Source organism: Ambystoma mexicanum, chromosome 5q (assembly GCF_040938575.1).
Source record: "Ambystoma mexicanum isolate Mex_15411 chromosome 5q, UKY_AmexF1_1, whole genome shotgun sequence".
Classification (NCBI taxonomy): Eukaryota; Metazoa; Chordata; class Amphibia; order Caudata; family Ambystomatidae; genus Ambystoma; species Ambystoma mexicanum.
This window is the reverse complement of record NC_090933.1, coordinates 712,381,077-712,525,255: the sequence shown is the minus strand read 5'-3', so window position 1 is coordinate 712,525,255 and position 144,179 is coordinate 712,381,077.

The following is a 144,179-nucleotide window of genomic DNA, read 5'->3' as shown; positions in this document are numbered from 1 at the left end:
CTCCACAAACTGGTCATAATCACTGATTCAGATTATGTACGGAACGGGTTTGTGGAGCACCAGGTTAACTGGAAAACCAGAGGCATTCTATGTGCTAATAATAAACAATTAAAACACGGAAAATTAATACAACATATTGATGATCTGGTCACCTCGAACAGGATGACCATCTACTGGAAAAAGATTACGGGTCATTCTAAAGTAGAGGGACCAAACAAAACTGGAAATGACTTAGCTGATCAGCTGGCCAAAACTGGAGCAATCCAGGGGATCTACTTGAGATTGAGTCCCTGTTGGGGGAAATCCAGGTCACTGCTATCACTAGGTCCCAGGCACATGCTCACAATGAAGTCTCGACGGCACAATGGAGTAAGGAGACCCCAGATGCTGATTTGATTACGACTCAGAAAGGGGATCCAATAATTGGTACGTTTTATCAACACATTGTGGACCCTGAGAACTTCCCCCTGATGGATACTGATTATATTGAGAAAGAGGACCTCAGAGTGTTGATGGAATGTCCCAAAAATGTTCCAAATCCAAGACGGTTTGCTGGTGAGGAGATCCATATCTGGCCATGACCAGTGAGTGGTCCCTACCTCATTCCGAAGCCTGATGCTAAGTCACACCCATGATGCAGCCAGAGCCGGTCATCAGGGTTTTCATACGACATTAGAAATATTATGAGAAGTTGCATACTGGCCACACATGGGGCAGGACCTCAACCAATACTTGAAGGGGTGTCTTGTGTGTGCACAATTTCAGCCCACATCACTCACACACTGTGTGCCCCTCCAAAAGAGGGGGGTGACACTGCATTGGTCAGATTTTCAAGTCGATTACCCCAAAGGATTGAGTCAGACCGAGGTAGCCACTTCACCAGTGAAGTGATGACAAAGATGAGGGAGATACTTGGGGTCAAAAGGAAACTACACATTGCCTACTGGCAAGCATCTAGTGGTCGAGTTGAGAGGTACAATAAAACTATTGTGAGAATATTAAAAAAGTTTGTGGCAGATTCTGGGCCAAGTTGGTACATTCAATTACCCCTTGTGCTGATGGCCATCAGATCTACCCCTACTTCTGCAACAAAAATGACTCCATTTGAGCTGATGACTGGACGAAGGATGGTGCTTCCCCAGCATCTGCTCTACAGAACCAAAGAGCAGGCCTTGATAAATGCCTCCACAACTCATGGTTATGTTGAGAATCTGAGAAAACACCTTCAACATGCTTTTGCCTATGCTCAGCAAATTCTAGAAAGATCTGCAGACAGTATGACGACCCACTATGATCTTAAGACAACAAAAAAAGAATATCAAGTAGGAGACCGGGTCTACTTGTACAATTTCCAAAGGAATCAAGTCAAAGAGCGCAAATTCCTCCCAGGTTGGCGGGGTCCTTTTGAACTTGTGGACAGAATCTCACCAGTCGCCTCCAGAATCCGCATCCCCAAGGGCAGTTTGACAGAAGGGGAAGACAAGTGTCTCCACATAAACCAGCTGAAAAGTTGCCATCCCAGGCATACTTTGCTTAAATAGAGGAGCTGACCAGAAACCCAGAGGGGGAAAATCCGGAGACATAAAAGAATTACTAAATGTTCACCGTGTATGTGCGAGAAGAGTGTTAACACCATTAGTAAACATAGATGGGGAATATCACCTATTGTACTCAATGCTAGTGTCTTTCCCACTATTGACATCCCCAGATGACGTGTGGTCACAGTAGTGGGAACATTTCCATAACCACGATATGTTCTATCTTCTAGCATCTGTACTAAGAAGCATCCCAAGAATTACCCAGGAGGACCACTTGTGGACCGCGAGGAAAGACCCAAGGATCCTGGAGTGCCGCTCCATACTCTCAACCAGAACCAGCAATACTGCCGACCAGAACCGGCGAGGAGAGAGTGTCGCTCCTGCACTGATGGGAGAAGCGACTGAAATTCTCCACACGGACAGAAAAAGAACATCCCAATCTCCCGACTTCCCCTTGACGGGCGGTCAAAACCAAGTCGGGAGGGGGGGCTCTGTGGGATGTATTGACCCACTTTGCTGTGCTATACGGCATCACTCTAATACTTATGGTGCAAGGAACTGCAACAATGGCGGCAAAACTCTTATGCGCGCCTAAAACCAACATAAAACCTACAAAAACCACGTTCTCAAGCACACAAAAAGATGGATGCACAACCTGCCAGGTGGAATAGAGCACACACTCCAGAATATATGCCAGTGGGCTCCATGACCAGCAAACAGAGTGCAGAGAGAGAAGCAGCACTTTGTAAATAAAACTCCAAAATGTGCCTAGAAATGAAATTTGCTTTGGTGCTAAAAACTCCAAAATGCCTATTATACAATACTACTTAACATCCAAAATCTTGCCTGGCACCAAAGTTCATGTAATCTAATGAAGCATTGAAAACATATAAAGTCCTAATGTGAAGAGCAAAACATTCTTCAGAAAAACTGGATTACATGTAAACTGACAGCCCCTGTCAGAATCTGGGTGCAGTACCCTGGGCTACCTGAATGACAGCTGTCAAATGAGTTACTGATGAAACTTTAAAGTGATCTAAAATAAAAAGTCTGCTGGATCAGCAAACATAAAAAGGATTGTGGCTAAAAAGAATATAGATCTCAGTTGCTTTTTATTCCACACAGTTAAAGCTGAGAATATTATGTATTTATATTTTGTAAGTGATTTCAATCTGGCACACACCCAAGTCAAAGCTCAGCATGCAGTGCACAATTAAAATCCGTATTTATTTTTTTCTAAAAGTTAATTATTCTGAACGATATACCACTCATATCACACCCTTCTCCTGGAACCTCCCCGGTCACACTGAACCAGGAATCAGGCTGGTTTGCAAAGGTACATATTTATTTATGTATTTAAAATGTTATTAAAATATGTTTTAATAGGTACACAACAATCACCAATGGGATGACAGAACACTGAATAATATCTTTAGGACATTAGGAATAGGTCATAAGCAAAACAAATGTAGCACAGAAAGTAATACTTTTGTGTTGTTCAGATCAAATAGCACTGTGGTTAGCGGTTCCCCCTGCAACACCCCTCAACCCCCCAATAGGCAATGTAAAGAGATAGGAGGAGAGAGCAGGTATTCAGGAATGGCACAAATCAAAAGAATATCAGACCCACTTTACCCCAGAAAACACAAGAGAAAAACTAAATTAACTTTCAGCTGTCAGACTGGCTTTCAAGATTGTATTTAGAATGGACTGGGCACAAACACTAAATATGTTCAAAAATACTGAAATGTTATAAATTCCTATGGGAGCCACTTTGGATAGTTGCACACAAGAAAAAGCAATGATTTGGTCAGCAGAAACTATTGAAATCTTAAGATCCAAGTCGGAAGCAGTTAAAAGCTATTTTACGCATGTAAAATTTCTCAGGATTTTAAAATCCCAGCAAACTTTTCCGGCCGCGATATTCGCTATAACGGGAGATGTCCTCTGAATAGATATGGATGTTGGCTTCAAGTAGGAGTTGAAATTTCATTTCTATGACAATAACTGAGGGAGTTGTGGAGTTTAGGATTTTAAAATCCCAGCAAGCTTTTCCGAGCTCGATATTCGCTACAACGGGAGAAGTCCTCTGAATAGATATGGATGTTGGCTACAAATAGGAGTTGAAATTTCTTTTCTATGACAATAACTGAGGGAGTTGTGGAGTTTTTAGTAAATGTCATTTTTGAAAAATAGGCACAAGACTGAAAACAGAAATGCACTTTTAAAAATGACAAATGAGTTTGCTTACACTAGGGGATGACTATGAAGAAGCGAATACCACACAGGGATTACAGTCACTGGATCAGGGTGACCACCTGACAAGGAAAGCCAACTTCTTCAGATGAGAAACAAAGGGGCAGCGCAAAGATAGTTCTAACAGTACAGGTTCTGAAGAAAAGATAGGATGGGTTTGGGATAAGACAATGCAAAGATAATCCTAACAATACTGGTCCTGAATATACCATGGGACACAGTTCTTCCTATTGATACTCACTGGATACGTTTCTAAATGGGACCGTCAGTTCTGGCCTTCCTCTCAGCAGAAACTCACAGGGAGGTTCTAATTATGGGTTAACCCAGACTCTTGTCTACAGAGAGAGAATGAACAATAGCAGGCCTTTCAGCCCAGGAAATGGTGGTGTGAGAGGGTTGTAAATTGATCCTAGAAGGAACAAACAAAGAGGGGGATGTTCCTAGACTCCAGGGAGAGAAAAAGGGGTGTACCATTTGCTGTTAAGCATGAACCAAGAACAATTTTGAAAGACTCATAACTTATGATTCAAAATGGTGAAAAATATACCAAGATCGTATCTGTTAGTCTAATGTTTGGCTGCACGTTTTAAGAGGCGGCAGAACCGTGTAACATGTTCAGGACAGGAATGGCAATATATGTGGTTTTATGTGAAATGTATAAATCCTAGAATTGTGAAAATGTACACACACATTCCTATGTTAAACACACACATTTGTGGAAATGTGCATAAAGTTTGCAAAGTGTGTTCATAGCAAAAAGGACAAAATTCTGTAGAAAGGTGAAACAAGACCCCACAGCTGCAGGATTTTGAGGAGCAGATGCTACATAAAATAAGGCATCTTTGTGTGTGATTTGTGTAAAAGTGACCAATGTAGAAATGTGTATTTACTATAAAATCCGATTTTGAGACCAGTAGCTAAAGGGAGGTTTCTACGAACTGTAAAGCAAACCATAAAATGTGACATCATCCGGCCTTGATCCAGTCACTCAAATGCAAGACGGAGATGAAGTTTTGACACAATCCCAGCTCACAGGGGCAGGCTTAGCTAAGCCGGCTCATACACCTATTTTGTGATGTCATTTTAAAGGATAAATAGAGACAGCTGACAACATAGGGACTCACAGATCCACTCACTTTCCTGATTTCAGCGAAGCACTCTGATCCAAAATTCTACATCCAGCTTTAACATCTTTCCAGATCCAGATGCCAAGACTCTTGCAAGCAATAGAGAACTATTGACTTTCTGCAAGGCCTAATCCTCAAAATTATTCTTGGAACCCTGTGAAGCGCTGTGGTGTGAGGTGGTCTGTTGAACTAGTATCCTGAAATTCTCTGGTTTGCTACCACTAGGTTTGCCCGAGGAACTCGGTATCCAGCTGATTGAAATATCCACAAACAAGGAGGGAAGATTCTGTGCAAATCCGGTGACCGGCCTAGCTGACCCGATCCCGTGCCTGATGTGCTGTTCTTCCTAGACCAGATCCAATCCAATCCATGACTATAACTGACGGTTCAATTTAATAACTTATCCTGTGAGTATTAATAGCAAGAATTGTGACCCATAGTATATTTGCATTGTCTCATCCCAATCTCAAACCCATCCTATCTTTCATTCAGAACCATAGTGTTGCTAGAACTATCTTTGTGCTGACCCCTTTCTCATCTGAAGAAGTAGAGTATCCACAACAGACGGGTTACGCTGATCACGTGACTGTAAGATCCATCTGTGGCATTCGCTTTTTCATAGTCATAATCTATTGTAATCAACCCATCTGTCATTTTCAACTTGCATTTCTGTTTTCCATTCTCGCGCCTATTGTACAAAAACAACCTTTACTAAAACCTCTATAACTCCCTCAGATAGAAACAAAATTTCAACTCCTATTTGTACCTGACATCCTTAGCTATCCATAGAACCCAAAACCGCATTCTCCTGTTATAGCGAATATCACATAAGGAAAAGTTTGCCGCGATTTTACATTCTGAGAAATTTTACACGTGTGAAATAGCTCTAAATTGTTTCCGACTTGGACTTTGAGATATCCATTGATTTCTTTTGACTAAACCATTGCTTGTGATTGTGTGCAACTGTTCAAAGTGGCTTCCATAGGAATTTATAACAATTTAAGTATTTTTGTCCACATTTGGTGTTTTTGCTCAGTCAATTCCAAAGACAATTTCAAGGCCATCCTGACAGCTGAAAAGTCAATTCCATTTTTCTCTTGTGTTTGAAGGGGGAAGGTGGGAATGATAGTCTGTTTGATTTGTGCTATTCCTGGACACCTGCTCTCTCCTTCCCTTTCTTTACATTGTCTATTGCGGGGTTGAGGGGTGTTGCAGGGGGAACTCCTAACCATAGTGCTACCTGTTTTACACCAACTCAAAAGTATTCTTTTCTGTGTTGCATTTGTTTTTGTGCTCATTACTTGATTCATAGTTTATTAAAGATCTTCAGTGTTCTGTCACCCCATCGGTGATTGTTGTTTACCTATTAAAATATATTGTGATTACATTTTAAATACATAAATAAATATTTACCTTTGCAAACTAGCCTGATTCCTGGTTCAGTGTGACCGGGGGGGGGGGGTTCTAGGATAAGGGTGTGATACGAGTGGTATATCGTTCAGAATATTGAACTTATAGATAAAAATAAATAAGGTTTTCAATTGCGCACTACATGCTGGGCTTGACTTGGGTGCGTGTCCCGGATTGAAATCACTTACAATGTAATACAGTGGCAGTATCCATGTTGAAGGTGAAAATCTCCACTAATGGTGAACAGCCCCACTGGGCTATGGAGGGACTTGTGATGAAATGCTGCTTGATCCGATGGTATATGCACACAATAGAGAGTAAAATGCCCCGTTAAACAATTTATGCCCAAGGTTGTCCTTAAATGGATTCCTTGCTCTGTTCCCTTTAGACTAATTGATGTTTACTATGCAGCAGAGGGCAAATTGGTGGTAGTATAGGTCATGTTGTGCATAGGGAGGAATACATTGTTAATGCATATGTCCCTAATTATGCTGCACCTAGTTTCTTCCTCTCACTATGTAGTCGACTGCCACATATGTGAGATGCATTATAGATTTGGAGGTGTGATTTTAATTGCACATTAAATCCTGCAATGGATAGGTCGGATGATAAATATATGATACATTTTGCACCAGTCAGCACTCTTAATACTATACTGCAGGAATTATCCTTAGTGGATATTTGGAGGGTGAATAATATGGAAAGCAGGAGATACTCATATTATTCTGCCCAACATGGAATTCACACACGCATTGCTTATTTATTCTCAGGAGAACACATATGTGAGTTTGTAGATGTGCACTATTTATTTATTTATGTATTTATTTATTTATTTACTTATTTATTTGGAGGCTTATATAACGCGCCAATGCGAAAGGCACCTGGGCACTTTCTTACAGAGAGTAAAAGTTGCAATTGTTACACAAACAAGTAAAAAACAGACATATCTAAGATAATGACATTACAGATGGATGGCATGAAAATAATAACATACAGAGATTGCAGATTCAGGGAGGAGCAGGAGCAGGTGGTGGCGAGGGGGTGGTGACGAGCTAAGTAAGAGAGAATGCTTGGTTACTTAAGCTTTGGAGGAAGAGGTGTATTTTGAGTTGTTTCCCAAAGATCCAAAAAGATTCCTGAGCTCTGAGGGGGAGGGGCAGTGTGTTCTAGAGTTTGCTGGCAAAAGTGGGGAAGCTTTGTCAAGATATTATACAAAGTGGAGGCCACACAGGAGCCTTGTGGCACTCAAAAGGCAACTGCGTTGGGGGGTGCTTCCGCTTTAGGAGAGAAGACTTTCATAGTTCTGTCGCTGAGGCAGGATTTTATCTATAGTGTAGCGTTAGAGGAGAGGTTTGCTGCTGATGTTAAGTATTTACACAGAATATTGTGGTCCACCAGATCGAATGCAGCAGAGAGGTCTAGTAGAAGAAGCACTGCTAGTTTCCCATTGTCCCTCAGGTTGTCCATTTGGATTTTTAGATCCAGTAGTGATGTGTCCGTCGTGTGTCTCGGACGGAAACCAGACTGGCGTAGCCCCAGGATGTTATTAGTTTACAGGTATTTCTGAATTTCCAGATATGCTACTCTATCAAGAATTTTCAAGAGAAACGGTACCGTTGTTATTGGGCGGTATTTTATAGGAGTGTTGGGGTCCAGGGTGATTTTTTTTAATAGGGGCAGTACCCATGCTTTTTTTAGGTCCAATGGGACACAGTTGTTTTTGAAGGCGGCATTGATAAGACTGGTGATGAATGGGACGAGTTGGGGTTCAAAGTCTTTAATGACTGTAGGTGGACATGGGTCACGTTGGCACCTTGAAGGTTTTAGGCTAAGGGTGATCTTCAGAACCTCTGGGATGGAGACCTCTGTGAATTTGAATTGGGGAAGCTCCTTGAGGTGGGTGGAGGTAACAGAGGGAGGTGGAGTTTTGTGTAGTCTTTCTAGGCAATTCTTTTTGGCTTCAATTGTAGATTGGAGGTGACTGATTTTGATTTGGAGGGCGTTTTGAATGTTCTCACACCAATCTGTATCTTTATTACAGCTTTCTGCGGGTGGGATAGAGGTTTCTAGCTATCTAAGGACTGGGAATAGTTCCTTAGTAATGGAGCTGGCTTTGGATATTCTGTCGTTGTATAATTTGCCTTTGGTAAGAAGTACTTTTTGTTTGTAATCCCTGGAGGCAGTGTCAAAGAGGTTTTTGTTGGTAGATGTGGGAGATTTTTTCCAGATTGATTCTGTGTTTCTTTTAGTTGCTCTTATATCTTTTAAGTCGGGGGTGAACCAGCATTGAGGTGGGCTGGTTGTTTAGCTTTGCGTAACGCGAGTGGAGATATTTTGTTTATAGCAGCCAGAATTGTGTTGTTATAGGTCTGGTCATTATCATAGGGTCGGCAGTGTCATCCGTAGGTGTAGCCAGGATGGGATGTAATAATGGGAGCAAGTTGTTCACTGTGATGTTCTTTTTGATTCTCGAGTGAGCCTATGGGGCTATATTGGGAAGTTTGGTAGGGCTGATCTTGGTATTGATGTTGAAAGTAATGAGGTGGTGAACAGTCCAGAGGCAGGGAGAGTTAGATATGATGGTGTAAGTGCAGTTGATATCTGCAAGCCAGTCAACAGTACGACCTTTCACATGCATGGGATACTAGATCTTATGCGCAAAGCCAAGTGCTGACATACTGTTAGCCAAGGATGTTGAGTGGGTCATTCAGGCCTAGGTTGGAATCCCCCAATATGATGGTTTGTGATTCGGGTTTTGTATTAGAAGAGATGATTTGTGTGACCTCATTCTCAAAGGTGTGTGTGGACCTTGGGAGATGGTAGATGAGGTAGATGTTTAGTGTCACTGTTGCTGAAAGAGACAGTTTCACTGATAGGAGTTCACAGGAGGTATGGGGAGTGGAAGTCACCTCTCTCATGTTCAAGGAAGATTTAGCTATGATGACCACTCCTCCCCTTTGGCATTAGGTTTGTCCCTTCTGAAAATGGAGTAACTATTGGGGACAGCAAGGGACAGAGCGGGGCCTGAGGCTTTGTTGAGCCAGTATTCCGTTATAGCTAGGAAATCTAGTTTGTGTAGAGTGATAATGTCTGCAATGTCAAGTGCTTGGGCACGAAGAGATCTGGCGTTGATGAGGGCTCCCAGAATGGTATGGTTGGGTGTGTTGTGGGTGGAGGGTGGTGGTTAATGGTTCATGAGTTGGCATGCGCCATGCGGTGTGTGAGGAATTGTAATTGTAATTGTTTATTTATAACGCGCTTCATACCCAGAGGTTTCTAAGCACGGTCCTTGGGATCAAACTTGTTCCGCGTCGTCTTGCTTCCCGGTGGAACACGTTGCCCTAAGCTATCCTCCCGAGACAATGACTTTCTGTGTCGGGTGCTGGGGGCATTGTTACCTGAGGTGTCTCTAGAGAGGTAAGTACTGATTGCAAGGTAGGAATTTGGGCAGTAAGGGGGTGAGGGAGGCTGTGTGTTGAAGTGAGCCCATGAGGGGAGGTCATGGGTTCCAGGATATGCCTGTCTTGGGATAAAGGTGGATTATGCGTCAACTGTAGCGTTGAGTAGTAGTAGTTGGTTATGGCCAGACTGGGTCATAAGGCCTGGAAGGGGTTGGGGAATGTAAATATCAGGGGGGGGCTGAAGTAGGATAATATCAGGGAGTGGCAGGCGTAAATCAGAATATTGATCAAGGCAGTAGACATGGTAGTTGGTGGATGCATGGTAGGGTCTGCCTCAGAATTTCGTGTTAGTAGGTGGTTGAGTGACAGTTCAGGTGGAGCCGAGTAAGATAGAATGGGTCAACTAGAACGTCTGGAGGTGTGACTGGTCTTGAGTAAGTTGCACAGGTGCAGAACAAGTGGGTTGCCAGAGACAGTGATGGGAGGGCATATAAAAAAATTGCTGGTAGGTAGAGGACGGGTTAAGAGGCTGCCAGTGCAATTTGCTGTGCAGCTTAAAGTGACCAATGATAAGTCAATGAGACAGCTTGATGTGATATGGGTGGGCACTGAGAGGTTAATGATGTGGTGTGCAGATGGGAGGGTCAGGTGGCTGAACAGAGGCACAGAAGGCTGGACATGATTCAGCTACAGGCCAGCTAGGTGAGGTACAAAGCAACTATCTAGAATTCACTTTTAGGGAGCAGGTCAGTAGTAATACATTGCGGTGTGCCAGGAGCAATTACAAATGAATTATAATGCAAATTAAGAATGAGCAATGCACGGCCTGTGTGGCAGATTGATATCAGATCACTCTCCACTCATTGCAATATGAATTCTGACCAGGGTGATACTGCCTGTAACAACTGGCATCTGGGAGTCATTTAAAGTGGTGTGAGGTAGGAGATAATAGTCAAGGCTGAGGGATTAGAAAATCTCTGAGAAAAGAGTTAAATGTGATCAAATGTACTATTGAGATGCTGGAAAGCCTATTGATTTTAGACGATCTAGGGAAGACTACCTAGTTGTCCTCAGACAATAAGGCATGGGTGCGTGGCAAAGACTTAGGAAATTTGACTTTAGTGCCTACGTACAGAGAATGGATGGGAAAGGGGACAAAACTGGCAAATTATTGGCATGGCTCTGTCATGGGAAGAATCATCACCATGTGATTTATATTATTGAAGATGAATGCAGTGAATGTTGGAGGTTCCAATTTGAGATTAACGAAACCTTTAGCTGGTACTATAATTTGTTATATGGAGTTAGAGGGGGACAAGGGGCAGAGGAAATGTATATTATGCTGTCCCAGATTGTACTGCCCAGATTATTGCAGCAACAGGCAGAAATACTAGGTGCCCCTTTGACGGAGGCAGAGCTAAGAATGGTAATGGCCTCTCTAAACACTGGGAAAACACCAGGGGGAGTTTAGTTGCGAGCAAAATTTTATAAGGCCTATGGCAATACTTTAGCACTGAAGCTGCTGAGAGTGTTTGAGGTGTGCCATATGGAGAGGGGTGCCTGCCTGGGGTGCCTGCCTGTAATATTTGCAAATCTGTGACGGTTCTGATTCTTAAGCCTGGGAAACAACAATTATGTGAATCGTATATAGACCATTATCGATGTTGAACCAGGATGTACACATTTTGACAGCTCTTGTCGCTGGAAGATTGCATGATGACTTTATGAATGAGGTGTAAGGGTGGTGGAGTGCAGCTTTTCTGTTTGAATAATACTACTTGGCAACCCAACTACAGACCCTGGCTTTCTTGGCTGTCAGATGATTGTTAACTAGATATGGATTTGATGCAGACAACCAACAGACCAGTTATGTTGAAAGAGACCTTATGGATACCAGAGTGAAAGACAAAGAAATATCGAGGCTTAGTACCACAAAATGAAATATGCCAATCACGGGTCAAAACGTACAAGTATCTTTATTTCTGTACAGAATTCAAAGCAAAACAGATAGAGCTATCTGGCTCCCAACACCTCACAGTGTGTACCAGCAGACACAGTGAGGGGTGAGAGTACATCTTAATGCCGGTTCTTTTATACATTTTTCCAATCATTGTCCAGCCCCTCTCCAAACTAATAATTTACATGCTAGGGTTTGTGCCCAGTTCACATGACAAATATGAGAATATTCTCTAACATATTTAACATGTTTTCTTGTCCATGAAGATACAATGGCAGTGTTGGGTCTCCAGCTTATAATAAGCCTAGTTTCAAGAAAGAACACAATATATTACAACCAAAGCACACGGTTTGAGTTTACTCTACATTGTTACGTTGTTTAGATGAGGATGAGGCTTATGAGCGCAGACAACACTTGGATTGCAGTTCATACGAGTCACAAGATTTCTTTGCACAGAAAAAACAGTCTGCTCTCAGTCAGCGTAAATGTTGACGTAGCTCAAAGTTCGTTCGGCTTGGCTGTAGTTGAAAACACAGTCCACCATTTTAGGACACAAACCAAGAATTAAAATCAAAATGCGGATACGTCTTAAAATGGCAGCAAAGTTGATCAGAAATCAGAGCATTTCAAATTCTGTTTTCTGTGCAACGCGAGTGGGCTTAGGCCAATATTCATAACAAGGTGGTATTATACAAATACAGTTTAACAAGAGAAGTGTCTGCGATGTAGGCCTTCCATTTTATTGCTTGGCAGGTGGATCTGTCCTAGAATGGTAAAGATGCTCAAGGTCCGGGACCCATATTCACCACATACCCCATTGTGGGCAACTATGTGCGAAAATAGAGGAGAATTTAAGACTATGAGGTTGTGGAATAATTTGGGGCTCACCATTTGGGGGATGTCTTTAAAGACAGGAAATGTATGGGATTCCCAGAAGTGGTGGTAGAATACGATTATACGTGGGACAATTTGTGGTGTACATGATAGTGGAAATCTTTAAGGGGAGATGGCTGGAATGGTCTGAGGAGCCAAAGAGTAATGAAATGCATACATTGATGTAAGAGTTGGTGTAATAATGGAGATGAGTGTCGAGACTGTATGGGAGATTGCTGTCTGGCATGTTTGTCAAGATACTCCAGATTACGCAAGCATAGGAGACAGATTTGAATCAGAATATAGAGGACCAAGACTGGAACAGGGACTTGATATATGTGAAACGGGTCTCTAAAAATGCCTGGCAAAGATTAGTGCAGCTAAATGTTCTCTATAGGATGTTTATGATACTGCACAGATTAGCAAGATTTAATACACAGGCATCTCCTAACTGCCCTTGGTGTGGTACTGATATAGCAAACCTCATATATATGCTGTGGAGGTGCCCTGTGATTTAAAATTATTGGGGAATGGTCAGTCAAACAAGGAGCAAAGATTAGGTGAAGACCCAACCATACAGCCGCTCTCTGGAGTCCCAAATTGGGTTCTATAGTAGTTGTAGTTCTGCTCAATGTGAATCCTTTAGTTCAAATTCTTAATGAAATATGAAAGTCAAATGGTGGTTTTCCATCAAGTGAAAAATATTTATTTTATACAAAGAGGTGGCAAATAACCACCAGAATATTCTTCATGAGGAAGAAATTGCCATTAATCATTCTATCCGTAGACTTCTATTGTGCCAATGCATTTCGGAATATAACATCCTTCATCGGGGCAAGTCTAAAAGGTGATTTTCAAATGCAATCATATCAACCATTTCGTAGTTATTACAAAATTAAACAAATTTCCATATTTTGAACAACACAAATATATCAACATTAACAGTCATCATCCAAATAATTGAAAAAGTAAAACAACACATACCGGGCCACGTAATGAGCCGGAACAGAAGGTAGATCCAAAAAAAATAAATAAGAAAAACAAATCAATATGCAGGTAGATCAAGACATCTTGTAACTAAAAATGGAGGTAATCGGGTCTTTACCTGATTTCGGTGAGTAATGGCGGAAACTATTTTCCGGAGTGCAAGCTGCTTCCACCGAGTGCGGAGAGCAGGTGCTGTAAACGGTAAGAGAAAAACTCTATAAAAGACTTATTCTAGGTGTGCCTAATCACTAATAGTAAACTCGGGTGGTAGCTTACCCTATGTGGAGAACGAAGCGGAGGAGTTCTCCCTGTGCCTACTGAAAGCAGACTGTCTTCGTTGCATCGGCGCGTTGCCGAGCAACCTGGATTTTGTAGGACACGTGATTGAAGGCTTAGTGCCTTCCTTATTTAGACACGTTGCCGAGCAACCCGGCATGTGATCACGGCTCCATGACAATAGGCACGAGCCGTGACCAATGTCAGGAAACTGTTCGATGAATAGCCTACAATCAAAATTGCTTACTAAGTGGCCCTCCTGGGGTAGAGGCGAAAAAAGTCAACACCTTAAAAGCGGAATACGTGGATTGTAGTCCATAGACATAGAAAAAATACTAAGAAAAATTACTGAAAACTACAATAATGGGCGTTCCTAACTAGGATGGATGGAGCCTAGGGATCAGCTCAAAGGCTGTGCTATATATGGAAACAAGTGTCTACATGCCGCTAGTGGTGTCGTCTAGACAGACGGCACCTTGGGTCCTGGAAGAGCTCCAGGATGCGCAGCATGGAGAACATTTAATTCATGTAAATCATTACTTTTTCAAATACATTCAAGTATTGGTGTCAATTTAAACCAAACGATGTTAGATATCACAAACAAAAACAATTGGAGAGAACAATCAGGTAAAACACAATTAAAGTGAACGCAATTAGAGAAAACAGTGGTAGTTGATCTCCTCGTTTAACCCATTGGGTGCCAGACTTCCCAGTTTGTCGATCCAATACGTCTCTCTGCGATTCAAGCGTTGGCCTAAATCTTCGTGAGGGCTATTTTTGGTAAGTACTTCCAAAATCACAAATCTTATTTGTGACACATTATGTCCATTGGAGATCCAATGCCGAGCCACGGCTGAATTAATGTTTGCATTACGAATGCATGACCGATGCTCTCCCCATCTCAACTTGGCTGTTCGTGTCGACTGTCCTACATAGAATTTCCCACAAGGGCATTTAATACCATAAATAATATTGCTACTGTCACATGTGGCAAAAGTCTTGAGCAAAATCTTCTGCCCCGTCCTTGGATGGTTAATGGAGTTTCCTTTTATAACAAAATCACAGTTAACACACTGTAAACATGGAAAAGTCCCAGTCCGCTGTGTCATTGGTTTTCTCGCTGTTGGTTTTGTTTGTACCAGCTCATCTCTTAAATTCCTACTTCGTTGGTATGCAAAGATTGGTTTTTCACTAAAGATATCTTGAACTCGGGTATCATTTTTAAAAATCTCCCAATGTTTCATAATAGTTTTCTTAATCTTTATGCTTTGTGTAGAGAACTTAGATACGAATACCGGTGACTTCAATTCTCTTTTTCTTTTGGAATTCTGTTCTAATAAAAGAGTCTCCCGAGGTAAAGCATCAACTCTATCTGATGCCTGATCAAGTTCATCCTGCTTGTATCCCCGAGCCAGAAATTTCTCTTTCATTTCCATCTGTTGTGTCCTGTAATCTTCAGGATCACTGACTATTTTCTTGACTCTCAGTAGTTGGCTGTATGGCAGGTTCTTCAGTAAACTCGGCTGGTGGAAGCTGAGGCGGTGCAGGAGATTGTTTCGATCTGTCGTTTTCCGAAATAGTGAAGTGCTGTAGCATGCAGATTTCTTGTGAACTTGTACATCAAGGAATGTTATGATTTCGTATGAGAACTCTCTGGTGAACTGTACCCTCTGGTCGATATTGTTCAGATACATGAAGAAAGTTTCAAAAGACTCTTGTGTACCTTTCCAAATCCCAAAGATATCATCTATGTATCTCGTCCATAGACGAATGTCATTCTTCCATTCCTGTTTGTTTAATACATGGTCAGTTTCAAATTTGTGCATGAAGCTGTTGGCATATGAGGGTGCCATAGTAGCTCCCATCGAGGTCCCTGCTACCTGTAGAAAAAATTGATTTCCATACTGAAAATAGGAGTTCTCAGCAACAAATTGTAATAATGCCAGTATAAATTCTTTTTGGGCACGTATCTCAGGTGCTTTTAGTAGCAACCATTCTACTGCTTCCATCCCCAGATCATGGGGTATGGAGGTGTATAAACTTTTCACGTCTATAGTGAACATCAGATCTTCAGGCGCAGGTGTCAATAAGTTCAGTTTCTGCAGGAAGTGGGTGGTATCCCTTGTGTAAGTGCTAGTCTTTTGTATCAAGGGCTGTAGGAAAAAATCTATATAAACTCCTAAGGGTTGGTTAATGCTCTCTATCCCTGCAACGATTGGTCTACCAGGTGGTTTCATGGCGTCTTTATGGATCTTCGGTAATGTATAAAAGTTGGGGATCCTTGGGTGTTCATTCAAGAGAAATTTCTGTGTATGCTCGTTAATCCAATCCAATTCAAATGCCTTCGTTAGGAGGCTCTTCAGATTCTGCTTGATCGAGAGGGTGGGGTCATGATCCAAACTCGCGTATGTGGTCTGGTCTTGAAGCTGTCTTTTACATTCAGCGTCATAGTCACAAGAATTCTGAATAACCAGGGCTCCTCCCTTATCCGCAGGGCGAAAGGTAATGCTCTTGTCACTAAATAGATCTCTAATCAATCTCATCTCGTGTGGTTTCAAATTCCTGTATGGAGGATTTCTGTAGCTTATACGTTCTAGGTCCCGGGTAACTAATCTCTGAAATATTTCTATGGATGGTACTGTAATTGGTGGAACAAATCCGCTTTTAACTCTAAATTCTTGAAAATCTGGAATCTCAGTCGGATTCTCATGGGTCTCTAGTTCATTGAAGAAGACTTTTAGTTTGAGTTTGCGAACAAACTTATAAAGTTCTATCTTTGTGTCAAACAAGGTGGTACCGTAAGTCGGTACAAAGCTTAGACCTTTCTGTAGAGTCTCCTCTTCTGCCTTGTTGAGTCTCCTATCTGAAATGTTAACCACTAACTTTTCTTGTGTTGTAATCTCGTTAAGGGTTTGTTTCTTGCGTTGCCTCCTCCCCCTGCGGGTTCTTTTCGACGAACGCCTAAAAAAGATACAGCGGGTGGGGCTCGCGTTGAAGGGCTTGTTGTCTGTGCTAGGTTCTCTATGTTTTGTTCTGCTGGAGTATCGAACTCTCTTTGGGCTTCTGAGTCGGAACTGGAGGTGTTGTCGGATGTGTATTTAAATGGTTTCTTCGGTGTAGCTTGGCTGTATTTGTCCATCCAGGTATATACCTCGTCATTAATGTAATCATAGGTATCTCTTCTAAATTTCTTAATCTTCTTTTGCTCCAATTCAGACTTGTAGTCCTCAAGTTTAGTATTGACCTCTAGTAGTATGTTATCATAATCTTCTTTTCCAAGTGTATCAACTAATTCTTTCTCTATTTCCTCAATTTCCGTCCTCAGGGTTGTTAAATTCTTTGATAACTCTTGGATAGTTAGCAAGATCAGATCCAATGAACATTTATTGAGTATAGATTCCCACCTTCGGACAAATTCTCTGCTCTCTTTGCACAAAGTCGGTCGGAGCTGTATACGAAGCCCCCTTGGGATGCGTTGGTTTTTGAAATATCTTCCAAGGGTTATTGCGTGTAATTTCCTGTTTATCTCCTTACGTATAAGATACTCTAATTGTTTGATCCGTTTGGCCGGATCTTTTGGTGTAGTACCATGTGCACCAATTGACGTTTCGCTAATAAGTTCATGAATGGCTGATGCTTCCTCAGTCGAGAAACCTAAAGTTTCTGCACATTTACTAGATAAACCTTCGATGTCCTCAAATGACATATTCAATGTATAAGGTAATCTCCTTTGTAATTGTGTGCCGCCACTGCTGTGTGTCTCCCAATGGAGGGAAGGAAAAGAAGCAGGAAGCAAATTTGAGTGGGCACCACGGGGATTTCACGTCTTTCTGGTGTTAACAGAAGTCTCTACCGAGATTAATCTTTATTAGAAGGTTGAATCCTGTATAAGATCCTAATCTTTGCTCCTTGTTGTAATTTTGGGCCTGGGTGTCTCCAGGTCTTATTCAGCCAGCTCCTGTATACAGGATTCAACCTTCTAATAAAGATTAATCTCGGTAGAGACTTCTGTTAACACCAGAAAGACGTGAAATCCCCGTGGTGCCCACTCAAATTTGCTTCCTGCTTCTTTTCCTTCCCTCCATTGGGAGACACACAGCAGTGGCGGCACACAATTACAAAGGAGATTACCTTATACATTGAATATGTCATTTGAGGACATCGAAGGTTTATCTAGTAAATGTGCAGAAACTTTAGGTTTCTCGACTGAGGAAGCATCAGCCATTCATGAACTTATTAGCGAAACGTCAATTGGTGCACATGGTACTACACCAAAAGATCCGGCCAAACGGATCAAACAATTAGAGTATCTTATACGTAAGGAGATAAACAGGAAATTACACGCAATAACCCTTGGAAGATATTTCAAAAACCAACGCATCCCAAGGGGGCTTCGTATACAGCTCCGACCGACTTTGTGCAAAGAGAGCAGAGAATTTGTCCGAAGGTGGGAATCTATACTCAATAAATGTTCATTGGATCTGATCTTGCTAACTATCCAAGAGTTATCAAAGAATTTAACAACCCTGAGGACGGAAATTGAGGAAATAGAGAAAGAATTAGTTGATACACTTGGAAAAGAAGATTATGATAACATACTACTAGAGGTCAATACTAAACTTGAGGACTACAAGTCTGAATTGGAGCAAAAGAAGATTAAGAAATTTAGAAGAGATACCTATGATTACATTAATGACGAGGTATATACCTGGATGGACAAATACAGCCAAGCTACACCGAAGAAACCATTTAAATACACATCCGACAACACCTCCAGTTCCGACTCAGAAGCCCAAAGAGAGTTCGATACTCCAGCAGAACAAAACATAGAGAACCTAGCACAGACAACAAGCCCTTCAACGCGAGCCCCACCCGCTGTATCTTTTTTAGGCGTTCGTCGAAAAGAACCCGCAGGGGGAGGAGGCAACGCAAGAAACAAACCCTTAACGAGATTACAACACAAGAAAAGTTAGTGGTTAACATTTCAGATAGGAGACTCAACAAGGCAGAAGAGGAGACTCTACAGAAAGGTCTAAGCTTTGTACCGACTTACGGTACCACCTTGTTTGACACAAAGATAGAACTTTATAAGTTTGTTCGCAAACTCAAACTAAAAGTCTTCTTCAATGAACTAGAGACCCATGAGAATCCGACTGAGATTCCAGATTTTCAAGAATTTAGAGTTAAAAGCGGATTTGTTCCACCAATTACAGTACCATCCATAGAAATATTTCAGAGATTAGTTACCCGGGACCTAGAACGTATAAGCTACAGAAATCCTCCATACAGGAATTTGAAACCACACGAGATGAGATTGATTAGAGATCTATTTAGTGACAAGAGCATTACCTTTCGCCCTGCGGATAAGGGAGGAGCCCTGGTTATTCAGAATTCTTGTGACTATGACGCTGAATGTAAAAGACAGCTTCAAGACCAGACCACATACGCGAGTTTGGATCATGACCCCACCCTCTCGATCAAGCAGAATCTGAAGAGCCTCCTAACGAAGGCATTTGAATTGGATTGGATTAACGAGCATACACAGAAATTTCTCTTGAATGAACACCCAAGGATCCCCAACTTTTATACATTACCGAAGATCCATAAAGACGCCATGAAACCACCTGGTAGACCAATCGTTGCAGGGATAGAGAGCATTAACCAACCCTTAGGAGTTTATATAGATTTTTTCCTACAGCCCTTGATACAAAAGACTAGCACTTACACAAGGGATACCACCCACTTCCTGCAGAAACTGAACTTATTGACACCTGCGCCTGAAGATCTGATGTTCACTATAGACGTGAAAAGTTTATACACCTCCATACCCCATGATCTGGGGATGGAAGCAGTAGAATGGTTGCTACTAAAAGCACCTGAGATACGTGCCCAAAAAGAATTTATACTGGCATTATTACAATTTGTTGCTGAGAACTCCTATTTTCAGTATGGAAATCAATTTTTTCTACAGGTAGCAGGGACCTCGATGGGAGCTACTATGGCACCCTCATATGCCAACAGCTTCATGCACAAATTTGAAACTGACCATGTATTAAACAAACAGGAATGGAAGAATGACATTCGTCTATGGACGAGATACATAGATGATATCTTTGGGATTTGGAAAGGTACACAAGAGTCTTTTGAAACTTTCTTAATGTATCTGAACAATATCGACCAGAGGGTACAGTTCACCAGAGAGTTCTCATACGAAATCATAACATTCCTTGATGTACAAGTTCACAAGAAATCTGCATGCTACAGCACTTCACTATTTCGGAAAACGACAGATCGAAACAATCTCCTGCACCGCCTCAGCTTCCACCAGCCGAGTTTACTGAAGAACCTGCCATACAGCCAACTACTGAGAGTCAAGAAAATAGTCAGTGATCCTGAAGATTACAGGACACAACAGATGGAAATGAAAGAGAAATTTCTGGCTCGGGGATACAAGCAGGATGAACTTGATCAGGCATCAGATAGAGTTGATGCTTTACCTCGGGAGACTCTTTTATTAGAACAGAATTCCAAAAGAAAAAGAGAATTGAAGTCACCGGTATTCGTATCTAAGTTCTCTACACAAAGCATAAAGATTAAGAAAACTATTATGAAACATTGGGAGATTTTTAAAAATGATACCCGAGTTCAAGATATCTTTAGTGAAAAACCAATCTTTGCTTACCAACGAAGTAGGAATTTAAGAGATGAGCTGGTACAAACAAAACCAACAGCGAGAAAACCAATGACACAGCGGACTGGGACTTTTCCATGTTTACAGTGTGTTAACTGTGATTTTGTTATAAAAGGAAACTCCATTAACCATCCAAGGACGGGGCAGAAGATTTTGCTCAAGACTTTTGCCACATGTGACAGTAGCAATATTATTTATGGTATTAAATGCCCTTGTGGGAAATTCTATGTAGGACAGTCGACACGAACAGCCAAGTTGAGATGGGGAGAGCATCGGTCATGCATTCGTAATGCAAACATTAATTCAGCCGTGGCTCGGCATTGGATCTCCAATGGACATAATGTGTCACAAATAAGATTTGTGATTTTGGAAGTACTTACCAAAAATAGCCCTCACGAAGATTTAGGCCAACGCTTGAATCGCAGAGAGACGTATTGGATCGACAAACTGGGAAGTCTGGCACCCAATGGGTTAAACGAGGAGATCAACTACCACTGTTTTCTCTAATTGCGTTCACTTTAATTGTGTTTTACCTGATTGTTCTCTCCAATTGTTTTTGTTTGTGATATCTAACATCGTTTGGTTTAAATTGACACCAATACTTGAATGTATTTGAAAAAGTAATGATTTACATGAATTAAATGTTCTCCATGCTGCGCATCCTGGAGCTCTTCCAGGACCCAAGGTGCCGTCTGTCTAGACGACACCACTAGCGGCATGTAGACACTTGTTTCCATATATAGCACAGCCTTTGAGCTGATCCCTAGGCTCCATCCATCCTAGTTAGGAACGCCCATTATTGTAGTTTTCAGTAATTTTTCTTAGTATTTTTTCTATGTCTATGGACTACAATCCACGTATTCCGCTTTTAAGGTGTTGACTTTTTTCGCCTCTACCCCAGGAGGGCCACTTAGTAAGCAATTTTGATTGTAGGCTATTCATCGAACAGTTTCCTGACATTGGTCACGGCTCGTGCCTATTGTCATGGAGCCGTGATCACATGCCGGGTTGCTCGGCAACGTGTCTAAATAAGGAAGGCACTAAGCCTTCAATCACGTGTCCTACAAAATCCAGGTTGCTCGGCAACGCGCCGATGCAACGAAGACAGTCTGCTTTCAGTAGGCACAGGGAGAACTCCTCCGCTTCGTTCTCCACATAGGGTAAGCTACCACCCGAGTTTACTATTAGTGATTAGGCACACCTAGAATAAGTCTTTTATAGAGTTTTTCTCTTACCGTTTACAGCACCTGCTCTCCGCACTCGGTGGAAGCAGCTTGCACTCCGGAAAATAGTTTCCGCCATTACTCACCGAAATCAGGTAAAGACCCGATTACCTCCATTTTTAGTTACAAGATGTCTTGATCTACCTGCATATTGATTTGTTTTTCTTATTTATTTTTTTTGGATCTACCTTCTGTTCCGGCTCATTACGTGGCCCGGTATGTGTTGTTTTACTTTTTCAATTATTTGGATGATGACTGTTAATGTTGATATATTTGTGTTGTTCAAAATATGGAAATTTGTTTAATTTTGTAATAACTACGAAATGGTTGATATGATTGCATTTGAAAATCACCTTTTAGACTTGCCCCGATGAAGGATGTTATATTCCGAAATGCATTGGCACAATAGAAGTCTACGGATAGAATGATTAATGGCAATTTCTTCCTCATGAAGAATATTCTGGTGGCTATTTGCCACCTCTTTGTATAAAATAAATATTTTTCACTTGATGGAAAACCACCATTTGACTTTCATATTTCATTAAGAATTTGAACTAAAGGATTCACATTGAGCAGAACTACAACTACTATAGAACCCAATTTGGGACTCCAGAGAGCGGCTGTATGGTTGGGTCTTCACCTAATCTTTGCTCCTTGTTGTAATTTTGGGCCTGGGTGTCTCCAGGTCTTATTCAGCCAGCTCCTGTATACAGGATTCAACCTTCTAATAAAGATTAATCTCGGTAGAGACTTCTGTTAACACCAGAAAGACGTGAAATCCCCGTGGTGCCCACTCAAATTTGCTTCCTGAATGGTCAGTCAAACACTGAAAAGGCAGGTGTGACCAGGTTTAAATGGACCCCTGAAGTGTGTCTATTGGGAATAAATCCCCTCCCACAGAAATACAAACATATGTTGAAGCTAATGGACCAGGCAGGCATATTGGCAAAACAAAGGGTAGTTATGTCATGGAAAAAGGCAGCTGATGCAATATTTTCAGTATGGTGGGAGGATATGAAGCAGTGGACCACGACTGAGACTGCACAGTGATATAGAGCATTAAAAAGGGGAGACCACACATAACATGGAGGCCTGGAATGCCACTTAAAGGCCTTGTTTTGCCCCTTGGGCGACAGACCTCCTTGATTGAAAAAGGATTAATGGATGTGCTTGCTATAATCAATCTCAATCTCAATAAACAAAGGAACAGAGTTGGAGTATCTGAATGGTGTCGCTTGGATGAAAACTGTAAGGTTGGCAGCAAGGTAGGAAGTAATTAATAAGTGGAGGGGTTGGACACCTGCATAAATTGGATTTAATGTATGTATACCTGCAAATAATCTGACAAGCTGCTGTTCTGTATTTTGTTAATTTGGTTGTTGTTATGTCATTTTGATTATATCAAATGCACATAATTTCGACCAATAAAATGGATGATGAGGTTTGAAAATGAATACAAATATTTACAAACAAAAGAAAACAAAATATCCAATCTAAAGTGAAGTATTCTTTAATCTCATCTAAGATAGTTGCTCTGAAAAATAAACCACCCCAGGGTCCCATTCAGGTATTTACTGTGGGAAAGAACCCAGCCAACGTTGTGTCAACACAATTGAGCTTCAGGCCAGGATTCTGATCCATCAGTGAATGTCTGCATGAATGAGGAGAAGGGTGCAGAAGCTCTACAGCCTGAGTTTCTGCAGCCTTTACCACACACATGCGGCCATACCATGGTGCTAGGACATGGTGGATAGCAGCAAAGGCTGACGTCATTACAAAAATGGCTGCAATCATTGCCCCATTGATTTGTATTGATTGCCCTTGATTTGCTGGTGCAGCAAAACCTAGGCACACTCCAAGAAAACGAACCCACTCGAAGGGGCTTGGAATAGTATTATTGCACAGCATTCAGAATGCGCACACCGGTGTGACATCTCTGCATGGGAACTCCAGTCCAGGGATCCAAATTTATTGCAGGAATTCCACCAATGCCACCAGCGATCTGAATGGGCAAATATGGAGAATATCTGCAACCACATTTTAAATGGATATTCTCCAGATCTGATCTCATTGATTTGGGGGTGTCAATATCTAAAATACATTATCCATATTGCAGAGCATGCAAATCCAAGTTATGATCTTTAAAATACCAAAAGCATTGCGTAAATGTCATCTTTTTCAGAAAAGAAAACCGCTGGTTCTTTTTGCAATTCAAATACATGAACCAACAAGCATTGACAGTACGTGGCGCTGACTTTTGATGAAATGTAAATATTGTTTTTAGAGATTGTTTAAGAGGTGCTTCTATTAGTTTGGAAACACAGCAATGCCTTGTACATCATTGCCTGAAAGGCGGATGTATAGCCTTGTTTACTTTCTGATCGAGCAAGCTGATCACCTTCAGTTCCTAGCTCTGGCTTAGTGCCAATGCTCCACTTTCAAGAGAACAGCATACCAGGGGATTTCACAGCTTCCCATTTTGCCTGCACCGCTTTTGCATCGTATTGCACTTGTGTGCAAGCCTAGGAAGAAATGTAACAGTTTCAAAAAGAGAATATACAAAACACCATCGGGCAAATTGACCCTTGTCAGGGATACGTGTGTACCAACATATTTTCAGCCTAGCAAAATTACAATATGGTGGTGGTAGTGACGAAAATCCGGACAATGTGCCCCTATCATTGCCACGTGTGTCTAATAAGCCACACACAGCTGGCAATTGGAAGAAGGGGGAGCACCCTCCCGGGAATGGTGAATGTTGTGTACAACCTTTTAGTGTCCAAGTTTGAGTATAAAAAGACACAGTAGTCAGGTCTTCAGTATGACATTGTACGCCACCAGACAGCAACACGGAGGAGGTGTGCAATGCCCTGTTCCTTTACAAAGACTGGAATGGAGGATTAAACCCCAAACTCAGCAACTGACAATGCTGCAGGGATTATTTGGTTCCACTGTTTCCTGCACAATTTGATGTCGGATTAAGCATGCAACATACCTTTAAATGGGGTCTTTGAATGTACTGTGAGGACGGGCTGTCAGGTCTTGTGCTGATGCAATGCACATTCCAAAAGGTGTGGAGAGTTGAGGGTAGTAATGAAGAGTGAGGACCTGGCCAGAAGCAGTCTTTCTTGGTACCTTGACTACTAAGTGAGTGGGTGTGGTTCCAGACTGGGATGTTTTGTTTGCGTACTTTGAGAGACAGGAATGTGGTGGATGAGATCCCAGGCTGGTGAACTGTTTCTATTTTCTTCCAGTGTTAGATGTGAAGTCGCACACTTCAGAGATGTTCTTGTGATTATTGTTGATTCAAGGTTTATTAGGGTGGTGTGAGGTAGGTCCTATTGGCTATGGAATTAATTTAGCAGGGATCACATAGTGCCAAATGCATAGAGCATTAATTTGCCTTTGCTTTACCATTCTTTTGATATCTACAGTACCATGCCTGAGGCATCAACAGGGAAGATTCATACGTCACATGTTTAAAGTTCCAACAGGCAGAGGTGGGTTTTAAATTGTCTGCACCTCTGATTCAAAACATAACTGCTTATCTTAGTCAGTCTTGTGGCACATTAAACTGTAAATAAAGAGCATGCATTGTTATGGAATGGTGGCTACTAGGCTCACAAAATTATATAGCCACAACAATTTGGCATCATACTAGTGTCAGCCTGGTCAAGAGTGCTTAGATATGACCTGGGTGGGTATTAGCTGTATGGACTGGGTGTCCAAACAGCCAAAATGACTGGGAAGCTCCAGGTGGAAGGTTAACACTCCCTCCCAGAGCACAGGAACCCTCACCAGGATATCGCCAAGGGTCTGTGCTTTAGAGGCAGCACTTTCATTCACACCTAGGTTACTGGCCACTGAATCCCCTTTGAAGTCAGAAGACATGGAAGACAGCAGCGCTAGAGTAGTCAGAGGAGAGAGGTAGGCAGAGATAGGAGTTCCACCATCTTGATTTCGGCTAAGTCGCTCTACAATGTCCTGACCTACCCATTTCCTGTAGACAAGGCACTTTGGATATGTCAGAAGGCCAAATACACTTGTAGGATTATTTTACGAAGTACAGGTGGTGTTGAATATAAAGATTATTTATTTCGATTTCCAGCAAAAGATACATGGGTACTGAGCACCACTGGCACCCAAAGAAGGTGGGGTGGATGTGGAGAAAGTACTCTACTTCGTTTTCATCACAGTTCTTCTTTTATTCCATACTTTCCCAACCTCTAAAATTACATCATCATCCAGTGCTCTCCTGACCACCTACAACATCCGAGGCCTGGATCCTCCTGGTGCACTTTAGCATGTGATGTTTCAGCTTCATCTTTCCGGACTTGAACTCCACCACCTCCCTCAACCATTGCTCAACCCAGTCTACAAAAGGTGCCCTTCCCAGCCATGGGAGACTAAACGTAGTATGAGAGTTCCTCCTCCTCAACATTTCAAACCAGTCCAATCCCATGGCCTATACCCACAGACTATCTTCTCAATCGTAGTTTCCCACTTTAGTTTAGCTTAGTTTATTGTTTGCTTGTTAGGCACCTATACAGCAAATACATTCTGTTTCAGAGCAGCCACAGGGCAACAGGGAGGGAACATTGGATTGCAGTACAATTAAAGTATACAGAAAATACAGTGGGAGAAGAGACGGTCAAAGGGAATTCAGAACGTGCAAGTGCAGCAATGAAGAGGGCAGTGGGGTGTCTGTGTTTCAGGGTGAGCCACAGATGAAGTACAAGGTATGGTAAGAGCTATGCAGCCAGGAGCCGCATAGGGTGGAAACGTGCAAGTCCCCAGTGCAGAGTGTCGGGGGGTTTTCTCCCGGGGTCGGCTGGGCCTTCCGCGGACCTCCGGGCTGGGAGGCCCCAACTCCTCCCGCATATCCCAAAAATGAGTATGAGACACCCACAAGAAGCAAGGTGTTTCTGCTATTTATTGAATAACGGCAGGGATGGGTCTAGGATCGTACGCGTCCGTCCAGACTCTCGAAATTCATGGGGCTCGCAGGCCCCTTTTTGCCTCAGTATGACGCGCTACTTGCGTCACCAGGGAAAGTTAGCAAAAAACCTATCGCCACTCTGGATTGGTTCCTCGAGTGGTAGGGTTAGTATAGCATACGTATAGAGAACGCTGTTAGTGGTTAAGGGTCAGTCAGGTGGGATACTTGGGTTGTCCCTTCGATTAGATACTTGAAAATTGTTACACAAAGACCCCTAATGATTGGCTAATGTTAGTGGCGTCAGTGATGAGTGCCCCATGTTCTGATTGGTCCACTCGCGAGCCCCCCAGCCTGGACCATCGTTGTTCCCAGCTCGCGGTGTACCTGTCATTTGCAACAATATGTAACTATGTGTTTGTGCAGACAATGCGTGGATTTGCTCATATGCCTGAGAGCAGACCATTCCCACCGCTGTAGGTGTCCATTGGGTCATTTCATTGTTGCAGCCTGTGTCTCAAACGTGGGACCCAGGCGACTTCTCCCTCCTGGGTCCGGCACCCTGTCAGGTTTGGCTTGGTCACGTGAGGAGAGACCGTGGTTGAGGCAGAATTCTGCACATTTAAAGTTGTATTTTCCACTGCATGTCTGGCTTTGCTTGCAGGTGTGACCTTGGCGTCGGCTGGTAGTATGCGAGTTGCAACATTGTTCCCTTGGCTGTCAGTTCTCGCTGGGCTCGTTCTGCAGGGTCAGCAATTGTACTCTTGCTCGTTCAATGTTCGTGGAGGCTCTTGCTTGCGGCCTACTTGGGCCTGGTGCATAGGTGGGGATGTTTAATGCACAGCACTTAAATTACGGTATCACATTGCTTCATAGACGGTATCATGTCTTCGTTGTATTTTCATCACAATGCAAGGGTTAGGAAAAGCGTCAGCAAGCATTTAGATAAGTGCTTTGTGCATCTTGCGTTTCTGCATTTCGAAAAACCTATGTGAAAAATAATAAAGATGCGCGTCAGTGGGTGTGTCCGTCACCTACATCATAGCACTGAGTATGTTCTTCGTGTGGATGTGTGTGGGGGTGTCCAGTGTGCATGGTTGCACGGGTGTTCTGACAGTTGGCTAGGTCGTCATGGCATCTCTAACAATGTGTTTCCTTACTGTTGAAGGGCTTAGTCGAGTTCATCCATGCCGCAGGTGTCGGCTTGAGCAGGGCAGGCTGGCGGGCAGGCTGATGGGCACATCCGTATGTTCCTGTACCAGGGTATTTGGTCGTCTGGTAGATAGGCAAATTCATCTTGTGGCGGGTGTCTGGGTCGCGATCCTCTAGGCCAGGGGCGCGAGGAGATTGGGGGGAGTCTTTTCTCCCATTCTCCCACTTCAGGAGAGTGTGCCGATGCAAGTGCTGAAGGTACACAGAAGCTAGGGAGATTGGATGTGAGTGGTCAGGGGCCCTTAGGATGCATAAGGGTCCAAGACACCAATCACAGCAACTGTGAGATTAGCAGAGGGGGGAAGAAGGGAAGGAAGAGGAAAAAGAGGAAAGTCTTGACATGCTTTTTGGAACTTAAGAAGGTCCTGCTCAAGATGCAGAGGGAAGTATGAGGTTTCCTCCTCCTGAGCATTTCAAACTGGTCCAATCCCATGGTGGCATGTGGAGCCAGCCTATACCCACCGACTATCTTCTCAATCATAGTTTCCATGTTTAGTTTAGTTTATTGTTTGCTTGTTAGGTGCTTATACAGCAAATAAATTCAGTTTCAGAGCAGCCACAGGGCAACAGGGAGGGAACATCGGATGGCAGTACAATTAAAGTATACAGCAAATACAGTGGGGGAAGGGACAGCCAAAGAGTATTCAGAACTTGCAAGTGCAGCAAGGAAGAGGGCAGTTGGATATGGATGGGCCATAGGAGGGATCCAGCTGAGGAAAGCGAACAACCTCCTGCTCTCTGTTTAGCTAAACACTTTACACACAGTTAGTTGGTGCCAGAGGAATGTCATAGCTCTCAACTCACACGCTTTTGGTGGGTGTCACCCGCCATGTAAAGAGCTGACTCACTCGCCAAGCCTCCTGCACACCCATTCATTTGAATGGGCTCTCGCCCACCAAAGACAAAATCGGGTGTTTTTCACCCACCTTTGTGATACAAATGGTTGAGAGCTATGGGAATGTAGAGGTCGAAAAGGAGAGTATTTTGTAAGAAGGAGTTGCAGATAGTGTGGTCCCCGGCCCCAGACAGCCTTGTGGATGATCGAGAGGGATTTGAATTTGATCCGTGCAGTCACCGGGAGCCAGTGGAGACATTTTAGGGTAAGAAATATGCAGTCCCTGGGCTTAAGGCCAAGGATCATTCTTGCTGCTCAATTCTGGATTAGCTGAAGGGGTCGCAGAGTGGAAGAAGGTAGATTGAGGAGGAGGCTATTGCAATAGTCAGGCCTAGAGAGAACCAAGACTCAGGAAACATTGAGCTTCTGGGGGAAAGTGAGAAAAGGGAGAATTACTTAGAGAAGGAAGAATTGAAAGTGGGACTTCTTAGCAATGACCTGAGTGTGAGGAAGGAAGGAGAGAAATGAGTCAAAGAGGACTCCAGGGTTTTCTGGCTAAGAACGAAGGAGCATGGGGAGAGCCTAAGGTGGGAGGCCAGAGAGAAGGAAAGTAGGAGGAAGCAGGGGTCCCAATCTGAAGGATCTCAGTTTTGCTGGCATTGAGGCAGAGATTGTTGGAAGTGCAACTAGCCTGGAAGAAGATCAGGGATGAAGGAAGGTGCGAGTGAGCAGCAGGAAGTCTGAAAAAGAGTTGAGTGTCATCTGCATAATACAGGAAGTTGGGGGAGAAGGAGGTAATAAGGAGTGCCAGTAGAGCAAGGTAGATGTTAAAGAGCCAGGGGGAGAGTATAGATCCCTGAGGGACAACACAGGTGGAGAAGGACGTAGGAGAGAAGAAGGTGCCCAAGATAACTTGGGAAGAGCAGTAAGGAAAGAGGTCAGCCACTGCAATGCCTGTTCTGAGATACCAAGGGTATTGTGGAGCCTTTGTATGAGAATGGAATGGTTGACAGTGTCAAGGGCAGATGAGAGATCAAGTAGAATGAGGACAACCTGGGAGATGGAGTCCAGCGATGCGTGCAGCTCTTCGCAGCTGTTCAGAAGAGCAGTTTCCATGCCTCTTGATGCTCGGAATCCAGATTGATGATCGTGGAGACAACTGACAAGTCCAGTGTGCGAGTTGAGTTGGGGCAAGTATAGCTTCTCCAGCAGTTTCCCCTGGAAGGGGGTGATTGAAATAGGGTGGTAGTTGGATGGACAGGTAGGGTCAGCTGAAAGTTTTTTCAGGAGTGGGTGCACAAGCAAGTACTTGAGAGAGGAGAGGAAAGAACCAGCTGCAGTGGTTGTAGAAGTCAGTGAGTGCTGGGGCAAGAGAGCCATGTTCTCCTTGATGGTTCTGGATGAGCAGAGGGGAACCTGTTTGGAGGAAGCCTTTGTAGAGCGGACAACTCTGGTAACTTCTTCAGGGATGACAGGGGTGAAGGAGGAGAAGGAAGGAGGAGGGTGAGTGGCCATGGGAGGCAAGGAGGTGTGGGATGGGTTTGGTGGGTGAGTATCAAGGGTGTTCAGGTTGTGATATTGGGTGCTCCAGATACCCGTGCCTGAATGTGGGTCCTTTTCTTGGCACAGATGGAGAGTCTGTATTGCCTTTGGAGCAGGCGGCAGACCAGTGTGTCACAGGGTGAACCTGAGGTTTGCCACTTCCGTTCCACTGCTCTGCACTTTCGGTTCAGGGCAGAGTCAGACCAGGTGTTCTGCTTAGAGGCGGGTTTCAGGTGGATCCTCATAACTGGAGCAAGGATGTCAAGAGAATTGGTGATGGCTGAGTGAATGTTGCTGCGATCAGAGTCAGTGGTAGAGTCTGAGGTAGGAGGTCAAGGGGGGATGAAGGTAGAAGCAAAGGCAGCACCTGACACTCATTTCATTGGGTAGATGTTCGAGCAAGGAGGATGGCAGGACTTTTGAGGGTGTAGATGGAGGGCTGAAGGGACCGAGGTGGGAGAAGAAGAGAGAGTGGTCTGACCAAGAGAGATGGGTGGCCAGAGGGGGAGCGAGAGAGAGGTGCGATTGTATGATGGCATCCAGTGTGTGTCCAGCCAGTAGGTTAGACCAGAGGGGAGAATGGAGACGGAAAGAGAGGTGCAGAGGTCAATGAAAAGAGTGGGTGCTGAGGCAGGTGAGTTCAAATGGATGTTGGAGTCACCCTAGAGGAGGAGGTTGGAGGTGGTTGAAAGTAAGTAGGAGCATAAATCAGCCCATTCAGAGAGGAACAGGCTGGTAGCACCTGGAGGCTGGTAAATGGTAGCAATGGTCAGAGTGGAGGATGGAGAGATGACCAGCTTGCAGACCAGGCTGTCAAAGGAAGAATAGAGTTGAGTAGGTATGATGGAAGAAGGAACCCACTCAGGATAGATTAAGGCGACCCCACTGCCAGCACTGTGAGGATGCGGTTTGGAAATGATCTTGAATCCGTCAGGCAGGAGGTAGTCAAAAGCAGTGACTGAGCTGGCATTGAACCATGTCTCAGTGAGAGTGAGAATGTAGAGGTCAGTGTCTTCAAGAAGGAGGCAGATGTCAGCAGAGTGGGTGTTGACTGAGAGGGTATTAAGAGTCACCAGGTGGAGGAGGTCACTGCCTTTGTAGGTTTTCTGATGAGGAGTACAGGGGTGCCATACTCCGGTCAGAGGGGGAAGGACAGTAAGAGTGGTGGGGGTGTTAGGACTGATTTCCTATACTATAGCTTGGTGGACAGATGTATCGAAGGCCAACCTATATTGTGACAGGGACAAACAACTCTGGGGAGCTGTAGCCAAACCAGTTCACGTAGCAGTGACACCCGGTCTAGTCTAAGATCTACAGAGGTGGTGAGCTTGTAAAGGGTCCACAATTAGGTCACACAATGGGAATCACAAATTCCACTTAGACAGGATGTATAAAAATACAGTTATTTATTTATGGTCAAAACACACTATGAAAAATGACTACCAGAAAGTAGAGGTATCACACAAGACTAATAAACAATAGATACATCTATGCAGTCTCTTACTATAGGGCATAAAACATATCATAAACTGCTGCCAAGGAAGGGTTAGATTAGTATTATGCACTCAAGGCCCACAGAGATGATCCTAGGCCCCAGCCCTAAGTTGTATGGGGCCTTTTGCCCAATGGTTCAGGTAAAAGTTCCGCAGAAGTTAAGAAGAAGGAAAAAATGCAAGTAGGGTTTCTGGGGTCCTAGGGTCTTAGGGTTAGGGTACAAGTAAAACTAACTACCAAAAGTAGCTCCAACTTTCAGAGATCTTGCGCAAGCAAGCTATGGCAAAGCCAAACGTGTTAGAATAAAGGTTTATTATAAGCCCCTTGACTTATAATGGGAGTATAGGGGTAGGTTAGATCTCTGTAACTTACCCCCCATACTCTGATTCTTCACCAGACTTAGCAGGACAAAGGAAGAGGGTTTGATGTTGCTTTTCCCACCAAAAGTCACAGTCTATGATTTTCAGGGGTTGCAGGTTTGAGCTGATCTCTGGTTGGTGTCTTTCACTGTTGCAAGGTCTCTCGATTGAAGAATGCAGCAAAACACGATGCAGGACCCTTCGCAGGACTGGACTTGGGTCAGGTAAGCGATTTTGGAAAGTGGCCACCGCAGCACGGGTGATGCAAAGGGACTCAACAGCTGGACTTTTCCTCCTACCTTGGGTCCTCTCATTGCTAGGACGCTAGAGGTTAGTCTCTTAGTGCCAGCTGAGGATCGCCAAAGTTCCAAGTCAAAACTGGGAGCAGTACGGTAGACCAAAATAGAAGCTGGTCAGCCACAGGATGTTTCCAGGGCACTTCCGAAGGCTTCCTTTGGTAAGGCACCGAGCAGACATCAGGAATGGATGGTCCCACCACTCCAAGGGTCACAGCTCATTCGCAGGACTGCTAAAGATCATGTGCAAGACAGGGTTCCTCCAGGACAGCAGCAGAGGTTGGTCACCAGTTCTCCTTCAGTCAGGTCTCAGGTTTCTTCACGGTTCTCACAGCTGGACAGGATATTTGGCTCCTTCAGGTTTCTGCAGGTCCTCTGAAGAGTGGGTGCTAAGGTTCTCTTTTTGTCCTAAATGCCAGGTAAGAGCTGCTGCCCTTGCTAGGCAATAGCAGGACTAGCCCACATACAAACCACAGCAGTAGTCCAATCTGGAGCAATCAGTGGGAACATTCATGCATAGCACTCAGACACCCTGAAACCAGTTTGTGTATTGGGATCAGACAAACCCAGCCCACATCCTTCCAGCAAACACACACAGCCCTCCCGTAGCCTGCCAAAATCTTCTGCTTTCCCGGGCACTGGAAGTCCTTATAAGGATTTTCCTGGCCTCTCAGGCCAGGAAGAAGGCTAAAGTACAAGATGGCAAAAGGACAAGTGAAATATCTCGTGGCACGGCCATGTTTGACCAGTAGCCACAATTAGTAGCCAAACGTGGTGAACGCGGCAAGGTTAAAACAAAAATTCCCAAAAAGTGGGAGAAAGTCCCTGTTGCTACCAACTTATCCTTCAAGCAAACCTAGAGTAACAAAATCCTCTGAGTTTTAGTCTAGGACAAAACAAAAATTTACCCCATTGTACTGGAGTGTAAGCTGCTTCATACAATGATAAAAGGTTACCACAAGTGATACAAAAGTAACCAAAAGTAGTAACACAGTAACACAACTAAGGGGAACAAGGTTTCCCAGTACTGACAGCCTGAAGGACATGTCACTTTCCCCATGACATATGAGCAAAAGCCTGTGTACTGAAGCTTAAACTTCACTACACTGCAAAAAGTACATGTCAGATTCAAAAATAAAAGCAAACAAATTTGGGGGTTCCATAAAGATGGAAGGAAAGGTGCAGTAAAGAGAAATCTTTCCTAACATGGGCAGAGGCAGCAGAAGGAAGGAAGTTAATGAGGGAAGGCAGGCTCTGGTCAAAGAGAAGGATTGAGGACCCTGAGCCAGGATAGGGTCAGTGTGGTAGACATTAACGATGCAATGTGAGGATGAGAAGCCAGCCAAGAGGACTTCCAACTTGGTTACAGCGTTTATGGGAGAAGAAGTGAAACGGGAGAGAGTAGAGATGAGATTAGGAGTCCAACAATCTGGAGAGGGAACAGGGAAAAGGATATCCATGAAGACCTCTCTGGCGGTTGCACTGACATAGGTGTATGCAATGGCAAGGTCAGGGTTTGAATGCAGGATGTATTTTTTGTGCTTCTTTATTCCAGACTTAGTGAGAGAGGTGGGGTAAGAGATATAGTAGCAATTCGAGAAGATAAGTGCCATTAGAGTGCAGAAGAAGGTTGAAAGGAGAAGGGTGACTGCACTGCACAGTTATGGCCTAATCTCACAGGTGGCCTAGTAGTAACAAAGGGGGAACACAAAAGCAATGCAAATCTGAGCACAGGATGGAAAAGGCACAAATGTAATGGAATTAGAGTGCAGGATGTAAAATGCACACAGCTAAATTCGGTTTTCAAGGAAAAGGCACACATGGAGTGAAATTAGGGTGCAGGAGGTAAAATACACACAGCTAAATTCGTTTTCAGGGAAAAGGCACAGATGCAGTGAAATTAGAGTGCAGGATGTAAAATACTCACAGCTAATTTTGGCTTTGTGAAATGAACACAAAAGCAGAGAGAGAGTAGAGAAAGTGATGAGGAAAAGCAAAGTGAGATAGGCACCGATATAGAACAGGGTGCTAGTGGAGGCGGCAAAAGAAAAGTTCAGCCATCACTTCATAGGGGTGCTGAGGCCCAAGTTCATGGGAGAGCAGGATATACATAGCAGGCTGCAGCATATCATGTGATGAGGTGAAAGGGCGGGGCCCCTCCTGGGGGCCCTCCCAGTGCTCCTAGGTCTGGACAGGCAGAGACAGGGCCTTAGATGTGGGCCTTTCATAGACTGGCCGGCTTCCACCAGCCGGTGTCCGTGATTGGATAACGATAAGGAGGAACCCAATCATGGGGAGGGCAGCTGGCCTGCAATGAGAGACTCCACACCCTAGGAAGGGTCAGCCATTTTGCAGAGTGGCAGGCTCTGTGATCCCAAATTTGAAAAAGGCAAACAGGAAGGTTTAAAACCTTCAGAGCAGCACTCAGCAGGAGCACTTCAAGTTGAAAATAAAGCATAACAACGAATTTGAATTCAGAGCGTGATGTGCGCTTGCCGCCAGAATTTTCACTTTATTTTCAAAATCAGTGAAAAAGCCCAACTGGGTTTACCATTGTTTTTTGAGTGCTGAAAAAATGCAGCTGCTGCCGATCAGGACGCTGCAGTGGTTGTTGTGGGGGCTGAGGCTTCAGCTCAGCCTGGAGTCGATGGAATGGCTGAAATGCAAAAGCCTGCCTCGAGGGACATCTTTGCATTAGGGTATGGTTGAAGCATTCAAAGACTCCATTCATCTCTGGTTGATTGAGAGCTGTCTTATGATGAGCTACCCCATTTCCTTCCATAAACATCTCCAGGAGACTAGAAGTGAGTGGGACAACACTGTCAGTTAGTATTTTTATTGTGAATCCCTCCCTCTGGAACACTCCATCTAGAAACCCCACCACTGCCTTTGAATCTGCCGCTATAACTATTTCTACCTCCAACTATTTGGACTAGAGGTCAATGAGGACAATAAGATATTTCTCCATGCCCCTGTCACCTATAACAGAGCCTAATATGTCAAGCACAAAAATCTCCCAGGACATACCTGGTAACACTAAGTGGCTGGTTATAATTCCTATGGGCTTCGTATTCCCCCCGACACACACTAAAAGCCTTTACCAGCTCTTCTATCTCTGTATCCAAACCCGGTCACCAATAGTCACTTCTTACTCTTCCTTTGGTCCTGGTCATACTGAGGTGCCCCTCATGTCCTGCCTCCAGCAACCTGAGCCTTACACCTGACAGAGGTACTAAAAATTCTGCTTTGCACTAAAACTCTTCCTCAAGGCTCAGCTCATCTTTGACCCTATGGAATTCACCCACCCTTTCATCGCTGGTCATTCCTCTCCAATTTGTTTTGACAAAATTGATGAACTTGCACCAGTAATCAGAATATCATCCTAGAAATATACAACTCCCTTGACAATCGCTCAGTAAGTTGTGCATCACTCTCTGAAACAAACCAGCCACAGGCACCAGTCCAAAGTCCATACTTTTAAACCTATATGTACTATTGTGAGTAACAAATGTGGGGCAATCCCTAGAATCCAGATGAAGACTAACCTGATGGTACGCCAAGGCAAGGTTAAGTGTGCGGAATACTGTTCTCCAGCAGCAATGCTAATTCCCCAGTATTGGTATGGGGAGACTTGTCCACTACTATACACCGATTCAACCCCCTAAGGTCTTCACACAACCTTGCTTGTCCACTGGCCTTTTTGGACCACTACCACAAGTGACACCCACTCGGACGCCTCAGCAAACTCTTTGACACCTCTTTCCCTCTCTGTCTATTTCCCTCTCTGTCTCTTTCTCTTTCACCCTCTCTCTCTCTCTCTCTCTCTCTCTGTGTCTCTCTCCCTCCCCCTCTCTCCCTGTCTCATTATTTTAACATTTCTGCTGATACTCCCTCCTTCAGGGATATTGAAAGGCTCATTACCGTGGCTGCTACTGGAACCATCCTTAAGGCATATACTATGTGGAAACCCCTTCAAACATCCAATAGAGTTTTCTAGAAACTTCGCTAAAATTGTGTTCAGGATTCCCACCTTCAAAAGGAGCTACAACAGCAACATGTCCAGGCACACTACAACGGCAACATGTCCAGGCATACTCAGATCAATGTCAATCGCCATTTCGTGCTGTTCGTACAGACACATAAAGCTCACACCTTTCTTTGATACATAGACACTGGCAACTGTATTCCTACCCTTGAACAACAACTCAGCTTGAAATATTCCTAAATGTCTATGTGAATTACAATCAGGACCACACCAGATTCTGAACACAGCTCTATTCCATAGAGATGGATTGATAGCAATCAAGGGTATGAGTGCAGTCTCACTCCTCAATCATTCTATGTGATGAGCAGTACTACCATGTACAATAGAATAACATTTTCCAGGAAATACCTGAAGGCACCCATAATACGAACAGTGCCCCTCCTTGATCCGCCCCAGTCCTGGAATTCCAGAATGAAAGGTAATTTTATTGGTAATATACTTACAGCCAAAGGCTTTGTATATACAACACAAATTACACACATAGATAAAATACATATCCATCATGAAAGTTACAAATATAGGCAATTCATTAATACAAAACTATCCGCATCATGTTGGATAAAACGGTGTACTTGACATCATTAAAATCTCATTAAAATCTGCCAAAAAGATTACACAAAGTTACTAAAAAGTTAAACTAAAACATACAGAGTCGCCAGGATATCCAACTCACTTTTGAGAATCATCATCATTTTTAAGTAAAATCTTACCATAAAATAAATAACATTTACATTATCTCCGTTCATGAAATACAGCCATATCCACGACCTAGTGTCCACCTTATTATCAAATGATTTGAGAAAGGAAGCACAAATCATTGTAAGACTTTCACAGTGCACAAGCAGATGTTCAAGTGTCTCTTGTTCGTCACATTCACATAAACGGCAAAGTGTGTCTGATTGTGCTCCGCCTATTCGGGACCCTACAACATCAAGCGCTTCACAACAATAACATTTCATCAGCAGATAATTTCTTAATATAAATGGTTCAGGATATGCTGTTATATACAAAGGCACAGTGTTTGCCAATAGTGGAAAAATTGCCCGCTGGTTCTCTTGGTGGCTAATTCAACCAGGTGGCTCTCCTGACTATAAAATTACAGTTTCTTTTTCAGCCAATTTTTGCTTCTGCAGTAAAGATACATGACTAGATGTTCCATAAAAGACAACAAACCATTGTTGTACAAGTTTACCATTCTGCCTATTGTACCATAGGTACAACAGTAGACTGTATGCATATATGCCTGCATGTATGACACTATTATGGTGTCATTATCTATTAACAATAAGTTTACATAGCACATAATCATTTTGCGCAGACACTCAATTGCTACACCCTTTAAACCAAATTCTAAATAGATGTATTCAATTGATATACTCTTTGGCATTCTAAATAGTTTCCTTAGCAAGAGTGATTCGATTTTTTTTTAGTTCAAATAGTCGATTATGGCCCCAAATCTCACAACCATATAGTAACAACGGTAACATTTTTGCCGTATACAATAACAAGACTGCATGCATATAAAAATCTACATTCCTCCCAATAAATGAGTTTATTGCATTTATGGACTTTTCTTTGGTGGCATTCCAATGTGCATCCCATTTTAATTTCTCATCTATTACAACTCCCAAATACTTACATGTTTTAATTTGTAATGTGAACCTTTGCTCACTTTGTGCGAGCCTTGGAAAAGACTTGGCAGAAGCCATTTCCGGTGGAAGGGTTGCTAGGCGATGCATACGAGACTTCTGATGGTACTTTCCTCTGGCGACCTCTTAGCACATAGCAGTGCCTTGCCAATGAAAATGTAACCCCCTCCAATGGGGGAAACATTGTATGTCCCTTAGTGCTTAGAGAGCTATATTTAGACCTCCTAAAATGGCGGCCGAAAGGTAGACACGAACCACAACAAGTGCAAGCTCCTATGAAGTAGGATTGTGCAGAAGGAGCCAATTGCAGCTCCTACAATACACCAGCTCACAGGGATACCATTTCACCCCTCAGCGGCACCATTGGGTATATCAAGAGATCAAGTAAGAGGTAAATCACTACACACACAGTAACCCGCTCCAAATACTGAGCTAAATAGAAGTAAGATATAACACAGCATTTGATTTGCTAAATTTTAGCTTGAGAACAGCTGTAGAAGGGTTGAACTGCAGCCTTTTTCGATCTGTTTGCAGTAACGGAAAACAGGAATCCCTTTATAACTAATGGACATACTCCCTGTGGTTTGTTTTCTGAAACAACCTGTAGAAGCCGCAAGACAGAAGCTAGAAAACTATTAGCACATCCGCAAAACCCCGCGGCAAGGAAAACCACGAAGAGAGCTTTTTGGACTAAACCTAATGGTAAGCGGACAACACGCGAACTTTTCTAAGAGTTTATGCACAATGGAAATGCTACAAAGGTTTCGCCACAATGTTTAGAAATCTATATAAATGAGTACCTATCACTACTGAAAGGATACCACACCTCTTTTAACTAAATGACCCCTCAAAGGAACTACGACCACCAGAATGCATTGCGTTCTTTAACCTGAAAGCTGTAAGAAACTCTCTTGCAAATAAAACATTTATTTGTTTGCAGATTCTGTAGGAAGATCCTTCCTCATAAGAAAATAACGCCCAACCTATGTGGACAAATTTTCGCCTGTTATCAAGAAAGCCCGCACACTAAGAAGACCAGGTAACCAATAGGACCCTATAGTCTTCTTTGACACTTTTAAAGATGTCGGAAGAAACATAAATTGATTCTTTTTTATCGTTTCTTTATCAACAGTTACTATCATCTCTAAGAAGGCCAGAGGATTCCTAACCTGGCCAAAGCCCACTTGTAACCCCTCACATTGACTACTCCTGAAGAAAGTCCCAAGACCCACATAGAGGACTGAAACATGTCGAGAATTTTTTTGTCAGTCTAATTAATTAAACTGTCTGAGTGAATTGAATATTCCAGTGAAGGGATGTTCTAATTCTAATAATGGAATAGAATTAGAATAGAAGAATAGAAAAGATAACAATGAATCATAATCGTAACTCTGATCTAGAAGAACTACACAGCAGGGATTTAATTAGAGATCAGTAACGTCAGCATCTCTAAGATTTTTTAGAATTGATTGTGCATGATGTTTGTCTTTGTTAATACGATACATATGTATCTTTTTAGAGGGTCTAATCATGTATTTTAGACAATTTTGTAATTTCTATTAAAATGTGTACTTTTTGAACTAATTGATGGCATTCAGATGAATGGATAACTGTTGATAAAGGACCAAGTCCTATCTTTTCGAGTCTTGTGTAGCCTTAGTGCCACTCCACAACACTGCACCACACTGACAAAACCTGACACCACAAATGCAGCTGTGCAGTCACTGGACTTGCCTGATATCTTCTCAAGGATGCACCATTCACTGAAAATGTACACCATTAGTCCCCTTGCCCGTGCAGTCAGCAGACTTGACTGACATCTCGTCAAGGAGGCGCCATGCATGAAAAGTATGTGCAGCTTGTCCCCTTGCCCATCGGTCACCACTGAGGAGATCTCCCTCTCAGTGAAGACATGACTCCAATATGCCACTCCATTAATCCTCACCTTTGCTGGGGGCCTTGGATTCCACTTTGTCACCAGTATTATGAGGCACAGTTGATGGTGAGTATAAATATTCTCTATTTAGTATTGAACAAGTGAAAGATACATAGATAGTGAGGCCCCTTGCTGCAACACTCCTCTACTACCACTCTTCATCTCTCCAATGACTGTTCCAAAGATCAACAGATTACAAACATTCTTTCACCCCTCCCAGCCATTCCATCTTGGAACATAGGCAACATTTTAATTATAAACAATGATGGATGCTGCTGAACTAAATTCAAGAAATATATATGCAGTGCATACATATAACAGATTGCTTTGGACCGATCCCCTGTGATATTTAATATTTATAAGGAGGGGAATGCCCCTCCTTAGTTCATTGGACCTTTCTTAGGAATGGAGCCCACTTCAAAGTCCTCTGCCATAGATGTGAGGACAGAAGTCATCCAATGCAGAGGCAAGCTCTACTCTCTAACCATCCTCATGCAGTGGTGGGGGTGACACTGCTGTGGACCAAGGCCCTTTCTGTTGCTTGTGCACCGGAACAATGAAACAGGTCATTGGATGTGAAGGACCGCATATGATGCCATGCAAGTTCCCTGAGTGGACGTGTGTAACTAAGGACTTGCCTTGCCGCTCTAGACAATAAGCATGGTCTCCAAGCAACCCAGAGGTCAAGGAACAGATCTAGGCCCTGTTTCCACCTCAATCTGCTTGTGAGCTACATAGACTCGTACACTTTCTTCTTGTCCCAAGCTTCTTTGTGCCACGTGACACTTGGAACGCACTCGTGTTGGACCTAGTCGACCAGCTAACCAACCAGATGCCACATCAGCACCCCAGAAATCACCTGGAGGCTTGTCTCAGCATTGATGAGCATCAAAGACAGGAAACATTTTAAGCCCCTTCTTGGCGTTTTAACAAACAGACACATACTTGAACATTGGCACTTGCTGCTGAAGTCATTTGTCTGCAACCCTGTCTTCATTCAAAGTGCTTCTATATTCTCAAAGTCTGCATTTTCTCTACTACCTTTACAGCAGTGAGTATTAATAATTGTTTTTCAAATAGTTCAGTGCATTGGTAGTTTTTATTAAAGCTCCTATTTTTTATAGGACACTCTTATAATTTGGTACCATTAGACTGTGTGTGTTGCCACTCTATCAGCTCAGAACCTTCCTGAAGATATATCCTGCCCCTGCCCCATGTTACCAAAAGAGGCAAAACCGGTATACCTGTTGGCTGGTCACCTTTATGATTGGGATCACTTCTGGTTTAACAGTAGTGTGGGGCTACTACGTTCCGTATTGGCTTTTCATTCATCAAATGACTGAATGCAAAGTTCCATATATCACTAACAGAGCATGCAGTGACAAAGGGCCAAACTAACTGAAACCCTCCGACACCATGAGAATGTTCCACTCTATATCAGCCCGCCTAGTGTAATTACACCAACCCAAAAGGCGACAATGGGTTGGTCACTGCCTGTCAAAGATGGGCCCGGATTTATGACACTACTTACCACTCCATCTTACTAGAAACTAACATTCTGAAATTCCAGAAATCCATAAAAATCTCCCTGCTTGATTGTTCATTTTGGAAATGATAACTATTTCAGGAATGTCACGGCTGAGGACTACTGAATAAAATATCACCTGGAAAGTAACCTTGTTACTATGACGTTTATTAAGTCTTTCCTTCCCAAATCCTGACGACCACTCTTAAGAATTCTCCTTTCCATGTAGGACTTAACATAAAAACAAGTATATAAATGAATACATTGGTATATTGGTGGGAGCTTATGCCAATGCTTCACCTGTACATCTATCTAGATCAATGATGCATTAAAAGCACTTAGCCTGGCTAAACAAGTGGCAACACCAGTTGCTTTGGCAACATTCTTTTTTTGCTGCCACCATTTGAGGATATTCAGTAGGCTCTGGCAGCGCCTGCTTCAATCCCTTTAACCATACCTATAATGGAAAATGTGGTAATGTCATTGTTATCCCTTTAAGAACTGAGAGACACCCCTTTAAGGAGAGAGAGGGAGAAATGATTTCTCCCTTTTCTTACTGCTCAAATAGTGTCTGTTTCTTTGTGTGGGCATTCCTCGCCTACCTACTCTCTTACTTATGGTGTGCCCCAAGGTTCCGTCTTAGGTGCTTTTCTTTTTTCTCTATGTGCTGTACCATTTGCTTCCATAATTTCTTTCTTTGGAGTCTCCCATCATCTTCATGCGGATGTCCCCAGAACTTCCTATCCTCTTCTTTCCTTTCACCCCAGCACTGCAATCTACCCTTTCTTCATGTCTCCTTGCTATCCAAGCTTGGATGACTGCTCACTACCTTCAGTGGAATCCGTCAAAAACAGAGATTATCTTTTTCCCAGACTCTACTTTTCTTTTTCTCCTCCTTTCATCTCTTTCCCTCCATCCTCAATTGTACCCCCTTCTGCTGCCGTAATTTGGGCGTTATCCATGACTCTTCCTTTTTCTTTTCTGATCATATCTCCATTATATATCGATCCTGTAACTTTCAGTGTTCTAATATTCACAGGTCACAACAATTCCTTATCATTCAATCTACTAAATCTTTGCTTTCCTCACTTGTATTTTGCCATCTCATCTATTCTTCTTCTATTCTTCTTGGCCTTCCTGCCTATAGACGTGCCCCTCTACGATCAATTCACAATTCTTCCATTAATCTGCTTCTCCATCTATCTCCATGTGATTCTATTTCCTCTCCTCTACTTTTTCAGTAGATCCTTGAAAATGATCCCCACGTGGTCCAACAAGACTTAAAATTCACATGGACCTTGCAGTATCTGATCAACAGCTGCTGTTGAGAGTGCAGGTTGGTTGTCCTCACTTGATTGAGAAAATTGGTGGTCCGGACAGCACATGAAGCTACAGAGGAGCTGCAAATACAAAGGTGTTTCTAAGGCTTCAAGTATAGTTACCCTTCATGGATGCTCTAGCAGAGGACATGGTATAGCAGTGCTTGGTGCGCCAATGCACATCAAAATTGGCCCGCCTATGCCGCTACAGAATACAGGTTTGCCGGAGGGTCTGTGGCATAAAATTGCTCTTGACTTTTATGGACGCATCTGACATGGGTGGGGCATTCCGCACACAGTAACAAACCGACAATGGCCTGCTGTTTAATGGGCACCATTTTACAAGATGTGTCACACACATGGCCTTCCAACACTAGAAGATCCCACCCCTATAGCACTAGAGCAACTTTTGTCCTATTTTTAAAAACACTAGGACAAATTAGAAAACCATTGCAGTACGAGAAGTGCAGTTTGGCATATTATAAGCACCAGGTCAAGCATTGCCCTAGTGCAAAAAAGAAACATTTTTTATGCATTTTTGCCAATCTGCACTTGTCATGGTGCAATGGTGTTCTAATATGTCCTGAGGCCAGATTACAGAAAGGTAACACTGGTGCAAGTGCAAAATTGCATGGTATTAGCACTAGAGCAATGTGTGCCCTATTTTTAAAAACATTGGTGCATATTTCAAAAACCATTGCACGATGATAAGTGCAGTTTGGCATGTTATAAGCACCAGGGCAAAAATTGCCCTACTGCAAAAAAGGTAGTTTTGATGCATTTTTGCACTAGGGCAAAGTTTGACCTAATGCTAATACTAATCCGTATTAGCACTGGGGCAAATTTTGACCTGGTGTGAAAATCTATCTTTTTTGCACTAGAGCAATTTTTGCCCTGGTGCTTATAACATGCCAAACTGCACTTGTCATGGTACAATGGTTTTCATATATGCACCAGCATTTTTACAAATAAGGCAAACTTTGCCCTAGTGCTAATACCGTACCACTTTGCACTTGCACCGGTCCGAAGTTTCTGTAATCTGGACCCTAGACTTTTTAAAAATAGGGCAAACTTTGCACTAGTGCTAATATCGTGCAACTTTGCACTTGCACCGGTGCATGTAATCAATCTGGCCCCAGAAAGTGATTTATGCACGCATACTGCACTCATAAATTACTGAGATACTCTGAAAAAAAGAGTTATGCGTGCAATGTCATGTGACTGTCCAAAGACAAGAAATGCAGACAGAAATCGCGCCCCACGAAATTAATGGGCAAAACAAGGTGGCTCAATCATGAAACAGAGGCGCAAGATTTACTGTGGACTTATCAGGACTACAGCTCTACCCTTGATACGTGGTATCAGTGAGGAGTTTTGATTAATGCCAAGCTAATTGATTTTTTAACATCTACACATGAAAAAAGGCTGGTTTCCGACTGGAAAACATGTTTTACACTGTTTGCCCTCTGAGGTGATGTGCTCATGACTTGAAGCAGGATCCGTGACCAAAATCTTTTTGTTTCTGTGAATCACAAAAGGGTTATTTTGACGATTTCCAATGACTGTTTTCACAGAATATTACGTTGCAGAATATTACGTCAGCTGTACTGTGGGCAGCTTGCAAAGTAGAGTCCGTACACTATTGGGTGAGGATCCAACATACGGTGTGCATAGGAGTAAACCATTTTACAGAAAACTATATGACGTTCTCTTGTTCCTTCTCACCGTCATCCACACGGATTCTCATTCTGCTTCCTCGGCCCTGGTTACGGCTGTTATCACCAGGATGGATTTATTTTCAGCCCGACTTGTTTTCTTATTCACGCCCATTCCCAGGAAGCGACCGACTGGCCTTTCGCATTGCAGTGTTCCCAGTGCATGTGGCAAGCCGCTGACTGACTGTCTTCGCCCTTGCCGTCCACTCCTCCTTCCCGCTCTCCGTGTACGTGAACCTGCGCGGCCCCCTCGAGTCGCAGTAACGTGCATTAATCGCATTCAGAGAATATATGAGGTACGATAATTTTCATAACCTTCTTCTCATGGCCACTGAAGTGGGAACAGGAAATGGCACACATCTGCTACTGTGAAGCAAATACAACAATAAGGGGAGAGTCCAGAAATGCAAACATGCTCCAACGAATGCCATGAGTACAGCCTTGTTGTCACTCAGTGATGTTTTACGCAGGCGATGTGTGTTGACACTTTGTCAGACACACATGCTTTACGTACACATGGACTAAAAGTTATTATCCCCCCCCCCCCACACACACACAGTTTAAGCAGAAAAAAGACATTTCTAGAAGAAAAAAACATACGTTTTCATATCGGGATCTTGGAAAGAATGACATGTGTATACGATAAGAAATAATGTAGAAAGAATATCAACATAATTAAAACAAACAGTGGCAATGTTTTGCACTCTGCGTGCAGATATGTCGATGTCTGAACAGTATTTCCATCCCCACTACATGCTTGCTAAACGAGGACATATGCAGCTGATGAACAGAAATACCTCAGCTAATGGCAGACCTGTACCCAAGCAAATGATAGAGGGCCTATAAGAGCACGCCACGTAAGGGATGCATCCTTAGATAACTTTTTTAAGTTATTTAATCGTTCTGTCAATACAAATCACAGCCCATTTTATAACAAAATCAAATCTCCAGATACAAAAGCTCACAATAGCTCCCCCTACGCCAGAGAGCATCTTGGAAAATATTTCAAATTAATGTTCTACCATCTCTTTTCTTTATAAGAAAGGACAGGGCATTGAGGAATCCACCACTACAAGCATGCTTTGCCTTTTTAGTTTGGGCTATTAGATGTTGCTTGTAACACCTATAAGCTGAGTACAGATAGGGACGAATGGCATTGCGGAGAGACATAAAGCTTATAGGTGTTGTTTAGTTATTTGCCCACCCATTGACTTTGCATGGCCATGCTAATCCCTATGGCAATTCCCACCCAGTTCCTGCCCCTCCCAAAATATCTCCTCACAAGAACTCATTGAGCTCGGTTCAATCAAGCCTTACCATCAAACCTTTCACTCAAAATGCCATTATGAGTGTTCTGGTGTGTTAATAACGTGCTGGTATTACCACATACCGCCATGTTAACGCACCGGCACACTCCAAGATTGCCGGCAGGGTAGTGGATTTTCCTTCAGCTCTGAGCTGGAGGTATATCTGCCACTCTACCGGCAAAAGACTACCAGTATTACTGGCCCGGTAATACTGGTGTTGCTAATACCGGCAAATCCCCCCATGGAGTCCTAGAGGACTCCATGGAATGAGGATTTACTGGCGTTTCTGCTACTTGGAATATGCCGGTAATTCCACTTCTGGAATTATATATTTTTTTAAAATAAATAATTCAATATAACCATAACTACAGAGGGGATATTCCTGCCTCTGTTATAAATATATATTTACATTGTTTTAAAAAAAAAATAACCACAAAAAAACTTCCTGAAGTTCCGCATGAAGGGGCATGGTTTTATGGGGTTCCAAAATGTGTTGCCTATGAAAACGAGTCTTGAGCACCTGGCCTCTTTCGTGTGCATGGTTTGGTTTGGACAAAATCTGTCATTATTAAATGCCTGGAATAAAGGAGCAAACATGGCAAAAGTTGAGATAATTTGAACTCACAGACAGACCAATATGTGGACCTGCATATCATTTTGTTTTGTGCATTTAGTAGCAGCTCACAGTGAGAGGCCTAAGGACATGGGGCATATGTCAGACCTTTGTAGCACCCCCACCCAGGGCAGAGTAAGCAAGGAACTCAAAGATGTAAATGCCCCTAAAAGAAAAAAATAAACCGTTTTAGTTGATACACTTGTGGACCCATATTCAGGCCCCGGGCTGACCAAACAGCTGACATGGGGACCGTGCTAGGTATTAGTTAAGTGTGTGGCTCTGCAGACTTGGCTTCAGGCTTGCAGGCCTGATCCGGGACTGATCTGGTCAGCGTAGGTGTGCTAACCCATCTCAGGGCATACGAACTCTGAGCTGGGTTGTAACCACATTCGTGTGAGTCTGTGGAGCCAGCTTGGAGCCTGTGGGAACTGACCCAGGAGTGGGCTTGATCTGTGTGGAATTGTGGACCCGGTTTAGGGCATGCAGGCACCATGAGCCAGATCTACATAGGCCTGTGGACTTGACTTGCGGCCTGTGGGCCCAAGTGGACTCTCAACTTGGTGGTCATGGGTGCAGACCACGGCATGAGGGCAAACTGGGTGGCCAGGAGGTGCGACTGGCCTTACACCGTGCAGAGAGTCCAATTGGCATGGAAGTAGGCCATGCCCAAAGGACAGGCCCGATGTCTTGGGTGTAATGTAATGTAACATGCTCATATTTAGCACCATTGCATAATTTGTTATGGGCCTCATTCCGCATGCCTCCATAAGAAAGGATGGGGGTTGCTAGTGGGATAGCAAAACACACAAATGAAAACATTGTGGTTTTGATGGGTGCATGCTGGAGGATACTGAGTCCCAAGGGGGGATTTGCTTTCTATGGGTTTGGCAGAGACACTTAGGATTATCTTATGCAAGGAGAGTGCCCAAGATCTGTTAGGTGAAATGTCGGTCTTTGAAACTGGTTAGCCAATGCTGGGAGTGTGCTAGGGCAAAAGAGGAAAGCTTATTCACAGCCCAATTAATATCAATGTGGCTATGGATATGCCTGTGCTGGCCATGTGTGAGGGATGTGTGTGCGTATTGTAATAAGGTAGTAGATTTTAGAGGGTATCAGGATAATAGGGGAGGAAACAAACTTGGGATACAATTAGAGTTAAAGTAAAGTAAATAACGCCATCTGGGAAACATTGATTAGGACGGTCTGTTAGATATGTGTAGCCGTATTCATTCAATTAACTGTCAGATTTTTTTGGGGCCAAACTGTAAGAGATATTCAATCAACACTACAGCCAAGTCAATGCCTAGCCTGGGATGCTGAGTAAAACCCTTATTAATGTATTGTTATGTCTAGTTCAGTACTCTGGATGACCACCCTTGTATAACACCCCCCTCATAGAATCCCCCTGACCCCACTGAGCCAAGAAGTAGGTTTGTTTTGCAAATTAAAAGGTTTATTTGAGGATTTAAACAATATATATATATATCACACTTTATAATAAATTAATATCTGATAGTACACTTAGACATATGATGTTGATCAACAATGGGTAATCTGGCACTAGCACACTTCTTTACAATCAATGAGGAGTTAGTATAAGATGGATAAAGTAGCAAAAATACTTTTATGTTTTCACATGGATGCAATGTTGAATGAAAATACAGTACAGAAACTAACTGATATGGTTTCACAAGATATCATATGTTCACTTTTCCCCTGGTGGCAATTCACCCCCCTTATATGCAATGCAAGGAGATGGAAGTAACACACACAGTTCTCAGGAATGGAATCAAATGCAATACGAAATTCAATTCCCACCCCAGCAAGCTTAGAGAAAACAGGTATGAGTTTTAAAACACAGGCCCAAGTGCTTTGAATGTGGTGGCAGTGAAGTGAGAAATATGCTGAAAATGCTTTTAATTCCCTTTAGGAGGTTCAGGGTGAGTGAGAGATACTTGGGATGAGCTCAGGCTCACTTTAGCAATGATTCAGGGATGGTTATTAAGAGGCAAACGAATTTTTAGCAAAGGAAAGCAAAAAGCTGCTATCTTTTTACAGGTAAAGAAATCAGGCCAAATCGCAAATCGCGGAAAAATTCGCGAGTGCGTGAATCGCGATTACGGCAAAAGTCGGTTTTAGGTTTGTTGGAAAGCTTAGATTCTAATTCTAATTTCGTTCCTAGCCCAAACAGTTCCAGAGATACAGACGATTAAATAAATGTAGTTTTTCGGATTTACAGTGAACTCAAAATGACAGGTGACAGCTTGCAGCTGCAGAACTGACAGGTGACAGTTGTGCAGCTTTAAAAATGACAGATGACACGATTTCTAGGAGGCAGCTCCACTTAGGTTAAAATAGTTTGGATTAGATTATTTTAACTAAGAGATTGGTTCTGCACAGTTCTGCTAGGTACTCACAATATAAATTTGAACTAGGCCTCGTCACGGATCTGGTCAACACGTCTGGCTGTGGTTCTGTCTGCTCGGCGGGTCAATCAGGCACCGGTTCTGCTCACAGCGATCTGGGTCAGCTCTGCTCTGCTGGTCTAGACTCTCTGGATTCAGCGGCTTCTGGTTCTGGATACTGCTCTGCTTTCCGGTCCGGATCAAGTGGATTCTGGATGTAACACTGCTTTCTGGGTACTGGCAAGAGTTCTTGGCAAAAGAATTCAGACAGCTCGCCCGGCTGTGGAATAGTTTGCAAATGATTTTGAGGCCTGCTGACAAATACTTTTGCTTGCAGTGGGCCTTCTTGGTTCAAAGTTCTGTAGTCTATGTTTAGCTTGGAAGTCTAAGTGTTGGATCTCTGGATGTGAAGTCATCGGTCAGCATGCTCCGCAGCAAATGGAATTGAATGTCTCTACCTGTCCCAGCAGTCTCTTTTTATGTGTTTTGAAAATGGGTGTGTGCCTGGGCCTAGCTAAGCCTGCCCCTCTCTACTTGTCATTGGCCCAATTCTCCCCTCTCTCATGATTGGGGGAAGGAAATGGATTGTCATCATGATGAGGTCTGTTTATGGGTCAGAGGATACTCCCCTTGTCACTTTGCCCACAAATCTATATTTGATTCAAATACATCTTTCCCAGATATACAATTTGTTGAAATTACATGTGCACATTATATATTCCTTATGGTCCATGCTTGTCCACCTCTGATCTTCCTGGGGGCTTGCATTCAAAAATGACAACATTTTGCGCTTTTTAACTGGTTTTGCAATATCGGATATTTACCCAAAATTACACACATGTGCGCAAGGAGTATGGACATTAATTGATGAAGTGTCAGATTTTTAACATGCAGACATTTGGAGTGAGACCCTATTTTCCGCTAGCAACCCCCCAGAATACACCACAGGGTCCTAACGCCTCTCAAAATGTTCACAGAAAAATCACAAAAATAATGATATTACTTATATAATTCTGACAAGTCCTCACTATGAGTTATCTATCTTTTTAAAATTATGCCCTGGTCAAAAAGGGGTGTGGCTTCCCACATCACAGGGTGGAATAACTGGTTTATCCACTTCCCCCAAGCCAGCTTGTTCACAGAGGCACAGCTGCCCCCCACTTTCTCCCAAGAGGAAGCTATTTTACGACGCCCCCAATATAACATTTGCGTGAGTCAAGGAAGTTGCATTGTTCTGTTCTTTCCAGTTCCCAGCTGCTCCACCCCTAATCTAATCAGAGAGGTGACAACTCCTTTTGGCAAGGGGCAGCAGGATGAAGCTAGGCCTGGGAAGAGTGGCTGAACAGGTTTCTCCTGTCGGGGGTAGTTGTCAGGCAGAATCCAGTTTCATTAAGCCAGGTTTCAGCTAAATATCACTTTTTGTTCCCAGTTTAAATCACTTACATTTTTTACATATACATTAAATAATTACTTCCTTCAAGTCATTTCAGAATATAGTTTTAAATTGTATCCACCTCTTAGCAAGTCTTTCCTTGGTCTGGTTTTGTTTCATTCGTTCAGTTTTACACAAAAGTCTGGCGGTTTTAAAACGCCGGCTTTCTGATAGTGGTGAGTACTGGTAATGCAACCATTTTTGGGATTAAGAAAATGAATTCCCCACAGTTCTGAGTTGCTTTTTTGGCAATCAGCATTGCCATTCCCAATGGTTTCAGGCTACTGTGTGTGTAGCCCAATGGTGGTTTTAGGCAGTGCCCTCCTGTGCTCACAACGTGGGCAAAAATGGGTGGCAGCCTTTTCTTCATGTTTTCCCTGTGCACTCTCTGGGGAGTTCTGGCCATCATGATGTTTTCCATGCCAGTACTGCACAGTTTTATGGTAGGGCTTGTATGCATGGGTAAAAACATCCCACAAGCCCCCCCTCTTGCAATGGCCATTCTGTCCTTTCGCTGATCGATCTCGCAAGATCTGGGATGTTCGCCTCCTCTTCTTCCAATTCCATGGATGGCACAGTCCAGCATCTTTTCCTCCCTCCAGTCGATCAATCAGTTCTCCTTGCTGGTCCTGATGGGAGGATTGGGCGGTACCCCGGGCCTCTCGGGTCTCTGCTCCCGGTCCCCGGTCGTCCTCCTTGGTCAGTCTCCATGGTTTCATCTCTCCTAGGATGATAAAGCAAAGCGGCAATACCTATTCGTAGACATTTCTTCACCACTATTAATAGTGTGGCGAACATATACATTTTATGAATCAGAAGATATGAACATATACATTTTCTTTTTTAAATTAGGAGACAAGAACATATATATATACAAGGATCACAGAATTTTATATGCTATATGTGGAATATTTTAGGGTTGGAACTGAATTACTCTGGAGCGGCCCCATCTGGGATTCCAGTGGATTCCTCCAGTTGTTGCAGAGTGTGCCTGGGATGGCAACACTTTAGCAGATTTATATGTACCCACTTGTCTTCCCCTTCCGCCAAACTGCCTTTGGGGATGCAGATCTTATAGGCAACAGGGGAGATCTTGTCTATAATTTCAAACGGTCCTTTCCATGTAGTCAAGAATTTTCGCTGTTTGGCCTGGTTCCTTTGGAAATTGTATAGATAGACCCGATCACCCACCTTATATTCCTTTCAGGTAGTTTTTAAATCATAGTGGGTCTTCATGCTCTCGGCTGATCTTTCTAGATTCCGCTGAGCATAGGCAAAAGCATGCTGAAGGTGTTTCCTTAAATTCTCCACATACTCATGAGTTGTGGAGGCATTTATCAACGTTTGCTCTTGGGTTCTGTAGAGCAAATGCTGGGGAAGCCCCATCTTGCGTCAAGTCATCAACTCAAATGGTGACATTTTAGTTGCAGATGAAGGGGTAGATCTGATTGCCATTAGGACCAGAGGTAGTCGGATATCCCAACTTGGCCCAGAATCTGCCACAAACTTTTTTAAGATGCTCACAATGGTTCGGTTGTATCTCTCTACTGCCCCAGTAGAAGCTGGCCGGTAAGCAATATGTAGCTTTCTTTTGACCCCCAGTATCTCACACATCTTTGTCATTACTTCACTGGTGAAGTGGCTACCTCTGTCTGACTCAATCCTTTGAGGTAGACCAAAACGGGAAAAGATGTGGTTAATCATCAGGGTGGCTGCTGTTTCTGCCTTGCAGTTTGGTGCCGGGAGACATTCCACCCACTTGGTAAACAAGCATGTAACGGTCAACATGTACTTGTTTCCTCTAGACGAGCGGATTACAGGGCCTACAAAGTCGATTTGCAAATCTGACCATGGCAGTGTCATCCCCCTCTTTTGGAGAGGCACACGGTGTGTGAGGGATGATGGCTGAAATTGTGCACACACAAGACACCCCTTCAAGTATTGTTCGAGGTCCTGCCCCATGTGTGGCCAGTATGCAACCTCTCTTAAGATTTCCAGTGTTGTGTGAAACCCCCTATGACCGGCGGTGGCCGCATCATGGGCGTGACTTAACATCAGACTTCGGAATGAGGTAGGAACCACCCACTGATCATGGCCAGCTTGGGATTTCCTTACCAACAAACCGTCTTGGATTCGGAACATTTTTGGACATTTCATCAACACTCTTAGGTCCTCTTTCCCAGTGTAATCGGTATCCGTCAGGGGAAAGTTCTCAGGGTCCTCAAGGGGTTGGTAAAACTTACCAATAATTCGATCCCCCTTCTGAGCTGTGATTAAATCAGCATCAGGGGTCTCCTTACTCCATTGTGCAGTTGAAAGATCATTGTGAGCATTTGTCTGGGACCTAGTGATAGCAGTGACCTGGATTTCCCCCAACAGGGACCCTTTTTCTATTAGATCCCCTTGGATGGCCCCGGTTTTGGCCAGTTGATCAGCTAAGTCATTTCCAGTTTTGTCTGGTCCCTCTACTTTGGAATGACCCTTGATCTTTTTCCAGTAGATGGTCATCCCATTCGATGTGACCAGATCATCAATGTTTTGAATTAACTTCCCATGTTTCAAGGGTTTGTTGTTAGCACATAACATGCCTCTGGTTTTCCAGTTAACCAGGTGCTCCACAAACCCGTTCCATACATAATACGAATCTGTGATTATGACCAGTTCGTGGAGTTGATGCTGGACAGCAGTGAGGATGGCCTGATGCACAGCCATCAATTCTGCCACCTGACTACTTCGGGGACCAATTTTGTATCCAGCGGAGGGTTCTGGGATCTCCTTCACCCATGCATTCCCTACGCAAGCCACCAGTTCTTTCTCCCCGTCGTTGTCAACATGGTAAGAGCATCCATCCACATAGACAGTGGGCATTCCCTCACACTTGTCTTCTTCAAAGACTTTGTGTGGGGAATTAAGGTATGCCTCCATGTTGTCCTTGATTTTTAGACTTTCGTCCTCGAGACAGTTTTCTCTGGCACAATCATGCAAGTCAGCCAGACCTTGCGCGAGGGGACTCTTCTTGTTTTGGTCATATCTGACCTCTACAGGAAAGCCTTTCATTGACAGAATCCAGGAAGTAATTCGGGAATTACTCACATTTCCGGCCCGGATTCTGTCACTTTGGAGATATTGCAGAGGCTGTTGTGGAGTCTCCACTATGATGTGTTCCCCCTGGATAAACGGGCGGTAATTCTTTAATGCCCACACCGTTGCCAGGAGTGCCTTCTCACAATCGTTGAATTTTTCCTCCACAGAGGATAAAGTTTTGCTCGCATAGGAGATTACTTTATTGACCTTGTCGTGCTTTTGGTATAATACTGCCGTCAAGCACGTTTTAGAGAACCCCGTCTCCAGGAAGAACTCCTTGTTTCTGACAGGTTAAGCTAGGCAAGGCGCTTGTGAGAGGCTTCTTTTGAGTTGTCTTACCGCCTCAGATTGTTCTGGTCCCCATTCCCACTTGACCCCCCCCTTCAAGAGATGAATCAGGGGTCTAGTGATCTCTGAGTAGCCTTCAATGAACTTTCTGCTGTAATTAGTCAGTCCAAGGAGGCTCCTTAGTTCCCGCAGAGTTGTGGGGTCTTTCAGTTTCTGGAGTGCTTCCACTTTCTTTTCTTGGGGACAGAGACCCTGAGGAGTAATCTCATGCCCCAAGAAATTAACACGGGTTATACACCACTGTGCTTTCTGAAAAGTTTTGCTCCGGCGGCCCTCAACTGCATCAGAACATAACGGATCTCCGCTATGTGTTCCTCCACAGATGAACTTTTGATGAGGACATCATCTACATAAGCCAGGTTATCCCTCGCACCCAGGTCGGGCATGTCCTTATGTAGGAAAATGTTGAATTCATTGCCGGAGTTGAGGTATCCGAAGGGAGTCCGGGTCCATGTGTACTGCTGGCCCCCAAAGGTAAAAGCCAGTTTGTATTGGTCCTCCCTACTGACAGGCACGGTCCAGTATCCATTGGTCAGGTCTATTGCTGTGAATACCTGTGACCACTGAATCTGGGCCAGCCCTTGGTCAATGTAGGGCAGAGGCCATCGGGAAGTATGGACCCGTTTGCTGAGCTCCCTAAGGTCGGCGCAGAGTCTCCACTGGCCGTTTGGCTTCAATATTCCCAGCACCGGATTATTGAAAGTGCTGTGGACTGGACGGATTATTCCCCGGGACTCAAGGTTCTTAATTATTTCAGTAAGGGACTCCATGGATGCGAGAGGCAAGCGATATTGCTTCACAAACACTGGAGTCATTCCAGGGTCCGTGGGAATTGTTGTGGTGTGGATGTAGGTGCGACCATAGTCATATGAGTCTACCGCAAAGAGATCTTGGAAATCCAAGAAAACTTGTTTCAACTTTTGCTTCTGTTCCAGAGTCACACAGGCATCAGCTAGGTTGACTCTCTCTTCCACCATCTGCCTGAAGCCTGGAAAGACTTCTGGTTTGGCTATCTCAGCGGCCTCCTCCAGCTGGGTGGAGAAGTCCCTGGTCAGAGTGCTAATTTGGACTGGAGGCTTCAGGTGGGAAAGGTGGGAAAGGCAGCGCTCATGGACCTGGAAAATCACCTCATCCCTCCTGACATCACAAGTCACATCTTCCTTACCATAAGGGCAAGAAGTGTACACCAGGAAGTTCCCCCCATGCCGGGTGAAAATCCTGTCTGGTGTTGTATTGTCCTCACTGTCACTGTCAAAACAGTCCTTGGGGATTGGTCCTAACAGTTCATTTGCTAAATCAACGGAGAAATGTCGGTCATCAATCGCCATTCCAAGAATGGTGCCTGCGGCTAGAGTAATACTCTTTAAGTCGCTGTTATCCACCTCTATTGGAATGGTGTCATGTTCTATGTTGACTAATGGTGTTGGGTTTACCCCTAACCCTTGCTGTTGGAGAGAAGCATTTAGATGGATATAAGCATCAGGGTTTTTCAATTTGTGTCCTCTTTTAACTTTCACTCCCAGGGAGAATTGTCGGGTCCTTTCTGGAATGGTGACTTCCTCTTTAATCTGACTTTCAACTGCATAAGGTAGCAATTGAGCTGACCTAAATGCTTTTTCTGAATCATCAAAGCCCATGGGATTATCCGCTAATCGGGACCAAGCTTTGAAGTTTATTAGGTCCAAACTAATGGCAAAGCGATTGAGAATGTCACTGCCTAAGTAAAAGGCGGCAGTGACGTCTCGCACAACCCAACAATTAAGGACTATGCTCTAGTTGCCAATGGAGATTTTGAGCATACACCTGCTTGGAATTAGGTGCTTCCAGGTCCATTTCCCATTTGTCTATCAGTTTGAATGTGGGAATGGCTGGATCTTTTGGGAGTTGGCGGAACATGGCTTCACTGATGAAGCTCTTACCGTTGTTCACACACACTCGAGCGAGAACAGAGTCCTTCCCATAATTTAACTGAACAGGGATGAACAACTGCTCTCCAATTTTCTGAATATCAGCCAGGCTCTGTGCTGATTTCACATCTTTCTGGACTATAGGAGTGGGAGTTTCTGATTGTGGATTAGTAAAGAATTTCAGGGTGTTTCCATCCAGTGTGGAATACCACCTTACACTGGAAGGAAGGTTGATTTTCAGAAATAGAGAGGACCCCCCATCACCAGTCTGTTGTCCTACTGCTATTACTGTCACGTCTGGAATTTGGTTGTTCTGGAAGTGAAATTCTACTTGGTCAGATTTTCTTTCAGCCATGGGGCAGGTGCCGTTTAAACTAAAATGGTTGACACTCTGTTTTAATTTTATTGGTCGGCTAGTCTGGGTCCAGAGGACCTTGTTTACGCAATCTATTAGGGGTGACAACCTTCTCAGGAGGCCATTCCCTAGTAAACAAGGGGTGCCCTCTGGAGTCATTACTATGACCGGGTGTTTCACCTTGTGTCGCCCAATTTTGATGTCCAAATCTGCAGTTCCCTCAACAGGAATTTCCTTCCCGTCAAAGTTCTGCAGTTGTCCAGGAAGAGAGGTGAGAGGAATACGGTAATTCTCCCCCTTCCTGCATTTAGTTCATCAAAGGCCCTTTTGGACAGAAGGGTAGCTTGGGATCCAGTGTCCACCAGTGCCAAAATTGTACCCTGCCCCTGTACTTGTACCGGGGCATGGTATCTTCCCTCCTTCTCCTCAAGGGGGCACAGATAATGCACATTTTTGGACAACTGGTGGGCTACCTTTCTGGTTTTGGACATTGCTAGCGAAGAGATTTGGGCAGAATTCTGTGGAGAGCCTTGGGAATCTGAAAGAAAAAGTTGGCAACTGGAGATCAGAGCCATTGTGGGTTCCCCTGGTTCCGGTTCTGGGCCCCCCGCCCTTTTTGGAGGCAGTCATCAGGATGGGTTTGACCCTTGGGATTTTGGTATTGTCGGTTCTGGGATCAGATGATGGGCGGCGGTAGCTCAGTCTCCACATCTCCCCAGTCTGGATTGGAATCCCTTGGGACCCATTTTTCCTTGGGAGGAGTTCCCCCATCTCTGAAGGAGAAGATAATTTTCCCAGGATCTTCTGAGGATCCCTCTCCCTCAAATTGGAAGACCTGTACCTCCTCCACAAAGTGGGTCTGTTTGTGTCCTTTGTTTCTCCTACTCGCCCTCTGCTCCTTGGGAGGCAGGCTTTCAGGGGCAGGAGATTTTGTTTCCGGTTCCTGGTTTTCGAGGGGCTGTTTACAAGTTGGGAAGGGAGCTTCCTCCAAGGCTTTACACCCCCCTTCCCCTTGTGCCTCCTCCCTGGGAACCGGTGGGTTATCGGGGTGCTGCCCACGTCATTGTTCTGGAGCACCAGGTCCAGAGTTTGGGGCATTCTGTGGTGGCATGCTCATCTGAGGGTTCTTTTGAGCCCTCAGTATGTGACCCAGATCCCGTGCCATATTTTGGACCTGGCGCTCAAGTTGTGAAACCCGCTCAGGCTGATACGGGGCTCTATTTTCTCCCCTGGGCTCATCCCAGGAAGGGTAGCTATCCCTTCTCTGGTAGTACCCCTGGTTGGGAAGATTTCGGTACCCCTCCACCCTTGTCCTCCCCTCTCCCGGATTAGGTTGTCTGGGCTCAGGGAATTGGGGAAAGAAGGATGGATGATTTTGGGGCTGGAAATTGGGTGGATACCTGGGGAAAAAGTTCTGCCCAGGATTTGGAGAATTTCTGCCTTCCTGTTGGAAGTTGGGAGGGAAGTTCCCTGGGTTAGGTGCTTGGCTGTATCCGCCCCCTTGGGCTGGAGGAGTCCACACATAACCCAGGATTGGTCGGTTTCCCTTGTAGCAGGGATTTACATAGTCAGGGGAGCGGGTGACCCCATTTGTGGGACTACCTCCTCGACTCCCTGTCTGTGACTGGCCCGAGGGCCTTCTGGGCTTTGAATTATTTGGTGCAGGCAGGTTTTTAGGCCCCCCATCTCCAAATTTAAAACGAGGCAACCTTTTCCTCTGCCACCTTTGCAGCAGCAGGGGTGCTGTTGGTTTTGGGGTTTGTCGATGCATTATTTTTATTTTCGATGGGCTTCTGCACCTCATAGATCCGGGTAGCCTGTTCAATGACCCAGTCTAAAGATCTTTTCTCATGAAAATCTCTCACGAGCTGGGTCATTATGTATTTGGGTAAGGCATGGAAAAACGTATTGATAAATTCTCTGCTATCCGTGCGCACCCTTCTGGTGGTCTGCGCAAAAGCACGCTTTAATTCTTGAACAAACTCTTGTGGGGCCTGATCCTCCCCACATTGCAAATTGTAGGCTGCCTTGCGAGCCTCTTGAGGATTTCTGTGCACAGAAAAATGTTTCAAAATGGCCGCCCTGTATGTGGACCACCTTGAATGGTTTTGATCCTCCAGCCCCGCAAAGAAACTGGAGTATTCTGGTGAGAAGGTCCACTTTACATATTGAATACAGCTTTGGCTGTCCTTCAAATGGAAAGTCTCCATCATTTGCTCATAGAGCTCCAAGTGTTCCCAAACAGAATACTTGGCGTTCCTATGATAAGGCGTGATGACACTCCTTATTGCCTTTATTTGTTTCAATGGGTCCTTAAGCAAGGCCTTTTTTGCCTTATTGGCCTTTTTGGTTCAGGTAACCCTGGTCCATTCATCCTCCGACTCAGAAGCGCTGCTCCCAGAGGTGCCCCTCTGATCTTCCAGGTTTTCCCGGATTCTGCGAGCCTGGGAATGGCTGGCAGAATGTGGGGACCTGGTCTCCTGTGTCCTGAAATGCTCAGAGGAGTCTTCAGACCCCTCCTTGCTGCCAGGATTTGATGGGTACCCCCCCACTGACCTAACTGGGCAGAGGTTTTCAGGATGCCCTTAATGGGCCTACTCTCCTGGGGTTCCCCACTAAATTGCACTGTGCTTGGGTGCCCATACCCGGATGCCCGCCCATCCATTCCTGGGAGGTACTGGCCTATGAGCCCCATACTTCTAGCTGGATAGTAATCTGCCATCCCCGTGGCCCTGGGCTCATGTGCGCGAGGGGACATGGGGGTGGCAGAGTCCAGGGACTGGGAGAGATGAAGGCCTCTGGTACTAGGGCTCCTGAGGTTATGCTCAGGAGTTTCTCTTTCCCAGCGAACCTCATCTCTATCCGTCCCTGCTTCCTGTTGCAATGCAAGAGCCTGCGCTTTCAGTTCCTCAGTTAAAGCCTTACTAGACTCTATCAGTCTCTCCTGCATGGCTACCTGTTGCTGGAGCCTATCATTGTGCTGGCAGAGAGCCTCATTCTCTCTCTGTGCCTCCTGATTGGTCCTGGAGTACTGGGCCAGTCTTTGCTGCAGGAGGGTTAACTCCTGAGCTGTGTCCCTATTGGCCTGCTCCTTTCTTGCCAGTGCATCCTCCACCCTCCTGGTGTGCTCTAACAAGTTCTGGTGTTTTTTTTGGAGGTCACCCAGTCCCTTGAGGGCAAGGTGATTTTCTTCCATTTTCCTTTTTAAGTGGCAGACTTCCTGGCCTAAGGTATCCCTTTCCTGACTAAGATCCTGCATCTGTGTCGCCAGGTCATCCCTTTGCCTTTTGAAGGCACCAGCTTTCTGGTGCTCCTGGTCAAACTCTGCCTGGGTATCCAGGTCTTTCAAAATCAGTTTATTGCTCTCTGCCTTCTCCCTATCTAGGTGGCTTTGCAGGGTGACTACCTGCTCAGCACATGCCCTATTGAAATCTAATTGTTGCTCCAGCTTTTTCTGGCTCTGCAGTAGGGAGTCCAAACCTTCTTGGTACTCCTTCTGCAAGGCCAGAAATCTGGTATCCTGGTCCGTCTTTTCCTGTTGCAGTCTATCCATATCCTCCTTTATTTCAGTGATGTACTGTCTGCTGTCCTTTTCTGACTCCTGGCTCCTGAGCAGCCTCTGCTCAGAAGAGTCCAGATCAGATTGGGCCTTCTCTAACGCCATCTGTTGCCTATTTGCCAGATCTTGGCCTTCAGCACATTTGTCCTGCATGGCTCCCATATATAGATACAAATATGCTGCTATCCTAACCATCTTGTCGTGTTCATCTTTAACTTTAGGAGCTATGTATAATTCACTCAGGGCCACATGTAATGGACCCTGATCTCTCCATAGGTCTGACCCTGTTTCAGTGACCTGTTGCGCGATTGCCTGCAACCAGACCGTTTGGTCCTGATGAGTACACTCACCTCTTACAAATAGCTTATGTAAGAAGTGCTCTCTGGCTATTTTCATATCTACCAAGGTCGTCATTCTGGAATTTGAGTTCCTTCCTGACTTACAGAAGTTTATATTTTATTTTGCAAAACAGACCGTTTCCGTAGATCGTTCCTTTGAGGGTTGCTTTCACAGTGTAAAACAGTGTGGTGATCTAACCGGATATGTGTATCTGGTCAGTTGGCACACTGTATTAATCTGCACAAATGGTAAATCTCACCCAGAATATCCCGGACGAGCCCCCACTTTTGTAAGCGATATTCAATCAACACTACAGCCAAGTCAATGCCTAGACTGGGATGCTGATGAAAACCCTTATTAATGTATTGTTATGTCTAGTTCAGTACTCTGGATGACCACCCTTGTATAACACCCCCCTCTTAGAATCCCCCCGACCCCACTGAGCCAAGAAGTAGGTTTGTTTTGCAAATTAAAAGGTTTATTTGAGGATTTAAACAATATATATATATATATATATCACACTTTATATTAAATTAATATCTGATAGTACACTCAGACATATGATGTTGATCAACAATGGGTAATCTGGCACTAGCACACTTCTTTACAATCAATGAGGAGTTAGTATAGGATGGACAAAGTAGCAAAAATTCTTTTATGTTTTCAAATGGATGCAATGTTGAATGAAAATGCAGTACAGAAACTAACTGATATGGTTTCACAATATATCATATGTTCACATTTCCCCTGGTGGCAATTCACCCCCCCCTTATATGCAATGCAAGGAGATGGAAGTAACACACACAGTTCTCAGGAATGCAATCAAATACAATACGAAATTCAATTCCCACTGCAGCAAGCTTAGAGAAAACAGGTATGAGTTTTAAAACACAGGCCCAAGTGCTTTGAATGTGGTGGCAGTGAAGTGAGAAATATGCTGAAAATGCTTTTAATTCCCTTTAGGCGGTTCAGGGTGAGTGAGCTCAGGCTCACTTTAGCAATGATTCAGGGATGGTTGTTAAGAGGCAAATTAATTTTTAGCAAAGGAAAGCAAAAAGCTGCTATCTTTTTACAGGTAAAGAAATCAGGCCAAATTGCAAATCGCGGCAAAATTCGCGAGTGCGTGAATTGCGATTACGGCAAAAGTATAAGTAATAGCAAGTCGGTTTTAGGTTCGTTGGAAAGCTTAGATTCAATTTTGTTCCTAGCCCAAACAGTTCCAGAGATACGGACGATTAAATAAAGGTCGTTTTTCGGATTTAAAGTAAACTCAAAATGACAGGTGACAGCTTGCAGCTGCAGAATTGACAGGTGACAGTTGTGCAGCTTTAAAAATGACAGATGACACGATTTCTAGGAGGCAGTTCTACTTAGGTTAAAATAGTTTGGATTAGATTATTTTAACTAAGAGATTGGTTCTGCACAGTTCTGCTAGGTACTCACAATATAAATTTGAACTAGGCCTCGTCATGGATCTGGTCAACACGTCCAGCTGCGGTTCTGTCTGCTCGGCGGGTCAATCAGGCACCGGTTCTGCTCACAGCGATCTGGGTCAGCTCTGCTCTGCTGGTCTAGCCTCTCTGGATTCAGCGGCCTCTGGTTCTGGATACTGCTCTGCTTTCCGGTCCGGATCAAGTGGATTCTGGATGTAACACTGCTTTCTGGGTACTGGCAAGAGTTCTTGGCAAAAGAATTCAGACAGCTCGCCCGGCTGTGGAATAGTTTGCAAATGATTTTGAGGCCTGCTGACAAATACGTTTGCTTGCAGTGGGCCTTCTTGGGTCAAAGTTCTGTAGTCTCTGTTTAGCTTGGAAGTCTAAGTGTTGGATCTCTGGATGTGAAGTCGTCGGTCAGCATGCTCCGCAGCAAATGGAATTGAATGTCTCTACGTGTCCCAGCAGTCTCTTTTTATGTGTTTTGAAAATGGGTGTGTGCCTGGGCCTAGCTAAGCCTGCCCCTCTCTACTTGTCATTGGCCCAATTCTCCCCTCTCCCATGATTGGGGGAAGGAAATGGATTGTCATCATGATGAGGTCTGTTTATGGGTCAGAGGATCCTCCCCTGGTCAGTTTGCCCACAAATCTATATTTGATTCAAATACATCTTTCCCAGATATACAATTTGTTGAAATTACATGTGCACATTATATATTCCTTATGGTCCATGCTTGTCCGCCTCTGATCTTCCTGGGGCTTGCATTCAAAAATGACAACATTTTGCGCTTTTTAACTGGTTTTGCAATATCGGACATTTACCCAAAATTACACACATGTGCGCAAGGAGTATGGACATTAATTGATGAAGTGTCAGATTTTTAACATGCAGACATTTGGAGTGAGACCCTATTTTCCGCTAGCATCCCCCCAGAATACACCACAGGGTCCTAACGCCTCTCAAAATGTTCACAGAAAAATCACAAAAATAATGATATTACTTATATAATTCTGACAAGTCCGCACTATGAGTTATCTATCTTTTTAAAAGTATGCCCTGGTCAAAAAGGGGTGTGGCTTCCCACATCACAGGGTCGAATAACTGGTTTATCCACTTCCCCCAAGCCAGCTTGTTCACAGAGGCACAGCTGCCCCCCAGTTTCTCTCAAGAGGAAGCTATTTTACGACACCCCCAATATAACATTTGCCTGAGTCAAGGAAGTTGCATTGTTCTGTTCTTTCCAGTTCCCAGGTGCTCCACCCCTAATCTAATCAGAGAGGTGACAACTCCTTTTGGCAAGGGGCAGCAGGATGCAGCTAGGCCTGGGAAGAGTGGCTGAACAGGTTTCTCCTGTCGGGGGTAGTTGTCAGGCAGAATCCAGTTTCATTAAGCCAGGTTTCAGCTAAATGTCACTTTTTGTTCCCAGTTTAAATCACTTACAATTTTTACATATACATTAAATAATTACTTCCTTCAAGTCATTTCAGAATATAGTTTTATATTGTATCCACCTCTTTGCAAGTCTTTCCTTGGTTTGGTTTTGTTTCATTTGTTCAGTTTTACACAAAAGTCTGGTGGTTTTAAAACGCCAGCTTTCTGATAGTGGTGAGTACTGGTAATGCAACCATTTTTGGGATTAAGAAAATGAATTCCCCACAGTTCTGAGTTGCTTTTTTGGCAATCAGCATTGCCATTCCCAATGGTTTCAGGCTACTGTGTGTGTAGCCCAATGGTGGTTTTAGGCAGTGCCCTCCTGTGCTCACAATGTAGGCAAAAATGGGTGGCAGCCTATTCTTCATGTTTTCCCTGTGTACTCTCTGGGGAGTTCTGGCCATCATGATGTTTTCCATGCCAGTACTGCACAGTTTTATGGTAGGGCTTGTAGGCATGGGTAAAAACATCCCACAAAACCCAAGTGAGTATTTTTTCCAATATTTCTGTCCACAATTTGCATGTGTTTTCCATGTTCTTGATATTTGTATGTGACTAGGGTATGGCCATAGGACATGCCCTGGCAAAAGTGGCTAGCATTCAACTTTGGGAGGATTCCTTGTAATGGGCGAAGGTCAGGCTTCAGGCAAAGGTGTCATTGGACAGAACCATAAACTATGATCAGTAGCCTAGGACGTAACCCATCCATGTGCCACTGAATATAATGCGTTGTTATTCCCAGTGGCCCCTTGACCTAGACGTGGTCTTCGTCCATACCAGGGCACACACACCCAAGACACCAACTGTGGCCACAACCCACCCAAAAAGGACACTGGCCATGGCAGGTCCACTCACCTCCGTTCGCCTCTCAGACCTGTTCCCGGGATTGAGCTTGTTCAAAGTATTTGAGCTGGTTTGATCCACCATACTCGGCCGAAACCCCTCAATAGCCACAGACTGCATCCAAGCACCATGTGAAATAAGCAACAAGTTATTTTGCTTCTCTTGGGCATGCTGTTCCCCTCGTGAAACCCTTTTCATTGCCTAGGGTTGGAGTAAGTCCAAGGGGCCTGCAATATGCCCATTTTAAACGTTCTGAAAAGCAGGATCCAGAACCTCCACAACCATCTGCAGGCACAATGGTGACTGTTTAATATATCAGTGTTTTACTAGCAAATTTGGATGCCTTTTAATTGCCTAGATTGGCTTGTAGGATTATTTAGCGTGTTTTGGGAGCACAGCACCATTGCATGGGATTAATGTATTGCTATAATGCGGTAAAAGCAATTGCACCATTTTTTTTTTCTCCTGAAATGCCTCTGTCGCAGGAGACACATTAGAGGATTAATGAACTACTATAATTAACAGTACTAACATGATCTTAATCAAATAACATCATAATGTGTTCTCCAGTGCAACATGAGGTGGAAAAGACAGGCTCTGAAAGTCATTTAAACGTGCACTTGGATTCATTTTTTTTTCTCTGTTCACTGTGTTAGCTGGATGCGAAATCTGTATGACAGGAAATGAGTAGATACAGTTTCTAAACCGTATAAGCCAAGCCATTGTTAAAAGAGGAGGATAGATTATTGTGCATTTTCATTGGTGACATGTCACCTTAAGGGCTGTAACAGAGGTCTCTTGGTACATTTTGGGGAGGCAGAAAGGCAGAGGACATTTAACACAGCTCCGGGGAAGACCTGGCTGGAGTTTCTATGGGGTTTCCTGATTGAGAGGTGCCGTCCCAGTCCATTGCTGACTTTCCCAAGCTGAAGATTCCAGTCAATAAGCACCGGCTTGAGAGACCGCAGATCAGAACTGCATGTCCTCGCTGGGGTGCTTTGAAGGAAAGCCTTGAGCCATTTAAAGAAAGCGACCAGTCCGGGGAGTTTGCATGCTAAACAGCTACAACTCGCTGGTAATTATCTTGTATGAAAGTGAGGGTGCGGTATGCGCATGAGACCTATTTTAGACAGGCAGCGTAGCGATAGCTTTTCACTTTGTTCAAATGACACATTTTAATGTTGCCAGCTTAAGGCAAAACAAACGATGTAATTTTGTTTCTCTCTTGTGCAAATATGAAATGAAATTCGTAGTGTTCTTGCATTTCTCATGTTTTTATTTCAGAAGAGGATTGTCTCACGAATGGTAATGTATCATTGTAAAATGAAATTGTGATTACACAGTCTGCCTAAGAGTATTCTTGTTTCTGTTTCATTTGATGTCTAAAAAAAATATATCCCATAGAGGGAATGATGCTTAAAGCGCCACATTTCTATGCAGATAAAGTAATGTTATGAGCAATTATAAATAGCTGTGTGCGTGGTTCCACTCACTGTATATATGTGTGTGTGATTTCTGAGTGGAACATAATGAAATAGTTTGCTGGACGTATATGAGTCAGCAGAAAGAGAAACCTCTGGAAATAATTTCACTAATGTAAATAAATTAGTGATTATACCACATGTTATTGTAAATACTTTATGGAAGCATAGCTCACTGGTGTAGATAAATCAGTGATAACAGCCATAAGTGGCATTCCATATGAACATGAGGTGCTCTTGAATAATGTAGAAGCCTGAGGCCTCTAGAGATCACAAGAACAGTCTAAACAAAAGAAAGGGGTTTTGTATGTTGGGGCCACAAATAAAACAAAGAAATTATGCTCATCACTATACCACAACGAAATGCATACCAACTAAATGTATCTGTGTACTGAAATAATGCATATCCACTATATTACTATAATACCAAACCCAATCTGAATGCAAGGAGTGATTATTGCTGAATTACTTTATTTTTGGCGGTAAGAAAATACCACTAGGCCCCAAATCTACACAAAATACCCTACATATTTATGGTGCATTGCAGGCCGGGAAAGTGATCATAGAGCACCTACTGGGCGTGGCAAGTGTGTCTCACACTGCCATCTGTACATTAAAGGGAACCCATTTCATAATAGCAGTGTGTCACTAAAAATGAATTTCAGAACGTCTCTAAGGGAAACCACATTCTCAGACTTAGTGCAATATTTAGAGGCAAAGTTATTCGCACATGGGACGTGGTCATCAAACAGTACCTCAGAATGGCATGACCGCATTCAGGGTGAGGTGCAGAAAGAAAAACTAGACAATATCTTTGCAGAAGGCAGCATATTTCAGGTCTGCCTTCTAAGGTTATTAAATTCAGCTGATAAAAATGCAGAGAAAGACTGTTTGTTACGGCTATGCGCCAAAATCTGGTTTATTTTGAATAGGTCCCTGCGAATGCAAGAAAATGACACCCAGCTAAATAACAGGTTAAAGACTGACTTAGATGGGGCAAGTAAAAATCAGGAAATGTTAAGAGCAGAATTGGATGTATGCCAAAAAGACATGCAGTTTAAATGCAAAGATTTTGATGTTCAATTGTCCAAAAGCAAGAAACAATTTGAGGACAGTGAACAAGAATTGGTACACTTAAAAGCATTGGTGGACCATATTAGACAAGATAAAGATAAGGTTGTGTCAGAGATGCAGATTTTACAAAAAGAACATTATGAGAAAGAAAGTGACCTCCAAAATGCGGAACAAGAAATGATTAAAATGCTTCAAGAAAGAGACAAGAGGAATAAAGAATTTAATGAGTGCCAAATGCAACTGTGCAACATGTAGGAGGTAATTAATAAAATGAGTGATGAAAACAACTATTTGCAAAACGAACCAAACAGGCTCCTTAAAAAGTGTAAGGACTTAGAACAGCAAATGTGCATTCCCATGTCACAGGAGAGGCGGCAGGGTACCACATTCAATGGAGTTGAGGTGAATTCTATTTCTACCCAAAGGGCTAGTGCCCCAGTGACTGGGCCGGTGACTGAACTTGGTTGCAGCACCCTTGGGGGATTTGATACTCCCATTGGGGGCCGCCACCAATCCCATACACCTGGAACCAGGGTTGAGTCACCAAGTAGTGCAATTCCATGCATTGGAACAAGTAGCCCCATAAAGATAATGAAATCCATTAAAGCCCTGATCAAACCATTTAAAAAGGGAGGGGAATGCTGCATTGAGGATCACTTAGAAGCGGTTCATGACATTTTGAAAGCACTCCAGATACCTAAGGAACAGTACAGGCAATATTTTCATTTAACTTTAGATGCCCCGACGGCCAGTATTATAAGAGGATTGAATGAACAGCAGAATATGACAAGGGCGGAGTTCGAAAAAGAGATCAGGCATCATTTCTCTCCTTTCCAGTCATCGCAGGAGGCAAAGAAAGTTGCTTACACAATCACTGCTGGGCCTAATACATCCCCTCGCCAGTTTTGACAAGACTTAAAAAGAGCATTTTCTCGCTTTGATGTATCTTTTGACCCCAATTCCAATGAGTTTAAAACTGCCTACTTCTATGGGCTGCAGAAAGACATCATATCCCAATTGGTCCATGAATTTGACCGTGACAAGTCCCTGGAATGGATTATACACCAAAGCACAAAACTATATGAGGTACTATATTGTCAGGGTAGAGAAAGTGATAAAATAAGAGATACTAGACCTAAATCAGGTCAGCCAAAATGTCCCTTGAGTCTGCTCAAAGTCCAAGTAAAAATAATTTGGCACCTGAACAGAGGGGTAATCAACAAAGGTCATCACACACTGCACCAATGTTCCAATCACATGATCCTAGTAATAGGGAGAGTTACATCAGCCCCAGGTACTTAGGAGATAGGCCCCGTCAGGCTATCGACCTGATATGTCAGGTATGAACAATAACCAGAGACAAAATCAGGATCAAAGAAATGATGGTCCTTATCAGACATTGGGGACACAAAGCAGATTTGATCCCAATACCATGATATATGGTAATCAGGATAGACCCTGATATGTGGATTGATTTGCTGATAATGGGAATCAACATAGGGGCCAGTACAGACAACTTGAGAGACAAGACATGAGACAGAACATGAATTACACTTCACGTCAGTACAATGATTCCCCACCAGGGGACTACAACCAAAGGATGGGTGCACCCGCTCCCCTCCGCAAATGAATCAAGAGTTCAGGAACCATCCCAATAGAAATCATTCTCCTGAGAGGTATCAGAATAGATCCAATCAGGGAGAAAACAAGCAATATCGATATAGGCCACAGAGAGAGGATTCTAGAGTGATGGAAAGATTCCAGTACCCCGAGGCCCAAGTGAAAATATTGGCTGAGCAAATTGGAAAGCTCTGCACAACACAAAAACAGTCATCAAAGGAGAGGGCAGATGGCCATAGCAATGATCGGGGGGCTTCTGAAAAGTGACTAAGTACTTATGATACCTGCAGCGCAGAAAAGACAGTTTGCTCTGATGTAATTTTGCATAATGACTCTGAGATGCCTAATGATTTAAAAGTGAAAATACCAGTACATGAACATGTAACAGAAAATGCAAATACTTCTAAAAGAGAGGTATGGTTTAACCTAGAACTAAATCAAACATTGGCGATATGTACAAATGAAATAGGAAAACCTGAAAACCCAAAAGAACAAAGAGACAGGTTTAAGAAAAATGACTCATGCATGGGGAATACCAGTGAACCGGGAGTAAGTGGCGATGCTATAGCTCCTTCCCTGAGCAGTCCAAACAATGACCAAACACAGGCAGGAAAAAGAAATACTCAAAAGGAGGGTACAGGTCAATCACGTGAAGAAATCTTTGAACCACATATTTTTGAAGAGGTTAAAAGGGCTGGTATCATACTGAATAATCACAAATGCACATAATTAGACAATGACAAATTGCCAAGTGATGTTGTTACACATGTTCAGTTGGAGGGTTGTAGTATGACCTCTGATGATACCTGGATGGATGGGCGAATGGTGGCCACACTCCAAAAAACCTCTGAACATGGGGAAATGAATAAAGTCTCTCACACAGGAATGAGCAAAAAGGAGGGAAAAATGTCTTTCCATTTACCAATGTGATTAGCCAAAAGTGAAAAAGGCCAGAGAAAGGTGAGCCCTGAAATCAGTAAGAATTCGCATTTCCTATATGTATTAGAGGAAGTTGAAGACAGGTATTATGCTCCCATCATTGTGAAAGAAAAATGTCATACATTTGCAATGATTGATACGGTCGCACAGGCCACAATTATGTCTAAAGAATTAGTAAAGAGTATCAATGAAGGGAGATCCCCGCAGAATCAGATCACAGTAAAGGAGAATCAAGTCCAGTGCATAATTTTAATGGGGAGGAGGTGCCTATTATAGGCGCCACCGAGGTTGACATAAAGATAGGTAAACACAGAATGAAAGAGGAGGTATTGGTCACATCCATTTGTGATATTCCATTTCTAATGGGAACAGATTGCCTGAAAAGATTATCTCCGCTCATAGATGGGGTGAATGGAGTACTGTGGTCCTTAACGAAAAAACCATTGAGACCTAAGAAAATAAAATCACAAAACAGCAATATAAATGAATGTCACACCGTTGCAAAAACAAATGATGCAGTGGAGGTGTATCTCCAGAATAGTTGCATACCTAGCGTCTGTCATGATCTCTGCTTCCAAAAGGTCAGGGTTTTCCCAACTCCCTTGGAAGCAGATCCATAACCCAGGTTCCGAGTGCCAACCAGTCCCAATTGGGACCTTTTGGACCCAGTCCTGGCGCCAGTGGCACCAGGCTCATAAATATGCCCAGTCCCAGCGCTGGAAGCGCCGGGCTCATAATGCTTGGGTGGACTTACCTGCAGCAGACCATGCTGCTTACTTGCCTGCCAGTTGTGCCTCTGATCCTCTTCTGTTTGGAACTACTTTTCCTGTTGGGTGGGGCAGGAGCCACTCCCTAGATTCAGAACACTGGAACTCTTCTGGAAAGCAGGAACTCTTTTCTTTCCTAGGCGTGGCCGTGGAAGGAGACACCTAAGCACTACAGGAGGCTATTTAAACCACACCCGATGGATGAATCTTGCTTTGCGTTATTCTGCATCTTCTGCAGCAGAACGCTCATCGTGTCTTCTGCATCTGATCCTGGGCCTAAGGAAAAAGGCTTACCATCATGAATCCAGTCTTCAGCAACACCTATAAAGACAAGAAAGAACAGGTTAGCATTACGGTCTTCAGTGACAGCTCTTCACTTACCTGGTCCATCGGCTGTCACCAACGCCTCGCGCTGCATTCCGGCATCTGAAAGACAAAGGCTTACCTACTCTTCGTGCGCTCCGGAGGTCTTCACACTGCATTCCGGCATCTGAAAGACAAAAGCTTACCAATTCTTCGCACGCTACGGAGGCCTTCGGCGCTGCATCCCGCATCTGAAAGACAAAACAAGGTGCATTTAAAGACATTGGGGAACTTTAATACTCACGTGCCATTACTCCTTTCCACATCGAACCCAGTGGGTATTCCGGCACCCTGCAGCCGCTCCGAACTTGTACCTGCAAAATAAAAAGACAGTTAGAGCGCATCGTGAAGCAGGCAACAAGCGCTTACTTACGTGCTTCCAGGCGCTTCTATTCATCACACGGGCTCCATCTTCAACTCACTTCAGCCCGTCATCCGCCATCGCCGGAACCCTGCAAAACAAGAGACATCATTTCTAAAGACTTTAAAGACATTAGAATTACTCGAAACTTAACGTTCGTGCAGTAAACGGCGGACAGCAGTCCTCTGAAGTCAAGAGGCCTGCTCCCCTTATCCAGTGAAGAAACTGGTTACAGCACCCTGCCCCGAGGCAGATGGAGAGCACAGCGTTCACTTACCTAAGGTGAGAGCGTTAACCTTTGGGGTTCTACAGGAGAAGAGAAAGGGAAGAAGAGAGAGACATTCAATAACCCAGTTCCTTAATCCCATATTTTCTATCTGCAGACATCTTACCCTTCGATGCACAGAGGTCCAGCCCAGAGGTCTAGCCGAAAGAGCCAGCCGTGTGTTACACATCACCTTTGAAGATACGGTATACGCCCAGTCAAGACCGGCGCCTCTACGGGAATCAGGTGAGCGTTACAGAACGCAAAGCCTACCACAAAACTCCCGTCCAGGCGCTATGGAAACCTCGGATACCGACCAGCTAGCCCAGTTACTTGGGGAACTAAGGGCAGAAGTGCATGCAGCCCGTCATGAAACGAACGCTCTAAGAAGGGAACTGATTATTTCCAAGGAGCGAACAGATGATCTCGCTAGACAATTGCTACAGTCACAAGCCGGACAGACCCCGTTACCCGCATCTGGGGGAAATCTTCCTTCTACATCCTCTATGAATCCAGTGCAGATCAACCTACCTGGGAATGTACCTCTGGCTCCGCCCGAATGATTTTCTGGTGACCCAAAGAGGTTTGCAGTATTTATCAATCAGTGCCGGTTGCATTTCTTATGCCGGCCAGCAGCCTTTCCAACTGATCAAGCTAAAGTAGCTTTCGTGCTTTCATACCTTAGTGGCAATGCGGCAGACTGGTCGATCCCTCTAGTAAATCAAGATGATCCAGTCCTCCATGATTTTCAAGCTTTTCAGCTCAGTATGGAAAAACTGTTCGCAAGACATTCACAGGGGCAGGCCTTGGACAATGAGCTTCTTTCGTTGCGACAAGGTAATCAAGACCTTTTGGCTTATATTGCGTCTTTCAACAGACTGATAGTGGAAACTCAATGGCCTGAGGACAAAAGGATTACGCTGTTTTATAGAGGTCTACGTGGAGAGCTCAAAGATGTGTTAGCCCAAGTAGTGAATCCCCCACAAGATTGTTCGGACTATATAGACTTAGTCGTTCAAATAGATCACAGACTGCAGAACAGGAAGGCCGATCGTTCCAAGTTTGAGGCTCGAGTATTTTCCAAACTGCCAACTCCTTCCAAAGGAGTAGACTCCGGGGAACCCATGCAAATAGGGGGTCTGAAAGGTCCTCTAACACAAAAGGAGCGGGAAAGGAGAAAACAGTTGCAATTATGCCTCTATTGCGGAAACTCAGGGCACTTTCTTCGAGACTGTCCGGTGAAACCTGCCAAGAAGGCAGTAGGAGCTGCAGTTACCAAAGTTACAAACTCTGAGCAGGGAAACGACCTCGCCTGACAAGAATAGAGGTCCTCTTGCCGAGCGTGAAAACCAGTTCCGTGACCTCGCATTTCGTGATACCTATGGTCCTCATTAGCCCTGATAATCCGGATCGATTACATGCAATTGAAGCTTACGTCGACAGCGGTGCCATCGGCAATTATGTGGATCATGAAATGGTTTTGGGGATGAATCTAACTCTTTGTCCCAAGGCTGTAAAGGACGTCATTACTACGGTGGATGGTACGGAGATAGCCTCCGGGCCAGTAATGCATACCACTCAAGAGGTGACGCTAGTAAGTCAAGATGGACACCATGAGAAGATCGTGTTCGATGTGATCAAGGCCCCTCAGTTTCAGATTATTCTAGGAATACCTTGGTTAGAGAAACACAATCCTCTGATCGATTGGCGAGCAAGAACGGTCCAGTTTCCAGAATGTGTCTCTACTTGTCACCCTCCACCTGGTGTTGCACTGGCAGCAATTTCTTCAGAGACTCCCCAGTTACCTCCCGAATATCTAGAATACCAAGATGTTTTCCGGAAGGATCAGGCTAACTCTCTACCTCCTCATAGGTCTTATGACTGCCAGATAGACCTGATACCTGGATCTACTCCTCCTTGTAGTAGAATTTATGCCCTCACCGAGCCTGAGAACCTTCACCTTCGACAATACCTGGATCAATACCTGGCAAATGGGTTTATTCGTCCTTCCAAGTCCCCTGCTTCTTCAGCTTTGTTCTTCGTTCCAAAAAAGGAAGGAGACCTTAGAACTTGTATAGATTATCGCTCCCTGAACCAGATCACCGTTAAGAATAGATATCCGTTACCTTTGATCCCTGAACTCCTGGACCAAGTCAGAAAAGCATGCATATATACAAAGCTGGATCTTAGAGGAGCTTACCACTTGGTACGAGTAAAAGAGGGCGATGAATGGAAGACGGCCTTCCGCACCAAGTATGGGCTATTTGAATATCAGGTCATGCCCTTCGGACTTTGCAATGCCCCGGCCGCCTTTCAATATTTTATGAACGATGTCCTCAGAGAGCTCATAGATGTGTGTGTTGTTGTTTACATTGATGACATCCTCGTTTATTCTTCATCGGAATCTGAACATCGGAAACACGTGAAAATGGTCCTCGAAAGATTGCGTCAACACAAACTTTTCGCTAAGTTGGAAAAATGTGTTTTCAACGTGACGGAAGTTGAATTCTTGGGATTCATATTATCACCTGGCGGAGTGCGTATGGATTCAAAGAAGGTCGATGCAGTTCTCAAATGGCCATCACCATCCTCCGTAAAAGGTGTGCAAAGCATGTTAGGCTTCGCTAACTTTTACCGCAGGTTTATCCCCGAATTCTCTCGAATAGTCCAGCCCATCACTGCCTTGTTAAAGAAAAACAAACGTTTTGAATGGTCTACCGAGGCGGAACAAGCTTTCCAGGATTTGAAGACTAAATTTATCTCTGCACCAATTTTAAAACACCATCGCCCCGAACTCCCCTACATCGTGGAAACTGATGCTTCAAGCCTTGCCATGGGGGCAGTTCTATCACAAAAGGACCCGGTAACCAATCAGTTGCATCCCGTGGCATTTTGGTCCCGCAAATTCTCGCCTCCTGAAATCAATTACACGATTACTGACAAGGAACTCCTGGCTATCAAGTCTGCCTTTAAGGCTTGGCGGCATTATCTGCTGGGGGCCCGACACACCGTTACTGTGATTACGGATCACCGAAACCTGCAATATTTGAAAACCGCAAAAGCCCAATCATCTAGACAACTCCGTTGGGCATTATTCTTTGCCGAGTTTGACTTCATAATTACCTATCGACCTGGTACAAAGAACGGTAAAGCTGATGCCCTTTCTCGGATGGGAGTGGAAGAACACTTGATCAACCCTAAACCTGTACCAATCATTCCCGAACAAAGAATTCTGGGTGTAATCGCCACAGAATCCATAGAGGAAGTTAAGGATAAAGCCAGGCAACTTGTAACTCCAGCAGACATACAGAATTGGCATCTGCAGGGAAAGGACTTTGCAGTAAAGGACAACTTATTGTATTTCCAAGAACGATTATACCTACCCAGCACAGATTTACAGAAAAAAGTAATCTCTTGTTATCACGATTCTTTAATGGAAGGACATCCCGGTATGGCCAAGACCTCAGAAAAGATCAAGCGCTACTTCTGGTGGCCGTCTTGGAAAAAAGATATCAGAGACTTTATAATGTCCTGTGGAGTATGCGCCCAAAACAAGAGTCAAAAGGAAAGACCAGCAGGCCTCTTACGCCCTCTTGACATCCCACCTCGCCCTTGGCATACGCTTTCTATGGACTTCATCACCGATCTACCTCCATGCTCCGGATACAATACGATTCTAGTAATCGTGGACTTATTCTCCAAGATGGCGCATTTCATTCCGCTCAAAGGCTTGCCAACAGCAGCAACTCTGGCCCGAGAATTTCTCGAAAACATCGTCCGACTGCACGGTTTTCCTTCGGTTCTAATTTCGGATCGAGGTAGTCAATTTATTTCTCATTTTTGGCGAAGTTGCTGTCGGTCGGCTCAAATTGATGTGAGACTATCGACCAGTCACCACCCTCAGACCGACGGACAAACCGAGAGGACCAATCAAACTCTGGAACAGTATTTACGCTGCATGCTGCAACAAACTGAAAAAACTTGGAAAGACATCCTTTGGATAGCCGAATATGCCTACAATAACTCTGTCCATTCGGGAACTGGGAAAACCCCGTTTTTTCTTTTGTACGGCAGTCACCCTCGAACCTCGGAGTTGGATCCCCTCCAAGATCTTGAAACACCAGCAGTAGACTACCTGCATTCTACAATCACCCAAGCCTTTAAGGAAGCTGTTTCTCACCTTCAAAGGGCTAAAGAACAATACAAGAAAGGAGCAGATCAACATCGGAAGGAAGCCCCTCAATATCAAGTAGGGGATCAAGTCTGGTTATCCACCAAATATCTACCTCTAAAAGGGCCACGCACATTCAACCCAAGATACCTTGGTCCCTATTCCATCACTACCATAGTAAACCCAGTAGCGGTCAAGTTGGACTTGCCCCCGCACATGAAGATACATCCGGTCTTCCACGTCTCTCTATTAAAACCCGTGCAACCTCAAACCCGACTAACTAAATCTCCAAAACCTATCCTAGTTGATGGAGAACTCGAGTTTGAAGTCAAAAGCATTCTGGACTCCAAGATCTCCAAATCTAAACTATTTTACCTAATTGACTGGAAAGGCTACGGCCCCCAAGAGAGATCCTGGGAACCTGCTGAATATGTCCACGCTCCTCGCCTAATCAAAAGATTTCACCGAACATTTCCTGACAAGCCAAAACCCCCGGAGAAGCCCGGTTTGGGAGGGGCCTTGAGGGGGGGTACTGTCATGATCTCTGCTTCCAAAACTTCAGGGTTTTCCCAACTCCCTTGGAAGCAGATCCATAACCCAGGTTCCGAGTGCCAACCAGTCCCAATTGGGACCTTTTGGACCCAGTCCTGGCGCCAGTGGCACCAGGCTCATAAATATGCCCAGTCCCAGCGCTGGAAGCGCCGGGCTCATAATGCTTGGGTGGACTTACCTGCAGCAGACCATGCTGCTTACTTGCCTGCCAGTTGAGCCTCTGATCCTCTTCTGTTTGGAACTACTTTTCCTGTTGGGTGGGGCAGGAGCCACTCCCTAGATTCAGAACACTGGAACTCTTCTGGAAAGCAGGAACTCTTTTCTTTCCTAGGCGTGGCCGTGGAAGGAGACACCTAAGCACTACAGGAGGCTATTTAAACCACACCCGATGGATGAATCTTGCTTTGCGTTATTCTGCATCTTCTGCAGCAGAACGCTCATCGTGTCTTCTGCATCTGATCCTGGGCCTAAGGAAAAAGGCTTACCATCATGAATCCAGTCTTCAGCAACACCTATAAAGACAAGAAAGAACAGGTTAGCATTACGGTCTTCAGTGACAGCTCTTCACTTACCTGGTCCATCGGCTGTCACCAACGCCTCGCGCTGCATTCCGGCATCTGAAAGACAAAGGCTTACCTACTCTTCGTGCGCTCCGGAGGTCTTCACACTGCATTCCGGCATCTGAAAGACAAAAGCTTACCAACTCTTCGCACGCTACGGAGGCCTTCGGCGCTGCATCCCGCATCTGAAAGACAAAACAAGGTGCGTTTAAAGACATTGGGGAACTTTAATACTCACGTGCCATTACTCCTTTCCACATCGAACCCAGTGGGTATTCCGGCACCCTGCAGCCGCCCCGAACTTGTACCTGCAAAATAAAAAGACAGTTAGAGCGCATCGTGAAGCAGGCAACAAGCGCTTACTTACGTGCTTCCAGGCGCTTCTATTCATCACACGGGCTCCATCTTCAACTCACTTCAGCCCGTCATCCGCCATCGCCGGAACCCTGCAAAACAAGAGACATCATTTCTAAAGACTTTAAAGACATTAGAATTACTCGAAACTTACCGTTCGTGCAGTAAACGACGGACAGCAGTCCTCTGAAGTCAAGAGGCCTGCTCCCCTTATCCAGTGAAGAAACTGGTTACAGCACCCTGCCCCGAGGCAGATGGAGAGCACAGCGTTCACTTACCTAAGGTGAGAGCGTTAACCTTTGGGGTTCTACAGGAGAAGAGAAAGGGAAGAAGAGAGAGACATTCAATAACCCAGTTCCTTAATCCCATATTTTCTATCTGCAGACATCTTACCCTTCGATGCACAGAGGTCCAGCCCAGAGGTCTAGCCGAAAGAGCCAGCCGTGTGTTACACATCACCTTTGAAGATACGGTATACGCCCAGTCAAGACCGGCGCCTCTACGGGAATCAGGTGAGCGTTACAGCGTCACTGTTATATTAATGTGTCAAGACAAGATGCAGAGTGAAAATAAAAAATTACCTGGACAAATATACTTAGACCCAAGGAAAGAATGGCAAACTGCCATAGATGAGCACACCTTACGTTTTTATTTAAAAGAGAAGACATGCAAACAGAATACTGCTCCTAGAGCAGGTTCAGAAAAACACATTACCACTCTTGCTGAAATACACATGGAAGATGAACAACCATGGGTTCATGTTGGGATAAATGACTATTCTAAAACAATAAAAGCCACTTTAGCGCTTGAACAGGAAAGGAGCTTCTTTAACGAGAAATTGTTGCAAAAAATAATGGAAAGGGAGGAGATCCCGAAATGTAGGATTAAAAACCAGTATGTCTCTGGTTTGGACGGTCCAGACTTTGAAAACCGAATTGTAGGTAGATGCATGCTGAAAATTAGCGTTGGACAAAAATCAATTTACCATAATGTTTGGATAGTGTGTGGAACGCAAAATGACTTTTACATGGCCAATGAAATCATGCACATAATGTGTATGGTGCTGGATTTCCTTAATCAAAAGATATGGTCACGCATAGGTGGGCCGGCACCTGAATTTGAAGACAAAAGAAGGGCTTATCATTGCGCACAGCTGGTCCCTTATGCAATTGAATTACAAATGAGGAAAGATACTGTTATCCCTGCATTCATAAAGCAGTTTGCAATAACACTGAAATGCAAAAAGGGACAGCAGATGAAAGATTCTGATGCATTTGTGTGTCTGAATGAATCCATAAAACAGCAGGGCCTGGATTATGAATACATTCCATTGGGTCTGTAAAAATGATGGTGAATAATAAAGGTTATCAGAATATTCATTTAGAGGAAAACTCCCCAGTAGGAATGGCCATATAAAAATCACATTACACAGCTGATCTAAATAACATGGTGATTGTAAATATCCCTGAAAAGTATGTAGATGCTAAGGGCGAATTGCCAGAATACCTGGACTCTCAGCCCAAAGGGATATTTAAAATTAATTCTCTGTACCCTTATGATTCAAGCGAGACAGTGTGCTGTCATCTAGAGGATTGCATAACATTTAACTTAAATGAAAATCAAATAGAAAATCAGCCCATTGAAGTGGAAGCTGATATGCCAAAACATTTAAATGTGGCAGCTTTACAAAGAGACAAAGCCACACAATTAGAGGAAAGCGCCGAGATTCCCATGCCAGAACATTTTCCAGAATTCCCCAAAATGGTAGAGGAGCAGATTTTGTTAGCGGATGAATGTGACAACGAGGAGGATAGGAATGAATTGAGGAAGATATTTATGGAGTTTAAAGATGTATTTGCAAAAGATGCTTATGATTGTGGGCTAACTAATTTACATGTGGCCACACTTCCGGAAGGGTGTAGCAGAAGCCCAGTATTTATACGCCAGTATAGACTACCGCTGGCATGTTTAGAATCCTTGGCAGAGATTATTAAAAATTTGGAGTCGCAGGGAATCATCAGGCCCATTCATAGCACATCCAATACACCTATATTAGGTGTGTTAAAATCAAACGGTCAATGGTGACTGTGTGCAGATTTGAGAGAGTTAAATGTTAAATAAAAGAGTGCCAGTATCCAGATGGCCACTGCCATTCATTGATCAGGGATTAACTCAGGTACATGGTTCAAAAGTGTTCACCGCATTAGATCTCACCTCTGGATATTGGTGTGTGCCATTGGCAGAGGAGATACAGAATTTATTTTCCTTTTCATTTGATAAGACTCAATACGCATGGGTTAGAACTCCATTCGGTTATGTCAATAGTGGGAGTGAATTTGGCATATTTTTGAGAAAGGCTATGCCTGTTGCAGCAGAAAGAGGAACCATAATTTATGTGGATGATGTCCTGATAAAAAATGAAAGCATGAAAAGCCATTTTGATGAAATAAGACATGTTCTTGGCCAATTGCGGAACGCAGCCACCAAAGTATCTTTACAAAAAGCACAATGGTGCAATAAAAAGGTGAATTTTCTAGGCCATGAAGTGACTGAACATGGACTAAATCCACAAAAGAAGAAAAGAGAGGCCATACAGAAACTAAAAGATCCTAAAATTTTGAAAGGGGTAAAAAGTTTATTAGGAATGACAGGCTATAACAGAAAGTTCATTGAAAATTATGCTGAAATCATTCAACCATTGACTAAACTGCTTAGACTGAATACACCCTGGAAATGGGAAAAAGAGCAGTCTGAGGCAGTGGCTAAATTAAAGGAATGTCTTGTAAAGGCACCATGTTTAGCATATCCCATAAAGGACAGGGATTTCTTTATAGAAATAGGTTTCTCTGAACATTGTATGTCAGCAGTGTCATCACAAAAACATGATTTGCATCACAAAACCATTGCATATGCAAGTAAAGCATTTTCCCAAGTTGAAATTAAATTCAATGAATGTGAAAAGGCCCTATTAACCACTGTGTGGGCGCTACAACATTTCCGCCCCATTGTTCAGGGAGAAAAGGTGATTATTGAGACAAATCATCAACCTTTGCAATTTTTAGAGAGTAAAAGAATTAGGTCAGGTAATTTAGCGCAGTCCAGAATCACTTCATGGACGCTAGCATTACAGGGTTTTCCTGTAGAAGTCAGATATGGCCAAAATAAAAAAAGCCCAATTGCTCAAGGTTTAGCAGATTTACATGACTGTGCAGCTGAACCAATATCAAATGAAATAGAAGTGGAACCTAATTAGCAGGAATTTGAACAATCACCACATAAAGCTTTTGATAAAAAAACATGCAAAGACTTGCCAACTGTATATGTTGATGGTTGTGCCTTTCACATTGAAATGACAGTGATAAACAATTAGTGTCAGGAATAGGGAATGTCTGGTTGAAGTGTGAAGGTGTCCAGAGTATAGGGATGAGAATTGGTGCTAGGAGCAGTCATGTAGCGGAATTGGCAGCCATTTATAAATCAATTGCTACTGCGGTTGATAATAAATTCAGTGAAATTGTCCTGGTGACTGATTCTGATTACGCACGAAATAGCTTTGTGGAATATTTACCTGGTTGGAAAGCGAGAGGCATGACAATAAAAAGCCACTTAAACATGGAAAAATTATACAAGCCATAGACAAATTGGTGTCAGAAAATGATTTAACAATATACTGGAGGAAAATTTGTGGGCATTTGAAAACTCCAGGAGAGGATAAGGAGGGAAATGATAAGGCAGATCACCTGGCTAAAATTGGGGCTGTGATGGGAGAATTGCTACCTATTGAACATTTACTGGGTGAAATACAAATTGATGCAGTAACACGTTCTAAAGCACCAAAGGAGACAGATCAACCAGTAGTACAGTGGAGTTATGATACACCAGACCAAGATCTGATTGAGGCACAAAAGAATGATCGAATTTTGGGAATCTATTATAATCATTTGATAGATCCTGAAAAAAACCCTTTAACAGAAAATGATTATATGGGAAAAGAAGAGTTGAGGGTGCTATTAAAGAATAAAAAACGAATAAGACTACAAGATGGACTCATGATTAGAGAGTCCATAACAGGACAAATACAGTGGGTGATACCCCTTTCATTCTGAGGGTTAATGCTACACCATGCGCATGATGCTATAACTGCAGGCCACAGAGGCTCACAGAAAACAATGGAAATACTAAAAGATTATGCTTATTGGCCACATATGTCCCAAGATGTAGAATTATATACTAGAGGAAGTCTAGTATGTGCCCAATTTAAACCTGTTTCACCAATGCATAGAGCTCCATTAATGAAAAGAGGCCTAAAACTTCCATGGTCAGATTTGCAAATAGACTATGTAGGGCCTGTAAAGAGATCGAGCAGGGGGACCCGGTATATTTTAAGGTGTCGATTCATGGAATTAATGTGCGCCGAAAATTCCCGCGCAGAGGTGCCAAAACGTGCGATTCACAGTAAAAGTGCGAAAATCGCAGTGCAATTGCGAAAATCGCAGGGAAGCCAGCGCACAGCGATTCATGGAAGGCCGCGCGCGAGAAAAATATCGGATGTGCGCTGAAAAAGTGCGCGGCGCACGCCGGCGCACAGGATATCTAATGGCGTGCACCACGGCCACAGCGAAATCGCACATAGCGCGGCGCAAACAACAAAAGTAGGCGGAACACGGGGCTTAACACTTGGAATGGGGAAAAACTCGTCAAAATGTGGGCGTCACGGGGGAAGTACAGGAGGCAAGTTCGCGGAACGCCCACACGCTCGCCTACAACACGTATTCATGGAATCTAATAGTGCAAACCAGTGCACGGTCAAACTAGCGCACAGGCCCAAACATGTCTGCCACAAGAATGCAGGCAGTAGTGTCCCTGCCCCTGAAATAAATGTGCGCCAAAATGTGCGCCAACAAAAAGCACCTATATACAGCTATGATGAATGTCACATACTGTGGCCCTCTAAGACAAATGACGTGCAAAGGGGTATGCGACAAACACAGACACCCGCTGTGTGAAAAATAGCGTGTGCGTGCATTCTGTGCTGCGTGGAAAGTCCCACACGCGAATTGGCTGGGTCCGTGTATTCCAGAGTGTGCGGGAAGTCCCACATGCGATAGGCCTGGGTACGTGTATTCCGGGGTGCGCGGGAAGTTCCATGCTCTAATTCTGCAGGGTACGTGTATTCCGGGGTGCGTGTGAAGTTCCACACACGATTGGTCTGGGTATGTGTATTCTGGGGTGCACAGGAAGTTCCACACGCTAATCCTGCAGGGTACGTGTATTCCGGGGTGCGCGTGAAGTTCCACACGCTAATTCTGCAGGGTACGTGGATTCCGGGGTGCGTGGGAAGTTCCACACGCTAATCCTGCAGGGTACGTGTATTCCGGGGTGCGCGTGAAGTTCCACACGCTAATTCTGCAGGGTATGTGGATTCCGGGGTTCGCGGGAAGTTCCACACGCTAATCCTGCAGGGTACGTGTATTCCAGGTGCGTGGGAAGTTCCACATGCGATTTCAGCAGGGTACGTGTATTCCGGGGTTGCCGGGTAGTACTACACGTGAATTGACCGTGTGGGTCCTCCAAGGTGTTCCCTCTACACACTCCACGGCCCCTGCAGGCAGCCCACACCACAGGGGACTACCCTGCACCCCTGCTCATGTCCCGCAGGCAGCCCATCCACCATGGCCATGCCCCCCAGCCAACCCACATGTCACCTTGCACTACTGATCACCAACGCATGTCCCCCTGCACCCCCACCCTCCAGCATCCAGGGGCACCCTCCACCAGGCCCCCACACATGTCTCCCATCACCCCCACCCCCCAGAAGTGCAGGGCACCCTCCACCAGGCCCCCACTCATGTCCCACTGCACCCCCACCCCAGCAGTCAGGGGCACCCTCCACCAGGCCCCCACTCATGTCTCCCATCACCCCCACCCCCCAGCAGTGCAGGGCACCCTCCACCAGGCCCCCACTCATGTCCCCCTGCACCCCCACCCCTCAGCATCCAGGGGCACCCTCCACTAGGCCCCCACTCATGTCCAACTCATGTCTCCCAGCACCCCCACCCCCCAGCAGTCAGGGGCTCCCTCCACCAGGCCCCCACACATGTCCCCCTGCACCCCCACCCACCAACATCTAGGGGCACCCTCCACCAGGCCCCCACTCATGTCCCCCTGCACCCCCACTCCCCAGCATCCAGGGGCACCCTCCACCAGGCCCCCACTCATGTCCAACTCATGTCCCCCTTCACCCCCACCCCCCAGCATCCAGGGTCACCATCCACCAGGCCCCCACTCATGTCTCCCATCACCCCCACCCCCCAGCAGTGCCGGGCACCCTCCACCAGGCCCCCACTCATGTCCAACTCATGTCGCCCAGCACCCCCACCCCCTAGCAGTCAGGGGCACCCTCCACCAGGCCCCCAATCATGTCCAATTCATGTCCCCCTGCACCCCCACCCCCCAGCAGTCAGGGGCACCCTCCACCAGGCCCCCACTCATGTCTCCCATCACCCCCACCCCCCAGCAGTGCAGGGCACCCTCCACCAGGCCCCCACTCATGTCTCCCATCACCCCCACCCCCCAGCAGTGCAGGGCACCCTCCACCAGACCCCCACTCATGTCTCCCATCACCCCCACCCCCCAGCAGTGAGGGGCACCCTCCACCAGGCCCCCACTCATGTCTCCCATCACCCCCACACCCCAGCAGTGCAGGCCACCCTCCACCAGGCCCCCACTCATGTCCCCCTGAACCCCCACCCCCCAGCATCCAGGGGCACCCTCCACCAGGCCCCCACTCATGTCCAACTCATGTCCCCCTGCACCCCCACCCCCCAGCATCCAGAGGCACCCACCACCAGGCCCCCACTCATGTCCAACTCATATCTCCCATCACCCCCACCCCCCAGCAGTGCAGGGCACCTTCCACCAGGCCCCCACTCATGTCCCCCTGCACCCCCACCCCCCAGCATCCAGGGGCATCCTCCACCAGGCCCCCACTCATGTCCAACTCATGTCTCCCAGCAACCCCACCCCCCAGCAGTCAGGGGCTCCCTCCACCAGGCCCCCACACATGTCCCCCTGCACCCCCACCCACCAACATCTAGGGGCACCCTCCACCAGGCCCCCACTCATGTCCCCCTGCACCCCCACTCCCCAGCATCCAGGGGCACCCTCCACCAGGCCCCCACTCATGTCTCCCATCACCCCCACCCCCCAGCAGTGCCGGGCACCCTCCACCAGGCCCCCACTCATGTCCAACTCATGTCGCCCAGCACCCCCACCCCCTAGCAGTCAGGGGCACCTTCCACCAGGCCCCCACTCATGTCCAACTCATGTCCCCCTGCACCCCCACCCCCCAGCAGTCAGGTGCACCCTCCACCAGGCCCCCACTCATGTCTCCCATCACCCCCACCCCCCAGCAGTGCAGGGCACCCTCCACCAGGCCCCCACTCATGTCTCCCATCACCCCCACCCCCCAGCAGTGCAGGGCACCCTCCACCAGACCCCCACTCATGTCTCCCATCACCCCCACCCCCCAGCAGTCAGGGGCACCCTCCACCAGGCCCCCACTCATGTCTCCCATAACCCCCACCCCCCAGCAGTGCAGGGCACCCTCCACCAGGCGCCACCCATGTCCCCCTGCACCCCCACCCCCCAGCATCCAGGGGCACCCTCCACCAGGCCCCCACTCATGTCCAACTCATGTCCCCCTGCACCCCCACCCCCCAGCATCCAGAGGCACCCACCACCAGGCCCCCACTCATGTCCAACTCATGTCTCCCATCACCCCCACCACCCAGCAGTGCAGGGCACCTTCCACCAGGCCCCCACTCATGTCTCCCATCACCCCCACCCCCCAGCAGTCAGGAGAACCCTCCACCAGGCCCCCGCTCATGTCTCCCATCACCCCCACCCCCCAGCATCCAGAGGCACCCTCCACCAGGCCCCCACTCATGTCATCCTGCACCCCCACCCCCCAGCAGTCAGGGGCACCCTCCACCAGGCCCCCACACCCCCACCCCCCAGCAGTCAGGGGCACCCTCCACCAGGCCCCCACACATGTCCAACTCATGTCTCCCACCCCCCCACCCCCCAGCAGTGCAGGGCACCCTCCACCAGGCCCCCACACATGTCTCTCATCACCCCCACCCCCCAGAAGTCAGGGGCACCCTCCACCAGGCCCCCACTCATGTCTCCGATCACCCCCACCCTCCAGCAGTGCAGGGCACCCTCCACCAGGCCCCGACTCATTACCAACTCATGTCCCCCTGCACCCCCACCCCCCAGCATCCAGGGGCACCCTCCACCAGGCCCCCACTCATGTCCAACTCATGTCTCCCATCACCCCCACCCCCCAGCAGTGCAGGGCACCCTCCACCAGGCCCCCACTCATGTCTCCCATCACCCCCACCCCCCAGCAGTCAGGTGCACCCTCCACCAGGCCCCCACTCATGTCACCCATCACCCCCAGCCCCCAGCATCCAGGGGCACCCTCCACCAGGCCCCCACTCATGTCCCCCTGCACCCCCACCCCCAGCAGTCAGGGGCACACTCCACCAGACCCCCACTCATGTCTCCGATCACCCCACCCTCCAGCAGTGCAGTGCACCCTCCACCAGGCCCCGACTCATTACCAACTCATGTCCCACTGCACCCCCACCCCCCAGCATCCAGGGGCACCCTCCACCAGGCCCCCACTCATGTCCAACTCATGTCTCCCATCACCCCCACCCCCCAGCAGTGCAGGGCACCCTCCACCAGGCCCCCACTCATGTCCCCCTTCACCCCCACCCCCCAGCATCCAGGGGCACCATCCACCAGGCCCCCACTCATGTCTCCCATCACCCCCACCCCCCAGCAGTGCCGGGCACCCTCCACCAGGCCCCCACTCATGTCCAACTCATGTCGCCCAGCACCCCCACCCCCTAGCAGTCAGGGGCACCCTCCACCAGGCCCCCACTCATGTCCAACTCATGTCCCCCTGCACCCCCACCCCCCAGCAGTCAGGGGCACCCTCCACCAGGCCCCCACTCATGTCTCCCATCACCCCCACCCCCCAGCAGTGCAGGGCACCCTCCACCAGGCCCCCACTCATGTCTCCCATCACCCCCACCCCCCAGCAGTGCAGGGCACACTCCACCAGACCCCCACTCATGTCTCCCATCACCCCCACCCCCCAGCAGTCAGGGGCACCCTCCACCAGGCCCCCACTCATGTCTCCCATCACCCCCACCCCCCAGCAGTGCAGGGCACCCTCCACCAGGCCCCCACTCATGTCCCCCTGCACCCCCACCCCCCAGCATCCAGGGGCACCCTCCACCAGGCCCCCACTCATGTCCAACTCATGTCCCCCTGCACCCCCACCCCCCAGCATCCAGAGGCACCCACCACCAGGCCCCCACTCATGTCCAACTCATGTCTCCCATCACCCCCACCCCCCAGCAGTGCAGGGCACCTTCCACCAGGCCCCCACTCAAGTCTCCCATCACCCCCACCCCCCAGCAGTCAGGGGAACCCTCCACCAGGCCCCCGCTCATGTCTCCCATCACCCCCACCCTCCAGCATCCAGGGGCACCCTCCACCAGGCCCCCACTCATGTCCTCCTGCACCCCCACGCCCCAGCAGTCAGGGGCACCCTCCACCAGGCCCCCACACCCCCACCCCCCAGCAGTCAGGGGCACCCTCCACCAGGCCCCCACACATGTCCAACTCATGTCTCCCATCACCCCCACCCCCCAGCAGTGCAGGGCACCCTCCACCAGGTCCCCACACATGTCTCTCATCACCCCCACCCCCCAGCAGTCAGGGGCACCCTCCACCAGGCCCCCACTCATGTCTCCGATCACCCCCACCCTCCAGCAGTGCAGGGCACCCTCCACCAGGCCCCGACTCATTACCAACTCATGTCCCCCTGTACCCCCACCCCCCAGCATCCAGGGGCACCCTCCACCAGGCCCCCACTCATGTCCAACTCATGTCTCCCATCACCCCCACCCCCCAGCAGTGCAGGGCACCCTCCACCAGGCCCCCACTCATGTCTCCCATCACCCCCACCCCCCAGCAGTCAGGGGCACCCTCCACCAGGCCCCCACACATGTCACCCATCACCCCCAGCCCCCAGCATCCAGGGGCACCCTCCACCAGGCCCCCACTCATGTCCCCCTGCACCCCCACCCCCAGCAGTCAGGGGCACACTCCACCAGACCCCCACACATGTCCCCCTGCACCCCCACCCCCCAGCAGACAGGGGCACCCTCCACCAGGCCCCCAAACATGTCTCCCATCACCCCCACTGCCCAGCAGTCAGGGGTACCCTCCCCCAGGCCCCCACACATGTCCAACTCATGTCTCCCAGCACCCTCACCCCCCAGCAGTCAGGGACTCCCTCCACCAGGCCCCCACACATGTCCCCCTGCACCCCCACCCACCAACATCTAGGGGCACCCTCCACCAGGCCCCCACTCATCTCCCCCTGCACCCCCACTCCTCAGCATCCAGGGGCACCCTCCACCAGGCCCCCACTCATGTCCAACTCATGTCCCCCTGCACCCCCACCCCCCAGCATCCAGGGGCACCATCCACCAGGCCCCCACTCATGTCTCCCATCACCCCCACCCCCCAGCAGTGCCGGGCACCCTCCACCAGGCCCCCACTCATGTCCAACTCATGTCACCCAGCACCCCCACCCCCCAGCAGTCAGGGGCTCCCTCCACCAGGCCCCCACACATGTCCCCCTGCACCCCCACCCACCAACATCTAGGGGCACCCTCCACCAGGCCCCCACTCATGTCCCCCTGCACCCCCACTCCTCAGCATCCAGGGGCACCCTCCACCAGGCCCCCACTCATGTCCAACTCATGTCCCCCTGCACCCCCACCCCCCAGCATCTAGGGGCACCATCCACCAGGCCCCCACTCATGTCTCCCATCACCCCCACCCCCCAGCAGTGCCGGGCACCCTCCACCAGGCCCCCACTCATGTCCAACTCATGTCGCCCAGCACCCCCACCCCCTAGCAGTCAGGGGCACCCTCCACCAGGCCCCCACTCATGTCCAACTCATGTCCCCCTGCACCCCCACCCCCCAGCAGTCAGGGGCACCCTCCACCAGGCCCCCACTCATGTCTCCCATCACCCCCACCCCCCAGCAGTGCAGGGCACCCTCCACCAGGCCCCCACTCATGTCTCCCATCACCCCCACCCCCCAGCAGTGCAGGGCACCCTCCACCAGACCCCCACTCATGTCTCCCATCACCCCCACCCCCCAGCAGTCAGGGGCACCCTCCACCAGGCCCCCACTCATGTCTCCCATCACCCCCACCCCCCAGCAGTGCAGGGCACCCTCCACCAGGCCCCCACTCATGTCCCCCTGCACCCCCACCCCCCAGCATCCAGGGGCACCCTCCACCAGGCCCCCACTCATGTCCAACTCATGTCCCCCTGCACCCCCACCCCCCAGCATCCAGAGGCACCCACCACCAGGCCCCCACTCATGTCCAACTCATGTCTCCCATCACCCCCACCCCCCAGCAGTGCAGGGCACCTTCCACCAGGCCCCCACTCATGTCTCCCATCACCCCCACCCCCCAGCAGTCAGGGGAACCCTCCACCAGGCCCCCGCTCATGTCTCCCATCACCCCCACCCCCCAGCATCCAGGGGCACCCTCCACCAGGCCCCCGCTCATGTCCTCCTGCACCCCCACCCCCCAGCAGTCAGGGGCACCCTCCACCAGGCCCCCACACCCCCACCCCCAGCAGTCAGGGGCACCCTCCACCAGGCCCCCACACATGTCCAACTCATGTCTCCCATCACCCCCACCCCCCAGCAGTGCAGGGCACCCTCCACCAGGCCCCCACACATGTCTCTCATCACCCCCACCCCCCAGCAGTCAGGGGCACCCTCCACCAGGCCCCCACTCATGTCTCCGATCACCCCCACCCTCCAGCAGTGCAGGGCACCCTCCACCAGGCCCCAACTCATTACCAACTCATGTCCCCCTGCACCCCCACCCCCCAGTATCCAGGGGCACTCTCCACCAGGCCCCCACTCATGTCCAACTCATGTCTCCCATCACCCCCCCCCCCAGCAGTGCAGGGCACCCTCCACCAGGCCCCCACTCATGTCTCCCATCACCCCCACTGCCCAGCAGTCAGGGGTACCCTCCCCCAGGCCCCCACACATGTCTCCCACCACCCCCACCCCCCAGCAGTGCAGGGCACCCTCCACCAGGCCCCCACTCATGTCCCCCTGCACCCCCACCCCCCGGCATCCAGGGGCACCCTCCACCAGGCCCCCACTCATGTCCAACTCATGTCTCCCATCACCCCCACCCCCCAGCAGTGCAGCGCACCCTCCACCAGGCCCCCACTCATGTCCAACTCATGTCTCCCAGCACCCCCACCCCCCAGCAGTCAGGGGCACCCTCCACCAGGCCCCCACACATGTCCCCCTGCACCCCCACCCACGAGCATCCAGGGGCACCCTCCACCAGGCCCCCACTCATGTCCCCCTGCACCCAGGGGCACCCTCCACCAGGCCCCCACTCATGTCCAACTTATGTCTCCCATCACCCCCACCCCCAGCAGTGCAGGGCACCCTCCACCAGGCCCCCACTCATGTCTCCCATCACCCCAACCCCCCAGCAGTGCAGGGCACCCTCCACCAGGCCCCCACTCATGTCCCCCTGCACCCCCACCCCCCCAGCATCCAGGGGCACCCTCCACCAGGCCCCCACTCATGTCCAACTCATGTCCCCCTGCACCCCCACCCCCAGCATCCAGGGGCACCCTCCACCATGCCCCCATTCATGTCCAACTCATGTCTCCCATCACCCCCACCCCCCAGCAGTGCAGTGCACCCTCCACCAGGCCCCCGCTCATGTCTCCCATCACCCCCACCCCCCAGCAGTCAGGGGTACCCTCCACCAGGCCCCCACTCATGTCTCCCATCACCCCCACCCCCAAGCATCCAGGGGCACCATCCACCAGGCCCCCACTCATGTCCCCCTGCACCCCCACCCCCCAGCAGTCAGGGGCACCCTCCACCAGGCCCCCACACCCCCACCCCCCAGCAGTCAGGGGCACCCTCCACCAGGCCCCCACACATGTCTCCCATTACCCCCACCCCCCAGCAGTCAGGGGCACCCTCCACCAGGCCCCCACACATGTCTCCCACCCCCCACCCCCCAGCAGTGCAGGGCACCCGCCACCAGGCCCCCACTCATGTCCAACTCATGTCTCCCATCACCCCCACCCCCCAGCAGTGCAGGGCACCCTCCACCAGGCCCGACTCATGTCCAACTCATGTCTCCCAGCACCCCCACCCCCCAGCAGTCAGGGGCACCCTCCACCAGGCCCACACACATGTCCCCCTGCACCGCCACCCACCAGAATCCAGGGGCACCCTCCTTCAGGCCCCCACTCATGTCCCCCTGCACACCCACCCCCCAGCATCCAGGGGTACCCTCCACCAGGCCCCCACTCATGTCCAACTCATGTCTCCCATCACCCCTACCCCCCAGCAGTGCAGAGCACCCTCCACCAGGCCCCCACACATGTCTCCCATCACCCCCACCCCCCACCAGTGCAGGGCACCCTCCACCAGGCCTCCACTCATGTCCAACTCATGTCCCCCTGCACCCTCACCCCCCAGCATCCAGGGGCACCCTCCACGAGACCCCCACTCATGTCTCCCATCACCCCCACCCCCTAGCAGTGCAGGGCACCCTCCACCAGGCCCCCACTCATGTCCAACTCATGTCTCCCAGCACCCCCACCCCCCAGCAGTCAGGGGCGCCCTCCACCAGGCCCCCACTCATGTCCAACTCATGTCCCCCTGCACCCCCACCCCCCAGCAGTCAGGGCACCCTCCACCAGGCCCCCACTCATGTCTCCCATCACCCCCACCCCCCAGCAGTGCAGGGCAACCTCCACCAGGCCCCCACTCATGTCTCCCATCACCCCCACCCCCCAGCATCCAGGGGCACCCTCCACCAGGCCCCCACTCATGTACAACTCATGACCCCCTGCACCCCCACCCCCCAGCATCCAGGGGCACCCTCCACCAGGCCCCCACTCATGTCCAACTCATGTCTCCCATCACCCCCACCGCCAGCAGTGCAGGGCACCCTCCATCAGGCAACCACTCATGTCTCCCATCACCCCACCCCCCAGCAGTCAGGGGCACCCTCCACCAGGCCCCCACTCATGTATCCCATCACCCCTAACCCCCAGCATCCAGGGGCACCCTCCACCAGGCCCCCACTCATGTCTCCCATCACCCCCACCCCCCAGCATCAAGGGGCACCCTCCACCAGGCCCCCACTCATGTCTCCCATCACCCCCACCCCCCAGCAGTCAGGGGCACCCTCCACCAGGCCCCCACTCATGTCTCCCATCACCCCCACCCCCCAGTAGTCAGGGGCACCCTCCACCAGGCCCCCACTCATGTCTCCCATCACCCCCACCCCCCAGCAGTGCAGGGCACCCTCCACCAGGCCCCCACTCATGTCTCCCATCACCCCACCCCCCAGCATCCAGGGGCACCCGCCACCAGGCCCCCACTCATGTCCAACTCATGTCTCCCATCACCCCCACCCCCCAGCAGTGCAGGGCACCCTCCACCAGGCCCCCACTCATGTCCAACTCATGTCTCCCATCACCCCCACCCCCCAGCAGTGCAGGGCACCCTCCACCAGGCCCCCACTCATGTCTCCCATCACTCCCACCCCCCAGCATCAAGGGGCACCCTCCACCAGGCCCCCACTCATGTCTCCCATCACTCCCACCCCCCAGCATCAAGGGGCACCCTCCACCAGGCCCCCACTCATGTCTCCCATCACCCCCACCCCCCAGCAGTCAGGGGCACCCTCCACCAGGCCCCCACTCATGTCTCCCATCACCCCCACCCCCCAGTAGTCAGGGGCACCCTCCACCAGGCCCCCACTCATGTCTCCCATCACCCCCACCCCCCAGCAGTGCAGGGCACCCTCCACCAGGCCCCCACTCATGTCTCCCATCACCCCACCCCCCAGCATCCAGGGGCACCCGCCACCAGGCCCCCACTCATGTCCAACTCATGTCTCCCATCACCCCCACCCCCCAGCAGTGCAGGGCACCCTCCACCAGGCCCCCACTCATGTCCAACTCATGTCTCCCATCACCCCCACCCCCCAGCAGTGCAGGGCACCCTCCACCAGGCCCCCACTCATGTCTCCCATCACCCCCACCCCTCAGCAGTCAGGGGCACTCTCCACCAGGCCCCCACTCATGTCTCCCATCACCCCGACCCCCCAGCATCCAGGGGCACCCTCCACCAGGCCCACACTCATGTCCCCCTGCACCCCCACCCCCAGCAGTCAGGCGCACCCTCCACCAGGCCCCCACACATGTCCCCCTGCACCCCCACCCCCCAGCAGTCAGGGGCACCCTCCACCAGGCCCCCAAACATGTCTCCCATCACCCCCACCACCCAGCAGTCAGGTGCACCCTCCCCCCGGCCCCCACACATGTCTCCCACCACCCCCACCCCCAGCAGTGCAGGGCACCCTCCACCAGGCCCCCACTCATGTCCCCCTGCACCCCTACCCCCCAGCATCAAGGGGCACCCTCCACCAGGCCCCAACTCATGTCTCCCAACACCCCCACCCCCCAGCAGTGCAGGGCACCCTCCACCAGGCCCCCACTCATGTCCAACTCATGTCTCCCAGCACCCCCACCCCCCAGCAGTCAGGGGCACCCTCCACCAGGCCCCCACTCATGTCCCCCTGCACCCAGGGGCACCCTACACCAGGCCCCCACTCATGTCCAACTCATGTCTCCCATCACCCCCATCCCCCAGCAGTCAGGGGCACCCTCCACTAGGCCCCCACTCATGTCATCCATCAACCCCACCCCCCAGCATCCAGGGGCACCCTCCACCAGGCCCCCACTCATGTCCCCCTGCACCCCCACCCCCAGCAGTCAGGGGCACCCTCCACCAGACCCCCACACATGTCCCCCTGCACCCCCACCCCCCAGCAGACAGGGGCACCCTCCACCAGGCCCCCAAACATGTCTCCCATCACCCCCACTGCCCAGCAGTCAGGGGTACCCTCCCCCAGGCCCCCACACATGTCTCCCACCACCCCCACCCCCCAGCAGTGCAGGGCACCCTCCACCAGGCCCCCACTCATGTCCCCCTGCACCCCCACCCCCCGGCATCCAGGGGCACCCTCCAACAGGCCCCCACTCATGTCCAACTCATGTCTCCCAGCACCCCCACCCCCCAGCAGTCAGGGGCACCCTCCACCAGGCCCCCACACATGTCCCCCTGCACTCCCACACACCAGCATCCAGGGGCACCCTCCACCAGGCCCCCACTCATGTCCCCCTGCACCCAGGGGCACCCTCCACCAGGCCCCCACTCATGTCCAACTTATGTCTCCCATCACCCCCACCCCCAGCAGTGCAGAGCACCCTCCACCAGGCCCCCCACATGTCTCCCATCACCCCCACGCCCCAGCAGTCAGGGGCACCCTCCACCAGGCCCCCACTCATGTCTCCCATCACCCCAACCCCCCAGCAGTGCAGGGCACCCTCCACCAGGCCCCCACTCATGTCCCCCTGCACCCCCACCCCCCCCAGCATCCAGGGGCACCCTCCACCAGGCCCCCAACCATGTCCAACTCATGTCCCCCTGCACCCCCACCCCCCAGCATCCAGGGGCACCCTCCACCATGCCCCCATTCATGTCCAACTCATGTCTCCCATCACCCCCACCCCCCAGCAGTGCAGGGCACCCTCCACCAGGCCCCCGCTAATGTCTCCCATCACCCCCACCCCCCAGCAGTCAGGGGTACCCTCCACCAGGCCCCCACTCATGTCTCCCATCACCCCCACCCCCAAGCATCCAGGGGCACCATCCACCAGGCCCCCACTCATGTCCCCCTGCACCCCCACCCCCCAGGAGTCAGGGGCACCCTCCACCAGGCCCCCACACATGTCTCCCATTACCCCCACCCCCCAGCAGTCAGGGGCACCCTCCACCAGGCCCCCAAACATGTCTCCCACCACCCCCACCCCCCAGCAGTGCAGGGTACCCTCCACCAGGCCCCCATGCATGTCCCCCTGCACCCCCACCCCCCAGCATCCAGGGGCACCCTCCACCAGGCCCCCACTCATGTCCAACTCATGTCTCCCATCACCCCCACCCCCCAGCAGTGCAGGGCACCCTCCACCAGGCCCCGACTCATGTCCAACTCATGTCTCCCAGCACCCCCACCCCCCAGCAGTCAGGGGCACCCTCCATTAGGCCCCCACACATGTCCCCCTGCACCCCCACCCACCAGAATCCAGGGGCACCCTCCTCCAGGCCCCCACTCATGTCCCCCTGCACACCCACCCCCCAGCATCCAGGGGTACCCTCCACCAGGCCCCCACTCATGTCCAACTCATGTCTCCCAACACCCCCACCCCCCAGCAGTGCAGGGCGCCCTTCACCAGGCCCCCACACATGTCTCCCATCACCCCCACCCCCCAGCAGTCAGGGGCACCCTCCACCAGGCCCCCACTTATGTCTCCCATCACACCCACCCCCCACCAGTGCAGGGCACCCTCCACCAGGCCTCCACTCATGTCCAACTCATGTCCCCCTGCACCCCCACCCCCCAGCATCCAGGGGCACCCTCCACGAGGCCCCCACTCATGTCTCCCATCACCCCCACCCCCCAGCAGTGCAGGGCACCCTCCACCAGGCCCCCACTCATGTCCAACTCATGTCTCCCAGCACCCCCACCCCCCAGCAGTCAGGGGCGCCCTCCACCAGGCCCCCACTCATGTCCAACTCATGTCCCCCTGCACCCCCACCCCCCAGCAGTCAGGGCACCCTCCACCAGGCCCCCACTCATGTCTCCCATCACCCCCACCCCCCAGCAGTGCAGGGCAACCTCCACCAGGCCCCCACTCATGTCTCCCATCACCCCACCCCCCAGCATCCAGGGGCACCCTCCACCAGGCCCCCACTCATGTCCAACTCATGTGCCCCTGCACCCCCACCCCCCAGCATCCAGGGGCACCCTCCACTAGGCCCCCACTCATGTCTCCCATCACCCCACCCCCCAGCAGTCAGGGGCGCCCTCCACCAGGCCCCCACTCATGTCCAACTCATGTCTCCCATCACCCCCACCCCCAGCAGTGCAGGGCACCCTCCACCAGGCCCCCACTCATGTCTCCCATCACCCCACCCCCCAGCAGTCAGGGGCACCCTCCACCAGGCCCCAACTGATGTATCCCATCACCCCTAACCCCCAGCATCCAGAGGCACCCTCCACCAGGCCCCCACTCATGTCTCCCATCACCCCCACCCCCCAGCAGTGCAGGGCATCCTCCACCAGGCCCCCACTCATGTCTCCCATCACCCCCACCCCCCAGCAGTCAGGGGCACCCTCCACCAGGCCCCCACTCATGTCTCCCATCACCCCCACCCCCCAGCATCAAGGGGCACCCTCCACCAGGCCCCCACTCATGTCTCCCATCACCCCCACCCCCAAGCAGTCAGGGGCACCCTCCACCAGGCCCCCACTCATGTCTCCCATCACCCCCACCCCCCAGCAGTCAGGGGCACCCTCCACCAGGCCCCCACACATGTCTCCCATCACCCCCACCCCCCAGCAGTGCAGGGCACCCTCCACTAGGCCCCCACTCATGTCTCCCATCACCCCACCCCCCAGCATCCAGGGGCACCCGCCACCAGGCCCCCACTCATGTCCAACTCATGTCCCCCTGCACCCCCAGCATCCAGGGGCACCCTCCACCAGGCCCCCACTCATGTCCAACTCATGTCTCCCATCACCCCCACACCCCAGCAGTGCAGGGCACCCTCCACCAGGCCCCCACTCATGTCTCCCATCACCCCCACCCCCCAGCAGTCAGGGGCACCCTCCACCAGGCCCCCACTCATGTCTCCCATCACCCCGACCCCCCAGCATCCAGGGGCACCCTCCACCAGGCCCACACTCATGTCCCCCTGCACCCCCACCCCCAGCAGTCAGGCGCACCCTCCACCAGGCCCCCACACATGTCCCCCTGCACCCCCACCCCCCAGCAGTCAGGGGCACCCTCCACCAGGCCCCCAAACATGTCTCCCATCACCCCCACCACCCAGCAGTCAGGGGCACCCTCCCCCAGGCCCCCACACATGTCTCCCACCACCCCCACCCCCCACTCATGTCCCCCTGCACCCCCACCCCCCAGCATCAAGGGGCACCCTCCACCAGGCCCCAACTCATGTCTCCCAACACCCCCACCACCCAGCAGTGCAGGGCACCCTCCACCAGGCCCCCACTCATGTCCAACTCATGTCTCCCAGCACCCACACCCCCCAGCAGTCAGGGGCACCCTCCACCAGGCCCCCACTCATGTCCCCCTGCACCCAGGGGCACCCTCCACCAGGCCCCCACTCATGTCCAACTCATGTCTCCCATCACCCCCAACCCCAGCAGTGCAGGGCACCCTCCACCAGGCCCCCACACATCTCTTCCATCACCCCCACCCCCCAGCAGTCAGGGGAACCCTCCACCAGGCCCCCACTCATGTCTCCCATCACCCCTGCCCCCCCAGCAGAGCAGGGCACCCTCCACCAGGCCCCCACTCATGTCTCCCATCACCCCCACCCCCCAGCAGTGCAGGGCTCCCTCCACCAGGCCCCCACTCATGTCCAACTCATGTCTCCCAGCACCCCCATCACCCAGCAGTCAGGGGCACCCTCCACCAGGCCCCCACTCATGTCCAACTCATGTCCCCCTGCACCCCCACCCCCCAGCAGTCAGGGGCACCCTCCACCAGGCCCCCTCTCATGTCCCCCAACACCCCCACCCCCCAGCAGTCAGGGGCACCCTCCACCAGGCCCCCACTCATGTCTCCCATCACCCCCACCACCCAGCAGTGCCGGCGAACCGCCACCAGGCCCCCACTCTTGTCTCCCATCACCCCCACCCCCCAGCCGTGCGATTTGCCTGGGTACGTGTATTCCTGGGGTGAGCGGTAAGTCTCACATGCGATACCATCAGGGTACGTGTATTATGGGTCCGCGTGAACTTCCACACGCGATACCAGCAGGCTACATGTATTACGGGGTTCGCGGGAAGTTCCACACGCGATTGCCCTGGGTAGGTGGTTTTCAGGGTGCGTGTGAAATTTCACACGCGAATTTTCAGGGTACGTGTATTTCGGTGTGCGCGTGAAGTTCCTCATGCGACTGGGCCTGTGAGAGTGGGGTACATGTATTCCAGGGGTGGGCGGGAATATTTACTCGCAACTGGGCCTGGGAGAGCGTGTTACGTGGGCGGGAAGATTCACACGGTCGCCTACAACGCGCCAAAAAATAAATGGTTCAATCCTGAAACACGTACGCCAGCATGAAGCAGGCGTACTCGACCTGCGAGCATAAAAGTGCGTGCAAACAACAAACAAGCTCAGACGCCAGGATGAATATACCGCTCCTAGCAGCAGTGGCCATGGGTTACCAAAGGAGGAGTAGGAGGATAGTGAGGGCCCGAATTGTCACTCCCAGAACCAGCCTTTTTGGGATGCCTGATGACCAGGTGTATGGGATGTACAGGTTTCCACCACACATAATACTGGACCTGGTCAGTGAGTGGGAGGATGACCTCACATCACCCACCCTGTGCTCCCAAGCACTCAGCCCCGTGGAGAAGGTCCTTAATGTACTGCACTTCTTGGCCACTGGATCATTTCAGCGGACAAGTGCCATAGTGGGTGGTGTGTCACAGGCCACGCAGTCACGCTGCCTACACCAGGTCTTGAACATCATCACTGCACGCCCATCAGTCCGCAGGCACATATACCTGCCCAGGACACCTGCAGAAAGGCAGGCTGCCGCCCTGGATTTCTACGGTGTCGCACAATTCCCCAAAGTGCTAGGTGCCATTGACTGCATCCATGTGGCACTACGTCCCCCCAGGGCATCTGAGTACATCTATAGGAACCGCAAGCACTGGCATTCCATCAACGTGCAGGTAGTATGTAATGCCAAGGGAATCATCACCTCAGTATATGCCAACTATCCAGGGTCCACCCACGACAGCTTCATGTACCGAATGTCTACCCTAAGCCGGGACCTAGAAGCTGGGCGGCATGGCGATACATGGCTGCTTGGTGAGTATGAATGCCACTGCACATGCATGCATGTCAGATGCAGAGTTATGTCACTACCCCACTAATGATACCCATCACCTCCTCACCAGGGGACAGTGCCTACCCTCTGAGCACCAACATGATGACGCCAATTCGGAACCCCATCACGCCTCCCGAGGTAAGATACAACACAGTCCATATTGCAACCCGGGGCATAGTGGAGCGCACATTCGGATCGCTCAAGTCACGCTTTCGCTCCCTTGACCGTTCTGGCGGGCAGCTGTTATATGCGCCCCAGTAGTGTGCAGGATCATAGTGGCAGCATGTGTCCTGCACAATGTTGCAACACGCCGGGGCCTGGCTGTGGACATGGTGGTGCCCCCACATCCCCAACCAAATTCACGCCCGCTGCGCATGGGAGGGGAAAGGGCACGGGGTGAGGCAGCCCGTATGCAGCTGGTGGCTAATTACTTCACAGAGAAATCACACCCCTGTGGAGTGCACACAGCCCTGGCACATACCATCGGATAAGCAATGATGACTCGACCTGACAATTATGATGAACAAAGGGACAGTCAACTGTCAGAACCATAGCAGCCTGAGATTGTTCATGTGGAAGTGTCAGAATGTGTGCATCCCTACCTACACAAACACCACCAATGCAGCGTCATCAAAAGACACACTTCCATGCAGCAGAAATGAATACCCACTTGCAAAATACTACATGAGAACAGTGCCATGTCACCCAACCCCTCCCCGGCACGGCCACACAACACACCATGGCATGTCATGCAATGTGAGAGCAAACAAATCAATCCCCACAACATGCCCCAAGTGTCACCAACTACAGTGTCCCTAATGGAAACTGGCCACACATGAAATGTTCACAGTAATGCAGGACCTACAACATACATTACCAAATACTTACCAAGAATACCAATCACCTACACAACCTCCAACCTACCTTAAACATGACATTACAGACTTAAAAAATTGGTACTCTCACTACCTGATAATGCCAGCACTTCGAACACTTCCAAGTATACAGTGTTAGCGCCATGCAAGAGTGTTAGTGCACTGCTTACAACATGGACTCCAGTTCCAAGGTAGACCGCCTTGTGAAGACATGAGAAATGGACCTGCAAATTAGGAGGATGAGATGGATGCAGAGGCACATATCAATACACCATGCAGTGTACAATACAACAAAAATATGCACTAGGAATGTATACACGGTATTGACTACAGACTGCCCACACATCAAATGGGATTCCAACGTCACCATGTACGTCAATGTCACTTGGGCACACCCTTTGCAAGCCCATGGAAACGGGAAGCAGGAGGGGTGTGTGTCACACAAACCCAAGCTTCTGACTCAAATTCATGACAAGCCTGCATGTGCCCAGCCACAATACAGCGTATGCCCACGGGAGCCACACAATGCAACACACTGTCATACATTTTTTTAAAAAAAAACAAAAAAGAAAATCAAAAATGGCCACCAATGGGCCCAGAAGGGGTGGGGAGGCCACCCAGGAGATCCGAGGACAGGGTGCACACCAAAACCCACCTCTGTGGATCTTGCGAAAAGAAAACACCTCCATGGGCTCATGGCCTGCACGGCTACCCTATTGTGAGAGAATCACTGCTGTCGCTCTCCTCACCCTCTGCAGTTGCATCAGGAGGTGGTGGCACTATGGGAGGCAGCCCACGCAAAGCCCTAGTCTGGTCCTCCATGGCAGCAAGCATGCGCGTGTGGAATGCCTCGTTCTGGAGGATAATTGTGCGTAGGTCCCCATGCAACAACTCACGGGATGCCCAGACCTCCAGCCTAGTTGCCTGCATCTCAGCTGAGAGTGTACGTGTGAGACGCTCCAGCTGCTGTTCTGTCCTTCTGTTTGTTGAAGCCTCAAGCTCAACAAGAGTCGTCCTGAGGTGAAGGAGTTCCACCCTCAGGGCTTCCCTGTGGCCCTGGGACTCTATGGAAATGGCTTCCCGCAGAGTCGCCAGTGCCGCCCGCCTGTCCCTGTCGGACGCCAACATGTCCTCCCTGTGTGACTGGCAGATGGAGTCTGTTGCCTGCTGTAGTCGCTCCATCAGCCTTTCGCGGGGGACAATGGAAGTGGCCACCCTATCCATGGCCTGAGTCATCATCTCTGATGATGCTGCCTGTTGGGTTGCCATACCGTATATGGATTGCTCCCATGCGGTATTGCCAGGTGGCGTACGGCCACCACTTCGGCAGGCACCACACCTGTCTGGGGCAAGGTGAACTGCGCCTTGCTGTGCCGGCACTGCCTGAGGCTGCAGGACTGCATTCCCCCTCTGATCTGCTGGCCCAGGAACAGGATCAGATGTTGCAGAGTGTGACCCTGCATCCGTAACCACCAAAGGCGTACCTGCCAACACTGACATCCCCATTGAGGGTTCTAACCCTGGTGCAGGTGGGTCGGACAGAACAGAATCCCTCCCAGGAACACTCACCTGTGACGGCACATAGGTCTCATCATCCGAATCGACACCTGAATACAGCTCGGGGGAGGTGCAGCCAGAGACACCCCTTGACAGCACGGCCTGCAGCAGTTGTGGGTTCTCACCCACTACCACACCACGTCCCTCACTGGTGGTCGCTCGGGCCTGAGACCCCTCCTGGGTCTGCACCATCTCCACAACCCCAGCAGTATCAAGTGCATCATCCCCTGCAAAGACATAAAAGGAAACAAATGGAAAAAGGCATTAGCACTATGGCACACAATTAGGGCTGAGAAGCTACAGAAACAGTACTTGATTGACACATGTCCCACATGACTAAAACCCTCCCATGCATGCACCGTCACTGCGTGTGAAGGGGAGGCAGATGGCACACATTGATGACACAAAGATGGAAGATGAGCACATTTGCTGCATGCTGCCTAGCAGTGGCATCACACATTGGCCTGTGATTGGCAGGTCAAATACACATGCCATCACACAGATGGCATGTACCCTAGCCATGAAGTGAAGAGGGAGAGGAGGGTACCAATTGTTAATTCAGTCTAGTTTGCTCATGAAATTGATTATTTTCATTGAACTGGTTCAAATGTTGAACCTGGAGCTGCCAGTCCAAAATGGTCCTATAGCACAGGGAAATGTCTAAACAAATCATATCCAGGAAACAAAGCCAGTCCACTGTACCATAGCCATGTCAGACATGTGACAATAGGACTGAGAAATGCCTAGTAAAAGTGGTGGTATGCAAACAATCTACCTGAATAAACAGAGGAAAATAAGCAACAATGTTGTGGCAAGATGACACTTCAAGGGCAACTGGCGTGGTGTTGGGCTAGATGTCTAATGTTGGCAGAAGGGATACTGCTATACCCAAATGCTGGTGCGCAGAATGTATTGGATGAGGCACATGGGTGACCCAAACCACTCAGGCACACACACCCTCACCTGGCACCCAAACAGAAGCCCTCACACACACACCATGCACATGGATGACACACACATGCATGTGCACTCACCGGACAATGCCTCGTAATCTGCCAGTTCTCCCACGCCTTGGATCTGTTCCTCCGTGACGTAGGTCCCAGCAACATGCTCATGTGGAGTGAGTTCTATGTCCTCTGCTGGAGACCCACCTCCAGTCACCAGAGTAGCGGCATGACTTGAGGCCAGCTTATTCTTTGCCCTGCGCTTCAGAGCATTCCAGCGCTTGTAGCATTGAGTAGCTGTGTGCCTCACGATTCCAAGGGCACTTATGTCCGCGATGGTCTGCCAGTGTGCCAGACGTTGTGCAGGTGTGGTCTTGGATCCTGCAACAATCACCATTTCGCGGTCATGTGCGGACACATACTCTACAAGTGCATTCAGTTCGGCCTCATTGAAGCTGGTCTTCCTTGACGGGCCGGACTGTGTAGCCGTGTCTGGGGCATCAGCTTCTACTGGACGAGCACTCTTCCTCTTCCGCTTCGAAGGTGGTGGGGATCCTGAGTGTTCTACGCCGCTCTGGACACTAGGGGCAGGAGCCCCAGTGGACTCTGTACTAGGAGTGTGGGATTGCACACTCAGCATGGGAGTTGGTGCAGGCATTAGCTCAAGTGTGATGGTGTCAGGGGGAATGTCAGCAGGATGGACTTGGACCAACACTGTCCTGGCTGGGTGTGTGAGAGGTGGGGTGGATGGAGCCACAGCTGCCCCTGCAGCCTCCCCAGCCTGCATACGCGGGGCAGCAGATGACCTAGCTGCCCCTCATCCACGTGGCCTGATGACACCAACGTGCACCGGCGCACGTGGCCTAGACCTGCTGACCTGGAAGTCAGCCATGGAGTCACCCTGTGCCAGGTCTGGTTCCACAGTGGGCTGGTCCAACAAGGGCTGAGCATGGATGGTGTCAGCCACGTTACCCTCAACCGGGGGGGGGCATGGGTGTCCCTGACTGGTCCTCCACACATGGGGGGCTAGGGGCACCCTGCAAATCACGGACACGTCCCCTACTGGATCCACCACGGCCACCACTTGGGGCTCGGCCACCTTTGCCACCCTTACGGCTTGCTCGCCTCCCAGCCATGGCACTGATGTTATTGTGCGTATGGGAGTCGCTGTGAACTATTGTCCTGGGCAATTGGGGGTCAAAGGGGTTGGGTAACAGATGGTAATCATACCCTAGTGCTCTAGCAAGGCTGTATGTCACCCCTGGGGAAAGATGACGGGTCACGCAACGCACAGGCACCCCAAAAAAGGGAAGTAAGGTGCATGCAACCCCTCCTAGACCACGTGTGTAGAAAAATAAACCTGCACTATGCTGTGGCACCCAGAAACACAAGAATGAACGTATGCGTGTCACACGCAGCCTAGAATGACCTATGAAGGGGTATGCGACACACGGGGCAAGCACAGATGTTAAATACGTGCGCGACTCACCGTCTGCCAGGAACAAAAGCGTGAAAAATATGCGCGCGTGCGCGTTGGCAACACCCCTGCCAAAAGAAGAATTGTACGCTGTCTGAGGAGACAGGACAACAGTAGAAGGGAACGCTGTTTGAGGAAACAGGCCCAGGAAAAAGAGGAAAAGAGAAAAAGCTGTCAGAGGTAACAGGGAGTACGAACTTGAAACGCCGTGAAGTAAATCGCATGTGAACCGACAAGAAGTACAGATTTCACCCACTCACTCTCCACGAAAAGCATGTACAAGGAAATGGCGTTCTACACGTACCTTTTATACACACGTCACAGACGCGCATACGCGATGAGGCCATTTCCACCAATTACACGCTTTAACACTCGGACGAGTATCTTTTTTTTACACGTGCCGTTCTCTACGCCCATGCACGTGATGTCATAGATGCGCATGGGGGCCTTTGGGCCAATGAATTAACATACGAGTGCTGACGTGCTTACGCGCTAAGGGCCTTTCCTCGAATTACACACAGACGTGCAGGATTTTCACGTGCCAAATCACTCCCTCAAGCTGGCCACGCGTAAGCACACGAAAGACCACGCTCCTGACCAGAAAGCCGTATTACTGCCCCCCAGAGCCCCGAGCACGCTCCCACCTGCCATCTGCTGCTGCCTGACTGCTGCTGCCCACGTGCCCTGCCATTTGCTGCCTGCACATCAGCCAGGGGTGCTGTTGCTGTGACCACCCCTGCTGGAACCGAAGACTCCCGACTGGGATTCCATCGCTCCTCAGCCCAGCCCCAGGACCCAGTTGCCCACCCACTCCTGCCTCTGGGGTTGTCATGTCGGGCACTGCAACCTCTGGCACCACTGACAACCCCCGGCCAGAGAGGCAGAGGGGCACCAGCTTCACTGCCACCGAAGTTGGTGTCCTGGTGGAGCAAGTCCTGGGGCAGTATGATGCCCTCTTCGGAAGTGTGAGCGCCGACAAGGAAGGACGGACTCGGATCTGGACGGACATCGTGACTGCCATCAACGCGGAGGGGGTGGCAGTCTGCGACTTCCACCATGTCAAGAAGCGCTGGGAGGACTTCAGGTCCAGGACCCTCAACAAGGCTTGGCGCCTCTTGAAGGCAGCGGATGCTAAGGGGCGCCGGGGCCACTTGTCGGAAGATCAGATGAGGGTCCTTGAACGCATATCCCCAGCGCTCCACGTCCAGGTCCTTGAGAGGCAGACCCGTCTGGAGTCGAGCGGTAAGTGTACATGCATCATGATTGTAAGCTGTGCGTGTGGTGATGTGCCAGTAGTGTGCAGGTTGCACATCTGTTTGTATGGGGCCGAGAATGGGTGGGGGTGTACAGGGCCGTGAGGCTAACAGATGCGAGGGCTGTCATGTGTGAGACATGGATGGTGCTTGTGTGTGTAGGCTTGCATGCCAAATGCAGTTGTGTGGGCACACATGTTTGGATGAATGTGTATGTAAGTAGGCATGTTCGTGATGTCACGCATGTAAGTTGTTTTCAGCTGCATGTATCAGCACTGTGTACTTGTGCATGTGTGTGTATTTGACAAGGGTGCAACAGTGATACAACATGGATGCATGTGACATCGGGATGTGGAAGCCTGATTGGCAGATGTGAAATGCATGCCCATCTGAACACTGCGACAGTTGGCAGAGGTGTACACATGCATGCAAGTGTGGTGGTGTGCATGCATGTGTAGTGCACTCCCTGTGTTGCATGTGATGTCTGGCTCACCTTTGCCTGCTCATGCTGTTGTATCTGTATGGATGGTGCTGGCAGTTGCGATATGGCTGTGGTATGGCTCATGTGTGCAAGTTGAAATGACATGTGTGTTGCCGATTGTGATGCCATGTCTGAGGTTTGCCAATGCCACTCATGTACAACTGTCATGTGTGTATGTGTCCATTGTACAGTGCCCTGATGCCTGTGTTTTATTTCTCCCTGTCTGCAGCGTCAACTGATGAAGAGGGCGGAGAAGGTGCTGTGGAGCACAGCGGCGGGGATCGCACCGCCAGCTGGAGACGCAAGGCCTGGCTCACCCTCCCAGGTTGTGATCTCGTCGGGGAGTGAGGAGTCCGGTGCCACGTCCCAGGCCGCAGCTGCTGGGAGGAGGTCCAAGAGGCGGAGGTCGGAGTTGGACTCCTCGGCAGCAGAAAGGGCAGCTGGGACCCCACTGGGCCCAACGGGGGAAGATGGCACGGAGTCATCCAGGTTGGTGGGGGGTTTGGTGGAGGAGGAGGCCGTGCAAGCAACAGAGATGGAGTCTGGAGGTGGGGATTCCACTGGTGCTAGTGGTGCAGTGCAGGACCAGGGACAGGAGGCAGAACAGGTCGCCGCGGAGGTGCCTGTGTGCAATCCTGTCCCTGATCCTGTCACTGCATCATCTTGCAGCAGCAGGGATGCCTACGTCCAGACCCGTTTTCAGGCAGGGGATGAGCTCACGACAACTGGCCTTCCTCTGCCTGAGGACATGGCTATCCGGGTCCGGGTTGAGCCTGTCCTGACTGGTGTGGCGTTGCGTCAACGGGCCATGCGAGGTGACCTGCAGTCTTTTCATGAGGAGACTGCACGTCATCTCGAATGGCTCGTTGACCGCATCGGCCTACTGGGACAGGTCACCCAGGCTGGATTCCTCCGTTTGATGGGGCTTGCTCCGACCCCCTCCTCAACTGAACCCCCTATGCGCCAGTCGTCCTCCGTGCCATCTTCCCACCCATTAGTCACCTAGGAGCCCTGTGGAGCTGCCTCTGGCGGTGCGGCCAGGCTGGTGGTGGAGGCATCCCTGCCACAGTCGGGAGTCGGACGTCCAGCAGGGGTGGCCACATCAACGACTGCACCCCAGGCACCGGAGGATCTGTAGGCAGCAGGAAGCAGTGCACGGGCAGAGGCACAGCAGCAGCAGCAACGTGGTGGGAGCCATGATGGCTCGGGGCCTTCGACATCGGAGGGGCAGGCATCAGCCGAGGGCAAGAGGACCCAGGACGGGAAGTGTCTTCCGTGTGGCAGCGGTTGGGCCACGCCATAGATGCAGAGCGGCAGTGGGCGGAAGAGGCACGGCTCATGATGGTCAGGGTGGAGAACTCCATGCGGAGGGCCCTGAGGCAGGCCGAGTGCCTCAAGGCAATCCGCAGGCAGTTGGAGGTGAACATGTTGACGGCCCTGCAGACCCTCAGGGCCATGGAGGAGGAGCGCCTCCGGGACATTGAGCAGGAGTTCGATGATGCCCTGGATCGGAACATCCCGAAGTGAGCCGTCGGACTAGCCCGCTGCCCTTGTAAATAGTTCTGTAGTTAGTGTTAGGTTTCCTTTGGTTTTGCATTTTTTTTGGATCTTTTGGACAATGGGCCACATTTTTGGATATAGTTTTTTTTATTATGTAGTGTTATTAGATAGGTTTCATTTCTTCTGTTGGGATCATGGACCCTGGATTGTTTATCTGTATATAGTTGACTGTTGGATTTCATTTTTTTTAATGATTTACCCATGCAGCAATGGTTTTCGATTTTAATTTTCCATTGGATTTACTTTTGTGGACTCTGACTTTGGACACCTTTCCTTTGGATTATGATTTGTGGTTTTGCATTATTTCAAGGACATGCTGGTTTATTTTTTTTAAATTCCCATTATTGTTTGTTTATTTTTGATTCAATTTATGTTTCTTTTAATACATATTTTTTCTTCAAACTTCAATGTGTAGTATCATCTCATTGGTTTCATGCATATCATGATATGGGTTTTGACATTCACTGACACCCATTGGGTGTATGTGAGGGACATGTGTTCATTTCCAAACTTGCAATTGGGGTTCTATTATGTTATTGCCATTTCTAAGTGGGTGGATGCAATACTCGGGTGGGTGTTTGGCATTTGGAGGCTGACCATAAGCGCCAGGGATCTAGATTGTGATGACATGTTGGCTGGGGGACATGTGTGGGGGCCTGGTGGAGGGTGCCCCACAGTGCTGGGGGGTGGGGGTGCTGGGAGACATGTGTGGGGGCCTGGTGGAGGGTGCCCTGCACTGCTGGGGGTGGGGGTGCTGGGAGACATGAGTTGGACATGAGTGGGGGCCTGGTGGAGGGTGCCCCTGGATGCTGGAGGGTGGGGGTGCAGGGGGACATGTGTGGGGGCCTGGTGGAGGGTGCCCTGCACTGCTGGGGGGTGGGGGTGGTGGGAGACATGAGTTGGACATGAGTGGGGGCCTGGTGGAGGGTGCCCTGCACTTCTGGGGGTGGTGGGAGACATGAGTTGGACATGAGTGGGGGCCTGGTGGAGGGTGCCCCTGGATGCTGGGGGGTGGGGGTGCTGGGAGACATGAGTTGGACATGAGTGGGGGCCTGGTGGAGGGTGCCCCTGACTGCTGGGGGGTGGGGGTGATGGTAGACATGTGTGGGGGCCTGGTGTAGGGTGCCCCTGGATGCTGGGGGGTGGGGGTGCTGGAAGGCATGTGTGGGGGCCTGGTGGAGGGTGCCCTGCACTGCTGGGGGGTGGGGGTGCTGGGAGACATGAGTTGGACATGAGTGGGGGCCTGGTGGAGGGTGCCCCTGGATGCTGGGGGTGGGGGTGCAGGGGGACATGAGTTGGACATGAGTGGGGGCCTGGTGGAGGGTGCCCCTGACTGCTGGGGGGTGGGGGTGATGGGAGACATGTGTGGGGGCCTGGTGGAGGGTGCCCCTGGATGCTGGGTGGTGGGGGTGCTGGGAGACATGTGTGGGGACCTGTGGAGGGTGCCCTGCACTGCTGGGGGGTGGGGGTGCTGGGAGACATGAGTTGGACATGAGTGGGGGCCTGGTGGAGGGTGCCCCTGGATGCTGGGGGGTGGGGGTGCAGGGGGACATGTGTGGGGGCATGGTGGAGGGTGCCCCTGACTGCTGGGGGGTGGGGGTGCTGGGAGACATGGGTGGGGGCCTGGTGGAGGGTGCCCTGCACTGCTGGGGGTGGGGGTGCTGGGAGACATGAGCTGGACATGAGTGGGGGCCTGGTGGAGGGTGCCCCTGGATGCTGGAGGGTGGGGGTGCAGGGGGACATGTGTGGGGGCCTGGTGGAGGGTGCCCTGCACTGCTGGGGGGTGGGGGTGGTGGGAGACATGAGTTGGACATGAGTGGGGGCCTGGTGGAGGGTGCCCTGGACTGCTGGGGGTGGGGGAGGTGGGAGACATGAGTTGGACATGAGTGGGGGCCTATTGGAGGGTGCCCCTGGATGCTGGGGGGTGGGGGTGCTGGGAGACATGAGTTGGACATGAGTGGGGGCCTGGTGGAGGGTGCCCCTGACTGCTGGGGGGATGGGCGACATGTGTGGGGGCCTGGTGGAGGGTGCCCCTGGATGCTGGGGGGTGAGGGTGCTGGGAGGCATGTGTGGGGGCCTGGTGGAGGGTGCCCTGCACTGCTGGGGGGTGGGGGTGCTGGGAGACATGAGTTGGACATGAGTGGGGGCCTGGTGGAGGGTACCCCTGGATGCTGGGGGGTGGGGGTGCAGGGGGACATGAGTTGGACATGAGTGGGGGCCTGGTGGAGGGTGCCCCTGACTGCTGGGGGGTGGGGGTGATGGGAGACATGTGTGGGGGCCTGGTGGAGGGTGCCCCTGGATGCTGGGTGGTGGGGGTGCTGGGAGACATGTGTGGGGGCCTGGTGGAGGGTGCCCTGCACTGCTGGGGGTGGGGGTGCTGGGAGACATGAGTTGGACATGAGTGGGGGCCTGGTGGAGGGTGCCCCTGGATGCTGGGGGGTGGGGGTGCAGGGGGACATGTGTGGGGGCATGGTGGAGGGTGCCGCTGACTGCTGGGGGGTGGGGGTGCTGGGAGACATGTGTGGGGGCCTGGTGGAGGGTGCCCCTGGATGCTGGGGAGTGGGGGTGCAGGGTGACATGTCTGGGGGTCTGGTGGAGGGTGCCCCTGGATGCTGAGGGGTGGGTGTGCAGGGGGACATGAGTGGGGGCCTGGTGGAGGGTGCCCTGCCCTGCTGGGGGGTGGGGGTGGTGGGAGACATGAGTTGGACGTGAGTGGGGGCCTGGTGGAGGGTGCCCTGCACTGCTGGGGGGTGGGGGTGCTGGGAGACATGTGTGGGGGCCTGGTGGAGGGTGCCCTGCACTGCTGGGGGGGTGGGGGTGCTGGGAGACATGCGTTGGACATGAGTGGGGGCCTGGTGGAGGGTGCCCTGCACTGCTGGCTCGTGGGGGTGCTGGGAGACATGCGTTGGACATGTGTGGGGGCCTGGTGGAGGGTGCCCTGACTGCTGGGGGGTGGGGGTGCAGGAGGACATGAGTGGGGGCCTGGTGGAGGGTGCCCCTGGATACTGGGGGGTGGGTGTGCTGGGAGACATGAGTTGGCCATGAGTGGGGGCCTGGTGGAGGGTGCCCCTGACTGCTGGGGGTTGGGGGTGATGGGAGACATGTGTGGGGGCCTGGTGGAGGGTGCCCCTGGATGCTAGGGGGTGGGGGTGCAGTGGGACATGAGTGGGGGCCTGGTGGCGGGTGCCCCTGGATCCTGGGGGGTGGGGGTGATGGGAGACATGAGTGGAGGCCTGGTGAAGGGTGCCCTGCACTGCTGGGGGATGGGGATGGTGGGACACATGTGTGGGGGCCTGGTGGAGGGTGCCCCTGACTGCTGGGGGGTGGGGGGTATGGGAGACATGTGTGGGGGCCTGGTAGAGGGTGCCCCTGGATGCTGGGGTGTGGGGGTGCTGGGAGGCATGTGTGGGGGCCTGGTGGAGGGTGCCCTGCACTGCTGGGGGTTGGGGGTGCTGGGAGACATGTGTGGGGGCCTGGTGGAGGGTGCCCTGCACTGCTGGGGGGTGGGGGTGCTGGGAGACATGAGTTGGACATGAGGGGGGGCCTGACGGAGGGTGCCCCTGGATGCTGGGGGGTGGGGTGCAGAGGGACATGAGTGGGGGCCTGGTGGAGGGTGCCCCTGACTGCTGGGGGGTGGGGGTGATGGGAGACATGAGTTGGGGCCTGGTGGAGGGTGCCCTGCACTGCTGGGGGGTGGGGGTGATGGGAGACATGAGTGGGGGCCTGGTGGAGGGTGCCCCTGGATGCTGGGGGGTGGGGGTGATGGGAGACATGAGTGGGGGCCTGGTGGAGGGTGCCCTGCACTGCTGGGGGGTGGGGGTGCTGGGAGACATGAGTTGCACATGAGGGGGGGCCTGACGGAGGGTGCCCCTGGATGCTGGGGGGTGGGGGTGCAGGGGGACATGAGTTGGACATGAGTGGGGGCCTGGTGGAGGGTGCCCCTGACTGCTGGTAGGTGGGGGTGATGGGAGACATGTGTGGGGGCCTGGTGGAGGGTGCCCCTGGATGCTGGGGGGTGGGGGTGCTGGGAGACATGTGTGGGGGCCTGGTGGAGGGTGCCCTGCACTGCTGGGGGGTGGGGTTGCTGGGAGACATGAGTTGGACATGTGTGGGGGCCTGGTGGAGGGTGCCCCTGACTGCTGGGCGGTGGGGGTGCAGGGGGACATGAGTGGGGGCCTGGTTGAGGGTGCCCTGCACTGCTAGGGGGTGGGAGTGCTAGGAGACATGAGTTGGACATAAGTGGGGGCCTGGTGGAGGGTGCCCCTGACTGCTGGGGGGTGGGGGTGATGGGAGACATGTGTGGGGGCCTGGTGGAGGGTGCCCCTGGATGATGGGGGGTGGGGGTGCAGCGGGACATGAGTGGGGACCTGGTGGAGGGAGCCCCTGGATGCTGGGGGGTGGGGGTGCAGGGGGACATGAGTGGGGGCCTGGTGGAGGGTGCCCCTGACTGCTGGTAGGTGGGGGTGATGGGAGACATGTGTGGGGGCCTGGTGGAGGGTGCCCCTGGATGCTGGGGGGTGGGGGTGCTGGGAGACATGTGTGGGGGCCTGGTGGGGGGTGCCCTGCACTGCTGGGGGGTGGGGTTGCTGGGAGACATGAGTTGGACATGAGGGGGGGCCTGACGGAGGGTGCCCCTGGATGCTGGGGGGTGGGGGTGCAGGGGGACATGAGTTGGACATGAGTGGGGGCCTGGTGGAGGGTGCCCCTGACTGCTGGTAGGTGGGGGTGATGGGAGACATGTGTGGGGGCCTGGTGGAGGGTGCCCCTGGATGCTGGGGGGTGGGGGTGCTGGGAGACATGTGTGGGGGCCTGGTGGAGGGTGCCCTGCACTGCTGGGGGGTGGGGTTGCTGGGAGACATGAGTTGGACATGTGTGGGGGCCTGGTGGAGGGTGCCCCTGACTGCTGGGCGGTGGGGGTGCAGGGGGACATGAGTGGGGGCCTGGTTGAGGGTGCCCTGCACTGCTAGGGGGTGGGGGTGCTGGGAGACATGAGTTGGACATGAGTGGGGGCCTGGTGGAGGGTGCCCCTGACTGCTGGGGGGTGGGGGGTTTGGGAGACATGTGTGGGGGCCTGGTAGAGGGTGCCCCTGGATGCTGGGGTGTGGGGGTGCTGGGAGGCATGTGTGGGGGCCTGGTGGAGGGTGCCCTGCACTGCTGGGGGTTGGGGGTGCTGGGAGACATGAGTTGGACATGAGTGGGGGCCTGGTGGAGGGTGCCCCTGGATGCTGGGGGGTGGGGGTGCAGGGGGACATGAGTTGGACATGAGTGGGTGCCTGGTGGAGGGTGCCCCTGACTGCTGGGGGGTGGGGGTGATGGGAGACATGTGTGGGGGCCTGGTGGAGGGTGCCCCTGGATGCTGGGTGGTGGGGGTGCTGGGAGACATGTGTGGGGGCCTGGTGGAGGGTGCCCTGCACTGCTGGGGGGTGGGGGTGCTGGGAGACATGAGTTGGACATGAGTGGGGGCCTGGTGGAGGGTGCCCCTGGATGCTGGGGGGTGGGGGTGCAGGGGGACATGTGTGGGGGCATGGTGGAGAGTGCCCCTGGATGCTGGGGAGTGGGGGTGCAGGGGGACATGTGTGGGGGTGTGGTGGAGGGTGCCCCTGGATGCTGAGGGGTGGGTGTGCAGGGGGACATGAGTGGGGGCCTGGTGGAGGGTGCCCTGCCCTGCTGGGGGGTGGGGGTGGTGGGAGACATGAGTTGGACGTGAGTGGGGGCCTGGTGGAGGGTGCCCCTGGAAGCTGGGGGGTGGGGGTGATGGGAGACATTAGTGGGGGCCTGGTGGAGGGTGCCCTGCACTGCTGGGGGGTGGGGGTGCTGGGAGACATGCGTTGGACATGTGTGGGGGCCTGGTGGAGGGTGCCCCTGACTGCTGGGGGGTGGGGGTGCAGGAGGACATGAGTGGGGCCTGGTGAAGGGTGCCCTGCACTGCTGGGGGTGGGGGTGCTGGGAGACATGAGTTGGCCATGAGTGGGGGCCTGGTGGAGGGTGCCCCTGACTGCTGGGGGTGATGGGAGACATGTGTGGGGGCCTGGTGGAGGGTGCCCCTGGATGCTAGGGGGTGGGGGTGCAGTGGGACATGAGTGGGGGCCTGGTGGCGGGTGCCCCTGGATCCTGGGGGGTGGGGGTGATGGGAGACATGTGTGGGGGCCTGGTGGAGGGTGTCCTGCACTGCAGGGGGGTGGGGGTGGTGGGAGACATGTGTGGGGGCCTGGTGGAGGGTGCCCTGCACTGCTGGGAGGTGGGGGTGCAGGGAGAGATGTGTGGGGGCCTGGTGGAGGGTGCCCCTGACTGCTGGGGGGTGGGGGTGCAGGGGGACATGAGTGGGGGCCTGGTGGAGGGTGCCCCTGGATGCTGGTGGGTGGGGGTGCAGGGGGACATGAGTGGGGGCCTGGTGGAGGGTGCCCCTGACTGCTGGGGGGTGGGGGTGATGGGAGACATGAGTCGGGGCCTGGTGGAGGGTGCCCTGCACTGCTGGGGGGTGGGGGTGATGGGAGACATGAGTGGGGGCCTGGTGGAGGGTGCCCCTGGATGCTGGGGTGTGGGGGTGATGGGAGACATGAGTGGGGGCCTGGTGGAGGGTGCTCTGCACTGCTGAGGGGTGGGGGTGCTGGGAGACATGTGTGGGGGCCTGGTGGAGGGTGCCCTGCACTGCTGGGGGGTGGGGGTGCTGGGAGACATGAGTTGGACATGAGTGGGGGCCTGACGGAGGGTGCCCCTGGATGCTGGGGGGTGGGGGTGCAGGGGGACATGAGTTGGACATGAGTGGGTCCTGGTGGAGGGTGCCCCTGACTGCTGGGGGGTGGGGGTGATGGGAGACATGTGTGGGAGCCTGGTGGAGGGTGCCCTGCACTGCTGGGGGGTGGGGTTGCTGGGAGACATGAGTTGGACATGTGAGGGGGCCTGGTGGAGGGTGCCCCTGACTGCTGGGGGGTGGGGGTGCAGGGGGACATGAGTGGGGGCCTGGTGGAGGGTGCCCTGCACTGCTGGGGGGTGGGAGTGCTAGGAGACATGAGTTGGACATAAGTGGGGGCCTGGTGGAGGGTGCCCCTGACTGCTGGGGTGTGGGGGTGATGGAGACATGTGTGGGGGCCTGGTGGAGGGTGCCCCTGGATGATGGGGGGTGGGGGTGCAGGGGGACATGAGTGGGGACCTGGTGGAGGGTGCCCCTGGATGCTGGGGGGTGGGGGTGATAGGAGACATGAGTGGGGGCCTGGTGGAGGGTGCCCTGCACTGCTGGGTGGTGGGGGTGGTGGGAGACATGAGTTGGACATGAGTGGGTGCCTGGTGGAGGGTGCCCTGCACTGCCGGGGGGTGGGGGTGCTGGGAGACATGTGTGGGGGCCTGGTGGAGGGTGCCCTGCACTGCTGGGGGGTGGGGGTGCAGGGAGACATGTGTGCGGGCCTGGTGGAGGGTGCCCCTGACTGCTGGGGGGTGGGGGTGCAGGGGGACATGAGTGGGGCCCTGGTGGAGGGTGCCCCTGGATGCTAGTGGGTTGGGGTGCAGGGGGACATGAGTGGGGGCCTGGTGGAGGGTGCTCCTGACTGCTGGGGGGTGGGGGTGCTGGGAGACATGAGTTGGACATGGGTGGGGGCCTGGTGGAGGGTGCCCCTGGATGCTGGGGGGTGGGGGTGCAGGGGGACATGAGTTGGTCATGAGTGGGGGCCTGGTGGAGGGTGCCCCTGACTGCTGGGGGGTGGGGGTGCAGGGGGACATGAGTGGGGCCCTGGTGGAGGGTGCCCCTGGATGCTGGTGGGTGGGGGTGCAGGGGGACATGAGTGGGGGCCTGGTGGAGGGTGCTCCTGACTGCTGGGGGGTGGGGGTGCTGGGAGACATGAGTTGGACATGGGTGGGGGCCTGGTGGAGGGTGCCCCTGGATGCTGGGGGGGTGGGGGTGCTGGGAGACATGAGTTGGACATGAGTGGGGGCCTGGTGGAGGGTGCCCCTGGATGCTGGGGGCTGTGAGGTGCAGGGGGACATGCGTTGGTAGGGAGTAGTGCAAGGTGACCTGTGGGTTGGCTGGGGGGCATGGGCATGGTGGATGGGCTGCCTGCGGGACATGTGCAGGGTAGGCCCCTGTGGTGTGGGCCGCCTGCAGGGGCCGTGGAGGGTGTAGAGGGTACACCTGGGAGGACCCACACGTGCAATTCACGTGTGGTGCTACCCGCGCACCCCTGGAATACACGTACCCTGATGGAATTGCGTGTGATACTTCCTGCGCACCCCTGCAATACACGTAGCCTGCTGCTTTTGCGCGTGATACTTCCAGCCCACCCCTGGAATACACGTACCCTGCTGCTTTTGCGTGTGATACTTCCCGCGCACCCCTGGAATACACATACCCTGATGGAATCGCGTGTGATACTTCCCACGCACCCCTGAAATGCACGTACCCTGCTGTTTTTGCGCGTGATACTTCCCACGCACCCCTGGAATACACGTGCCCTGATGGAATCACGTGTGTTACTTCCCACACACCCCTGATGTACACGTACCGAGGACAATCGCGTGTGAAACTTCCCTAGAACCACTGAAATACACGTTCCCCGCTTGGCGTTTGCTGTTTAGCAGCCCTGTGAACTGGTCCAGGATTAGCGCAGCCGTTTGCGATGATTTGGGAATTTTGAAGGCTTTTCCTTGGGCAAGGGCGTTCTTGGGGGCGTAACTGGCGCTGCTGCAGGGTCGCTGCGCCACTCTGCGCCACGGCTGGTTTCGAAGGCTAAAATCCATGAATTCGCTGTGCGATGAAAAGGATTTTTTCGCACGCGGCTGGCGCAGTGTATCGCACGGGGACACTGTGCGCCAGCCGCGTGCGCCACTTTTGTGCGAATTTCTATGAATTACCCTCTAACTGTGGTATGTTTGATGTCGAAGTGGATTGAGTGTATTCCTGCACCAGATTGTAGTGTGCAAACAGCAGCCACATTGCTGGTGAACCATGTGTTTTCAAGGTTTGGGTTGCCACAAAGAATAGAATCAGACAGAGGAAGTCATTTTACAAGTGCTCTAATGAGTAAGGTATGGCAAATACTGGGTGTGAAGAGAAAGCTACATATCACATATCGGGCGGCGTCTTCAGGTGGAATTGAACACAGCAATAGGTCTGTTGTGGACATTTTAAAGAAATTCGTGGCAGAAGCAGGTTCCCGCTGGGATTTACGCTTACCTTTGGTTCTGATGGCAATCAGATCAACTCCTGCCAAAGCAACAGCCCTCATGACGTTTTGACAGGTAGGAAAATGGTGTTACCACAACACCTGCTATACAGGACACATGAGCAAACACTTGTGAGCGCATCCACAGTTCATGAATACATTGATGAACTGAGGAAGCATTTACAACATGCATTTGCTTTTGTACAGAAAAATATAGAAAGAGCTGCTGACAGTGCAAAGTCATATTATGATAAAAAGACGTCAGTAAAGGAATATTGTGTGGGCGATCAGGTGTATAAATTTCATTTTGGAAAAGGTAAACAGAAAAATTCCAAATTTCTAGCAGCCTGGCAGGGGCCATATCGAATTATAGATAAGATCTCTCCTGTGGTCTATAAAATTTTGAAGACTGAAGGTGAAACAGCAACAGAGCAGTTTGTTCACGTAAATCAAATGAAACCATGTCACCCTAAACATGAGATTAAACAACTTGAGCGTGTAGAAGCAGATAAAGTCCCTTGAACATAAAAAGGTAAAGTGAATGGGTCTAGTCAATAGTAGTGGCAGAGAAGTTAAATAAAGATGGTTGATTATGATAATGGCACATAAACACTGTAATATATGTGAATATATATTTAAAAAAAATGGAAGCTAAAATGTATGGAATTGGTGTGAAAATGTATTAAATATTGAATGCTGTTTTATGTATGTTTGTTTTCTCTTTAACCTATATTTAATTTCAGAAAGCAAGAGGAAAACAGGGCGAAATATAAAGCATGTTTTATTTTTGTCAAAAGGGTGAAGTTAGTATTGTGCTATGTACTTAATTTGTTTCTTTTCTATTTGGTTTAGAATATTAACATATTTGTACCGGAGGTCACAGGAGACGATGGAGTCCTGGAGTCCCCTGGATGAAGATCGAATGATACCTGCCTCCGGGTGGAGGTGAAGACAAAGTAACCGGAATGCCAAAAAGTGATGACTCCTATGGGGAAAGGATCCAAGAATGCCAAGATGGAAGAGTACCCGAATGAACCAAATGATGTGACATCGCGGTCGGGACATATCAGAGGCAGACAAGTGTCCTGGAGTATGGAGTTCCACGTGTTTAATATTTTAATTAATTATTTTAATCTGTTATGTTAATTCTTTGTTTTAGTTATTTGTTTTATTTTATTATTTTGTGATTGAACTCAAAAGTAAGACACTGGACTATGGACACTTCCATTGGGAAGAAAAATATAGAACATTTTATAAGAACTGATGGACTAAAAAATGAATTTTAATATTATGATGATTGAACAGTGATTTTTCAATTTTCATTTTTCACACCTGAATATTAATTGTATTGGATTGTTACATTTTAAAAAAGAAGAAAGGGAGCAAGTTGGATTCCTTCCAATTGTGGCTTGGACCATTGCCAAAATTCTCAGAAAAAGGAGGGGATATGTAGGATTATTTAGCGTGTTTTGGGAGCACAGCACCATTGCATGGGATTAATGTATTGCTATAATGCGGTACAAGCAATTGCACCATTTTTTTTTCTCCTGAAATGCCTCTGTTGCAGGAGACACATTAGAGGATTAATGAACTAATATAATTAACAGTACTAACATGATCTTAATCAAATAACATCATAATGTGTTCCACAGTGCAACATGAGGTAAAAAAAAGACAGGCTCTGAAAGTCATTTAAAAGTGCACTTGGATTCATTTTTTTCTCTGTTCACTGTGTTAGCTGGATGCAAAATCTGCATGACAGGAAATGAGTAGATACAGTTTCTAAACCGTATAAGCCAAGCCATTGTTAAAAGAGGAGGATAGGAGGGGCGGGCCAGCAACGGGACGATGAGGACATGAGTTCCTGGCGCTCCGACGGCCGCAGCAAACAGCCTGAATACATAGCCTGCTACGAGTGGCAAATCCTCCCAAAACATATACCCTCCTGAAGGCAAGTGCCCCTGGCACACGCAGAGAAAGTTCCAAGCCGAAACGCACCGCTTTGAGCGAGTTCGGAGCAGCGGAAAGGAGGCGCCGCACTCGCGGCACCGCACGATCAAGATGGCCGCGCTCGCCGGAGTGAGGCGGGACGGCGGGAAGGCGCTTTGAGGGAGAACCGCGACTATCCACCGCAGACCGCACAGCAATACGCCCTGTTCGCTACGCCTACATAAATCTACAAAGCTGCTGGTCTGTGGAGAGGCTCTGGCCGGTGAGGGCGAGAAATTTACCGCACACCCCGCACAGCACGGCAGGGCCAAGGTCGGTGGAGAAGGGCCCATAAACTGGCTGGGGAGGCGAACTGGTTGCCCACAACACACAGCGGAGAACGGGGAGAAACAGCCCCAAGTGGGGCACAGAGGGCTGCCCCGGTGCCGAGCCGGTTGAAAAGTATTGCCGCCACCCCTCTACAGCAGTCCGGACAGCGATACATATTGGCATTCGACATGGGCAAGGACAAGTCCAGAAGATTGATATCCCAGAGCAGGATAGATCAATTTACTACGCCAACAGCCAACGGCCAGCCTGAACAAGAACATGACCAAGCAGACGCCATGGCGGAAACAGAGGGCACGATTTCCCTAAAGGACATCATGGCGGCCATAGCCGACTCGCGCACCTCCATGGAGCAGAAAATGGATGGCATCAGCATGGACGTTTCCCTCCTGCGACACGACCTCCAGAAGCTGACATCGCGCACCGGCGAGGCAGAACAGCGCATCTCCGGTGCGGAGGATGGAATCAGGAACATATAACAGCAGTTGGCTAGAGTCACAACACGGTTGAAAACCATGGAGGAGCGAGTGGATGAGAGCGAGGGCAGATTCAGGCGTAATAACGTAAGGATCCTGGGGCTTCCGGAGAAAGCGGAAGGCCCACATATGGAGCTATTTCTGGAACAGTGGCTTACTGATATGTTTGAAGACAATACATTCTCCAATTTCTTTTCCATTGAACGAGCCCACCGAGTGCCGACAGGTCATCCAATTCCGGGCGCCCCGCTTCACACAGTGATCGCCAAACTTTTGAACTATCGTGATCGTGATGCGCTGATCCAGTCCGCAAGGGCGAAAGGCACCCTCACCTATAACGACTGCAAGATAGCATTCTTCCCAGATTACACCAGGGAAGTGCAAAAGGCTAGACAATCGTTTGACCCATTGAAAAAACAACTACAATTCCTCAAAGTGAAATATGGCTTGATGTTCCCTGCCCAACTTAAAATCTACCATCGAGGCACAACTGTCCACTTCACCGACCCCGGAGAGGCGAGGAGATGGGCGGAACAACACATCGAAGGAGACTGGACGGCAACGAGGGGCAACAGAAACAGAAACAGAACACCCCTTGCCCGGCTGGGTCCTGAACCGCCAGATCAACAACCGCCTGCACCGGGAATCGCACCACAACTGCAGGGATAACAGCACTGACGCCCGGAAAAGATGCGAACAGAAACATTCGAGACCCGACCGTGCGGGGCCTAAGGTACTTTATAACAACCTTATACTGAACATCTATACAGACTAGCCGCGAGGAGGCACACAGCTATCCGGCCAGGCGAGATGGAAGCCCCCCCTTCCCCTGGTGCGACAACGCACTGGGACACGACCGGAGCCTACACATAGAGACACAACCCCGAATAGTTTGTTTGTTCATTTGTTAGCGGGCGCACTCAGCCACGGTTAGCTGAGGTTTGTTTCGTTGAATGTTCGGGCGACATATGCTTTGAGTTAGAAGGAGTATAGGGTGGGGGATGGGAAGTTTGTTTAATAACGGTTTTGTTCAGAAAAGGGTCCAAAGTTCAAACCTAGAACGCTATGCCACAACACTATCAGCAAACGACAAGTGCACACGGTGCTATCAGCCAGTGATCAACCCGCACTCTTTACCAGATGGCCTCCACTAACACTGTTGCCAGGACCCTACGACTCCTAACCTGGAATGTTAATGGGATGGGAGGTGGAATCAAGAGACGACTTATCACACAACTCCTAAATCGCCACACACCAGACATAGCCTTCCTAACTGAAACCCACTTAGCAGGCACTACATGTACCCTATTTAAACGCACCAACTACAGAATTGCAATGCATGCTGGGTTTACCACAGGCTCCCGTGGGGTGCTTATATTAATACACAAACGATTACCCCTGACCATGACACAGGTGACCCAAGACACTGGTGGCAGGTACACACTTATTACTGGAACACTATGGAACCAGGTGATAGCCCTACTCGGGGTCTACTCGCCACCGACACTGCTCACCACTCTGCTACAGGACATTACACCTCTGATCTCGGGAGATGACTCAGACCTACTGATAATTGGGGGTGACTTCAACAAAGCCATGGATGTGGGGATGGACCGCTCACACTTGAGAGGAAGAAACCCCACTGTTCGCACCAAATTACCAGCGTTCACCACAGCTATGGGACTGCAGGACGTGTGGCGTGACCTACACCCAGACACGAGGGAATATTCCTTCCACTCGGGAGTAGACGCCTCCTTATCGCAATTAGACTATTTCTTTCTGCCCGGGCCGGAGGCTCATAGGGCCACAAAGGCAACTCTACTACCGCGCGGCATATCAGACCACTCCCCCCTGCTAATCGAGCTTAACATGGCTAGACAACGTCCGCCCCCCTCCTGGCGCTTAAATAACTATTACTTAGGCCTCCCAGATTTCCTGGAGCAAATACAACAGACGACAAAAACTTACTTTGAGTTAAACACAGGATCAGTAGATGATCCGGAGACCCTGTGGGAGGCACTTAAACCGGTGCTGAGGGGTGAGATCTTAGCATGGTCCGCTGCACACCGAAAGAAACACCAACAGAAATTGGTAGAAGCCGAAGCACAAGTGACCCAGGCTGAACTCGACCACTTAGCACTAGACCAGCCAGAAACAAATCGAGCACTAACACTTGCCCAAAAACGTTTACAGAATGTTGCGTTAGACAACGCTAGGCAGGCACATGTGACAACGAGAGCTAGAATATACGAGACCAGTGATAAAGCCGGCAAAATGCTAGCATGGCTAGAGAAACGTGAAATAGGCAGTGGCCAGGTCAGGGCGTTAAGATCAGAAGGAGCTGAACCTTTACTGATCGACCGCGACATAGCCGAGGGCTTTGCAGCTTACTATACAGAGCTTTACAGGCCGCCCACATCGCCTATCAATAGATCGGTACTAGATGACATAGCCCTCCCCACTCTAAGCTCTGAACAGCACGCTCTACTTGAGAAAGATATCACAGAGGAGGAACTGATAGTGGCCATGTCGGAACTCCAGACGGGAAAGACACCAGGGCCAAATGGCTTCCCGATTGGCGTAAACTCGTAAACTCGTAAAATTGGCGTAAACTCGGTAAAAATGAAATTGCCCCCCACCTACTGCGAATGTTCCTACAGTGCAAGGAGAGAGGACGCCTACCGGCGGACCTCCGGAAAGCCACGTTAATAGTGATTCCTAAAGCAGAAAAACCGCCAGACCTCTGTAGCTCATATCGACCAATCTCACTTATCAATAGTGAGACCAAAATACTAGCAAATGTACTGGACAACCGCTTACAAAAGGTCATCACAACACTAATTCACCCCGACCAGTGCGGATTTATGCCAAAATGGTCGACCCCCATGAACATTCATAGGCTACACACTGTTATAGAGAATGCACACTCCACCCGAGACCCCCTGGCTGTACTAGCGATTGACTTCGAAAAGGCTTTCGACTCGGTGTACTGGGAGGCAGTTTGGGAAATAATGGGCCGGATGGGGTTTGGTCCCCAGTTTCTGAGCTGGGTGCAACTCCTATATGAATCCCCTGAGGCACAAATGAGACGGAATGGGTGGCCATCGCACACCTTTAAGCTTGGGAAGGGAACTAGACAGGGATGCCCATTATCCGCCATGATATTTGCCCTGGCTGTGGAACCGCTGGCTGAGGCACTGAGAATGTCACCGGCCTGGTGTGGTATCCAGTGGGAAGACGGGCATGAGGATAGGGTCTCCCTGTACGCGGATGACTTGCTTCTTTACTTAAAAGACCCACACCAAGCCTGCTCCACGATTGTAGCCATACTGGACAGCTACAGTACTTTCAGAGGGCTAAGAGTAAACTGGCCTAAATCAATACTGTTCCCAATAGGCACCACAACGTTTATACCACCAGCCAACTGTCCCTTCCGCTTAGAAACCGAGCAGTTTAAATACCTTGGCATACAAATTACTAACGACCTGAGCAAGTACGTGGCCAACAATCTCCACCCGATAACAACCAGATTCATAGAAGATGCTAGACACTGGGTCTCCCTCCAATTGACCCTACTTGGAAGGGCAGCATTGTTAAAAATGATGGCTCTTCCGCGCTTCCTATACATTCTACAAAATGCCCCACTACACATCCCGGCGAAAGAATTTAAAAAGATAGACAACACACTGAGGAAACTCCTCTGGAATAACGGGCATCCACGTATTGTGCTGGGTACTCTGCAACGCTCCATTTGGGAAGGAGGGATAGGGCTCCCCAGCCTACAGTCCTACTACTGGGCTAGTCAAATGGCAGTGGTCAAAGACTTGCTGCATGGGGACACCACGTTGCCACACAATAGACTGGGGAGTGTCAGAGAATGTGCTCGACCTCCAACTGAACTCCTTTACAAAGCGATTCGTAACTCAGCCCCACAATCTATGCTATCACACATTGCCCGAGTATGGACAGACGCGCACAAGTTCCTGGGATGGGAGGGGAAGATCACTCCATTACAGCCTCTATGGAACAACAGGAATCTACCCGAGGAAAATAAACTGCTGCGATGGCGTACATGGTCACAACGTGATATCAGTACGGTGGGCGATATCGTAGAAGGGGGCAAACTGGTGTCCTTTGAAACCCTAGACTCCAGATTTCACCTCCCAGGCACTGAAAGGTTCCAATATGCGCAGATGCAGCATGCCCTACAAGCCCACTTCCCGGCACTTGAAGACATGGCCGAAAGCACTCCCCTCGAAAGAAACATAGTGGAGGCAAGCATAGAGGCCAGAGTAACGTCCACCATGTATAATGTCATCACTTCCTTTGCCACCACTGAACTAACCAGCCTGAAGGGCAAGTGGGAGAGAGACTTAGGATTCATACAGCCGGAGGACTGGGTGGGGGCCCTCATGTACCCTCGGGAGGTGGCCATTTCAGCCAGACTTAGACTTGTCCAACTGAAAATTCTGCATAGGATTTACTACCCCAGGGTGGCATTATATCGCTGGGGGAAAACATCCGACCCACACTGTCTCCGATGCAATAGGGAGGAGAGAACCTTCTTTCACATACTATGGGACTGCAACCATATACGACAATACTGGCAAAAATGTTGCGATGAACTCTCACGGGTACTGGGGAGAACGATACACAGAGACCCAAAGCTATTCCTGCTCGGGATAGAGGAGGAGGGAGAGGCATCTAAATATGAGAAGTTGCTCTTATCGACGGCCTCAGCAATTATTAAAAGGAACATTGCACAACTATGGGGTTCGGAAACTACGCCACAGTACGAACAATGGGTGACGGACGTCAACATATGCATTGCGATGGAAAAGAGAGTATATGCAGCCAGGGGATGCCCGAGGAAAGCAGATAAGATATGGAACAAATGGGAGGAGGCCCAGTGACTGCAACAACCTGAGCAATGGATGATGGGGCACAACGTGCAATGTGCAAAAGTACTCTAATATGGCATGTAGCGTGAGAAACAACGGACACTGCAAGACCCTTTTCTCTTTTTCTTTCTCTCTTTCTTCCTTCTCTTCTCTTTCTTCCTTTCTTTCTTGTTTTCTTTTTACCTGACCAGGGACTGTTCCACTGGTCATACAGATTGTATGTTTATAAGAAGAATGTATGTTTTATGATGTTAAACCCGAAAATACAATAAAATGTGTTATCAAAAAAGAAAAAAAAGAGGAGGATAGATTATTGTGCATTTTCATTGGTGACACGTCACCTTAAGGGCTGTAACAGAGGTCTCTTGATACATTTCGGGGAGGAAGAAAGGCAGAGGACATTTTACACAGCTCCAGGGAAGACCTGGCTAGAGTTTCTATGGGGTTTCCTGATTGAGAGGTGCCATCCCAGTCCATTGCTGACTTTCCCAGGCTGAAGATTCCAGTCAATAAGCACCGGCTTGAGAAACCGCAGATCAGAACTGCATGTCCTCGCTGGGGTGCTTTGAAGGAAAGCATTGAGCCATTTAAAGAAAGCGACCAGTCCGGGAGTTCACGTGCTAAACAGCTACAACTCGCTGGTAATTATCTTGTATGAAAGTGAGGGTGCGGAATGTGCATGAGACCTATTTTAGACAGGCAGCGTAGCGATAGCTTTTCACTGTGTTCAAATGACACATTTTAATGTTGCCAGCTGAAGGCAAAACAAACAATGTAATTTTTTTTTCTCTCTTGTGCAAATATGAAATGAAATTCGTAGTGTTCTTGCATTTTGTCTTTCTCATGTTTTTATTTCAGAAGAGGATTGTCTCACGAATGGTAATGTATCATTGTAAAATGAAATTGTGATAACACAGTCTGCCTAAGAGTATTCTTGTTTCTGTTTCATTTGGTGTCTAAAAAATATATTATGCCATAGAAGGAATGATGATTAAAGTACCAAGTTTCTATGCAGATAAAGTAATGTTATGAGCAATTATAAATAGCTGTGTGCGTGGTTCCACTCAGTGTATATATGTGTGTGTGATTTCTGAGTGGAACATAATGAAATAGTTTGCTGGACGTATATGAGTCAGCAAAAAGAGAGGCCTCTGGAAATAGTTTCACTAATGTAAATAAATTAGTGATTATACCACATGTTATTGTGAATACTTTATGGAAGCATAGCTCACTGGTGTAGATAAATCAGTGATAACAGCCATAAGTGGCATTCCATATGAAAATGTGGTGTTCTTGAATAATGTAGAAGCCTGAGGCCTTTAGAGATCCCAAGAACAGTCTAAACAAAAGAAAGGGGTTTTGTATGTTGGGGCCACAAATAAAACAAAGAAATTATGCTCATCACTATACCACAACGAAATGCATACCAACTAAATGTATCTGTGTACTGAAATAATGCATATCCACTATATTACTATAATACCAAACCCAATCTGAATGCAAGGAGTGATTATTGCTGAATTACTTTATTTTTGGCAGTAAGAAAATACCGCTAGGCCCCAAATCTACACAAAATACCCTACATGCTCCACAAACGTAAAACAGCCTTTCAACACAACAAACATAGTCCTGCTGACCTGTAAAGTGGGGCTTGAGAGCAAAGCATACATAACAGAATGGCCACTTTTAGGGGAATAAAACAAAACACTGTATACGTTTTCACCAGACCAGTGAGCATGACAAATGAGATCAGTCACTAGTTCACTGAGCAGGTTTGGTGCAAGTTCATCCCCTGTTTTCTTTCTGTATGTGATGACCAAATGTTACCCATGTAGATCTTAATGTTAAACATATATTGTGGGAACCCCTTATGATTTTGTCCCCGTACGGATCTTCATGAGGTTTCGGAGTTGGATGCATTCATTTGTGAATGTTTTGTGCAGATTCATCGAAAAGAACCTGAGGTATAAGCATCTGAAAAATTGCTCTTCCTTTGGGGATTATAACTTAACCATAACTGCAGAGTCAGTAGTGCAGACAATTAAATATATATATTTATGAACAAAGAAAAAACACCCATGTCCATGTTTATGGGGCAGGACACGTTCAGAGGATCTTCTTCGGGTATGAACTAACACAATGCTTTGTTCCATCCGTCTCAAGGAAACCTTAATCAACAGCCCTCAGGGATGTGATGATGTCAGGGGGCAGTAGTGAATAGGACCCTGGGGGCCAGGGAAATCCACTGTCTCACGAATGCTATGACTGGAGGTGGTACATGGAGGATACCCTGTGGCGTTCACCCTTACCTAGCCTTGTATCATGGCCCAGTAGCATTCTCCTCGATATGGCAAGACCTCCTAACTTTGGTTGCCCATCCATACATATGGTGAGAGAGGTGACTTAAGCATTCGAATTTGTCAGCAACAATTTTAGTCCACAATGATGAACCGTGATGAAGAAGTATAATAGGTGATGAGCAAGTGATATTTCTTGGTTTTACTGCAAACATGAAGCCTTGGAGTGAACAAGTGACCACCTTGAGATGTCCACCAAATCTGAAGATGGTGGACCCTCCTTAACAAAGGCTTGGTCTACAGATTTGTGATCCAATATTATGTTATGTTATGTATTTATTGAGTGCAGCGTTCGCCAACCAAATGGCATCTTGCCATTAATCCAGAGATAGTGAGCTCACACATGATATCATGCACACACTTTCATGTACACATGGAAGGGAGGAGGAGTTGCCAGCCTTTAGCTAATCACTAGGAACATTACTTACCAGGTCCAGGTGTCCATGACAGGCCCTCTTAGCCCCAATTGCCTCATAGTCCAAAGTTTAAAGGTAACTGAGGCAGTAGCAGGATGAAAGTATTTAGAGAGCGGCAGGGAGAGGAGGTTCAGTAGGTGACCCAGTGAGAATGTGGAAAGAGAAATGAGCAGGGGGTGGAATTAGTTAGGGGAGAGCAAGGTAAGAGAAGGGGAGAAATAAGGAAAGTACAGGGAGAGGAAGGAATAAAAAAAGGACAGAGGAGGAAGGAGATGTGTCACTGTAGGAGGAAAAGGAGACAGAGACAGAAAAAAGAGAAGGTCATTGGAGGAAGGTATACATTAGAGACGAAGGTGGCACAGGGGGGGTGGAAGAGGTGGGCAAGGAAATTCAGAACCAATGATCAGCATTGGACAAGACAAAGATCAAAGTGTAGAAGGATAAATTGAGAAGACTTGATAAAATAAGTGGAGCCTGCACTTGAGGAAAGCTGGAGAGCAAACACAAGAGAGGAGAGCCTTGTCATCCTGGGCCAAGTAACTGACTTGTTACTGCCTTAACACATATTGCATTGAATCTGGCATGAGTCATTTAGGATCTGTGGTAGGAGTTCGTAACAAAAGCAAAATATGGAGCCATCCTGTCAGACGGTGAGAGTTGAAGATACTGTTGTACCCTGAAGACAAACATCCTTTCTGTTGCTGAACCAGAGCGCCAGCAATTCTGTCTTGAGTACTAGGATAGACATGATTGCAATACTTGATGGATTATTCAAACAGGAAACCATGCCCACAGATACAAGAGTCTTTTTAATGTATGTCAGTCATTCCATCTTCTGATAGTTACCCAAGAGAACTATATGTTTCAGTAAAGGGTTGATTAAACAACAATCCTCTGATTGCCACAGGGAGTGCCAGAAGATAATGGGTTTAAAGTGCAAGATGTTAGATATTTGCTTAACATTTTTATTTCAGAATAATCCATAAAACAAATCAAGATAAAAGCTGAATATAATACAATACATCAGACAATTACATTATTTATTATTTTATTGGTCACTTGTTAGGCGCTCATAAAATTAGCAAACACTGTTTCAAAGCACTTACAGGGCAAACAGGGTGGGGACAGGTGAATGTAGACAATGAATTATAGTAAGGTTAAATAATTGCATTAATAGTACAAACAAATTATGAGAATAAGGGAAGGGAAGACGAACCTACCATGCCTTGTGAATGTTCAGAATGTGCAAGTGCAGATGCGGGAGGGGTGAGGAATAAGGTGCTTTGATGCTCAAGGAGAAGCGCTCTGGGTATGTGCTAAGAGGAGAAGAAACGTAAGTGCAACCACCCATGGGTAGGGAGTGCCCAAGTAAGTGCAGCAGAAGACAGCGGCTGGTATGAGAGATGTGGGGGGGGGGTCAAGGACCCAAGGATACATAAGGGCCATGCACATAAGTCATGTTGCGGTAAGATCAGCAGGGAAGAGAGGAGGAGAAGGAAGAGATAAAGAGAAACATCTTGAGGCTCTTTCGGAACTTAAGGAGGTCTTGTTCAAGAGGGGGAGGGAGGTTGTTCCACAGCAGCGAGCCAGCCGAGGAAAGTGATCACCCACCAGCTCTCTGTTTAGCAAAGCGCTTAACATGCAAGGAGTTGGTGACAGAGGAACGGAGGAGTCTAGAAGGAGAATATTTGGCCAGGAAGCGTTGAAGATAGAGTGGTCCCCGGCCCCAGATAGCCTTGTGTATAATACAGAGGGATTTGAATTTAATCTCTGCTGAGACTGGGAGCCAGTGAAGGCTTTGTAGGGCAGGAGAGATGCAGTCCCTGGGGTTGAGGCTAAGGATAAGTCTTGCTGCCCTATTCTGGGTTAGGTGGAAGGGTTGCAGGGTGGAGGGAGGAAGATTAAGGAGGAGAGGCTATTGCAGTATTCTAGCGTGGAAAGAACCAGAGTAGGGTAACATTGTGTCTTTGGGGAAAGGTGAGGAAGTGTAGAGTCCCTTTGAGAAGGAAGTGCTGAAGGTGGGACTTCTTGACAATGTTCTGTATATAAGGGTGAAGGAAAGGGAGGGGTCGAAGATGACTCCAAGATTCCTAGCTACAGTGGAGAGGATGGAGGGCCCATGGAGAAAGGCCAGAGTGCAGGGAAGAAGTATAGTGCAGGGGACCCATTACAGAGAATCTCTGTTTTGCTGGCATTGAGGAAGAGGTCATTGGCACTGCCCCAGGCCCGGATAGTAGAGAGGCAGTCAAGGATGAAGGAGGGTGCAAGAGCATCAGCGGGAAGTTTGAAGAAAAGTTTTGTATCGTCAGCGTAGCACTGGAAGTTGTGGGAGAAGAAGGAAATGAGTCATGACAGCAGAGAAAGGGATAGGTTAAAGAGCCAGGTCGAAAGAATGGAGCCCTGGGGGATGCCACAGGTAGTGGAGGTTGAAGAGCAGGAGAAAGGGCCCAGAATGTTTTTTTGAGGAACGGTCAGTTAGGAAGGAAGTAAGCCAGTCCAGTGCCCCCTCCAAGATGCCAAGGGTGTCATGGAGCCTTTATATGAGGATGGAATGATTTACTGTGTCAAATGTAGAAGAGAGATCAAGAAGGATGAGGACAGCAGGGGAAGTGGAGTCAAAAGATGCAAGCGGCTCCTCATGGGTGTTCAGAGAGCAGATTCCATGCCTCTGGATGCCCAGAATCCAGACTGGTGGTCATGTAGGCCACCAACAAGTTCGGTATGAGAGTTGAGTTGGGGAAGGGCCAGCTTCTCCAGTAGTTTTCACAGGAAGGGGGTGATGGAAATGGGGCGGTAGTTGGCTGGGCAGGAAGGGTCTGCAGAGTTTTTTTAGGAAGGGAGTGCTTGAGGGAAGATGGAAAAGAACAAGTAGCAAAGGATTGGTTGCAGAGATCAGTCAGAGCAGGGGCGAGATGGGTGATATTTTCAATGATGGTTCTGGAGGAGCAAGGCGCAACCTGTTTAAACGAGACATTCATGGAGTTGACAACTCTGGTGACTTCTTCAGGGAAAACAGGAGTGAAGGAGGGTAAGGAGGAGGGTGAATGGTAGAGGGGGAGGGTTGGGTTGGGAGAGTGGTTAACAAGGCTGTTCAGTATGTCCTAGGTTTTCAAAGTGATATGAGAGGCGAGTGCATTGCAGAGGGCCTGGGAAATAGTAGATGAAGATCCTGAGGATGGGTTGTCAAGTTCTCTGCAGATTTTGAAGAGTTCAGCCACGTTGTCAGATTTGTTTGTTTGTTTGTTTGTTTATTATTTGTAATGCTCAATCCATACCCTAGGGTAACTGTGCACAGCATTTACAAGAGAATGCGAGGCTTAGTGACGACAAAAGAACAAAATACAACAAAATGTACAATATACAGTAACAGCAGGAGTATATACAAATGTGCAACCGGGCATCATTAGATGCAATAAAGATGAGTCTGCAAGGATTAGGCGGCTAGCTGTAGTGGGGGGCCTACGTTTTCAGCCATGAGATGACCTTCGCTTGGAAGTTCTGATAGTGCAGGTCCATTCTGAAGGGTGGTGGAAGGGAGTTCCACAGTTGTGCTGCTTTGACTGGGAAACTGTTACCGCCTATGGTGGAGCGTTTAAAGTTTGGGACAGAGAGGCAGTCTTTATATGGTATTCTTGTTGGTCTCAGAGAGGTCTGTCTATGGAATCTGTCGATGAGATAGATAGGGGCATCATTGTTGAGTGATTTGTGTGTAAGTGAGGCAGTCTTGAGGAGGATTTTGTTGTTGACAGTGAGCCAGTTACTCTGTTGACTATGTGCTGAAATATGCTCTCTTCTAGAGATGCCAAGAGCCGCCCTAAGAGCGTTGTTCTGGAGGGTTTGGAGTTTACTGGAAACGGCTTTGGTAGACCCAAGATAGAGAGCCTTGCAGTAGTCCAGGCGGGATAGTATAAGGGCTCTGGCCAGGGTCAAGCAGCTAGAGTCAGACAGGAAGGGTTTGACTGCACCGATCAATTTACAGGTGTAGGCTGATGATGAGGCTAGGGATTTCACCTGTCTGTGGAAGGAGAGGGTGGAGTCCAGGTAAAAACCTAGGGTTTTAACCTCTTGTCTCACCTTAATGCAGTTGCCATCAATCATAAAGGAACAGTAGTCAAAGTCCAGTTTCTTCAAGCTAGTGGTAGTGCCTAGAATTATGAGTTCAGTTTTATCATCATTCAGGCATAGTCCATGTGTGGCCATCCATGCCTGGATGATGATGTACACTCTATTCATCAAGGCCAAATCCGTTCCATAATCTCCAGAAAGTGGAAGGAGGATCTGGGTATCATCCGCGTAATTCGTGTAGGTGATACCGAGATTATCCAAATCATCGAAAAGGGGCTTGGTAAATATGTTGTACATGGTGGGGGAGACGCAGGAGCCCTGTGGCACACCACAAGTAATGGGAATGGGGTCTGCTGCAGCTGTAGGTGAAAAGACCCTCATTGTTCTGCCGCTGAGGAATGATCGGATCCATTTAATGGCCTCAGCAGAGAAATGGGCTGATGTATGTAAGTGGGAACATAAGACGGAGTGGTCGACTAGGTCGAAATCTGCAGAGAGGTCTAATAGGAGGAGTAGGGAAGGTTGGCCATTATCTCTCAGCTTGTCGATCTGGGCTTTAAGGTCGATGAGGGCAGTCTCAGTTCCATGTAGGGGACAGAAGCCTGATTGACTGGCTCCGAGTAGGTGGTGTTCTTCCAGGTACTTCTGAATTTGCACGTCTGCCACATTGTCCAATATTTTTAAGAGAAAAGGCACAGTCGTTATAGGCCTATAGTTTGTAGGTATGTCTGGGTCGAGTGTAGGCTTTTTTAGTAATGGCAACACCCAGGATTGTTTAAGGTTAGTGGGGATGGTGCCAGTTGACAAGGAGGCATTGATTAATTTCATGATGAATGGGGAGAGGTCACGGGCCGCATCTTTAATGAGCTGTGCAGGGCACAGATCGCCCTGACAATTGGATGGTTTTAGTGACAGGATAATCTTTTCAACTTCCAGTACAGTGACTTTAGAGAATTTAAAGCGAGTATTTTCCCTAGAGGTGGGCTTCTCAGGTGATTTAGATATGGGAATGTCATTCAGGGAGGCTTTTTTGCAGGAGATTTTATTTTGTAGTGTAGTGATCTTGTTGGCTAAGGCCTTTTGAATTTCTGAGCACCAGTTTTTATCTTTAATACAGGTGTCCGGTGGCGCAATAGGAGTTTCTACTTCTTTCAAGATAGCGAATAATTCCTTCGTGTTACAATTGGCTTGGTTTATACGAGAGTCAAAGGAGGATCGTTTGGCCAGGTAAATTTCTTTTTTGTAGAGGGTTGCTAGTTTGGTTAGTTTAAGTTTGTTGGGTGCTGAAGGGTATTTTTTCCAGGAGGCTTCAGAGTTTCTTTTTTGCTGTCTGAGATTTTTGAGGAATGGTGTGTACCAGTTGTTCAGGTGAGCTTTGGGTTTGCTTGATCTGAGTTTCAGGGGAGCAATTAAATCCAGTGAGGTGGACATGATTTTATTATATTCGTCAACCAAGGTCTCAGGGTCCAGGTTGTCAGGGAGTGTGTTTAGTGTGGGAAGTAAGTTCGGGATGACCCTTTCCACAGTAATGCTCTTTTTATTTCTTGTGAGTGTCACTGGGGCTTTGCTAGTGGTTGGGGGTGGGGGTCGGTTAGTAGAGAGAGTGAATGATACCAAATAGTGGTCGGTCCATACTAGAGGTGAGATGTGGGTGATATTAACTAGGCAATTGTAGTCGGCCACCCAGTCAAGTATTCTACCTTTAACGTGTGTGGGTTCTGTGCATCTTTGGGTGAATCCTAAATCGGAGAGAGTACTACGTGTGGAGTTGGCACTTTGGTCAGCTGGGTCATCATATCCCAGGTTGAAGTCTCCAAGGGTGAGTACTTGGGTAGAACTTTTGAGGTTGCAGGAAAGTATAGTGTTGATATCTTCATCAAAGGTACCTATTGGGCCTGGGGGACGGTATATCAGGTGTATGTTGAGGGTTTGGGATGCGGTAAGAGGGACTTTGACAGAGTGTAGTTCACAGGAGGTGAGATTAACAGTGTTACATTTCTCACAGTAAGGTTGCATTTGTGTATAATAGCAATGCCCCCTCCTCTAGAGTTGGGTCGGTCGTGTCTCAGAATAGTGTAATTATCTGGGATGGCAAGCATAAGCATTGGGCCAGCTGCCGGATGTAGCCAAGTCTCTGTGATGGCCAGGAGGTCAAGGTCTTCATTGAGGATCAGATCTGCAATTTCTGTTGCATGAGCTACTAGCGATCTAGCATTAATCAAGGCTCCCTTAATTTGTGGGGATGTATTAGTAGTAATGGTTGTGTTTTTGGGTTTCGGGTTAGGGTTCTGGGCTGAATTAGGTTTGAGCGCAGGTGGAATATGCCGAGGACTCTTAGTTCTGAGTGATGTGGTCATAGAACGGGCAAGGGGCTCATAGATTTTGGCTAATCTGGCTCTAAGTCCTGAATTCCTGTCAGAGGTGGAGCGGGGGAGGCTGATATGTAATGGTGACTGTATGTCACCGGTAAGTGGAAGAGCGTAGACATGGGGCTTGATGTTCCTGGAAGTCAGATACATATTGGTAGGTAATTGAGGTAGCTTACTAGGAAGTGCTATGGTCTTTAAGACGAGCAGGAGGCAGGCAAACAGGCTCGTATTCAAGGGTCACATGCTAAATGATTTGAAAAGATGTTTAGAAGTGGTAATAATTAATCTAGCTGTGGGACCAGGGCTCAGGCCTTGGCCAGTGTTGAGTTAGAATCTTCCTAAATCAGGAGGGGAAAGGGCTTATGGCTGAGGTGCAGCGCAGGGGTTCCTAGGTATCAAGTAGCAAAGATTGACTAGGAAGCAGGGAACTAGCATCTAGATTCAGCAAACACAGTTTGGCTACAATGCAATGAGGGAGGCATCTAGATTCAAAGGACACAATTTGGCTAACATACAATAGGAGTAGCAGCTAAATAATTCAAGACACAATTAGGCTAAGGTGCAGTGAGGCTAGCATCTAGATTCAAAGGACACAATTTGGCTAAAATGCAATAGGGGTAGCACTTAAATTCAAGACACAATTAGGCTAAGGTGCAGTGAGGGTAGCATCTAGATTCAAAGGACACAATTTGGCTAAAATGCAATAGAGGTAGCAGCTAAATTCAAGACACAATTAGGTTAAGGTGCAGTGAGGGTAGCATCTAGATTCAAAGGACACAATTTAACTAAAATGCAATAAAGGTAGCAACTAGAGTAAAGACACGATTTGGCTACAATGCAATAGGGGTAGCAGCTAAAATCAAAGACACAACTGGCTATAGTGCAATAATGTAGCTGGAATAAACTAGTATGCAGCGTGGAATATAGTACAGGGCACAATGATATGAAATAGCACATATATGCTGGGAGGATGGTGGTGCGACTCCGGTAGATGCCGTAAGGCACAAGGTAGTCAGATCACCAACACAAGGCAATTGCTGCAGCTGAGTACATAAACCAATAGGACATTTAAGATGGAACAATACAGAGATATGTGGGAAAGCTACAGAGGCGGACAATACCTAAGATCAAGTGTTCTTTGGCGCCTTGGAAGTAACGAGGCCAGGTGGGGGCATTGGTCGTAAGAGTTAGGAAGGTTGGGGTAATGTTACGTTGGTATCACATGTGGAGGTTGTGAAGTTACCTTAGGACAAGAAGGGGTTCTGGCCGACGGCCTGACGGCAAGGGACAGACTCGGGACAGGCAGGGAAGAAAGCCTTTGTTGGTGTGAGCCTTCGTTGTGGTGGGCCGGCTCCGATTCGCCTGCCGGCTTGTGATTGGTGCTCAAGAGCACCAGGATGGCCAATCAGGGCGCATTCAGGCTGTGATGGAGGTGGATGCACCTCGCATCGAACGGGCGGCCATCTTTGAGTTGCCACAACTCGTGGAGTATAATGGTGGCGGGATTCGAAATTGGGATAGAACGTAGCCAAATGGCTGATGCTGGCTGAGATACAGGCCAAATGCAGATCTGAAGAAATCAGCAGAAATGTGCTGCGCTGAAACGGCGTTCCGCCGCCGTTTCTGGAAGAAGTATTTCAGGAGGCACAATCATGCTGCACGGCTAGAAGGCTTACCTTCCAGCCTGGGGTCCTGGGCACTGCTCCGGCAGTGTAATGGAGCTCCTGCTCCTCGGAAGAGGGGACGAGTACTGATGAATTGGCCAATCGTGCCTGAATGTGGGTTCATTTCTTGGCACAGATGGAGAGTCTTTAGTTTCTCTGAAACAGGCGGCAGACCATATTGTCAGAGGGTGAGCCTGAGGTGTACCACTTCCATTCAGCAGCCCAGCAATTACGTTTTTGGTCTACAAGATGGGAGTCTTACCAGGTGTTACGCTTGGAGGCAGGTTTTAGGCTGATCCTCATGACTAGGGCAAGGGTCTTTGTGATGGACAGATAGAGGTTGCTGAGGGCAGAATCCACAGAAATGTCTGTGTTGGGTCAGCAAGTAGGAATGAAGGTAGAAGTGAAGGCAGCAGCTGACACTCGTTTCATTGGACGGATGTTCATGAATGAGGTTGGCACAGCTTTATGAGGAGTTGTCATAGGGCCATAGGGAGAGAGGGTTGTGCAGGGGAGAAGAGATATTGAGGTTGGAGTGGATTATTGTCATCTAGCGTGTGTCCAACAGAATGGGCAGGGCCAGAGGGAAGAATGGAGAGGGATAGGAACGAGCAGAGGTCAGTGAAGAGGGTGGTTGCTGTGCAAGGGGAGTCTAGGTGGATGTTGAAGTCACCTAGTAGTAGCAGGTTGGAGATGGTAGAGAGTACGGAGGAACAGAAGTCTGCCCACCCAGATAGGAAAAGAGAGGAAGTGCCGATAGATGGTAGCAATGGTCAAGGTGGAGGAAGGAGAGATGACCAATTTGCTCTCAAAGGATGAATAGTGCTGAGTGGGTAGGATGTTAGAAGGTAATACACTCTGGGAGGATTAACACAACTCCACCACCAGCACATTGGGTCGAGGTTTAGTGGTGATCTCATAGTCATCTGGGAGGAGTGAGTCACAGGAAGTAACTGAGCTGGCGTTGAATGTAGTTTCTGTGAGTGCAAGTATGTCCAGGTCAGTGGGCCTGGTGGTACGGTGCATACCATACCGCCTTATTCCGAGTTTCCCTCGCGGGTCCCTGACAGCCCACCAGGTCTTACCTGTCGGGCTGTGCGGCACCCGCGAGAAGAACTCTTGTTTGCACCGGCACCGTTATAAACGGTGCCGTTGCAACCATGCTCCAAACCCCCTTTCTGCCCTATGGGGCAGAATGGGGATCGGGAGCCCGGCATTACCACCTCCCGTGAATGGACAATTACCGGCCCCTTCATCTCGTAGTGGGCCGGTTATTGCCCAATCGCGGGAGGCGGTGCCGGTAGCGAGCATGGCAGTAGCGTGCCTGCCATACAGGCACGGCTACCAACATGCTCATAATGAGGCCCAGTGTCTTTTAGAAGAAGGCAGATGTCAGCAGAATGTTTGATGGCTGAGCATGAGTTGAGGGTTGCCAGATGGAGATGATCGCTGCCTGTGAAGGTTTTTTGAGACAGAGTGTCAGGACGAGGGGCATCCACCTCGAGAGGTGGAGTGGAGTGGAGTTCCTTCCACAGGCCCCTCCCCATGGTCGAATGGGGAGGGGCCTGTGGAAGGAAGGAAGTTGATGAGAGGCAGGAGTCAGTCAAATAGGAGGAGGTTCGCCTCTGGGCTTTGAACCACGACTGTGACCGTGATGTCAAAATTGATACAGCAGCGAGAAGAGAAGAATTTAATTGACATGTCTGCCATGTAAAATCGTGCCACATAAAGTGCATAAACCATAGGATAAAGTGCACAAATGCATATATCAAAAGCATATCCTGGCATGGTAATGCACTATATTTATATCATATTTGATCACAGAGAGTTCTGGTCCCATAATTCTCTTTATATTATGTCATAAGAACTGGGAGTTGGCTCCTTCTTAGCAGCCATGCACGATGAATATACTCGGAGAAGGCAAACACAGTCTCATCTGTGGTCATCTTAGACAGCATGAATGCATCAGACAGATGTATGATATTATATTTTAATGACATGTGTTTCAAGTAGCATCCTCTGTAATAACTGTAGTATGAACATCAGAAAAGGAAATGTTCAATGGTTTCATTCTCCTCAGTATAGGCTGGTCAATGCTCAGACTCTGTTGTGTGCCAAGTGTGTAACTGTGATGCAAAGGGCAGAGTACCAAGCCTATGGGACTAATTACGAGTGAGCCGGTCCAGCACAAATGCCAAAAAAAATGCCAGTAATACTGGCTCTGGCATTTTTATCAGACCGACACACTCCGAGTGTGCCCGTAGGGGCTCTGGTCTACCAGCTGAGCTGACCGGACAGTAGTTCAGGCGCCTACCAGGGATCGTATCTCTCCAGGACTGAAATCTCTACACTGGCTCCATGTGGCTGCGAGGATTAAGTTCAAAACCCTCTGCATTGTCCACATGGCCTTGTGTGGCCTGGGGCCTCAATAACTTCAACTCTCTCTTCCTAAATCGAGCTCTTCGCTCATCTGCCTCAAACTCCCTCAGGGTTAGTCACTTCTCCAAGCAACAAGTTGGTGGTAGATCTCTTTCTTTGGCTGGAGCCTCCCTCTGGAACAGCCTCTCTGCCTCCCTGAAACTTGAGGAGAATCATCTTTGGTTCCAGAACCACCTCAAAACCTTTCTCTTTGCTTCTGCTTTTTCTCCTCCTCTCCCTTGCTGACTTCCTGGCTGATACTGATTTTTGCACTGGTTGCCTGGCCGCCCTCTGATCTCGGGCCCAGTCCCCTCCACCGCCAGCTGCACTCCTGCACACTGACCTCCTGGCAATCCCGCACTTGGGGACTGTTTCTCTATCCCTACAGTCCAACTACCAGCACTTGACACCTGTTGTCTGCACTTACCCTTGCACTTGCCACCTGCTGGCCGTACTTTACCTATTGTTATTATTTTCTTATCCCTTGTACTGCACTGTCCTCTCTCCCTTCCCTCCCTGTACATCTCCCCCTCCCCTTCCCATGCACATTTGCAATGTGAATGACACCTGGCCAAGTAGGATCGTTGTCTGTCTTCCCTCTGTTCCCCTCCCTTGCCTCGTCGCGCCTTGAAACACCTGTGTATAGGCGCGTTATAAATGTCATATCATATCATACCAGCCAATAATTTCCACAATCACCGGCACCATTACTACCAATACTGGTGATTGCGGCAAACCCATTCCACTGAGTCATATGGGTCTACATGAAATGAGAACTTAACACCATTGCCAGCACCTGCAATATCCTGGTAATACCGGGATATCAGGTGCTGGTAACAGTAATGCAGGTTTTGCCGTTAACCTGACAGAATACCGACGGGTTACCGGCAAACCCACAATGAGCCTCTTATGTATTGAGAGCGTGCAAATGGGGGTGTAATAACATCCAGGTAATTCTCTTGTACAAGCACAACTTTGCAATGTTGGTATTCAAGAGCTTGTATTGAGGATCTAAAATAGGTTTACATTTTTCCCTTCATCTTTATTGCAAATGAGGTCTGAACCAGTTTCTTGGTGTGGCCTTTTATTAGCTCAGTGTTAGTCCACAGGTGCATTAGTTCCATTGAAGCTAGTTCAGCTTTAACATGCCTGCACCAAGGAGTATCCATCCTGCCATTGTGAGACAGAAGTTCCATTATTGACTATATGTATTTTACCAAATCTGGAGCATTCCAGAGGTGTACCCAGAACAGTATCGGTTGATTGGCTATCACATCTGACATGTTAGTTTCGGCTAGTTCTAAGTGCATGGCCATATTGGATGTACTGCTGGGAAAAGGGCGGGGGGGCTTTTTTAGGGAATGCAGGTTTAACATATCCCCAGATGTCTGTGCCCGTAAACAGCTAGATACTTGGCGTGCATGTTATAAATCTGCAGTTCTAGCGATAAAGCGCCATTCCCAATCATGTGGGCCATTTTTAAAATATCATTACTTGTTTTATCTAAGCTTACTACTGATTTTTCAGCTTGAGCAGACCATCTGCCATTACTTGTAAATGTTGTATCTAGGTAGTTACATCTGTCGACTTGCTCGATTGGGTGGCCCTCGATGGTTATGTGTACTTGTTGTTGTTTTTTGAACGAAGGGTGTAATACCATCACTTTTCTGTTATTGATGTTGATTGTGAGGCCACTTTCTTTGTACCCCTCATGGAATGCTGGCACTTGTTTTGCTATGCCCACGGGGATCTTCGAAGCCAAGATTGTGTTAGCAGCAAAGTGTCTGGTGTCAGATATAAAAGCCTGCCCAATCTTACAATTGGTAATATATGCTGCAGTCGAAGCAGGCACCCTCAGTAAGCAAGAGATAAATACATTCTCCTCGGATTGCAACTCCCTAATTTACCTGTGCCCCAACATTCTTCACTGTAGGCACCTGCTCTAATGGCATCACACACAACAACCTCACTCCGAGGCTCTGGGACAAGAAACAATCTAATTTGTAATAATAATGTATTTGATTTGACACATGCCAGGAGGTTATTCACGGGTGATATACCCCGCATGGGGTACACTGACACATTGTTTGGTTCATGCCAAAACAATAGAATGTACCTGGTTATACATTTCATATGACCAGATTTAGAAATAGGGTTGAAATTGTTTCACCCATTCAAAATAGGCACCCACATTTAAATCTGTGGGTCAATGATTATTCAGAATGATACATTAGTTATCAGACTCTCTCACTGTAAATGATAAAAGTAGCAAACGGAATACCCTTTCAATAAGTTTCCATTTCAAAAGGAAGCAATGCTGCAATGTCACAACATCACACGCTTAGAAAAATCAAAAGAATATAAAAAATAGCTAAATTGCTCACTATTCGGCATAGATTTTAACTTATGAAAAACACACACCTTCATTTCTGTGTTGCTTTAAATTGAAATGAAATTATAAAGGATTTCATTTTTTTTTACAAAGACACTTATTTCTCTGGGAAATTCACTGGGGAATGTATCTCACTGACAAATGTATATTCCCCCATCACCCTTCTTGTTTCAGCTTTTCTATGGACTATACAAAATATGCACATGGATGGGTTGTATTGCACTCTTTCTTTTAAAGAGCAACATATCTTATAATATCAACTGCAAATCTATGTGTTTACAAGCTTACAGAAATCAAAGTCCAGACATGCTCTTGCCACTGCAATCACCAAGGTATTGAATTATGAATTTCTTAATTGGCAGAGGGTGATGCATCCTGCTCTATATGAGATCATATAGTAATGTAACTTTCAAATAATGTTTCAGAACATTAGTTCACCATTTTATTAAATGTCTTTAATGGATGACAGATACTCCCTCTTTACTACTTAGAATGTCAGGGCAATTAGCTTTTTTCCCAGAACCGAATCCACCTGTACTCAATCTGGTTCTACTTATAAGCGCTGAATTGATTCTGCTTTCATTCCACTCTAGATTGGTCCTTCAACATGGTATCCTGGCTAATTCTGCACATCTGCTCCATTCCATCGGCCTTTGGTATCAGGATTCGTTTTGATTTTATTTCTTGTGTTCTTTCTGTTGCCACTAAAGCTGTTTGGGTTCATGTGTGTGTGTATGTATAGACTCTGTACCTCACCTCTTGTAAGTAATTTGTGATGAGTGATAGTTTCTATTGGTTTTGTATTTAGCTTGGTCAGTCCTCTGAGGGTAATAATCCCATGCTTGTCTCCCACAGACCTGATTGATTATGTTCATGGGAAAATACTCAAAGGGCGTTGTTTAGGGTTAGATATGACAATGCCCTCTTCCCATGGCAGTAACACGAATTTAGTGCGTCAATCCACCTTTGTAAGAACATCAGCAAGTAGACAGTTTTGGTGAAAAATATATGATATTAATGGGCATACTGTGTGAACACTTCCATTTCCACTGCGGGCAGAGCCACAGCTTACAGTGACTGAAGACTGTGACTTAATTTGTAACATACACTTTGGAAATCCTGCAATAGGATGTGAAACCAACAATGCCTATGTCTTGCATTTGGAGACCACAGTTCAAGGATATTGAAATCCACAGTAAAAACATACACCAATTTCAGCTTGCAAATCTTCTTCAGTCTTCCCTACAAGGAGAACATGGAAGAAAAACATAAGAAGCCTGTTTGTGAACCTGTCATTAGCTTCAACATGGCCACCTATTTACAATGCCCCTGCCCCATTCAAACAGGTATCCTCGAGCAACTTTCAATTGAGCAGTATCTTATTCAGGGAAATATAACTTAAAGATGATACTTATAATTGCATATTTTGGGCCCTTTATGCGGACACTGGAAAGCCCACAAGAAACAAGAAGCAATTCACATGTGAGCCCCTACTCTTAGCACAATGGGAACACCTGAACACTGTTTGAATAATAATAATAATAATGGCAATAATAATAATAATAATAACAATAATAATAATAAAAATAGTAACAGTTATAAGAAATTACTATACAAATAAGCCTTAGTTGATAAGGAGTTTTTAGTCAATCAAGTTATATTTATGTAGAATCGACACTGACAATATTACAAACTGGTTATAATATATATCACAACCTGCTAGAATCTGTAATCAATTGATATTTTTGGAGAGTTTATCATTTTCCTTTTACAAATATGCCTTCAGATTTCTTATACATTTTTGCCCGGAAAGTTATGCACATTTATAAAAGCTGATAAAACCTGTTTTAAAAGGTCATCGCAAAGTGCTGCTTCTTTTTTTTTTTTGTTGAACAATTCAGCCTCATGACCGGAAATCTCCTTTTATGACCAGAGTTTAAAAGTCTGTTTCTTTGAATATAAACTATCAGTCTTCCATTTGGCTTAAAAATATGAATCCCTCCAATATTAATGAATTATCATTGGCAGATGGTGGATTTTTCAGGCTTCCAAGTTCTAATAATAGTCCATTTGAAGATCCAATTAGTTTTGTTAACTTACAAGTACCCTGGGAAAGAAGTAATCAGAATATACATGCAATTTCCTTCCCAACCTCTGGAAGTTTGTAAAGACTGGAAAATTGGAATGATTGAACTCTGCAGAAATCCAGAGATGCATTATTATCAATTTGACAACTACAAATTGAGGTGATTGTCTCTTGATTAAAATTACATACTGCACACATCTGCTATTACTGGTCTAGTTTAGAGCTTTTATTATGTCATTGTTACACTAAATGAGCAGGAAAACAGTGATCTTATAGAAATGTGGCTTTGGGCCATTCTCACTACAATTCTTCGCAAAACAATTTGCCTCTTTGACCCAGTCAAACGCAAAATCCCTAAGGGCGAGTATATCAGGGCCCACAGAAACTGTAGTAATGAAGACACTTTCAAGCAGGAATGTGATTTACTGTTCAGAAGATTTAGAGAAAAAGGGTATAATGTCAAATGTATCAAAACAGCATGTGAACAAGCAAAAAGAATGCCAAGAGATTAAACCCTAGTGGCTTGAACACGACCAACAAAAAGAGAAAGCAAAATGGTTAAATGTATTACTACATTTTGCAGCAACAACGGAATAATTAGGAAAATATTACGTAAACATTGGTATTTACTGCACTTGGATGAACATATTGGCAAATGTATAGATGATCATCGAATGATCATCTACAAGCGATCCCGTACAGTGAAAATGAATGTCAGCCCATCTTTATTGCCAGCAGAAGAAAAAGTGAGCCAAATAACATGGTTACAAGATGGAACACATGGCTTCAGGAAATGTGGTATATGCACTATGTGTCAGTATGCACACAAACCAACCAACAAATTCAGGGACAAAAATGTAACAATTGCCATCACCAAAGAAAATATCAATTGTAAATCCAAATACATAATATATGCCATCATCTGTGTATGTGAAAAAATTTACATTGGAAGCACAATCTGCGAACTTAGGATCCAGATATGAGAACACCTATCATTGATAGCTAGCCAAGATGGAACACTACCCCTAGCGGTACACTGGCAGACTTTCCACCAATATATGAATCTGTACCCATGTAAACTCCTAGCTAAATTCAAACTAACAAGGATCTCTACCAGCAGACCATTAATTAATGTCTAAACCAGTACTATTAGAGCGAGGAGATGAACCGCAGGCCATTTTGCCATGACAAGCACCCAAATACCTCACTTACTGTACTTTGAGCTGAGAGATATACGATTGATGTCCCTCTCAAATTGTTGTTTCTTGTAACTCCTTCTTGTGACAAACAACGATTTATATGAACCGACTGTCTTCTGCCAAGCAATAACTCACCAGTTTATTCATTTTAATTTGATTGAGAGACACAAGAATGGTGTCTCGCTCAAATTACAAATTTTATTTTTCAATTTTTGAACCATTCTACATATGTAGATCGACTATCTATGTAGTAACTAAACCATTTATAATCAATATCCCTTGACTTATGCACCTCACCAGGCACTGACCTGGATCAGCATATCAGTGCATGTCTGACATTCGACCCGCAAGTGAAGCTAATTATCATTAACAATGACCCACCAACTGCTAGTTGTCTTGAAACATGAACATCAAGAATGCACTATTACTTTATCATTACTTATATAATTTCAAGCATTTCATCATTAACTCTCATTAAACAAGAGAACTGTGATTGATATATATCAATAGAATTAGAAAATATACTTACCATCCTTATTTTTGACATACGTGAATTTTATAACACATTAAATTGCTTTAGTCGCAATCAACATGAGGTAAACGTAATTATATATAAATACTCAACTTTAGCCTATATAAAATGCAGGGGCAGAGACAGTAGCTGTGTCAATGCCAGCAATCTATGCCACGTAACAATATTCTAAAAGATGGTGGCCACTATTACAGAAACATAGTGACAATGGAAAAGGACTACCGGTACCACGGTAACGTGTAGCTGAACAAAAAAAGCGCGGTGGCGGCACTCCCGTAGCTGACGCGAGCAGACAGACAGCAGATGTTTTATGGTAAGCCACTCATGTTCGATATCAGGACACTTAATAATAGTGGCTAGCACCACGCGGATTGAAGTATTTAACTGGGTAACCTTCGAAGCATGCACGTTGGGCTTTCAAAAAAAGCATTGTAAGAATGTTATTTGTGCAGGGAAATGTATCGTAGCACAATGTAGCGGGATGTGTGACTTGCCTATCTAGCAGTGCATGTACAACGAGAATAGGACACATTAAGGCAATGTTGCCTTTAATATGCTGCATGAATACTAAACCATAGCTCTAAGTAAACCAGTTTTAATACTCTGGAATATGAGCAGTATCCGGTTGGGAATTTGTTTTTGGGTTCAAAGATACTTTTAAACAATTATGCATGATTAAACCTAACAATTAACTGCCGTATGAGCATTTCCGTGGAAGAAAATGTAACTCAGCATAATGCAACCTGCATATTTGACAGCGCGAACAATGCGAACAGGACATATTGCAGCAAGTTTGCTGCCATCACGCCATATTGAGACTTAACAATAATCTAAATGAATCAGCTCCCTATCTTTTCAGTATAGAAATGGTTTCCTCCATATATACTTTTTATTTCTATCTTTTAGGTGGGATTAACCCCGTAAAATCATGCATGAATAACCGTACTATAAACCAAGCACATTTCAAATTATGACTGGGTAAGTTTATCCAGAGATATGACAATGATAAACTATGTAACTCAAAGGAGGAGCAAACATACTCACAACTAACCTATGCATTTGTTTTTTCTATTTGTTTCTCTCTTTTTTATTTTATTTTTCAATTTCTTCTCCCCAACTTATCCACCCCATCCCTCTCCTAGTTTTCTCTGTGACAAATTAACCTCCTGCTGGGTAATACTTATCACGTTTTATCATCATGTTTTGGTCTAAATATTAATTGACTGTTGTTTACACATTGGACATATACCTTTTGATTCAATAATGTCTTAACTATTTGTGTACTTTTCGTTCAATGTTACTGTATGCACTAATGTTATGATTTAAAGCCCTGATTGAAAAAGGCATTCATTTGCCGAAACACGTGTCTAACAAAGGGCAATTTACTTAGACATTATCAAGCAATGTCAATTTACCCAATAAATATTGGAATGCACTAAGTACAACTACAACCATTGTTTGAATAATAAATGTTTGTGGTGCTGCAACCACAAGTGAAGAAGGAGGTTCTCCGCCTGTTTTTGGTACAAGTAAATGGTATCTTTGCATAGAAAATGATTCTGATCTGGAAAATACATTCATTTGGGTTACACCCTACATTCCATTAATTGGCAGTAGAATGCTCAAAATGACAGAGCAAGTAATAATTATGCAACAAAAACCTATGAAGAGGTTAGATGTGTTTTGGAATTCAACGCTTGAGCAATCTGCACCTTCGCCAGTCATGACACCCAAAAAACAGCCGCATTATGTCAGGATTAAGATTAAAACGGAGACACTCATTGAGAGTGCTTGAGTCAAGACTTCTTCCGGCATGATCACCACCATCCTTGTTGCAGCCCCACAACATATTTGTCACCATTGTATTAGAAGCATTTCTAAATTCCTTTACATTTTCGTGCTTTCAAACTCCTCCGATTTGTCAAATAAATGTTTGGTTTGAACTCTTATTTCGCATATTTTTTCATTTTTCATAATTGAATGTCTCACATTACAAGTGGTGCCGAATGATTTTAGTCATAGTTATGGTTGTGCTCTTAATTCTAAAATCTAGTGATCAGTTATTAGCACTCAATCACGATTGCATCCATTATTCTGTGTGTGCTGCCTTTCCTATCAACTTAAGAACTACATCTGCGGGTGCAGTGTCGTTATTTTGATTACTACACAACCTTCCCATGTGCACTATATAATAGCAATCCTGTTTTGGTAATTGATCAGAGTGAGTGAGGTAAGTAGGGCTGTAAAGTCTCTTCAACAGCGCACCACTCCTTCTCCTCTTCTCCCCAGTCAGAGCTAATTCCAGGGCTATTCGTCTGTGGGGGTGACTCGAACAGCTTATTTATGATTAGACTTTCTGAAACAGTGCTTCAATTTCTTCAGAGGAGCAGCAAGGT